Source organism: Myxocyprinus asiaticus, chromosome 38, assembly GCF_019703515.2.
Source record: "Myxocyprinus asiaticus isolate MX2 ecotype Aquarium Trade chromosome 38, UBuf_Myxa_2, whole genome shotgun sequence".
Taxonomy (NCBI): domain Eukaryota; kingdom Metazoa; phylum Chordata; class Actinopteri; order Cypriniformes; family Catostomidae; genus Myxocyprinus; species Myxocyprinus asiaticus.
The window spans coordinates 20987869-21112146 of NC_059381.1; the positions used below are offsets into that span (position 1 = coordinate 20987869).

The following is a 124278-nucleotide window of genomic DNA, read 5'->3' on the forward strand; positions in this document are numbered from 1 at the left end:
CTGGCTTCCCCGGCTCCTCCTTTATCCCTCTCCCGCTGATTGGTCAACTCAAAGCCATGCGTGCATCCTCTCGACCTGGCCACACCCTCCTCCTTGTCACAGTGTTACTGTCTTCTTAAGATGAATTGCTTATGTTGTATCCTTCCTCATTTTGTAAGTCGCTTTGGATAAAAGCGTAAAAAAGTAGAAGAGGGAGACAGGAGAGCGCAGAGCGGGATCACTCGTGCTACTCAAAATCGAGGTGAAGACCACAAAACTTACGTTATACATTTGAATTCTACTGAGTTTATTTTTTTTACATTTAAAGTGCTATGGAGGAAGTCAAACATCTCAAACAGCTAGACAGCCCGACATTCTAACCACCACTGATGAGAAAAACAGCTACATCACTGTAATATGCCAAAATAAAGGGTTTTTAAACTAAACATCATCACCCTTATTAAAATTCTGTTCGAATAATGTTTGATAATAGGAAACAAACAGGCCATGTTTGCCTTCAGATACCATATATCCATATAACTTAAATAAGTGTTTATATTTGTTGGATACTTTTTTACTTGTGTATTATTTTCTTTGTTCCATTACTTTGAGAAGATGTTGAGTTTCTTGAGGAAAGTTTATAATAATAAAAATATTGGTCAATAACATATCAGACTAAAATGTGGCATACTATAAAATTTAGCATTAGGTTGATTTAACCTGGAGTGTTTTTTTTTTTTTGTTTGTTTGTTTTGTTTTTTGTTTTGTTTTTTGTTGTTTACTTTGACTGTTTGTCAAGTTCCAAATAAAGAAAAAATTATAAAAGAAAGTAGTTTTAATTTATAAATTATTTAATTCACTGACTGGTTTATCCAAAACTAACAAAATAATATGGTTATTTAATATATAAACCCATTGTTATTGATTTTCAAGAAACATTTACTATATCATGATATATATCGTTATCATGATGTAAAATTATTCATATCATGATAAAAGATTTTGGTCATACCACCCACCCCTACTCTTCCACCAAATACAAATCACTCAACTGTATCCCCACTCCACATCCACTCCGCACCACTCACATACTCTGGTCTGGAAAAGTGAAGCATTCCAGTGCTGTTTTACTAAATATCAGCACTCTCAGAACCAGTGCCAAATTCTCAGGGCCAGCAAAGCCTTCTCTGCTGGGCTAACATGCCAAATAAATAAATTCATCAGCAAATCAGATTTATCTATTTGTTCTTGGTGGGTGTGATCTTTAGGATATGTCCCGGTCGAGGTCTCCTAGCTGGCCTTGAGTGACGCAATCACGCTTTAAGTGACGTACATAATTTGAAAGCAAAGAGCGCGAGATCTTGCTGACGAGTCGGCTGTCATCACTGCTGGTATTGCCGTTGAGAAAGAGATCCTTATGGATTTACAAACGTGAGATGTTCTGCATGACTGTGTGATTGCTTGATTTATTAAACAGGAAAGGAGGACTGATTTTCACTTCAAGCAAATTGGTAAGTGCTTTTTGCATTGTTATAGCAACATCAGGAGTTTTCTAAGTGTAAATTAGGCTGCTTGAGCATTCAGTGTCGGATCATGTTGTGAAAAGTAGTGCTGTGTTCCACTCAACTCGGAAAGTCGGATTTTCCAACTTCCTACTAAAAGTGCAATGGAATGCATCTCTAAATCAGAATTAAAACTTGTAGGCTCATGCAGAAATTCTCAACTCCGATTTCGCCAAGATGCAGGTGCATGATGTCACACAAACATGTCGACACTCAGGGAGATATACAAAGTAAGTTATAAACATACACTTTATTAAGTAATATCGATAAATGAGTTCCTTTCCACATTACATGATATTAAAGCTTGTTTAACAAATGCCTGCAGAAACAGGTGTATAAAACTTTATAATCTTTTTTGATAATCGTACACCTGTAGCACAAATGCTAGTGCTGCAGCATTGTTTATTAGTTGGGTTGCTAGGAGACATCTCTAATGAGAGTCAAACCCCTGCTAAGCTAAAGGGAGCTTTGCAGTTTTGTTTTCTTAAATATACAAGAGTATCTTCCAAATATCAGGGAATGGAATGCATTTATGGTCAGAGATATCAAGTAAGAATATTTCACATCCAACTTGAATGGAACACAGCATAACCGTGTACCCTGATGAAACTACATTTATTGCAAGCAACATTTAAATCGCAAATATTATTCGATAGATTTTTTCCAGGTATTATAGACCTCCTTGTTAGACTCATATGAAAAATTATGATTTTTGAATGTCTGTTCGAGGGACGTTCATTTCACATAACAGTCATGCTGCAGTTAAAATTAGGCTTGCTTGAGCATTAAGTGTCGTTTCAAGTTCTGGCTTTCGTGCGTGGACATGTTTTTAAAATGTCAGTTGGTATTATTAGTTAGCTGCGTCATAATGCATGATGCTCAAAGGCATAGGGTGTCTTATTAATTGTGAAACTGTGTTTTCTTAATGGCATGAATCACACTGAAGGCCTAGACTTTAAATGCATGGCTCGCCACTGCTCAGAACACCCGCTTGTCCAATAAAATCCAAGGACCGGAACTAACTGTTGTATAATCATAAATGATACTTGTGATACTGAGGAAATTATAATTCAAACTTAGAATATAGAATGCTGAACATACAGTAGAATGCTTCTTAATGAGAAAATGTGTAATCTTGGCTCAAAATCGAATTAACCATAGTTTAGTTATTCATAGTAATTAACAAAACATCTGTCTTATTCAAATGATTTCAATCTGGTAATTACTGCTCATTTAGTATGTCTGCCTTGTTAATGTGCTCTGAGACAGAGTGGAGTGAATGTGACAACAGGGTGCTTGGGTGCTCTGTTGGGTGTTGGCTAGCTCTGTCAATATACAGAGATGCCAGAACTCTATAGATTTCAGCTGACAAATCAAAAGAGTTCTCTCTTTTATTAAAAGAAGAACATGACAAATTTCTGTTCGGATTGTTGTAAAACCCTAAAACATCATGATCAATGCTCTCGGGATCTTCAAAAAAAAAAAAACATAACTGAGTCTAACAGATATACCGAAAATTGTTTGCCAAGCATTTTCCACAAATGTAATGAGAAAATGCAATAAGCATTATGTGACTCTCAAATCAAGATACACCAGTAATGTAATGCAACCTTGATCAGACTGTAAATCATTCATCATACAGACAAGGTCAGTTTGCATGCTAATTATAAGGCAGGATCCTGTTGAAAAAAAATAATGGATTTTCCATCACAGTAAAGATATTAGCTATTTTTATAGTTATAGTATGTTTACAGCAAATTTTGAGAAACTGCATTGGTCTTTCCTTTCTCGATAGTTTCAAAGGCAAAACAATTGTTCTGACCCTGGAAAAACTATTATGAGCAGATAATAAAATGGAGGGAATCAGAGAAGGACATTTTGGCCCACATAATTATAGATAATAGTTGTTTGGGACAAGGAGGCAAAGACATATCTTGGTATTGTATCAGTGTAGGAGGAAAAAGAGCAATTTAAAAGTCAATATTCCTCATGAAAGGCTCTCTTGAACAGAAATAATTTACAATGGTACGTAACTGAGGGTTTCAACATTTTTCGATGTACAAGGGAATTCAGAATAATCAGAGATCTCATAAAGCCTTTGTCAATTTACATGATTCACACCTGGCTGGCTGAAAACTAATCTCCCTTTCAGAATCTGGGCGGAGGAACTACAGCATCAAAAAATACTATCCAATTTAGAAACAATTAAAACTCCCAGGTGGTACACACACCATGAAACAGTAATAACACAGAATGACCATCATGCTCCAATGCTTTATTACATTTTTTCTGGCTCATGATTATTATCACTATCATTGTGTTCTATATTGTAAAATGCATTGTTGCCCTACAGGTTGAAAGTAGAGGCTGAGGTTTCTTTTCAGTTTTTTTCTAAATGTATGGCTTTGTATTATGTTGCAGTTCTCCATTCAGTTTGTTTGATCTTGAATGTATCATATATATTTTTTGCTAGTTATCATGAAAACAACCTCAATTATATATTCTTAATTGTATAGTCATTAAAAACTGTCTGCAAGTGCATTTTCTTTACTGAAGACTGAATAATATATTTTAGAACACAAAATTGTATTTATTTATTTTTTATTTTTTTGCCTGAACTCTCAGAGCAGATGAAGACAGAACAAAACAGGATATGCACCATGGAAAGATCCATAAGAAGAGGAGACATTCATCAAGGCAGACACACTGAGAGGTTGGAAGAACGCAGTGGCAAAAGCTCTTTGCATGGTGATAGTAAGCCTGTCTGCTGAATCACTCAATCAAACACCCACACAGCAGAACCCCTGTCACTGAATCATTCACAAAACAAATTCCCATAGTAGGAATTAATAATTTATCCCATCCAGTGTTTTACTTTAACTTCCTGAGACCTGAGCGTGACTGCTGTTTTTTTTTTTTCATTTCACTTTTTGATTTGTAACTAGTAGCCCCTAATAAACATGGAAAAAAAAAAAAAAAAAAAAAAGAAAAAATCTAGAGCAAATATTTTTCCTAACAATTGATGTCCACATATGTGGTTGTGAAATAAATTGTAAAATTTTAAATAATACCAAACTATAGAAAGCCAGATTTTTTTAATCAAATTGTTTTTGTTTCCAGGAGTGTTGGTTATTCATGTTTTTGAGACTTTACAGACATTACATCTGATTTCTGCAAAGCTGTTATAGGAACAATATGTATTGGGAAAAGTACAAAAATAATTATTTGACTTGATTTTACTTTTATGTAAAAAAATAAATAAAAATAAAAAATCTACTTTGGCAACAAAATCTCAATGTTCTCTCTTTGCACTGTCAAACAAACAAGTTATAGCCAACGCTGAAGCATATTACCAATCAGAAATTAGCATAATCAATTCTAATACAAGTAAGGCCAGCATCGTCCAATCACTGCCAACCATGTTAAAATAAAATTATACATTATAAATTCTGAATCTAAGCACTGATTACCATTTTCCCATGTCTGCTAACCATGTTGAGTGGTCCAAACAACATCTGCAGCCTGAAACTGAACTTTTGATAGGAAGTTTGGATTGAGTGCACTTGGCTTCATAGGAAAGCTATAGGATGCTCACTTGCTCCCTATTTAGTGAATGACTTAAACTCCAGTGTGCTGTCTGTCTGCACTGGTCTCAGAACAGTTTGAAATGCATTGTATTTTCAACCAAACTTCATATAAAGCCCCTGAAAGCAAAAAAAAAAAAAAAAAAATCTAAATGTGAAAATGCACAGTAAATATAGGATTTCTAATGAAAACCTTGTGCTACTGTATTCATTAGTGTACATTGTGTTTAGCAGCATGGTGTTTTGTGATAAATCGCTCAAATTTTAAAAATGGCATATTGGATGAAACAAGAGACTCTAGTCTTTTGACTCTAACAGATTTCAATGTAAAAAATGTAATCAGGTTTCTTACCAGATGTAGTTATGTTGGCGTTTCTCCCAAAGACAAACTCTGCTGTGATTGGCGCCATGTTGTTTTGTCACATGGCTCCGTACGTCGAAATTTTGGGAAAGTGGTAAGGCTCGTCACCTAGGTTGTAATTACTCTAACACCTGTCTCTCAATATAGTGATGGTGGAGGGAGACCTGATAAGGCATGCCAGAGCGTCAGAGGAGGGAGAGAGTGTGGCCGAAGGAAGTGGTGTGTGCATGTCTGGCAGCACCATATTATGAGACTGCATTTATATTTGAGTCGGCTACTGAGAACCTATTTTTGTTTATGTGTGTGTGTGTGCAATAAAGACGCACCTCAACTGTTCGCTGTCTCCTGACTCCTTCATCGCCCGCAAACTTAGATTTATCACAGTGGTGCTGAAAACCCGGCTTTGGAGGAGATCGTTATGGAGTCCTCACCGCTGGGCGAAATTTTCAAGACCTTCGCCAGCATCCAACAAAATCAGCATCAAGCCATCATGGAGGTATGCCTGGAGTAGTTACAGCATTTCCATGTCCTGCTCCAGGCACAAACAGTGGACCGGCAGGTGCTCTGGAGCCTGATCGCCAGAGAGGTGGCTGGTGCTGCGACCTCCCCGGAGCCCACCCCACCCGTGGCCCTGATGAAAATGGGGCCGGATGATGACCTGAAGGCCTTCCTCGATTTATTTGAGAAGACTGCAGAGGTATGGAAGTGGCCTCCCGACCAGTGGGCGGCCCGCTGATTGCCCTTTCTCTCCAGGGAGGCGCAGCTAGTGGCACAACAACTTCCCGCCGCCAGCCTCCTTAACTTCCACCATCTGAAGAAGGCCATCCGGCAACAGGTTGGTTGTAGCCCTGAGCAGAGTCATCAGCTCTTTAGATCCCTGAGCTTCGGGAAGCACAGCCGTCCGTTCGCTTTTGCCCAACAGCTCCGGGACACCTGCCGGAAATGGTTGCTGATGGAGGGAACCCGCAGCCCTGTGGACATCATCGATCTTGTGGTACTGGAGCAGTTCGTCTCCCAGCTTCCTCAAGGAATGTCAGAGTGGGGCTAGTGCCACCATTTCCAGGAAGTAGCTAAGCAGTGTTTTTTTCTTCTCCCTCTTCTCTCTCTCCACCCCCTATATCTCACTCTTCCCCCTCCTGTCCCTCCCAGTTCTGCCAAGTTCTGGCTCCCCGGAAGTGGGGAGGAGCCCCACCCTAACCCCATCCCAGGTCCAGGGGACCCCTCCACATGTCTGTCCCTCCTACTCCCCCTGTCTCCCTCCACTCTCCCCCCCAGGCAGGCGAGACCGCCTCCATGAGTGTGGAAGGAAATCCTGGGCTGTTGGAGCTGTGGGGAAGCCAGGCACTGCCAGGATCGATGTCCGGTGATGGAAGTGGGGATACTGATCCGGATCCCCAACTCTCCGCAGGCCACCCTCGATTGGGCAGGGGCGTATCGGATACCGGTAAGAGTAAAAGGGGATACACATCAAGCTTTGGTGGATTCGGGTTGTTTCCAAACCTCTATCCACCAACGTTTTGCGCAAGGCTGGGCATTGGGTAAGAATAAACAGGTGAGGGTGAGGTGTGTGCATGGTAACATTCACAAGTATCCTGTGGTTATCATTGAGATATGATTCAGGGGAAAAAGGCATAGAGTCGAGGCCGTGTTTAATTCCTGCCTCACCCATCCACTAATTCTGGGAACCAATTTTCCTGGTTTTAAAAATGTATCGAGGGTATTGTGTGTGGATGGGTTCTGCAAAGTGGTGTCGTGCTGTATGACGTGTGACGCGATGGCTGGAGAGGCGGTGCCTTGGCCGTCGACGTCTGCCCTGTGTCATGATGACACAGATGAGGGAATTCTCATACTCAGGGGCTTCCCTGAGGGGGATTTCCCTCTGGAGCAGTTGCGTGACGAGTCTCTTAAGCACACCTTTGACCAGGTGAAAGTAATTGATGGTCAACAGCTCCAGCCTAATGTTGCGCTCACATATCCATACTTTTCTATTATTAAAGAGCAGCTATATCGAGTGACGCAGGATACTTGGACCAAAGAAAATACAACTCATCTATTAGTACCAAAGAGCCATCGAGAAACACTTTTCCAGGTGGCTCACTATAACCCAATGGCTGGCCACTTAGGTCACGAAAAGACTTTGAACTGTATAATGGCTCGTTTCTTTTGGCTGGGCATTCACGGCGACGTACGCAAATGGTGTGTGGCGTGCCGTGAATGTCAGTTGGTGAATCCACCGGCCACCACAAAAGCGCCATTGCGCCATCTGCTGTTGATCGAGGTCCCCTTTGAAAGAATTGGCATGGACCTCATCGGGCCATTAGAGTATACTGCACATGGCCATCGCTTTGTATTAGTTCTGGTGGAATATGCAACGTGAAATCCGGATGCAGTGTCTCTACGCAACATCTCAGCATGTAGTGTTGCAGAGGCACTCTTCAAAATTATCTCCCAAGTGGGGATTCCAAAGGAAATCCTCACTGACCAAGGCACAACATTCATGTCACGTACACTATGCGAACTGTATGAATTATTAGGCATTAAATCGATCTGGTTGGTCAAACGATTTAATAAGACCTTGAAAAACATGATTCGTGAGTTCGTACACGTAGAGGCTAAAAATTGGGATAAGTGGGTCGAACCCCTGTTGTTTGCATTATGAGAGATCCCACAAGCCACCGCAGGGTTTTCCCCATTTGAGTTACTGTATGGGCGTTGGCCGCGCGGCGTGCTCTACGTCATACGGGAAGCTTGGGAGGAAGGACCTTCGAATTGCAAAAACCAAATTCAATACGTTCTTGACCTTAGAGCAAAACTCCACACTTTGGGGCAGGTAACACAGGAGAATTTGCTTCAAGCGCAAGAACGTCAACGCCGACTGAACGACAGGGGCAATCGACTATGCGAATTCGCACAGGGAGATAAAGTGCTTGTATTGCTGCCCACTTTGAGCTCCAAATTACTTGCAAAGTGGCAAGGACCCTTTGAGATCACACAATGAGTTGGAGATCTCGATTATGAGGTTAGGCGAACGGATAGGGGATGGGCATGTCAAATCTACCACCTCAACCCCCTCAAACCATGGAGGGAGGCAGTGCTGGTAGCCTTGGTGACAGTAGTTCCAGAGAGGCCGAGTTTGGGTCAGAAGTGTGTCTTGTGGAGACACCTTTCACCATCGCAGCTTCCAGACATTGCCCGGTTGCAAGCGGAATTCACGGACGTGTTTTCACCCCTTCCCGGTCGCACAAACCTTGTAGAGAACCATACTGAGACCACCCCGGGGAAGGGGGTTCGTAGCTCACCCTATCATCTTCCTGAACACAAGAAAAAGATAGTACAGGAAGAATTAGAGGCAATGCTTAAAATGGGTGTAATACAAGCGTCGCACAGTGATTGAGCCAGCCCGGTAGTTCAGCAAATGCTCAGTCCGGTTCTGTGTTGACTACCAGAAGTGAATGCGGTGTCCAAATTTGATGCTTATCCAGTGCCGCGAATTGACGAATTACTCGATCAGTTGGGCGCGGCTCAATTTTACTCAATGCTGGACTTAACAAAGGGTTATTGGCAGATCCCTTTAACTCCAATATCCAGAGAAAAAATTGCTTTTTCCACACCGTTCGGATTACACCAATTCGTGATGCTTCTGTTCAGTTTGTTCAGAGCCCCGGCCATGTTTCAGCGCCTCATGGACAAGATCCTCAGATCATATGCATATGCCGCTGCATATCTAGACGATATTATCATTTATATTAATGACTGGCGGCGGCATATGCAACATCTGAGGGCTGTCCTGAGAGTGCTGTGACAGGCGGGACTCACGGCCAACCGAAGAAGTGTGCAATTGGGCGGGTGGGAGTTAGGTATCTGGGGTTCCACTTGGGTCACAGGCAGGTGCGTCCACAGGTTAATAAAACCGCAACGATAGCAGCTTGACCGACGCCCAAGACCAAAAAGGAGGTATGGCAGTTTTTGGGGCTGGTCGGCTACTATCGGAGGTTTGTGCCTAGTTATTCTGATGTCACCAGCCTGCTGACTGACCTTACTAAAAAGGGGGCTCCCGATCCAGTCCAGCGACAGAGTCGTGCCAACAGGCTTTCCTTAAGGTAAAGTCTGCACTATGTGGGGGGCCACTTTTACATGCTCCTTTTACTTCTCTCTCCCCTTTATTTTGCAGACGGATGCATCTGACATGGGGCTGGTCACGAGTCTGTCTGCGGGAGAGGGAAAGTGGTAAGAAAGTGGTAGAATTACTCTAATATCAGTCTCTCATTATAGTGATGGTGGAGGGAGACCTGATAAGGCACACCAGAGCGTCAGAGGAGGGAGAGAGTGTGGCTGAAGGAAGTGGTGTGTGCGTGTCTGGCAGCACCATATTAAAAGACTGCATTTATATTTGAGTCGGCTACTGAGAGCCTATTTTTGTTTATGTGTGTGTGTGCAATAAAGATGCACCTCAACTGTTCGCTGTCTCCTGACTCCTCCATCACCCACGAACTTAGATTTATAACAGTTGCGTATAGCGAAGCCAAAATGCAACGTCCACGCATGTGTATGCGGGGTCGCACAATGTAAAAGAGATCTCTGGATATTCAGATCAGGTACCGCTATCCAGAAAAGTTAAAGTGCTGTAGAGTTTTAACTACATGGATGGTGTCATGACCTTGACCTTGCAGTATTTATAAGCAGAATTGTAAATAAAAGAATAGTTTACCCAATATGGAAATCGTGTTGTCATTTACTCACCCCCAGATCATTCCAAGCCTGTATGACTTTCTTCCGTGGAACACAAAAGGAGATATTATGCAGAATGCTAATCTCATTCCCTATTCACTTTCTTTGCACTTTCTTTTTTCCATACAATGACAGTGAATGGTGACTGAGGCTGTCAGACCACAACATTTTGCTTAACATCTCCTTTTGTGTTCCACGGAAGAAAGAAAGACATATGGGAATGACATGAATCATATAATCATATGATGAATTTTTATTTTTGGGTGAACTATCAGTTTAATGGTCCATCAGAGGGAAAAAATCTACACTGCCCATTATATGAACAGATTTGATGTATTGTGCATGAAGAAAAAAGCATCAGAACACACCAAGCATCATATAACTCTAACATCACCCTTTACACATCAGGATGAAATCTCCCAATGTCATCTCAGTGTTGTTGCACTGGAGAGGAAAGAGCCACTGGATGTGCTAGCTGAGCTGAAAGAATGGTATTAACCTACTGTTGTGATCTGATAATGCTTCTGAATTTAGAGAGGCCCTTCTGGCTGCTTACCGAAAGCTCTGTCAGCATACTGCAGTGAGTTAGTCTTTAGCCAAGGAAATTAGACATACTAATACTCTACTTTCATGCCTTTTAAACAGAGGAAGGCATAACACAATGTGACTTTGCTTAATGTTTTTTACAACACCCATATTATTCGTGGAGTCTGTATTGTGGGTACATGTCACTGGGGGCAGCAAAGGAAATGATCTGTCTATACAGAAACATTTGGGGGAAGCATTTGCACTGGATAATAAATACTTGGACAAATGTTCAGATGTTCCCGTATAGCGCCATAAACAAAAGGCACTTTGGCTCCAACACAGCTGTCATTGTAATGCAAATCAAGATTTCTCTCAGAATGGCTGCCTTGGAAAAAGACTTTTCAAGCCTCAAAGTCACAAATCTCACCTTAAATGCATCTCAAAACTGATTTTCCTCCTCACACATTATATATTTATGGTACATATCTTAATGTTACGAATTAACTGAAATTTTCTCCATTCTTGAAATTAATGCAGAAAAATGTATGCGCATTGTAATTCCTCTCAGGTTATCAGGGGGAGTGGGGTATTGGATAATTTACACCAAGGGCATAGATTTGGCTTGAACATTGGTGAGGTTGCAGCATAAAGAATTTACCCATGTTTCCATTGATCATGGTATAAATAATGGAGGGGTTGTACTTGCTTGTTTTGATTATTGGGGGCAGGGCTCAAGTTGAAGGGGGATGCAAGAAATACCAATAAGCATCCCCCTTGTAGAACTACCATCCCCCCTTCCTATCCCCTTTAGATTCATTGTGTCTTGTATTACTTAGAACTAATCATGCAAGTAAAATGTTTAATTTTCTAAATTTGATAAGTAACAGACTTTAAATAACGGTGATTTCCGGTCAGAATTAGATTTTGACATGTGTAAGGTTGCCAGATTTCTATAGGTGAAATCCCCCAATCAAATCTTGACACTTGAACAGTTTGGAAATATTCTGCCAGGGTGATGCTTTAGTCACGCAATCTGGTAAACTTGAGCATGCAAGCTCTCTCTCCACTGGGAAAAGATGCCGGTTTCCTGAAAACACTGGCAGGTATATGGGAGCTTAGCGATGGGTTGATTTGTCCTTCCTAGTGTTCACATTAAAGTTATGCACTAAAGGTAATGCAAGTTTTCAAAAAGTTTTCACTGTCTGTGACAGTGGGTGAGTGATCTAGAAAAAAACATTTTTCATGATCATAATGGGGATTCTTTTCACAAAATTCATCATAAAATACTTTTACAGAGGTTAGCACGTGCATAATATGGCTATGTGTCCTAAGGGTCAATGAAGTGACTCTCATTTTTGTCCCGATTTAATTAAATTAAAAAGACATAAAAAATGCAGTTCACATAAACCATTTTCTTTAATACACCTCTTCTATGATGAGCATATTTTCAAGTCATATTGATATTTTGTGGGGCTTAAAGTAAAAAATGTAATGTGGTGTCCAGAGACAGTACAAAAAGTCAAAGTCTCATTAAAAGCTGAAATTCTTGAAAAAAGAAAAAAACATTTTTATGAAAAGGCACATTTTGTTCGAGTCATGTGGTGTAACACTGAGAAAACGTTATATTTTTGACCATAAAAATCATAATATTTATATAAAAGATAAAATACCTTGAAAAATGTATTTGAAAACTTTGGAAATTAATGATGAAGTTGTTTATACTCTCATATATTCAAGGTGCAAAGAAAATGTTATTATACTTGATGGTTACACCACATGACAATTTTAAAGTTTTAAATATTTTTGTAGAAAATACTATAAAGGTTTTTCAGAAATATATGAAACCAAATTGGACACAAAGATTACATTTCTGAAAACTTGACACAAGTGTTTGAAACTAGAGTTTTAAAAGATGTAAAGCTTTAAATTGTAAAAAAATGTAAACCCCCCATTTAACTGAATTACAATTGCACAAAAATGAATTGTGCCATTTAGTTGTGGTTGCTATTCAACCTAACATGTTCATAACAACATTATGTTGTTTTGTCACAAGTTGTAACTTTTACAATGGTCCTTGCCAATTTGAACTTCTATTGTGAGCAGTAATAGTTTTAGTGGAAGTATACTGAGACTGTTTCTCAGTGTTTGAATAAGACCAGGCAAGATTAGGTCCATCTGGCCAGACAAGTTAAAGTCTCCTAAATCATTCTCAAATCTACCCCTGCATTAAAAATTTTATTATTGAATTATTCATGCTTTTATCTTTTATTTTGTCTGACAGCCGCATAACAGCTATCTACAGTCTAAAATGACTCATGAACCTTTGCTTTAGAATCAGAATCAGAATCAGCTTTATTGCCAAGTATGCTTACACATACAAGGAATTTGTATTGGTGACAGGAGCTTCCAGTACACAACAATACAAAAACAGCAGCAAGACATAGATAATAATAAAAAAATAAAAAATAAAACTAATTATACACATACATACAGACACACACATACATAAATACACACATACACATGGGTAGTGCAAATCTAATACAATCTGTTATGTACAGTGCAAATGTTTTTTTTCTTTTTCTTTTTTTTTTTTACAGAGGAATGAAATGGCAGAAGAGGTTGGATGTGATGGATAAATATAAAAAATACTAAACTGTGTATTGCACATAGTTATTGCTCAATGGGGCAATTTAACTGTTCATGAGATGGATAGCCTGAGGGAAAAAACTGTTCCTGTGCCTGACAGTTCTGGTGCTCAGAGCTCTGAAGCGTCGGCCAGAAGGCAACAGTTCAAAAAGGTAGTGGGCAGGGTGAGTGGGGTCCAGAGTGATTTTTCCAGCTGTTCAACCTCACTTCTGTATGCAGACTCATCGTCTTCTCGGATGAGGCCGATGACAGTGGTGTCATCTGCAAACTTCAGGAGCTGGACAGAGGGGTCCTTGGCGATGCAGTCATTGGTGTAGAGGGAGAAGAGTAGTGGGGAGAGCACACATCCCTGGGGGGCACCAGTGCTGATTGTACAGGTGCTAGAAGTGAGTTTCCCCTGTCTCACAAGCTGCTGCCTGTCTGTCAGAAAGCTGGTAATCCACTGACAGATAGACATGGGAACAGAGAGTTGGTGTAATTTATTCTGGAGTATAGCTGGGATGATGGTGTTGAAAGCTGAACTGAAGTCCACAAAAAGGATCCTTGCATATGTCCCTGGTCTGTCCAGATGTTGCAGGATATGATGCAATCCTATGTTGACTGCATCATCCACAGACCTGTTTGCTCGACAAGCAAATTGAAGGGGATATAGAAGGGGTCCAGTTATGTTCTTCAGGTGGGCCAACACCAGTCTCTCAAATTATTTCATGACCACAGACATCAGGGCGACAGGTCTGTAGTCATTAAGTCCTGTGATTTTTGGTTTCTTTGGGACAGGAATAATGATTGAGTATTTGAAGCAGCATGGGACTTCACACTGCTCCAGTGATCTATTGAAGATCTGTGTGAAGATGGGGGCCAGCTGGTTAGCACAGGATTGAAGACACGCTGGTGAGACGCCATCTGGGCCTGAAGACTTCCTCGTCTTTTGTTTCTGAAAGATGCGGCTCACGTCATCTTCACAGATCTTAAGTGCAGGTTGAGTAGCAGGAGGGGGGAGGAGGGGGGTTGCAGGAGGTGTTGGTGTTTGTGTGAAGTGAAGGTCAGAGTGGGTGTGGGGTGTGAGATTGGGCCTTTCAAATCTACAGTAGAAAACATTCAGGTCGTTAGCCAGTTGTTGGTTGACTACAGGGTTGGGGACAGGAGTGCTGTAATTTGTGAGTTGTTTCATGCCACTCCACACTGATGCAGGGTCGTTAGCTGAAAACGTGTTTTTCAGCTTCTCAGAGTATCTGCTGTAAACCACAGTTTGTCGTTGTTGAACTTTTAAATAAGTCCTAGTAGGAATGCACATATCCTCACTGAAACTGATATATGATGTGACAGTATCTGTGAGCTGATCCAGGTCTGTGGCTGCAGCCTCAAAAACACACCAATCCGTGCAATCGAAGCAGGCTTGTAGTTCCCACTCTGCTTCATTGGTCCTTACTTCTGGCTTGGTTGATTTTAATTTCTGCCTGTAGGTTAGAAGAAGATGAACCAGACAGTGAACCTAGGGACAGAGCGATATGCATCCAATATTGTTGTGGAGCAATGATCCAGTATATTTCTGTCTCTGGTTGGGCATGTGATGTGCTGTTTGTATTTGGGCAGTTCACGTGTGAGATTTGCTTTGTTAAAATCCCCAAGAATAATAATAACTGAGTACCCGCGGCGAGTAGAAAGGCTTACAGTTAATAAAGAGCGCTTCCAAATTAGGACAGCACATCCTCTTTAACGTTGTTACATCTATACACCAACTTTCACTGATATAAAAGCATGTTCCACCACCTCTCGTTTTCCCCGTTAACTCCATGATGCGATCCGCTCTGAACAGCTGGAAGCCTGGCAGATGTAATGCACTGTCCGGAATGGCTTCACTCAGCCAGGTTTCTGTGCATCACAAGGCAGCAGAGGTTGAAAAGTCCTTGTTTGTGTGGGTGAGGAGATGTAGTTCATCCATTTTGTTAGGAAGAGAGCCGAGATTCGCTAAGCGAATACTCGGCAGCGCTGTTCGAAATCCGCGCCGACGGAGTTTGACCAGCGCACCGGCTCGTCTCCCTCGCCTGCATCTCCTGAACAACAAAGCCGTGCCTCCAACTAAAATGTCTAGCAAAATGTCTGAATATTCAAAAACCAGGAAAAGAATATCTGGTATAAGCTGTCGAATGTTCAGCAGTTCGTCTCTGTTAAAACTGACTGGAAAAATGACTAAACACAGGACAAACAAACAAAACAAAACAAAAAATAAACAAACTGAGGAGCTCCACACCGAGGCAGCCATCCACGGCGTCATCATGAGAAACCAGCACACTCACTCAGCATGACCTCCCTTTAAACCTTATCGTACTGAACTTTGTATTAATACAAAAAAGTTACCCTGTCCTTTGTGAAAAGACAGAATGTTTCTGGCAAATGCCACTGCTTAAACAATGCTGCTGTCTTCTTTGTGCAGTACATGCATTTCATGATTGGTTGTGAAAAATGCGATGTGTACAAATCATTCAAACAAGCAATACTAGAGACTATTTAGCAGAGATGGGCCACTTCTATTAAAATGAATTGGAGAAACTGGAAGACCCAACAGTCCATTGATGTAGAAAAGGATGTTCCCGCCTTAAAAGTAAAAGAGCCAATCACCTTTTCAACTCAAACTCGAGAATGTGCGTACTCATTAGACAAGCTGGGAAAATAGCGTTTATTGGTGTAATCTGAGGTAAAGAAGTACAATTTATGTTACCAGTGTTGTCAGATTTTACTGCTGATTTGAAATATGTTCTTTGATCGTAATCTTGACCAACCATTTTGGAGTCTTTCCCCATTCAAGTAGATAGGAGCTGTACTTTTATGCTGCTTGTTTTAAGCAAAATAAGTTGCATTATTGCAAAATAAGTTGCACTGTCGATGATACAACCCTCTATCAGAGTTTATTTACAGTATGACTATTTCCAACTGACTACATTATCATTTACAAATTGATCTCACTTATGTTTCACTTTCTTTTACTGTACTTACATACACCTTGCTGGACAGCCTGATTAAGTGTACAGCATGGTCTCCGGGGCCTTGAGATCCTCCCTGCTCCTTATTGATATTAGCCTCTGTCAGCAGGAGGACATACATCATGCACACACCTCCTGTCATTAAAGAGATTCACCCATGAACCTTTGCATCCATCAGGCAGGGCAGCAGTAAGGCTTACTTATTCTCTTTGTGCATGTAAATGAGGTGGGAGGGATAGTCAACAGACACCTCGATGTGTCCGGCACTGTTGGGAGCAGAGGTGTGACAATGATGAATGTAACCTGCAGGAATAACGGGGTCATCGTGTTGTCAGGTGTTGAACGTTCGCTACATTGAAAACAGCCACCTGAAAGAGTTCATACAAAATCACGTTCAACCCAAATCAATATTTATTGTCCTATGATTCATTTATTTGGTAAGAAGCCCAGTAAGAAGGGATAATTTACAGTTAGCTGGTCTTTATTTCAAAATAAACCATCACAGGGTATTCAAGAATCATCATGAAAGGGTTTGCTTTGAAATAATGTCTGGCTGACTGTATATTCTCCCTCTATTTACACAGATATTTATAGCTATTTAAAAAAAAGAGAGAGAGACCATGGAATGCTATGAGACAATAGCACAGTGTAGGAGATTGGTGGCTATAGGGTCAAATATACAGTTTAGCAGTCCTTATACAAAATTATAGCACGTTTGACTGCAGAATGCCACGATCGACCAATCAGAATCAAGTATTTCAGAGAGTTGTGTAATAAATTGTGACCAGTTGACTATATTATTCCTTACATCTCATTTTTGCACAACTTGATATTTGGGAACACATAGCATTAATGTAAAGGCAAAAATGAATTAATTCTACACCACAGAAATAGAGGCTTTTGAAAGTTTTCATACAAAACACATTAGAAGTGTCAGAGGCCTGTGGTTATAGAAGCTGAAGTATGTAACTTTTTATGTGTTCAAATACTCTCGGATCCAAGGGCATAGATTTGGCATGAACTTTGGGGGGGTTGCAACGTGAAGCATTTGTGGGGTGACAACAACGATACTCAACCAATCACATGAGTCGGGGGCGGGACTATCTCTTTGTTAGATCAATGGCAGATGGGGTCCTATTCAGAAAGCTCTTTTGAAAACAAAGTTTATTTTTGCAATTCCATTTGATGGCACTATTGGCGCAGAAATTACACTCAGCTTTAAAGTCAGCATGAAACGGAAGTTGTGAACGACTTTACCTCTGTATTGTGACATATTTCCGAATGAAACAGCTTATCAAACAAGACAAAAATGTAGGCCGGGGATTTGAATTTATCCATTGGTTGTTGATTAGATTGTGAAAATATGGCCGTTGCATAGCGGAACGGAGGCAGATCTGAATGTGGACACACTATGGCAAGCCGAATTCACATTTATTCATTCGCAGAATATTAATTCTTGATATCAAGAATGTCATTTTCATTAGTAGAAATGCAAATTATTGATATCAATAATTACATTTCCACTAGTATAAATGTGAATTTTTGATATCAAAAATGGAAAAGAAAATTAAAATTGAAATGAATTCTCATTTTCCGTTTCTGAAACATAAAAATAACACTTAAAAAAAACAAAAACAAAAAAACAAGCTGTTTTTACCCACATGGAATGTCTCCCTCCATTTTTTAACCTGCTACTACTTGCACCAAAAGTGGATTCATGGAAAAACCAGGTCTCATTAATATTCACAAACTTATTACCATAGCTATTCTTACCTGTTAAAGTTGTATTTCTATAATAGTATATTTACTAGTTAAAATCACATTTAAGATATTCAATTTTCACTAGTTGCTAAGGCTATGTTAGATATCAAGGTGATAATTGTTACTAATAGAGCTCCCTTTACTGATATCAATAATTACATTGTTACTAGTAAAATGTTCATTCTTGATATCAACAATTTAATTACAACTAGTGAAAATGGCAGTTTTTTATATCAGTAATTGAATTTCAACATGTTGCATTTGGTATTTCTGATATCTGGAAGTGGATTTCAGATATCAATAATTTGGAGTGTGTTTAAAGATTTTCTTACTAGTAACAATTACATTACAGATAAAACTGAATTACTAATATAAAAAATTTACATTTGTATTAGTAGGAATTCAATTGTTGATATAAAAAATGGTCATTTCCACTAGTATAAATTACATTCTTGATATCAAAAATTATATTTTTGCTAGTAAAAAAGAAGTGTTGATATGTGAAATTGGAATTTCAACTAGTAAGAAACTAATTTTTGATATCAATAATTGTGTTTTGAATAAGAGTGAATGACGTATTGGTGTGAAACTTTACTAGTGAAAATTCAGTTATAGATATAACAAATTAATTTTTTTTCTAGTTGACATTCCATTTTTGATATCAAGAATTGTGATGATGTCATTTTTTGTATGAAGAGTTCATGTTTTTACTAGTGGAAATTTAATTATTGATATCATAAATTGACATTTCCACTAGTGAAAATTACATTCTTGATATCAAGAATTAGAATATTAACTAGTGAAAATTGAATTGTTAATATCAACAATTCATAACCTCAAATCAAAATCAAATCAAATCACTTTATTGTCACACAGCCATATACACAAGTGCAATGGTGTGTGAAATTCTTGGGTGCAGTTCCGATCAACATAGCAGTCGTGACAGTGATGAGACATATACCAATTTACAATAACATCAAATTAACACAACACAATTTAAACATCTGTTATACACATAATTACACTCAACTTAAAACATCAAATTAACACAACACAATTTAAGCATCTGTTATACACATAATTACACTCAACTTAAAACATCAAATTAACACAACACAATTTAAACATCTGTTATACACATAATTACACTCCACTTCAAACATCAAATTAACACAACACAATTTAAGCATCTGTTATACACATAATTACACTCAACTTAAAACATCAAATTAACACAACACAATTTAAACATCTGTTATACACATAATTACACAACAATATACAAATAATAACATACACTGTACAGTATACAATATGCTGTTTTTGTTTTTGTTTTGTTTTTTGTCTGTTTTTTTGTTTTTTACTATATAGATACACATTATTCAATAAAAATTAAAAATTAAAATATATATAAAAAAAAGTATATTTATATATGGAATGTGCAGTATTGTACTGTATTGACATTCAGGCTGTCGGTTGATAGTCAGTTGTTAAGAGAGACATAATATAATAATAGTAATATGATTTATGACAGTCTGGTGTGAGATAAAAGAGTAATAAAGTGCAGTGCTGATGTATTTTGATCGTGGGAGATCAAAAGTTCAAAAGTCTGATTGCTTGGGGGAAGAAGCTATCATGGAGTCGGCTGGTGCGGGTCCTGATGCTGCGATACCGCCTACCTGATGGTAGCAGTGAGAACAGCCCATGGCTCGGGTGGCTGGAGTCTCTGATGATCCTCCGAGCTTTTTTCACACACCGCCTTGTATATATTTCCTGGAGGGAGGGAAGCTCACCTCCGATGATGTGTTTGGCAGTTCGCACCACCCTTTGCAGTGCTTTGCGGTTGTGGGCGGTGCTATTGCCGTACCAGGCGGAGATACAGCCAGTCAGGATGCTCTCCACAGTGCAGGTGTAGAACCGTGTGAGGATGTGGCGGTTCATTCCAAACTTCCTCAGCCGTCTCAGGAAGAAGAGGCGCTGATGAGCCTTCTTCACAAGACTTCAGTGTGGACGGACCATGTGAGTTCCTCAGTGATGTGGACACCCAGGAACTTGAAGCTGCTGACTCTCTCCACTGGTGCTCCATTGATGGTGATGGGACTGTGTTCTCTGTCTTTTCTTCTGAAGTCCACCACAAGCTCCTTTGTCTTACTGACGTTGAGGGAGAGGCTATGCTCCTGACACCAGCGTGTCAGAGTGTGCACCTCCTCTCTGTAGGCTGTTTCAACATTGTCAGTGATCAGACCTACCACCGTCGTATCATCAGCAAACTTAATGATGGCATTGGAGCTGTGTGTTGCTACACAGTCAGGTGTGTACAGGTAATACAGGAGTGGGCTGAGAACACAGCCCTGCGGGGCTCCAGGGTTGTGGGTCAGTGATGAGGAGATGTTGCTGCCCATTCTGACCACCTGGCATCTGCTGAAAGGAAGTCCAGGATCCAGCTGCACAGCGAGCTGTTTCAGCCCAGAGCCCAGAGTTTTACATCAAGCTTGGAGGGCACTATGGTGTTGAATGCTGAGCTGTAGTCTACAAACAGCATTCTCACATATGTGTTCCTTTTTTCCAGGTGGGAGAGAGCAGTGTGTAGTGTAGATGCAATGGCATTATCAGTGGAACGGTTGTTGCGGTATGCAAACTGCAGTGAGTCCAGTGAGGCAGGCAGCACTGAGCAGGTGTAATCTCTGATTAGTCTCTCAAAGCATTTGCTGATGATAGGGGTCAGAGCAACAGGACACCAGTCATTTAAGCAAGTGATTTTGGATTGCTTTGGTACAGGCACAATGGTGGACGTTTTGAAGCATGTGGGGACCACAGACAAGGAGAGCGAAAGGTTGAAAATGTCCACAAAAACACCAGCCAGTTGGTTCGCGCATGCTCTGATGATGTGACCCGGAATGCCGTCTGGACCCGAGGCTTTACGGATATTTACCCATCGGAAGGATACATCCACTACAGAGACGGAGAGTGAACTAACCCCTGTAGCTTTGGCCGCGGGAGCTCTCTCTACGAGGGCTGTGTTATTTCCCTTGAAACGAGCATAAAAAGTATTAAGCTTATCCAGGAGAGAGGCAGCGGTGTTCATGGCAGAGTTTTTATTCCCTTTGAAGTCCATGATGATATTATTTCCCTGCTACATGCTTCTAGAGTCGGTGGTGTTGAACTGTCCTTCAATCTTGTCCCTGTATTGGTGTTTGGCTGCTCTGATAGTTTTGCGGAGGGCAGAACTGGCTTGTTTATACTCCTCCGTGTTCCTGGAATTTAAAGCGGAGGTCCACGCATTAAGTGCCGCACGAACATCGCTATTAATCCAGTTTCTGGTTAGGGTAGATCCATATTGTTTTGGTTGGCACTACATCATCTATGAACTTCCTTATGAAACACATTACGGTATCAGTGTAGACCTCGATGTCATCATCAGAGGCGGACCGGAACCTCTCCCAGTCCACGTGATCAAAACAGTCTTGTAGTGTAGATTCTGATTGGTCCGACCAGCACTGGATCGTTCTGAGGGCGGGTGCTTCCTGTTTAAGTTTCTGCCTGTAAGCTGGCAGAAGCAGAACAGAAGAGTGGTCCGATTTGCCAGATGGTGGGCTGGGGAGGGATTTATAGCCATCCCGGAAGGGAGAGTAGCAATGGTCCAAAACCCGGTCCCCTCGTGTGTTGAAACTGATGTGTTGGTAGTATTTTGGTGCTATTGACTTGAAGATGGCTTTGTTAAAGTCCCCGGTCACAATGGACGTGGCCTCAGCATGCGCGGTTTCCTGCTTGCTTATACTCTCATACAGTTCCTTGAGTGCGCGGTCTGTGTCGGCTTGTGGGAGGCTGTACACAGCTGTGATAATGGCCGCTGTGAATTCCCTCAGTAGCCAGAAAAATGTAGAAATTCCAGATCAGGAGAGCAGAAAGACTTGATAGAATGTACGTTCCTCTGATCACACCAGGATTTGTTGATCATAAAACATACAACACTACCTCTGCTTTTTCCTGAGAGGTCTTTCACTCTGTCCGCTCGGTGCACGGAGAACCCCATGGGTTCGATGGCTGAGTCTGGAATCTCCGCAGACATCCAAGTTTCTGTAAGGCAGATAATGCAGCAGTCCCTCGTCTCTCGTTGGAAAGAGGTCCGCGCTCTCAGTTCGCAGAGCTTGTTGTCTAGAGACAGAACATTTGTCAGTAGAATGCTGGGTAGCGGAGGTTGATTTGCGTGACGTCTTGGGACCATCCTACCAAGTTTGTTGTCACCACAACTTATGGTCTCTGATGCTCAGACACTTTAAGGGCAGAAAAAAAGAAGAAGAAAAATAAGAAAATCAGAACAACTACAAGAGGGTTCCAGCAGCTTCGCTGCTTGGCTCCCTAATAAAAACATATGTATGGTTGTATCATTCACAATAAGATTAATAACATGCATTTAGAAAATAGATAAGGTGAATTTTTATTTCATGCCGACTTCAAGGGTTATCTCGTCTTTGAAGTGCTCTGTAATACAACACTTCTGACCTTTGTGTCTGATAGAAAGAGAAAATGGGTGAATTGAATGCAAAGTTCCATGGCCCTCACTTTTAAGCACATCCCAGTGGGTGCTCTGTATATATTTCAGTCTCAATATACTGTATATACAGTATGTTTGTATAATGGCAGCCTTTGTGATGTGAATTAAAATCTTGACTTGTCAAACTAATATTAAACTTATCCTCATGTTTTCCATGAACTGTTTAATCATAATTTACTATGGATGTCTGACACATACATTAGCCTCTTTTATAGCTCTGGATTGGTTTAAATGAGAACGATTCACCAAATGCGTTTTCTCCATTTGCTGACAGAGCATCATCAGCATAGTGATCACTTAATGAACACTAGCCTAGCTGGTCTGGCTCTCCTGTCTGGAGCTTTAAAAAGAACTCTCTTAATGGCCCCTCATTAGTGGCTCTACCTGGGAGAGTCTTGCTGAAGACTTATTCTTGATAATTTGCAGATTCAAGCCAAGGAGTTACTTTAATCAATGCTCAACAGAGGAGTTATCCAACCAGAAACATTCACCTTAGTTTAAAATAAAAATGATTTGGTCATTGCTTGTTTAAATGTAAAACATGTCAAACAGCGGTGTGGATAGTAAGAATGTATTAAGAGATATATGATGGGAGATTCAACTGTCAGATAAAGCTGCTCCTTTATGTTAAATACATAGCTGATTACTTACCTTGAGGAACTTAGGACAGACCTTTGGTATAAGACTCATGAAGAGCATGCATAATTTGCAGTCAGTTTGGATTTATAAATAAGTAAATGAAATCAATCCATGCAAAGGTTAAATCTAATGACTTAATATTAACTGTGTTCTCAGCCCACTCCTGTATTCCTTGTACACACATGACTGTGTGGCAACACATAGCTCCAATGCCATCAAGTTTGCTGATGTTACGACGGTGGTAGGTCTGATCACTGACAATGATGAATCAGCCTACAGAGAGGAAGTGCACACTCTGACACACTGGTGTCAGTAGCACAACTTCTCCCTCAACGTCAGTAAGACCAAGGAGCTTGTGGTGGACTTCAGGAGAAAAGACATCACCATCAATGGAGCACCAGTGGAGAGAGTCAGCAGCTTCAAGTTCCTCAGTGTCCACATCACAGAGGAACTTACATGGTCCGTCCACACTGAGGCCATTGTGAAGAAGGCTCACCAGTGCCTCTTCTTCCTTGAGACGGCTGAGGAAGTTTGGAATGAACCGCCACATCCTCACACGGTTCTACACCAGCACTGTAGAGAGCATCCTGACTGGCTGCCTCACTGCCTGGTACGGCAATAGCACCGCCCTCAACCGCAAAGCCCTGCAAAGGGTGGTGCGAACTGCCAGACATATCATCGGGGGTGAGCTTCCCTCCCTCCAGGACATATATACCAGGTGGTGTGTATAAAAAGCTCGGAGGATCATCAGAGACTCCAGCCACCCGAGCCATGGGCTGCTTTCACTGCTACAATCAGGCAGGTGGTATCGCAGCATCAGGACCTGCACCAGCCGACTTCATGACAGCTTCTTCCCCCAAGCAATCAGACTTTTGAACTCTTGATCTCTCACGATCAATATACATCAGCACTGCACTTTATTAATCTTATTATCTCACACTGGACTGTCATAAATTATATTCTCTCTTAACAACACACTGGCAACTGACTATCAACCGACAGCCAGAATGTCAATAGAGTACAATACAACCTACAGTATATTTTATATATTCTATTTTTATTGTATACTGTGTATTCTATATTGTGTGTATGTGTATTCTACATTGTGTGTATTGTATACAGTACATTGTATATTATTATTTGTATATTGTGTTGTGTAATTATGTGTATATTAGATATGTAAATTGTGATGTGCAAATCTGATGTTTATTGTAAACTGGTATATGTCTCATCACTGTCATGACTGCTATGTTGCTTGGAAATGCACCCAAGACTTTCACCCACTGTTGCACTTGTGTATATGGTTGTGTGACAATAAAGTGATTTGATTTGATTAAGTTTCTTTTAATGTAAAAAGAAACTTAATGAATGTGTTTTATTGTTTAACATTACAGTAATGCATTAAAAACGTCCAACTGTTCAACTAAATTTGTAGTCAATGCAAGGGTGTGACTGATACTTTTCCAATTTTGTGCTTTTTTATTGTTTATTATTATTATTTTATTTTATTTTATTTTTATTATTATTTTATTTATTTATTTTTTTTTTTGTGGCTCAAACAACTTGTTGTTGTTTCTACCTTGAGAAAATGTAACACTCACACTAAAACAATCACTAGGCATTTGTTGGCTTAGGGAGACTCATTGATAAATGTAGTGTTCCGATTCAATTTCCTTTTTAAAACATGTCTCCTGTGACAGCCCTGATGAAGAGACAGGTTTTGAATTAAATATTGATCTTTATCTCCGAGTCATGGCCCTGCCACTTTTGGACTGTTAGGATTTCAGGTCTCTAATGACTAATTAACTTGAAGGTTTGTCAGTTTTCATGCAATTATAAATTAAATATACTGAAAGGCTGTATTACTGGATACATATAATACAAGATTACGACTAAAGACAGTATATGTTTAAGAAAGATTCTTTATGTTCTTTTACAATATACTGTACTGTTAATACAATGTAATGTGCTTTTCTATACATGGTGATATACTGAAGCATCTGCTGTTGTTGATTATGCTTTAGGGGAGTAGCCAACAGCATGGCTGTTGCATTCAATTAGTTAATTAGGTAGGTCATTGCAAGGTGTGGGTACTGATTGGTAGTGTTAAATTGTTATTTATAATTTATAGTGTTTATACTTCTGCTTCTTGTTCAGTTTAGTGTTAATTATGTGTTATATGTGTGTATATATATATATATATATATATATATATTGCAGTATTTAATTTAAAGTTACCCTTAGAGATTAGTGTTCCTTTGAAATAACTGTGACCTTGTTTCTGTTCGTTTCTTAAATAAATCTCACTTAGTCTTCTGAGTATAACATTAAAAGAGCAAGGGAGTCAGGGTAGATTCAATATCTAGTTTTGCATGGATGAAAATGAGGCAGTAAGCCATTCAATGCCCTGCACTGTCTTAATGTCTTAGGTCACATTTAATTTTAATAACTAATTTCTTTTTCCACTGGAAATAAAAAGGCATTGTCAGAGGAGAGCATCTGCAATGGTCACAATGCAGTTTTTAATTATAGAGGTGAGGATTAATTAATTTATGAATTTAAATAAATATATTTTCCCATCTCATTTCTGAAAACTCTTCATTTTTGAGGAACACACATCAACATAAAGACAAAAATGCATGAAAAAGTCACATTTTACATATGCTGTGATCCTGAACCTGTACCACAATTTAGAGGGGAAATGAGATGATGTGGAAATATTTGATCTTGATTTTACATGAACATTCTGTTGTTTGAGGTCACCTTTGTCATACTGCTGTTTGGCTATTGTTTAAATCCAGATAAGAGCTCGCAATGTCTACAAATCATTACCAGATGCTTGAGAATATGCCTTGGCCTCATTCTCTGTCTCCTCACTGTCCCACTGTTCCCTCATTCCTCCTACTTCATACTGCTATTCCTTTTTTGTTATTTTTATTATTTTGCTCTTGTTTGGTTGTTTTGAGGATCTCTCTGTGCCATTCTATGTCTCTATCAACCAGTTCCCCCAAATCTTAATATAACTAGGGATCATAGTGTCACCTCAGCTCTGACATTTGCTTCATGTTTACTGAACCCAGTACAGAACACAAAGCCAGACTCTGTGCTCTTTGTCCTTGTGGTTAAAATCAATCAGAGGCCAGCTTGCAATGTCTGCAAGGTCAGATTGGTAATGATGCTAGAACAAGTTCTGAAGTTTGTGTGGGGGGCCCAGTGGTTCTGGCACCCCTGACTTCCTATTTGCCTCAAAAAGTCTCAAAAATTATGTTTTAAAAGGCTGTCTGCAACAATTTGTGGCCACACATCCCTATGCACATAGGGTAAAATAGGGTAATCTTGGCAACATGATCACACGGAAGCTAGCATGTTGTTTCCGAATGTTCCAGTATGACAATGAATGGGTTCTTGTCCTGCACTGAAACAAGTAATCACTTTTGCATAATCTGTTATTTTGGGTTGGTATCATTTCCCCTCTAAAAATACATTTTACTCCACAGATGGTAAGGTCTAGGGTTGGGGTTTGAGGGTAGAGAAATAAAATATGCATTCCTCTTCAGTGTATTACATCATTTACAGGTAAAAACAACCCACTTTTGGCACCCCTCTGTGGGCATTTCACCCAGAAACTGGAGCTCATCTGTGCCTTAGCTGGCAAAGTAGATTTACAAGTTATAGAGTTACCAAAAGTTATCATGAGTATTTTAAAAATGTTCAGGTGACATCATAACAACTGTAAGCAGAGCAGGGAGATTTTCTAACAGGAGTACTTCATTCATAAATCCACAACATCCTACCTTCATGCTGTGGACGTACTGAAATACATATGTGCTCATGAAACTACAAGAGACAACAGCTAGTCATTAAAAATATCTCTGTAAGGGGACCTGGGTAGCTCAGTGGTAAAAGACACTGGCTACCACCCCTGGAGTTTGCTAATTTGCTAGTTCGAATCCCAGTGTGTGCTGAGTGACTCTAGCCAGGTCTCCTAAGCAACCAAATTGGTCCAGTTGCTAGGGAGGGAAGAGTCATATGGGGTAACCTCCTCATGGATGTGCTTCATTCTTGGTGGGGCACATGGTGAGTTGAGCAGATGCTGTGGTGGATGGTGTGAAGCCTCCACACACACTATGTCTCTGTGGCAACACACTCAACAAGCCAAACAATAAGATGCGTGGGTTGATGGTCTCAGATGCAGAGGCAACTGGGATTCATCCTCTGCCACCCAGATTGAGGCGAATCACTACACGACCACGAGGACTTAAAAGCACACTGGAAATTGGGCATTCCAAATTGGGTGAAAAAGGGGAAAAATCCCCCCCCAAAAAAAATATATCTGTAAGACACCTCTGACCATCTTCTTGTGTCATTCACCAATCGCATTATAGTTAAGGTGAGCACATTTTTTAAGTGTTAAACCATGATGGGGGAAGGGGTGCTACTATATTTATACACACACACATACATGTGAAAGTGTATGTTTTATTTAATATTTACAACAATTTTAATCACATTTAAGCCTTTTAAAAATGTGGGGTGACAAATACATTTTAAAAAGTACAAATGTAATGCCCTTTGTTATGAGCTTGAAAATGAAATAATACGAGCTGTTACTGTTTGAAATTTCATGTCAACTACACATTTTAACACAAATTATAATAAACACTAATAACAAACAAATTAAAACCTAAAAAATTAATGCAGAATTACACGTATAAAAATGAAATGCTAGTTTCATGAAAAAGTGCAGTGTGTCATAGCTGTCTGAATGTGATCTGCCAGGTGCGGAAAAAACAAACATATACAGTGACAGCAAAACACCTCACTAGCATTTTCATGTAGTAAAGTGGTGCTGTAGACACCATCAACTCTTTCTGTGCTCCCACACGTAATCCATTTTGATCGACTCTTCTCAGTAGCTTCAATATAAACAGGATGTTAGATAACAAATTGTGGAAGAGTGGAGCGCTGAAAAGCGGCGGGGCTAAATAAGGTGAATACCTCATGAAAAGTCAACCTACTGTTTCTGAATTTACAGTGTGATCAGTCTTATCTGGGACACCTAAGATTTGTGGTAATTTCTTTATCTATCACAAGCAAATCTATGTTAACATTACCATATTCAAGCTGTGTTAAATGTATTAAAATGTTTAATCATATTAATAACATGATATGCCGACTAATTAATCGAATTAATCACAAATATCAATGTTTGCTGTGAAAGGCAGCCAAGGAAAACCTCTATATATAATAAACAAAATAATCAAATTCAAAGACATTGCATTATTGTGGCAGACAAGTAAAGGATTGATTAGTTTGTCAGTCTGTCCAAAGTACACAGGGCTGTTTTTGTGTCAGTCTGTGCTAGTTTTTTGGTCAATGAACACATGCATCAGATGGATGCTTTGGGAGTGTTTCAGTCTGGTTGCCTTGTGTTCCACTGGTTTCCAGCATCTCATGCCATAAATGCTGCTTTTTTTTGGAGGCGGTGTCAGGTTAAATGTAGTTTGGAAAATGTGTCTCAAGACATCTGAATTTGTTATGCTCTGTCCAGCTATCTTTGTTGCCTACACAGCTGTAAAGTAGTTGCACTGACTGCCCCCTACTGATTGTGACACAAAAACATGAAAGTACTTTAAGCTTGAATTGCTCCATTGGTAGAAAATTAATTATTGCATGATTTATGTATGTCAGGTGGCATGATGAATTGTGTAAATATTTAACACCTTTTTTTTTTATGTAATTAATTGCATTGGATTAATGAAATCGACAGCTTTACATGTGATAAAGTCTCGGTTGTTGGTCTGAAGTATTGATTTGATTGTCGCAGTAAATTGCAAAAACTGAAAGTGGAAAAAATGTCCCAGATTACCATAATTCACCCTATACTCACCATACTTCACTCAGTGGCTGCAATTAGAGCTGAACTCTGAGGTTCCCCTTTCTACCCGCAGCCTATTTCCGGATGGCCCACGTGAGCAGCACTGGCAGCATCATGATTAAATCTGGAGACCCGCGGGTCTTTCATAGCCCTGGGGTATCTCTGCATTTTCCTCTGCCAATTGAGCCGCCATTCTCTGTAATTAGTGAACATAGCGGGGGTTGTATACGTGTGAGTGTGTGGCGTTGCCTTTAGGTTTTGATGATTTCCATATTACAAACATCAGCATTTATTTGCTTTAATCAAAATAAATGTGATCACATTAGCAATGTGATTTCATTTGTCAAGTTTGAAAACATTTTAATCCATCATCCAAATATGGTTTGTTTTTGACTTTTTGTGTATAGGCTGAATAGTATTAATGTATTCCATTAACACCTGCTGGTTGGTGTATGTTGCAGCATGAATTTACCGTTCCTCTGTTTAGATGTCATGTAAAAGCGAGTCTCTCCTCCATATTCAGCACGTCCTTGATTTCACTTCTCCACTAATGCTGTAATTTATCAAATCTTGCCCTTAGCAACAGCACTATTCTCTCTCTCTCTTTCTCTCTTTGTCTGTCTTCATCTCCCCATCTCCACCTTTTATACCTTATCATCCGGTATATTGGTTAAATCTCGCATTCCTCTTTTATTTTTGTAGACTTATAGAGACACATTACCCATCTATCTTGTGAAGATCATTTAGATCTTCACTGGTTTTCTTTGAGTGCCTCCATACTTCTAAGAATTTACTTCTCTTAGATTGTTGTTGTTTTCCTCTGAAATGTCCTCTCCCTCACAGTATCTTCCAATCTTACCTTGGTTGATTACATGACCACTCCCTCATTCTCCTTTTGCTCCTCTGTTAAATCCATTTCCTTTGGCCATTTCCAAGCTTTTATCCCACTCAGTCTGTTAGCTGTTAGCCTGCTCTCTCTTCTCTCACTTCACAGCATGTAAAGAATAATGTACATATTAAAGGAAGAGGTGAAGCATGCACGCTAACTGTCTACATTAACGAGAGCTTAATTTCTAGATTGCCATCGGCATGGGGCTCACCACAAATTCTCAGCTCACTTTGTCAATACCTTCCTTGGCCTGATTTATGCAATCCATAATAGATCTTCAACTGATAACCTGCCACGATTGAAACTGATTGCTGTTGGCTTTCTGACCTTGTAATTGGGGTGACTGTGAATCGAGGAACCACTTTTTTCTTCAGGCACCCATTCAGTCATGGCATGTGTAAAAAGCTGTCCAGGGCAAAGACAAGACTAAATACTTCTATTCTCTAATGGTTAGCTCACTGAATGGAGCACCTTAAACAAACATTTTGACATAGATAACCAGTAAAGGGAAACTGACTATATAGAGCAATAATATTTCACATATCTGGTATTATTTTGGATTCTTTATTTGTATCTTGATTTATTTACATATTCCTGTGGTCTTTATCTAATTTCAATATAGTACTCATACAATAAATTTTTTTGTCTTTTTTTTTTTTTTTACCCAGAGTACTCATTACTATGAAAGCCGGATTCCACCATGGAATCAAAAAATAAAAGAGGTCATTTTGACTTTGTCTCACAATTGTGACTATATTTCTCAAAATTGCGACTTTATTTCTCACAATTGTAACTTTATATCACGCAATTGCAACTTTATTATTAAGATCTAAAAATGTAATTTATCACATCTGTGACTTTATTTCTAGTAATTGTGACTTCATATCTCGCAATTGTGACTTTTATTTCTCACAGTTGTGACTTTATTTCTCATAATTGCAACTTTATACCTCGCAATTGCGAGTTTACTGTATATCACGCAATTGCAACTTTATTTTTAAGATCTAAAGACTTAATTTATCACAATTGCGACTTTATTTCTAGTCATTTTGACTTAATTTCTTACAATTGTGAGTTAATATCGCAATTGCAACTTTATATCTCACAACTGGGAGTTTATTATAAAGATCTAAAGCCTTTATTTCTCGCAATTGTGACTTAATATCACACAACTGTGACTTTATTTCTCGTAATTGCGACTTCACATCTTGCAATTATGACTTTATCTCACAACTGTGAGTTTTTATAATGATCTAAAGACTATTTTTATACACTTTTTTAACTTTATATCACACAATTGCGACTTTATTTTTTCACAATTACAAGAAATAAACTCACAATTGTGAGTTAATATCGCAATTGCGACTTCATATCTCATAACTGCGAGTTTATTATTGTAACGTCGACTGGCAATGACAGGCAGATGAAGACGATGATGATGTGAACCCAAGTTATTTATTCTTTATATATGTGGTAAATCCAGAAACATGAAACCAAACAAACTTGACACTAAACATAAGCATGGACTTGGACTTGGACTTGGCACGCCAGCACAAACAAACATACAAACAATACCTGACCCAGAACAACGGAAACATAAGATTTAAATACATGGACAAGGGAAACATCAACCAGTGAACAGACAGAACTATAAAACAAGATAAGACAATGACTATGAACCAATGACATAACAGAACTAATAACAAGACTATGAACCAATAGGAAAAAGACACATGAACATGGGAAACACATGACAAGATCACATGACAATGAAACAGGAAATAACATGACATGGGACTACATTTCAAAATAAAAGACTTTAACACAAAACATGACATGGAAACATGAACTTGAACACCTTTAGACGTGACAATTATAAAGATCTGAAGACTTTATTTCTCGCAATTGTGACATCATAACACTCTATTAATACTTTATTTCTTGCCGTTGTTATGAGATATAAACTCACAATTGTGTCTAAATTTTGCAACTGCAAGTTTATTTCATGCAGTTGTAACTACAGTGCATCCGGAAAGTATTCACAGCGCTTCAATTTTTCCACATTTTGTTATGTTACAGCCTTATCACAAAATTGATTAAATTCATTATTTTCCTCGAAATTCTACAAACAATACCCCATAATGACAACGTGAAAGAAGTTTGTTTGAAATCTTTGCAAATTTATTAAAAATAAAAAACGGGAGAAAAAAAAAATCACATGTACATAAGTATTCACAGCCTTTGCTCAATACTTTGTTGAAGCACCTTTGGCACCAATTACAGCCTCAAGTCTTTTTGAGTATGATGCTACAAGCTTGGCACACCTATTTTTGGGCAGTTTCTCCCATTCTTCTTTGCAGGACCTCTCAAGCTCCATCAGGTTGGATGGGGAGCGTCGGTGCACAGCCATTTTCAGATCTCTCCAGAGATGTTCAATTGGGTTCAAGTCTGGGCTCTGGCTGAGCCACTCAAGGACATTCACAGAGTTGTCCCGGAGCCACTCCTTTGTTATCTTGGCTGTGTGCTTAGGGTCATTGTCCTGTTGGAAGATGAACCTTCACCCCAGTCTGAGGTCCAGAGCGCTCTGGAGCAGGTTTTCATCAAGGATGTATCTGTACATTGCTGCATTCATCTTTCCCTTGATCCTGACTAGTCTCCCAGTTCCTGCCGCTGAAAAACATCCCCACAGCATGATGCTGCCACCACCATGTTTCACTGTAGGGATGGTATTGTCCATGTGATGAGCGGTGCCTGGTTTCCTCCAGACATGACGCTTGCCATTCAGGCCAAAGAGTTCAATCTTTGTTTCTCATGGTCTGAGAGTCCTTCAGGTACCTTTTGGCAAACTCCAGGCGGGCTGTCATGTGCCTTTTACTGAGGAGTGGCTTCCATCTTGCCACTCTACCATACAGGCCTGATTGGTGGAGTGCTGCAGAGATGGTTGTTCTTCTGGAAGGTTCTCCTCTCTCCACAGAGAAATGCTGGAGCTCTGTCAGAGTGACCATCGGGTCCTTGGTCACCTCCCTGACTAAGGCCCTTAATAAATTTGCAAAGATTTCAAACAAACTTCTTTCACGTTGTCATTATGGGGTATTATTTGTAGAATTTTGAGGAAAATAATGAATTTAATCCATTTTGGAATAAGGCTGTAACATAACATAATGTGGAAAAAGTGAAGCGCTGTGAATACTTTCCGGATGCACTGTATATCTCACAATTGTGACTTCATATCACACAGTTACGACTTTACATCATGCAATTCAGAATCGTGAGATATAAAATCAGAATGACCCTTTTAATTTTATTATTCTGTGGCTGGATCAAGGTACGATACAATACAAAATGTTTTTTTCCCCCACTACTTTTCATAACCATCTTTAACTTCACCATTTACGTGTTAAATTGGTTCTGTCAATAAAATGCTGTGTTGCTTTAAATTAGAGTGTGGTATTCCAGCTCACATATGTGGAGGTCATTCCGCCCCTAGAGACAGAACCCGCTCTCTGTTTTCTCGCCTTCTCCTTCACCTGCACTGGAATTTTGGGGGATGAGTTAAACTCAGATTTGCTCTGTTATGGGAGGAGGGGGAAGCTCACATCAGTGATTTAAACAGGTGTTCTTACCCAGCAGTTAAAAGAATATAGCACTGTGTTCAATTCCTATGTGATTGGTAATATTTATTATTTTAATGTGTATTAGCATGCAAGTGCATATCTGATATAAGGGCTGGGCATTATGGTGACAAAAAATGATATCTCTGTATTTTTCAGCCTATTGGTGATATTCTATACCCACTTTAGTCAAGTTAATTATCATAATATAATACTAAATTATTATTATTTTGAGGATTAGATTTTTTTCATACAATAGTACCCTAATATATTTCTGTCATATTTATTTAACCTGGAGCTTTTATTTTGGCGGAATATTTGACGGTTTACAGTGTATAACTCAAAACAAATGCTGTCATGCCCTCTATCTTTCTGTTCTGTATCACGCTTGTAGATTTATATAATAACTTGTGTCAGAAACAAATGTTTGCAACTGTGCCAATGTGTGAACTTGTAGCACTTTGCTTTCGCAGTGTATGTGAACATTGCCAGAGCTGTAGCCTAGTGGGCTGCACTCATGACATGTGGTGCTGATGCACTGTGGCTGAGTTCAAGTCCTGGCTCATGAGGTCCTTTCCTGACCCTTTTCCAACTCTTCTCCCCTGTCATTTCCTGTCTCCTCTCCACTAACTCTGTCATTAAAAGGCCAAAAAAAGCAACAACACAGGATTATGAGCCCTGCACATAAACACAGAACAGCGTGTCTCCCATTCACTCTGAAGTGCATATAGACCATGTATCATTTAATTAAATTACAGCCTTTTGTGGTTTTATATTCACATATGCTATATCACGATTCTGATGTTATTTTGATCAACTGTGCAGCCCTGAATTATCATGAAATTCATTTTGACGCGCTCTTTATGAAACAAGGTGGCCAAATAAAAAGCACTTAAAAATAATCATGATAATTACGAAAGTGCTTAATTTAAAATCGTCAGCCAAATCATTGCAATTATTTTGTGTATATTCAATATATCGTCCAGCACTATATGCGTATTTTATAGAGTCCCACTTTTTATTGCTTTGAATGCCCTCTCTCAAGGGACAATATACATGGGCAAGGTACATGGCTTTTGTGAGATTACTTTGATTTCTTGCTGAAGCCTGGACAGTGCCCCAGTGACACACAAATGCTTATGTTTGAGTGATGCAGCCAGGGTGTGGTTCAAGAGGAAGATATTTGTTTTAGATGGGGTTCTAAACTAGAGCTGGGTGTTATCACAAAAAATAATGATATCTTGATCTAAAAAATAAGCTTTTTGATGATATATATCAATATATATACAGTATACACCCCTAAGTATGGTTTTGCTCTGATATTAATTAAAAGGGTGATATGTTTTTCATTCAGAAGAACCACCACTGTAACAAAACAGCCATTGCTGTCAAGTAGTTTAAAAAATGTTTAATGAAAAATATAAGATAGTTAAAGTCAGTTTAAAAAACAAAGGCATGCTTCCCACATGTTTTACCCAAAATTAACACAAGAATGGTATTTAATCATTTTCAGTAGTACCAATTTTTATCCAACAAAATAATGTAATAAATAACAATGTTTATTTTTTTCTACTGAGTTTTAAATGTGAGATGCTATTAAAATATCAGTCTCAATGCTTTCATACTTGCAGTTTGCCAGAGAAGGAAGGAAATTAGCTAAATTAGTATAATGTCACGCTTTTCTTGGAAACTTAATGGCCAAATAATACATTTATTAAAATCAATGCAACATTCACAGTGTTGCTTAATTTTATATAGCAAAATCATTGAGAATATATCTATATAGTAGGGGCACGTAACGCCATGCGAGAAGCAGACGTGTGAATCACGAGCTCTGCGCACTTTGCTGTTGCTGTTATAATCCGGTGAGATTCGATACACCCAGTACATATTTGTTCTTTGAGGTAAACATGGCAAAGAAGTCAAAATCCTCTGGCTCTGGAGACATTAAAAGACACTTACGTGCTCAAGATGAAACCTCTGGGCCTGCGGACCGGGGACTCAGTTTCGAAGGCTCATCGGGAAATGAAATCCAACGTCAACTGTCCAACATCTCGGTGATGCTGACGAAGGTTGTTGCTGACCTGGAGGATCTCGCTGTAATACGTCGATCGATTACGGCGATGGAAACAAAATTCTCTGAGATGGTCACTACAGTGACAGAAGTTTAGAGTGACGGATAGATTATCTGGAATCATCGGAAAGGGAATTATCCGCTCCACGTCCAAAATAGTCGTGGAACACTTTTTGGAAAAACTTGAAGATTTGGAAAATAGGAGCCGAAGGAATAACATAGGAATTGTTGGAATTCCTGAGCATGAAGAAGGCTGAGATATGGTGAAATTCCTAGATGAGCTCTTCTCGAGTCTGCTCGACATTACAGGCCATAAACTGGAAGTCCCGGTTCACAGATCTGCTATGGGAGACAGGCCCCGATCAATTCTGGCCAAATTTCTGAGATCATCCAATAAAGATCTCGTGTTGCGCCAGGCGAGGAGCAAAGGAAAGCTTTCTTGGAAGAATCACAATATTTTCTTGTTCCTGGACTTTGCGAATGCGACAAGAGAGAAATGCGATCAATTCAAGGAATGTAAGAAACTCTTACATCAACGGAAGATCACTTTTGCACTGATGTTTCCGGCCAAACTGAGAATAGAAACGAAGGATGGTCGCAGGGTATTTACATGTCCAAAGCAAGCACTGTCTTTTATAAAAACAATGGGTGAGTAAGCCATTTGGGGTTTTTCATGTAGCTCCAGAGTGGATTAACTCTCCTTCGGATCAGCTGTGGATGAATCTGATCGTTCTTTGTGCTTACGCCTCCTGTTGGCTGGAGTTTGTTTTGTGGAGTATTTTTAAGGGACATTACATCATCTGCTGAACTCATAACAGCTGGCTCACTGAACACTTGTTTGTCTGTCCGAGGAAACTGAAAGGCTTTATATCAGCTGGAATTTGTTTTGTGGAGGAACACACTTTTGAGACAGTTCTGTGAATGAATCTACATGTTCTTTGTGTTTATTCTGCCTATTGGCTGGGGTCTGTTTTACAAAGTATTTTCTGTTATGTGCCTTTCAAAATTTGTGCAGAAGCACCGGACTTGAATAATCCAATGGCAAAGTTGTCACGAGGGTTCTTGTTAATGCGCACGTTTTTCTTTTTTCTGTTTGTTTTGTTCGGGGTTTGATTGTTGCACTAATGTTGGAATGTGGTCTGTATAATCTTGTTTTTGACAAACGATTTATTTTTCTATTATATCAAAATGTCAGTTGTTAAAATGAGTGGATTGTCTCTCTCCACATGGAATGTGAATGGGTTGGGGAACCCCATAAAAAGAAGGAAAGTTATTTCTTTTCTAAATGTAAGAAATATGATATTGTGTTTCTTCAAGAAATGCATCTTTCCCCGCAGGAAGCTGAAAAATTTGGGAAGATATGGGGTGGACATGTTTTCTTTAGCGCTGGCTCAAGTAAGAGCAGGGGGGTCATTATATTGATAAATAAACATCTACAATTCAAATTTCTCAAACAGATTAAAGATACATTAGGAAGAGTCATTATTGTTTTAGCAGAAATTCAGGGGCAAAGGTTGATTTTGGCTAATATTTACGCACCTAACGTTGATGATCAGGGCTTTTTTATGGATCTTGAAGGGATGTTGCAAGCCGCTGGCACCCCTCATGATATAATATTGGGAGGAGATTTTAATCTATTGATGGACTCAATCCTTGATCATAGTGAAGCAAAAGTGTGTAAGGCCCCTAGAGCAACATTGACGCTTCACAGAATGTGTAAAAATCTTGGTCTTACAGATATTTGGAGACTTTTGAACCCATCTGGGAGGGACTATACATTTTTTTTCATCAGTCCATAAGATTTATTCCAGAATAAATGAGGGATTTATATCTAAATCCCTCATTTCATCTGTTGTTGATTGCTCAATTGGAAATATCTTAGTCTCAGATCACGCCCTGGAGAGTTTAAAGGTGTTGCCTCATACGGAGAAAAAGAAATCATATAGTTGGCGCTTTAATGTATACCTTTTGCAAAATCCTGATTTTCAACAAATGTTAAAGGTTGAAATTAATGTTTATATGGAGACCAACTGGTCCTCAGTATCCTCTGTAGGCTTGACTTGGGAGGCACTTAAGGCGGTTCTTAGGGGTCGGATCATACAGTATGCCTCATTCATCAAAAAATCCAAAGCACGAGAACTCATGGAATTGGAAGAGAATATTAAAAGTGTCGAGGCAGAGCTGAAGTGCCGAATGTCATCTAATGGCCTCAGAGAACTGACCCATTTGAAATACAGATATAATACTATTTTGTCACAGAAAGTGGAGTTTTGGTTATTCAGGGGGACAAAGCAGGAAAACTTTTGGCTAGATATATAAAACAGAGAGAGTCTTTTTCTACCATTCCCTCAGTGAAATCTGCTGGTGGTGAAATTTTTACCTCGGCCACTGATATTAATAATGCTTTTAAAGAATTCTATCTTGATCTCTATAGTTCCACGTCTTTGTCCACTGATGAAGATATTTGGAACTTTGTGTAACCATTAGAACTCCCTAAACTGACGACTGAGCAAAAAAATTCTCTTGATTCTGAAATAATCTTGGAGGAGATTGATGAGGTAATTAAGGCCTTACCTACAGGCAAAGCTCCAGGGCCAGATGGCTTTGCCACTGAATTTTTTAGATCTTATGCTACAGAATTGGCTCCACTTATGCTAGAAGTTTATACGGAATCATTAAAGAATGGAAAGCTTCCCCCAACCATGACACAAGCCCGGATCAGTCTGATTCTTAAAAAGGACAAAGATCCAAGCGAGTGTAAGAGTTACCGTCCAATTTCTCTGATCCAGCTAGATGTAAAAATTTTGTCAAAAATTCTGGCTAACTCATTAAGTAAAGTTATGACATCTCTTATACATATAGATCAGGTGGGGTTTATTCGAGGCCGCAGCTCTTCTGATAACAACAGGCGTCTAATCAATATCATGTGGTCAGTAGCGAATGATCAGACTCCGGTCGCTGCCATCTCACTTGATGCCGAAAAGGCATTTGATATGGCAGAATGGGATTATCTTTTTAAGATTTTGGAAATATATGGATTCGGGAATACTTTTATTGGATGGATTAAGTTACTTTATAGACACCCTGTAGCAGCTGTACAAACAAATTGATTAATTTCAGATTATTTTACTCTGAATAGGGGCACCCGGCAGGGTTGCCCTCTTTCCTCATTATTGTTCTGTCTTGCCCTGGAACCATTAGCAGCCGTGATAAGAAAGGATGGTGATTTTCCAGGGGTGGTGGCAGGAGGTGTGTCGCATAAGCTTTTGCTTTACGCAGATGATATTTTATTATTCGTCTCCGACCCTACTAGATCTATGCCTTGCCTCCACAGAATTCCTTTTCTAAATTTTTGGGATACAAAGTGAATTGGTCTAAATCCGAAGCTTTGGCACTGACACTGTACTGCCCAGTAATGGCTTTTCAACCGGCCACAGTCCCAAAACAGGGCATTAAATATTTGGGCATTTTATTCCCAGCAGATTTATGTGATTTAGTTAGAGTTCATTTTGACCCTTTAATTAAAAGGTTTTCGAGCAATGTGGGCAGGTGGGCTTCATTACGTTTATCTATGATTGGGAAGGTTAATGTTATTAAAATGAATTGTATTCCAAAATTCAACTACCTGCTACAGTCTCTCCCTGTAGATGTCCCCCTCTCTTATTTCAAAAAAATGTGATAGCATAGCGAAGTCCTTTATTTGGAATGGAAAACGTCCCAGGTTACATTTCAATAAGTTACATAGGCCGATTGACAAGGGTGGGCTAGGCCTACCCAAGATTTTGTTTTATTATTATGCGTTCGGTCTTAGACATTTGGCTCATTGGTCGCTTCCACCTGAGAGGGCCCCTCCCTGGTTTCTTATTGAACAAGAATTTCTTGCCCCTATTTCGCCATTGCAAAGCCTTTCGATCAAACTAACCAGAGAAGTTAAGTCACACCCCATTATTTTGCATTTGCACATGGTTTGGACTAAAGTGTCCAGAGTGTTTAATTCAGACATTTATTTAAATGTTGCCTCAAGCATATGGTTGAACCCTAAATTACATATTAATAAGTCCCCTTTCTGTTGGTCAGAGTGGATTGGGAGGGGGTTTACTACACATGGTGACCTGTATGAGAGTGGAGTACTGAGATCTTTTGATAATTTGGTTCAACATTTTAAGATTCCTAGATCCCAATTCTTTAGGTTTTTACAGCTGCACCACCTGCTCAGTACTGTTTTTGGGAGTGGTGTACACCCCTCTAAAGCAGCAGATACTTTGGAAATGGTGATTACTGCTTATGGGAAAGGTCATGAAGCTTCTGTGTATTACTCCCTGTTAATTCAGAGTCTGGGGGATGGAGCTTCATCTTCTCTCAAGAGATTATGGGAGACAGATTTAAACTTGGTATTGGAGGAGGGTGAGTGGGCTAGGATCCTGAAAAGCATCAGGTCTGCATCTAGAGATGCAAGGATCTGTGTGATGCAATTTAAGATTTTGCATCGGTTTTACTGGACCCCCTCCAAATTGTATAGGCTTGGTCTTAAAGACTCACCCACCTGCTGGTGATGCCAGTCAGAAGACGGGGACACAACCCATGTTTTTTGGGGTTGTATTAAGATTCAGGAATTTTGGTTGAGGATCCAACATTTTGTGTGTGACATACTGGACACTCAGTTTTCATTTTGCCCCAGACTTTGTATTTTGGGTGATGGAGGGGTCCTGAATATAGGAGATAAATGAGATGGCTTCCAGATGGCTGGGGAACCTGTCGAGTTATGGCAGAAAATGGGGCAGTTATTTGTCTCATTTGGAGAGGTCCTAGTGTGGGGAAGTGGAGGTGCCTCTGCTACAATTTTTTTATTTTATTTTATTTTTTTTTGCATTTTTCTTTTTTGCATTGTTTTCCCCTGTATGTTGAACTTTGTCTTTTTTTATGTACTTATGAATTTCTATTTGTGTGTCTATTTATATGTGGGTATTTAGTTATTTTATATTTGTGCGGGTGTTGGGGGGTTATAAAGGGTTATAAGTTGATTCCTAATGCATAATTTTGTGGTTAAATGTATTTTTGTCTGTCTTGGAATCAATACAAAATTTTAATAACAAAGAGAATATATCTATATAATCGACTTCAGGTGTGATCATGCTGCAATCATTCAAAATATATCGCCCTCCAAAAACTGGTATGGGAGAATGTTTGTATAATCCTGCCAATTGCAATGCTATTGGTACAGTATCCACCTTTTATACAGTACATGAACATGTGAATTAATTAAATGAGGGCTGTTGGTTTAGTTGGTCTGGATATAGATATCATCACAGTATAGCATACATTTACAAAAACCTTCGTATTGTATGCTATGAAAATACCTTTGGATGAATTACAACATAGCAACTGGAGCCAACTCAGCAACCCGATCTCACGAAAATTCGTCACAATAGTATGAGGTGGGAATCATACCTATTTGTACGAGTTCAATCGTACGAAATAGTAAGTGTTATACACCAATGAGAGATGTTTTCCTTTGTGTCCCTGTAGTTCCCGATGTTCGTGTTAATCCTAAACTGCGTTTTCGTAACTTCAACCCCTAACCCAAACCCCATCCCTAAACCTAACAATTAAGGGGCCATTTACACGACAACGTTTTCAACTAAAAATTGAAAACTTTTTATGCGTTTTGGCTGTTCGTTACATGACAACGGCGTTTTGGGGCCTGAAAACCAAACTTTTGAAAACGGGTTTCAAAGTGCAAGTTTTTGAAAATGATGTCATTATCGTCTCCATTTAAACATACAAAAACGCGAATTTGTGAAAACGATGACGTCATGCGCACGCGTATTACGATATATTATCTATAGGCATGTGCGCGAGTACTTCAAAACAACGCGTGAGACATTCAAAACTACAGTGGCAGACTACAGGACTGTGTTTGTGATGCTGAAGATTTTGAGTTTATTGACACTTCTCCAGCAAAATGTAGATTTACTGCATCACTACTACGACCAGCGATTGCCATCTTCAATGTTTGCATTCACCGCTCTGTGGAAGAATGCTTATGTGTGTAGGCGCGTAGTGTTTCTTTACAAAGTGACATCGGCAACTACTGGCCTGGCATGCATAATACAGCATTTTTAGTCGTTTTCGCAGATCTGTGTACGGGGATCATTCTGACAACGCTGTCGTATGTACGCGAAACTTTTCAAAAACGCAAAGGAAAAACGTTTCCGTTTTTAGTACATCGTTGTCGTGTAAACGTACCCTAAGTGTAACACCTTACCTTAAACATAACCATAGCCGCTTTTCCACTATCGTGCCAGTGCGAGGCAGGGCTATCAACTGGCCAGCAGGGGCCAATAGCTGAAACTCATCCTTAACATGCTGCCCTGGTGCCAACGTCACACACCCTGCCCATTTCACAAGCAAGAGGGAAGCTCAAGCTGTGGTATCATTTTACCTAGTTATCTAGAATATCGAGTTTATATCATTTGTAATCATTAGCTAGCTAGCAAGATAAGTTAGCATTGACAACTCACTGAGTGTAACTGCCATGATGTCCCGAGGTGTCTATCCACTAACAGCAGGACGATGTCCCAGCACACCGTCCATTTCTCGAACCATGGAAAGTTCTTCCTTTGGGCATCACTTTATCCATTGTGCATTTTAACATATTTGTAATGTGCCTGCAGTTTTTTATTTTTCCTGAACCTGTATAATTGTGTGCTGGATACACAACCTGGCAAGTTTTCCAGTCTTGGTGCTGACCCTCTGACCGTAATCAGCGAAACTCTGCCATTGACACTGACCCTGTCTCAATCCCCAGTTGGCCTTGTTTGGACCAAGGGTAATCGGCGGGCCAAAGGCCATTGGCCGATGAAGCCCCAGAAGTGACAGTAGGAATGCAAATGGCCCTGGCACGTACTAGCACACCCCCATTTTGCCCGATAGTGGAAACGCTGCTTGTGATATTAATGTTAAAAGCCCTGATGTGTCATACTGAAGAAAGCAACAAATCCGGGTTCCGAACACGTGTTCGTGAAGCGTATGTGATTGGTTATGTATAAATCATAATTTTTTTTTGACAAATTAAGTAATAAGAATTAGTTTCGAATTCGCTTCTACATAGTATTTTGTCAAATTCTTATGAGACTATGTTGCTCTCAGCACCTGTTTCCAAAAAAATAACATTCAATAGCGGCACAGATTCTAGTAACAACACAAACAAGATATCCGAAATTCATTATTTTCCTTCTGGACTGTAATCTGCATTATTTTTCATTCTGCCATGGCAGGAAATTTATTTTTTGATTTACAATCAACCAAGAAATGTATCTTATCTGCCTCTGCTCTGACAAGATGTGTGGAGCATATGCTCATCATTCTCTCTGCCATAAATCAAACACAAATAAAGATTGCCAAGGACAGAGAGAGAGGCACAAAGATATCATTCAAAGATATCATATTATTTGCTGTTCCCCATTTCTCATGCTTGAAATGAGACATCCTTTATCCTTCATCTAACTGTCTTCTATTCTATCTAAAGATTCTTTTCTTTCAGTATCTCGTTCTTTTTGCGACATTTCTCTGGCTTTCTGTTAATTGCTGTTCTGTCTACTTTTCCTACTCTTCCTTCATTCTCTTTCTCAATCTAAAACAAGACCGCTCCGACGGGGCATCTCCTTTGGAAAAATGAGCTGGTAGACAGGATGCGGAGAAGCAAAGAATGGTAACACTGCCTCACTGACTGTCATATTTTTGACTCCTCTTAGCCACTGCACATAATTAGTGAGCTCTCCCTCTGGGTCGTCAACATTGATTTATCAGGGAGCCTCTGTGGTTGATCATTATTCCACAGAGCTCCTCCGACCTCCGGCAGCTGATAAGGACCATCAGGATCATCAGTTCCACAGACTCACAAACATAAGTTAGAGAACAATCACAGGGGCAGCTATGGCTCCATTTTTGCTGTCTCGCCTGTGCAAGTGGAGCCTAATTTATCAGGGGACTACAGGCATCTACAAAGATCCTTGACTGTACATTCACACATTTGAAGCTGTTACTTTAACCTAACAGATCGGTTGGGAAGGGGTGAAATGCTCTTGGTGGTACTTACAGTACATCTGACTGCAAGCTGGTTAAAGATGGACCTATGCATTCAAGAACACAGTTTTTCATGAAAGTGTAGACCTTGATATGTATAAGCTTGTCCCTTAACATCATTTTCCATTTATCAAAAATATAAACAAATAAATTAACAAACAAATAAATAAAACAAACAAATAAACAAAAAAACAAAAAAATTGTAATAAATAAAGAAGTAAATAATAATAAACTTTAATAAAAAAGTACATAAAAAATAATATAGCACTTTTAAAGGTAGCTTTATATAATATAATATAATCAGTGTTGGGTGTGATGCATTACTAAGTAATTAATTACTGTTATTAAATTACTTTTTCATTGAAAAAGTAAAGGATTACTCTTAATTTTTCAGTAATTTAATTACAGTTACTTCTGGTGTAATTGTGTTAAATACTGTATAGACTATAGAACAATTCTATATATAACAATAGTGAATTTAAAATCTAAATGTAACATCTTATGTTAAAATGTTTGTTTTCTAATTTAATGCAGCCCCCTTAAGTTCTTTGGCCAGTTCATGAATAATTTATTTGATTTTATATTATTTATTTGAAAGAATTAAGAGAACAATTTAATGTCTATCCTTATATTTTTCATCTGGTCGAGGTTGATAAGGGTTTTAGAAAGTAATTAGTAATAAGTAATGCAATTACTTTTCATACAGAATAATTAGTACAGTAATCTAATTACACTGTAGAAAATGTAATTAGTAGTTAGTAATTAATTACTTTTTTAGAGTAACTTACCCAACACTGAATATAATATAATATAATATAATATAAAAACATAAACTAAATGCATGAATATAAATATATTTATGTATAAATATTAATTTAAAATCAATATAAAGACAAATAAAAATATAAAACAGCACAACAATACAATATTAACGGAGATATTTACCCATAGTCAGATCAGGTCAATCCCAAGATGGTTTCTTACAATTTAAAGACCATGTTGGTCTACATGCCTGGTGTTCAATGCACTAATTTGCTATCCTCCTCATTTCTACAGGCGAAGGTGTGACAAGACAGCTCGGAAGGGATTTAAAGATATTTGCCTGACAAGCAAAGCCATTTTGTCATCAGCGTTTGTCTTCAACTGTCACCTCAAAATGAACAAACAGTGAGAGAGGGCCATTATTTATTCAGAAAGCTTGTGGAGCAAGCTAGCTTGTGCTGTTTTATATTTAAAAGCATGTTGCTTTGATTTCTTAGAGCAATGAGTCATTGTACTTACTTTTATTGTACTTGCCTCTGCTACAATCAATGGCTTAACACAGGATTCTTAAACTAATTTTACAATTCAAAACTAATTTTACAAAAAACCTGTTCCTGAGAGTATTCATTCATGGTTTATGCGCTAAACCAAGTTGACTGTTTGCCCACTAAATGCTTTTTCATTATTGAATCCACTTTCTTCTTTTCATTTTGTGGTCACAGAGGGTTCATTTACTTTTGATTAAGAGAGATCTCTTTTATCCAAAGAAAAGGTAATAAACCCTATATTAAAGAAATATGAATTAAAATGTGTTTGTTTTGATCTCTCTTTTCATTTATGCATTTCACTCTGTTGACAGTAACACTGTACTTCTTTGGCATTTTAAACACTATCTGTTAAAACTTATGAACTTTCAATAATTATTAATTGTGCATGCATTAAAATATTTTAGTGAAAATGTGTGATTTGTAATGTTTTTCCATGTGAGCAATGGAAAATGTTTTGGGTATAAGAAAGTGTATAAATGTGCAGTGGATAATTAATTCAGATTTCCAATTAAAGTTCTCTGTGGGAGTTTTTTTTCTTTTTTTTTTCTCAGGGATGAATGAACTTCAAATGAAATAGTAGTGAAGTGGAATCATATATGACAGAAGTTTTGAAACAGGCCTTGTGCATGAGAGTACTGACAAATATCTGATACTGTACTCTTAATAGTGTTTTATCCATAGTAGTACATTGTTGAAGCTGAAGTGTGAAATTGTTTTGATGCTAATATACTTTCTTATATCCCAGCTGAATATGCTGAGTCAATGAGAAGTAAACCATTCGTTAGTTGGTTTAGCTGAAAAGTATTAACACATTGGTTCTGTTGCTTGACTATAGAGTGCAACAGTCTGGTTCTGGAAGTAAAAATCCCATTCATTTCTTACAGAGACAAATTGATTTTCAACGCTAACTTATAAACCTTTAAAGACAGACCTACCATGAGCTCCGAGGTTGTTCATCGCTGGTATATGCTTGAGTTGAAGCCATCTGTCTGCATTATTCCAACTTCATTGTTTAAACATCATGTTTGATTGCGGAATTCGTGGTAAACGACTACATTACCCATGATCCAGCAGAGAAAGTTTCACCAATCGGATAACCGCAGCCAACAAAGCCCACAAAATATGCCCAGAAGACACCGCCCACTCCCATGACGCACTCTGAATAACGCAAATGAGTTGGTCTACCTGCACTCTCAAACTACTTATATATTTGTGTATACACTGTAAAAAATTATATGATCAATAAGTCATGTCAACTTATTTGTTTTCATTGCTTTAACTAGATTCAACTTGATTTTTTAAGTCAGTTTAATATAATTTAAATTTAAGGGGGCCCAACAAAGTGTAGTGAACTTAACAATTTAAGTCTTAAATCTTACTGGCATTAAAGCCGCCTTTTCACTGCATCCGACATAGAGGGGCTGCGTTGAGCTCCGACCATCTGCGGACAGTCATTTTCGGAGTTTAATACATGGAGAGTTCCTAATGCAACACCAAACGAGGACCAACAGACAGACGACGGCGAACTAAACTAGCTGGTGGACGAATACATAATTGTTCACGAACAACTCATGACACAGCAATCAACGTGACACAGAGGACCTGCTTGGGGAAGAACGTGAATGAGGTGAGTTAATGCTTATCTTACAGCAGTTTAGAGAGTTATTCATTAATTTCCCTTCAGTGACATTATTTCATTTGTATTTTGTAGAAGTGTATTTTCCCTTTGAGTAACGTATTTTATTGTAGTTTAGCATATAGGACAGTGGTAGGTCTGTTTTGCTGCATTTACACTGCAAATCCTAATGCACAGATCACATATTCTGACACATTCATGTTCAGTTGACCACTAAAGCGCGCATCCACATGGGTTCTACTGAGCATGCGCAAAGATTTTTGTGCCCTTTGAAAGAAGCCGTTGGTCAGTCAGACAGCGTACGGGTGAGTTGGTACTCCTAACTAAATAAATACTGGTATCTTAACATGTCTTTACTTTTAATAGTGACTTGGTACCGAAGTTAAGGTAATTTTAACATCCCCCGTCCAGTCTATCAACCGTGTATGGCTGCCTAGCTAGGTTAAATTAGTTAGCTAGACATCACCAGTCAGTGAAACTTCTTTGTAGTGGGCTGAAATGAATAGACAACGTTAACGGAATAGTAGACTATAAAATAATTGTATACACAAATCTCTGTTGTCGAATAGTCATTTAATCTCAACATGAGGTCATATAAATCTAAAGATGATGCTTAAGAGATGCACTTCTGATGGTAGAAAATTGTGTAAACTTGGGTACTAACCGACAAGCTTGTTATATTTACCTTCCTTTGTACTCTATACCCATTATAGTGAATATCACCAAATATTTTAATTGGCTAGGTAGCTCAGATATTAATGCTTGCAGATTAAAGTAAGGTACCTCATAACAAGTTCTGATAATTAATTTTCTCTTTTTACAGGAACACATTGTTTGACTGTGACTGGATGAAGTGGACTTGTAAGTTTTGCAATTTTGTCACATATAATTAAAAAAATAGTTTCTCATTACAAAGACAGTCATGGACTCAATTATAGATGAAGTATTTTTTGAAGAGATTGGCTTGGCTGTAGCTCAACTAATATAAATCATGAATAGGTTATAGCTTGAACGTCTACTGTTCAAAGTAGCTTCCCCAACACTGCATGTGAAATTTACTGTATATCATGTTCAGCTGTGACATGCATCTGTTTCGTTAGATTATCACAGAGTTCAAGAGGATCATCACCACAGACCTTATGCAGTTTTTTTCTTTATGGACTTGATGGTCTGGTCCCAAGACAGCTGGAGGAGTACAGATCTGCAGTAGTGTCTGGGAGAAGGCCGGCATTCAAAAGCATTTTTAAGTGTCTTGACAAAGATGTAAGTGGAAAAACTATGAGAGCAAAATATGTAATTGTTTAGGTTTATGAAAACATTTCCATTAGAGGTGTCAGTATACTATATTATTAATATTTTTTTTGCATTTGGCAGACGCTTTTATCTAAATATAACTGGGAAAACGTTATTAAGCAATTTCATACTCAAAATCAGGTTATTGTTCTAAATATCAGTATGTTTGATTCGGCAACAGGCTGAGTGCTGTAGGTAATCACAGCCATGCTGATAATCAGGACAACAGAACGATTGCGAGTGTGATATTTTTTGTATACACCAGTTCTTGTTAGGTATCCTGCTTCTCTGTTGTGCGCACACACTCATGAACAGCCTTTGTTGAACGTCTATACGGTGATGTCACTGTGAGTTTGTGCATGTATTTGTGTGTGGTGGGGTCCCTTTCGTTTCATACCAACCTCATTCAACTGCGCAGTGTAGAAAGCATGCAGCAGACTGGGGCTAGCAAGCGTTCATTGCGTCAAGAATATTAAAGGATTAGTACACCCAAAAATAAAACATCTATTATTATTTACTTACTCTGATGCCATCCCAGATGTGTATGACTGTTTTTCTTCAGCAGAACACAAATGAAGATTTTTAGAAGGAAAGCCTTGGTCTGTAGGTGCAGACAATGCAAGTGAATAGGTTCCAGCACTTTGAGAGTCCAAAAGCAGATAAAGGCAGCATAAAAGTAATCCACACGACTCCAGTTGATCAATGAATGTCTTCTGACGTGATTCGATAGGTGTATGTAAGAAACAAATCGATAATTAAAACTTTATTAACTTTAAAAAAATCGCTTCCTGCCAGCACTCGACGCATCACGTAGCTGTCGTGTGACGTAAGCGCAATGGCATGTTCACGCGAGAAGTCGGAAGCGCTGCTTCAGTTACAACAGAACAACGAACGTAACGCGAGAGTTCGGCCATTTCAATCTGCATCAGAGCCCTGGCTGGAAGCGTGGATTTAGAAGTTAATAACATTTTAATTATCTATTTATTTTTTTACACAAACCTATCGATTTGCTTCAGAAGACATTAAATGATCGACTGGAGTCGCATGGATTACTTTAATGCTGCCTTCATCTGCTTGCATTATAAGGACCTGACAGAGCTTTAACTTCTAAAAATTTTCATTTGTGTTCTGCTGAAGAAAGACAGCCATACACTTCTGGGATGACATCAGGGTAAGTGAATGAAATAATTGTTATTTTTGGGTGAACAATTCCTTTAAGCACTTCTGAACAACCATTTTTATCAAGCGATTCTGTAATTTGTCAACTAAAAAGTAATTTGGCTTCTACAGTAAATGTTTCATTTTAGGAGCCAATTGCTCCCTCGTAATTTTTTTTTTTTGTCTTATGCCCTGTCACTGACTGCTTGCAGTTTATTTCCTTGTCACACAGTCTCTAGTGTCAATGTGCATGCATATTGCAGCATGTGTGACCACAAAAGATTTTTGGCCAAGTCATGTTTCTCTGTGAGGATTACTATTTGTTGCATTGTTTTAATCAGGATCATGTGTTGTATGTAACAATATGCATTTTTCCAAATTCTGTTTAAATGTCATGAAGTAATAAGCGAAAATGTGATTAAAAACATACTTTTTTTTTTTTTTTTTTACCTGTTCTTAAGGGGGGCATTTTTGTCTCATTAGGGGACATTTGTCTCAAATGCAAAAAATGAAATTATTCCTTATCAGTTTCTGCCACAGCGAGCTGTGCATTATTGGTATTGGCCCATAAATTCCATATCTGTGCATTCCTAATTTACATCTCTTACTGCATAATTTACACCTCCATATGAGAGGAGAAGGACGGCTGCCTTGCTTGGTCTGTCATACTTCTTGTCTGAAGACCCATCAAAAGTCATCAGGATGTGTGATGTAAGACCTTATCTATTTTCGTAATGCACAACTGCTGTACTTTTTCTATAACAATTATAATAATTTTGCCTTAATTTTACACCCCTAATATTAACAACTGGAAGGATGGTGATTAAATATTTAGGACTAGTAGTCTAGAATTAGTTGATGTTTCCAATGAACTCATTGGAGATTAATGTGAGTCAAATTACTGTCTGCGACTGATGACAAAAATTGTAATTCGCCTTATAGAACAACTTCTGTAAACACAAAAAATAGTCACTGACATACTGTTTTTTTTTTTTTTTTTATGTTTGTTTTTTTCTGATTTTGAAGGCTCATGGTTTGACGCTAGATGTGGCCATTAAGTGAATGCAAGTCGGCATCAAGGCTATGAAGGTGCACTGGAGGACGCCCTTCCAGAGGATTTTTTTCAATGTGGCAGTTGTGGTGGAGGAGACCATTTTTTTACACAACCTCAGTGATGTACCATGCAGCTTTGCCATGCTTATGGGCATCATCTATTGTGTAAACCTTGAGTACCCAGCAGCTATGAAGTACTCTTGAGTTTTTACAGAGAGTGGTGATGAAGATCAAACCAGACCAAGCTTCTGCACGGGTACACAGTTTAAGAGACAAACTCTTGAGGTACAACTTCTAGAACAAGCATGTACTGGAGTAGTCAATATGTCTTGGTATTGTGAATATACTGTATGTTTCGAGCTTTTATTTTTGAATGTTATCAGACTTATGTTGGCCTAAATTTGTTATTTCTCAAGAGTTTGTTATATGTGTTGTCAAACACAAAGCAAACACTCACACACAAACTAACACACCCTCTGTCTATTATTATTATTGTTGTTGTTTTATTATTTATATTCAGTTTCCCATCTTGGAATAGTTCCTGCTGTGTAAAAAGTTTTTCAATTTTCTCTAAGCACGCAACACATATAAGCAAAACAAACTTATTGCATTTACTCAAACACATACACAATCTCACTTAAACACACACATTAACACTCACTTAAAGGAATAGTTCACCCAAAAATAAAAATTCACTTGCCATCCCAGATGTGTATGACTTTCTTTTTTCTGCAGAACACAGAAGAGTATTTCAGCTCTGTAACCCCTTACAATGCAAGTAAATGGGTGCCAAAACTTAGAAGAAAAAAAAAAAAAAAACACATAAAAGTAGCAGAAAAGTAATCCAAACAACTCCAGTGTAACTCCTATTTCACTAAACATCTTGCCATTGCATTCTACAGGCACAATCATGATTTCAAGCTTGATTACACTTCCTAGTGCTTGGCAAGCACTGAGCCACAAGATGGAGCTAGGAAGTGTAATCAAGCTTGAAATCATGATTGTGCCTGTAGAATGCAATAGCAAGATGTTCGGTGAAATAGGAGTTATGTTTTGGTCTGTTCTCTCCCAAAACTGATTGGATCACTTCAGAAGAAGTTTTAATAAACCACTGGAGTTGTTTGGATTACTTTTCTGCTGCTTTTGGCAAAGATTTGGCAGTCATTCACTTGCATTGTAAGGAGCTAAAGAGCTCAGATATTCTTCTGTGTTCTGCAGAAGAAAGTCATACACATCTGGGATGGCATGAGGGTCAGTAAATAATATAGAATTTTCATTTTTGGGTGAACTATTCTTCTAAACTCACTCATAAACATTCAAACACTTACATTTGCCAGAATGACCAAAGGACTACATTTCTTAAATGTTTTTTAAACTTATTTACAATTTTCCATGAGGAAAGTCTTCCTGATATGTTCAGACACATTTTAATGACTGTTTCTTATGAAAATTTCTTATGTTGTGCCCTCATTATAAACAATTATAAGGAGATACAGATATTGCACTAACTCAAATACATACACAAACATACTCAGTTAAACACACTTACTCAGATGCACATTTACGCATTAAAATCTGCAAGAAAGAACCTAGGGCTAACACAGACATTTAAGAAATGTTTTTAACTTGTCTCCAGTTTATTTTCCATGAGGGAAGTTTATGAATATGTTCAAACACATTTTTATGCCTGTTTTTTATGAAAGTTGCTACTGTTGTGCTTTTGTTATCAACAATTTATAAGCATATACAGATATAATAAAACACTCACATACACATATACTCACTTAAACACACACCCCAACACATACTAACATGCTCAAACATACATTCACTCACTAACACATGCACTGGCAGGCTTTGTACCATTCTTTTTAAAAGGCTGTGTATGCATTTTTATCAAAAAGTGGTGTTATTGATTTTATAACTATGATCTTAACTTTAAAACACTAAAAGGTTTGTTATCATAATTAGAAAAACAATGTTAAGACTTACTTTTAACTGAAATAGATTGAAACCACTTATAAGGACAAGTTAACAGAATGCACATTAGTAATTCATCTTTACTAAATTAACTTAATTTGCTAAGTTGTAACAGCTAACACTTTTAAGTCATTTTCATTTACAAAGGGCAATCCAAAGCTTGACAAGACTTAAAATAATGAGTTGAAATGACATGAAATGAGATTTGAGAAATGAGATTTGATTTGACTTTAAATTTTAAGGCAGCAGTTAAACTTAATTAAAACATTTTTTACAGTTTATTGGAATAAATATAAACTATATTGTTTATATACTTAAAATCAACAACCTAAAATAAATAGTTGTATATATTTCCATAGTTTTATATTCATTTATATCATACATAAAAAGACGGCTGAAAAAGTGGGCGGGCACTGTTGTGCTTTATTGCTGTGTTTGTTTGGGTATCCCCATCAGCTCAATGGCATGAGTTTGAGGCATGACTATCAATTTGTCAGACAATGGAAGATGGAGGAATGTTCGAGAAACCTGCTTGAAAACATTCAGCTTGAAGGACAAAATAGATTAAAAAACTGACTATACAACATGATCACACTGGAAATTAACATGCTGCTTTTGAATGTTCATGTACCCTGAAATTGACCCCATTCTGCCGTAATACTGAAAAGCACCATCCCCCATCAGACATTTTTGCATCAATTTGAATGTGTTTTTCTTTCGCTGTGATGCCATTAATCACACAATCAATGTCCGAGAAATGGGTTCTGATCCAGTGGAAACCAGGAAGTACTCACGTTTACATTTGTGAGCACGATTCATAGGTTGAATTTTCACTCTAAAATGCATTTTTACTGCACTGATGGTTAGGTTTAAGGTTGAGGCATGGGTTAGGACCTACTAAAATAAAGATACCTGTTGCCTTTATTAAATAATTTACTACAAAAAAAAAAAAAAAAATACAACACCACCCTATGGCTATTTCACCTGGAAACTGGTCAACAGCACTAACAGCAACAGCCACTGGGGGCAGTGGTTTGAATTTCGGTAAGCACAGAACAATTTAAGCAGAACTCAGAACTCTCACCTAATGTTCAGTGTCGGAGCCTCTCTGTCCCGGGTGTCTCTGTATCCACTCCCCTCCGTTTTTGTATCCACGCACCTCCATTTTCTACACCCAACAACTACCATCAACAACAATACAAAAACGCTGCCCGAAAATGTTTGTGCCACCACAGACTGATCGCTGGCACCTGCCCGGCCACCCCTGTGAAAAACTCCTGGCTTCGCCCCTGCTTCTGTTGCCAAATTTACAGCATGATTAGTCTGGATTATGTTTGTTTGTAAATTGGAAGGCAATGTTTGTAAAGAAAAGGTTCATAAAAATGTGAAAAGTGTCTCTCATCCCACTAATCATGATGATAATGTTGTTATAAAGCTGCTGATGATTTTTGTTGTTGTTGTTGTTGTTGTTGTAATACTTTGTAGCATAACCATTTACTCCACTTAAATTTTTTTTCTAAATATTTAAACTCTAAATCATTTAAACCCCTTACTTTCTCACCTCACTTCACCTTGTCTTCCCTCTCAATGCATATCACTTTCTCTTTAGTCCCCGAAACACATCACATTTACATTCTGCGGGCCTAGAGAGTGACCCACTTTTCTGGGTCGTGCAGCATCTCAATACTGATTCTCAAGTGGTGTCTGGAATACTGTGTCACTTGTTGTTCACAACATTATGGCCCGAATGCTTTTATATGAGGACGTTGTGGCTCATCCATTCTTTCAATCCCGATGGGGCCTATTTTGGATTTAATGAAGCAGACCTTAACATCGCATGGTAGATCTGCATTGATCTTTAACACTGGCAGCTTGGGGCATCAGTGACAGTTTTTTTAATGGATTAGCTTAAACAGACCTTAAAGCTGCTTGCATAAGGATAAATGTCCAGCACAGAAAACTTTCATTTTAGAATGATTTATTTTCCTGATGAGTCTATATTTAGATATTTATTTATTATGTTTGTTTGTTTTTTTTAGCCTAACTCCTACCACACATCTTTAATCATTTGATACATAATTCATTTATGCAACATGTATATGTGTTGAAGCAGGCCAATTGAATTTCCTGGCTCAAGGGCAAAGGCGCAGCAGATTTTCTTCTGTGCAGAATCCAGGCGGATTCATTTCTATGTTGGCAGTAAAAGTAAATAAACAGATGAATGTTGGTGGTGATCGTGGGTAGAGTGTTAACAAGGAGAGAGAAGCTTTCACACTTGGTTTGCAAGTGCAGAAAAGCTGTCAAGTGGGTTATAGGGCTCAAATGTGCAATGAGTTTCTGTATATTCTATCCAATGTTTAAACCAACTTCCTGTTACTGCCCCCAAAGTCAACATTTGGACCCTTGCCATGTTTCTACAAAACAAAAAAAACAGGATTACATCAAGTTCAAGCATGTAAGACTGCAATGAAATCAGGATTATATATACTTTCAAATGTTGTTAGTTCCTTGTATTAATATTTGTTTTTTTTTGTTTGTTTGTTTTTTTTTGATAGGCTTGGCAAAAAAAAAAAAAAAAAGGCTCATCCAGACTGTAATTTGCATTTAAATACAAGCTCAGTTCGTCGGTGTATGAAATTCCCCATCGACAGCATGCTCCATTCACTTTCCTGTCAGGGGGATTGTACGCTAACCCTGTTTGATCAAAACTGTGCTGAGTAGGGATAAAACATGTCTGCATCCTTGCTGTCAACGCATGTATGTATTCTGTCACTGTTTTAAGTCCTCATATCTGCTCCATTTGAAGTGTTCCATTTACGACATATACTGTAGGTAATTTAGACTTTTCTGGTGCCTTTTGCAAGCATTGAACATATAATGTGTTTATTGGGTATAGTATAGTGGTTAAAGACCTTGGATAATGGCCCAAAGGTTGCAGTAGGTACAAACCTGGAAAGGGCAATTCATGAACTATACCAGAATGCTCCAGGGAGACTGCTTTAAGTGTACTTTACATTGCTTAAGATCTGCTAAATGGCAAATAATTAAATATGATCATATTGTCAGGTGAACAGGTATGCAGAAAAAAATATATATACAGTACATTTGTTATTTAAATTCACTTTATTCATTCAGCCTACTTAAGATATTGTATTTTGCTTGGTCTCTTTTGACATTAAAGTAAATACTTGAGAATCAACTCAAATTGTGCTGCAAATATTTCAGAAAAATATTTCAGCTCTGTAGGTCTATTCAATGCAAGTGAATGGTGACCAAATCTTTGAAGCTCCAAAAAGCACATAAAGGAAGCATAAACGTAATCCATAAGACTCCAGTGGTTTAATCCATGTCTTCTAATGCGATCCAATCGGTTTTGGGTGAGAACAAACCAAAATGTAAACAATTTTTCATTGTAAAATAAATCTTGACATCAGCAGTCTCCTTAACGATCATGATTTCAAGCGCGATTACACTTCCTAGCGCCATCTAGTACTCTGCACATGCAACTCAAGAGTATAGATTCTAAGCTTGGAATTAAGGAAGATTTTTTCTTTCTTTTTTTTATCCTCTTTTCTCCCAATTTGGAATGCCCAATTCCCACTACTTAGTAGGTTCTTGTGGTGGCAGAGGACAAGTCTCAGTTGCCTCCGCTTCTGAGACCATCACTCTGTGCATCTTATCATGCGGCTCGCTGTGCATGACACCGCAGAGACTCACAGCACGTGGAGGCTCATGCTACTCTCCACGATCCATGCACAACTTATCACGCGCCCCATTGAGAGCAAGAACCCCTAATCGTGACCACGAGGAGGTTACCCCATGTGACTCTACCCTCCCTAGCAACTGGGCCAATTTGGTTGCTTAAGAAACCTGGCTGGAGTCACTCAGCACGGCCTGGATTCAAACTCGCGACTCCAGGGGTGGTAGTCAGCATCAATACTCGCTGAGCTACCCAGGCCCCTGGAATTTAGGAAGATTACGTTTATATGTTAATAGAAATAATGTAAAATGGCAAGAGTTGAATATATTACTGTCAGATTTAGCACTTTTGCTAGGAGCAGTCATTTCCATTCCAAAGGCCTTGAAACATTTGAATGAAGCCTGCATTCTCCCTTACTGAATAGAATTATCCATGTGTTTTGTCCCGTTTTATCCAGCCTATTCACCAACCCTGCAGCGTCAATCACAAACAATTAGTTTTTACTGTCCGTGTGATGGCACTGGAATAGAATGGCAAGTACGTCAGCCTAACCGTGATGTTTTTCACAGGGCTCCATTCATCTTAAAATTACCTCATGAAATATGCTGTATAGATTTCTTTGTTGAAATTTTTGCTCGATGGAAGTCTGACCTTTGTTATGAATGAGAAATATGGTGAAATTAATCCAATAACATGTGGCTCTGCTAATATTAGATAGAACTTAAGGTTCCAATCCCCACACTTGAGGAGTCTCTTTTATCTTTCAGCTTTTCTTGTCTCATTTTAAGTCTACATGAAATCAAAATTGACCTTATTTATTTTTGTGTGAAATACGTTTTCTTTGTCTTTTTATTGCAAACAATACATATTTGTAATCTCAAAATGCGTTGCGAATGGCATGTCATGTCGACTTCAAAATTGACTAAATACGTTTTTGTCCTGTCAAGACAAGTCCATTGTTCATAAAGTTTGACATTGTTAAGAAAAATACATATTTGGGAATGCTCTTACCTGGTTCTGCAGACAACAGTCATCTGAAGACTGCAGGATGTTGCCATTTTTCTCTGTAGTAACAGCAAGCGCTTCGATGCCATCTCAAGGTCATTTGTGGAGCTGCTGTCAAACTGCTGTCTTTACGCAAACACTGCACTGTAAAATCTAATTAGTTGACCTTACTTAGATTTTTCAAGGCAATCGGTTTGCACACTTTTTCTATGTAAACATACTTATTTGGCTCAAGTAAACTGAATGTAATTTTTTAAGTAACGTTAACTAGTTACAAGTAAGCGTAACTCATCTACGATTAAAGTATTGTTGCTTTGATTTAATTATTTAAATTGGGTTATAACATGTCTTGTACAGAAAGATATGAGGGATAAGGGAAATTATGACTAGACTCTAAGTTAGCCTTATGGTACACTGGACTCTACTCAGTACTTCATAGTGCACATAAATCTGCCCTTTGTAAAGTACAGTTGAGTAAAGAAGAATGGCTTAAACTAAACAGGCTCCAATTTCACCAGAGGTAACACTAATCACCCTCATGGTGACTTCACAAAAATCTCAATTATCAACCAGCTTCAACAAAACATCAACAATAGTCATAAGAATTAAAACTAAATAAATTTTTTAATAAAAAACTATTATTTTACTACATAAGTTACCTTGTTTTGACCAAACAAACATAATTTATTCAAGCGCAAGGGTTTATGGGTATTCCACACAGCCGCAATTTTGTACTTGGTAATTTTAAGTTAGTAGTACTCGAAGCCAAATTTTAAAGAACTTATGTATTTGAGTTATGATTCCAAAATGTGACATTTCAAGTAATGTTTAATTAGGACCTCTTAAATGTTTTTATTAATGACAACTTTAGGATTTAGAGAGTAACTGTAACTTAATTTAAACTAGTAAGAATTAAAAAACGTAAGATTAAGTTGAGTAAACTATTTTTTATAATTTGAGATTACTATTAGTGTTTACAGTGTGCTTCAGTTGCTAATAAATTTGTTAAAATAAAAAAAAAAACATTTATATGTTGTTTTCTTTATAGGTTCTCAGAGGATTCAATATTTTTTATATAAACTGCAAATGAAACAACAACTAAAGTCGATGCTCATTCAGAATTCTGTTTTCTTTTTTATCACAAACTATTAGACTGTACATTTTTACCCTTTGAGACTGTGTCAGTGATCCTATTTTTAATAAGTAAGAATACAACATAATTGCAAATGCCTGAACAATAGAACTTTGGGAAAAGCAGCCAAAGCCTTCTGAGAAAAAGAGGGATAATGATGTAATACTGCTACTTTCAAATGAAAGACAATTCCACTTAGAATTTTCACTTTGATAATAAATCTCTAATTCTGAAATCAGTCGTGAAAGTACAACAAAAGAGGAGGTGACATGCTGAATAAAACCATCTGTGGCTGACTGGGTGTCTGACAGGTGCCCAGTAGGTAATCTGCACCTTACTACAGGTGAAATTTATTATAGGGAGTTAGCCATGTACCTTAAAGAAGTGCAGTCATTTTGACAACTGTGCCACTGAACTGCCTTAGCAGACATTTTTCAACCAAAGCAACTTATTAAAATTAATTGCAGGCAGTTGGTAGCTCATTTCCACTCATGCCCACTGCTTTATACGGCATTCAGGACTATACTTTTCATTTCAAAGAGTTGAAATGAGGACTCTTCATGGACTTATGCACTGAAAATGCTTATATAAGCAATGAATGAACAGAGTTTTACTCCATACTCTGTTGAAACTCTCAGTAGAGAGTTGCCTACCTCTCTATTATGTCTTATAGGCCTATGCAAAACAGGTATTGGTTAAACAAAGAGAACATGTTGCTTCAGTCTCACACAGAATTTGAGGGCATCTTTGCAACGTTTGTCTCTGTCTGCTAATATGGATACATTATTCAAGCATTGGTCTATTTTTAACTCCACCCTACACCACTCTCACTGACACACCTGCCAGATCTCTGAAGGAGGAAAAACATTCTGGACTAAATCGGTTGTACCACTTCAGTCGTTCAATGGCTGCAGGGCATGTGCCCACCTATGAAGCGCAAGAAATGGGTTAACGTTATCAACAGAACAGATTTATATACAGCAACTGAAATTTTTTATTTTTGTTGTGTTGACGGAGGAAAGAGACATACGTTTTTAGGATGCTTATAAATTTGACCGGGAACATTCGACAAGGGTTTTAAATGCAACACATCCTTGGGCGGGCGACGGAGAACGCCTGTTATGCACGAGGAGAGCGCGAGACCGGTGCACTGCTGAACAAACCAGTTCAACATTTGAACTTTTTATAAAAAGTCATATGACACTGGCTTTTGGACCGAGCACTTGACCTAATGGATCTTCAAGAAACTCTGCTTCGGTGACAGTGGGGCTGTCACATGCCAACGGGACCGAGAACAGATAACTGGGGCAACTGAAAATGTCTTTATTTTTCTCGTATACATTTAGAATTTGTGCTCCAGTGTAGCTACTACATATGAGTCATCCAACACTGGCATTATAAACGCCCAGAGACTTCGCCAATTACTAAACACAGTCTTTGAGGAGGTGAGTGGATTTCACACCTTACACTTTGACTCTTTAAAACTACAAATGCCTAATCGTAGGATTACGATTAGACGAACAAAAATGATGTTGTATCACCTGTTGTGAGTGAACACGATGGCAAGCAACGTAGATGAGAGATGTTTTACGAGCAGTTCCATACCGAGTGACCTTTGTCGTTTTTTTATTCAATGTTTTTTTTTTAACAATTTTAAATAAGTAGTGCCCTGTTCGTTAATTTTAGCTGAAAAGTTCTCACATAAAAAAGGCCCTGTGTAAATTCGGACAATTTAGTTCTTTACCCCGAATTTGTTTTTGAGATTCGTTATATATATAGCCTAGCCTATACATCTATAAATCTAAATTATTTTTAATTTATATATATATATATATATATATATATATATATATATATATATATATATATATATATATATATAATAATAATCCTACCCAGTGAATATATTCAGTCGTAATTTCAGTTCTGAAATCAATACCTAATTATACATGGGTTTGTTAATTCTGTTGGTTAAGGCGTTCATCCACTGTAAGAGCAAGGTGACATTTGAAAGACTGGTGATGTATGGCGTGTGAGTTATTGCATGTCACTTCAGTCTCCAGGGGCGATGGGATGGGATGCTACAAGCCCGCACTTCGCACTGTTCCGCTGGGGTGTCCGTAAGAAGGCAGCTAGGACTGCAGTTGTCGGTAGGCACCTCAGCGAAACAATGCCCTGACAGATATTTCAACTCAATGCCTGAACTGCTGTTATTATAAAGGATAATGGGCCCGGAAAAGAATGGGGTTGAATTGCCTTTACGCGCCGTGGACGTGTCCGGTTCATCACCAAGTAACGGAGAAGAAGAAACGGAGATGTGTGCACCGGCCGAAGTGATAGAGAGTCACTTTGAGGATCCGCTTTTGATGCAACTGCCCGCTGAGTCCAATCCGTGGAGGTAACTGACACAACTCAAGGTTTGATTGCTCGCGTGCACTTTTGCTCGTGCCAACTTGAACGACATTGATGCGATAACAGACGTGAAGTCAAGAGGAAAATCTCTCTTATTACTTTAAACCGTACACGATTTATTAAACGCCTTTTCTTATGGTTCTTGTTGATCAGAGGCTGTTTTAGTTGGTATTGAGGCATCATTTGCAGTGTGAAGTTTTCAGAGCAGACGACAAACTGGTACTCTGTGGAAAGCCATTATCATCTCTGGTCTCTTTGCGTAATGAATCGAGCTTGCTCTTAAAATAGTGTGGACAGAGAACAAACAAGCAACAACCCAACTAACAGTTTCTAACAACGTTTTCCAAACGTTCCCGTTAGGTTGTGAAAACGTTCAGGGAACGTTCAAAACGTCCATTAAAAAAAAAGAAATCTTGGTTATAAGAACGTTCTGGAAACTGTTTGAAAATTGTGGGCTTTTTTTTTTATTTATTTTTTTATTTTTTTTACAATGTAGCAACATTTAAAGAGCATTTCACTAATGATGTATGAATAACGGTTTGAGAATGACAGAAAACGTTGAAAGAACGGTCTATTAACGTTACTGCAAGAATGTGTGTTCATAACTTTGAGAGAACTTTTAGAGAACATTGGCTAAAGTTCTGTGAACATGCCCTGTCTTTCTCATGGAATTGCCTGAAAAATTATGGACAATTACATTTCGTCTATTTGTATTGGTAGCTTAGTGACATCTCTTGAAGGATGGTAATACAGTTAATATTCCGGTGGTCATGTAATACAGTATTATTGCATTTCTTTCTTTCTCTGGAGTAGGCTGAATCACTCACTTTCCTTGAGTAGTATGGCATGTAATGATTAGGAACTTATGCAATGTGTTTTTTTAACCTCCTGAGACCCCACGTCCTCAGGAGTGGACATTATGTTTTGGCTTCGCTATAGGCTAATCATAATTTAATTTCATTTAAACTGATTGAACTCAGTTCAGGAGACTCTAGGCTGTCATTAAAGTGTTGAACTCAATGCACTGAGTCATGTGACAAAACAACATGGTGCCGATCTCATCTGAGTTTGTCTTTGGGAGAAACGGCAACAAAACTACATCTGGTAAGAAACCTCATTAAGTTTTTACATTAAAACCTGTTTGAGTCAAAAGAGTAGAGTCTCTAGTTTAATCCGATATGCCATTTTTAAAATGTCATCAATTTATTCAAAATGACACGCTGATAAACACAATGACCATGTACATGGACTATTGGCACATTTTCCTTAAAATATCCTATATTCACTGTGCATTATCACATTGAGAATCAAAGGGTTCATCCAAAAGCAGAAAAATGTTGTTTTCAGTGGCTTTATATGGAGTTAGGATGAAAATAAGGTGCATTTCGAACTATTCTGAGACCAGTGCAGACAGACAGCACACTGGAGGTTAAGTCATTCACTAAATAGGGAGCAAGAAAGCATCCAATAGCTCTCTATGCAGCTAAGTTTATTCACTCCTAACATCCAGTCTAAAGTTGAGTTTCAGGCTGCAGATGATGTTTGGACCACTCAACATGTTTGGCAGACATGGAACAATGGTAATCAGTACATTGATTCAGAATTTATTATGTATAATTTTATTTTAACATGATTAGCAGTGATTGAATGATGTTGGCCATTACTTTGAATCAGAATTAATTATGCTATTTCTGGTGTAATTTCTATAACGTCTCAAAAACATGATTGACCAACACTCCTGGAAACATAATAAACAATTTGTTTAAAACAAATCTGACTTTCTATAGCTTGGTATTATTTAAAATTTCACAACTTAGTCCCGCTGTCCACATATGAACATACATTTTTAGGAAAAAAAAAATGTTTTGCATGTTTTTTAGGGGCTACTTGTTACAAATTAAAAAGGCGAATGGAAAATGCACACAACAGTCACACTCGGGTCTCAGGAGGTTAAGATAATTTACTCCATTCTTAGTGAGTTATCGTGCTTGAGTTTATCTTCATTCACTTTTTGAAGCTGGTATTCAGGTATTATTGAGAAAGGATAATATTTCTTTCTTAACTAGAACAGTAGTGGCATAAGATTGTATTTTTGATGTGTATGAGTGTTGACACACGCTCATGAGGTGAAGTGTTAAGTGCTTCACAGCATGCAAGGGTCCCCGGAGCAGCTCTGGCATTTTTCCGATGCAGCTTCACTCATGATGTGAAATTATCTTTCAATCTTTCAACTTTTCCCCATATTTTTTGAGAATAACATTTTAAGTCTAACATCATTTGTAAACCATAATCACTATGTAAACCGTAATGTCACAAAATTGTAGTTTAATACCCTTTTGCATTTCAGTAAAAATAAGCTTCCATCTGCATTCCCCATTACCTTATAAAGGTCTTAGATACAATTCAGTGTCACTTTAGTGTCAAATTTTGACTCGCTGATCACCTTCTTTTGAGCCAAATCCTTATATCCGAGCACAACAATTGACCTTGTGAAGGTGCATCCTTGCTGTTGTGGCTCATTATCATCACTGTCCTTACATGTTTCTGTTTGTGGTCACTTAATGAACTGGTTAAAAGTTGTCCTATGTAGGTGCAGTGTCTGTGACCCAAAACGAAACTTCTTTAACAGGTTCTGGATCAGAGGCAGGAGCAGATGTGCAAACCCAAAAAGCCAAGCTAGCACCTACTACTCACAACATGTGGAAACCTCACATCTTTTCTGTTGCTGGCAGATGTGTTGATCCCAGAAGAACTGTGTAAGACCAGCTAAAAGGTGGCTGGAAAGAATCCATTATGTAATATATCATCATATGTTATTTATCATACCAGTGATGGATGTCACTTCCATTCCATTCCATTCTCTCTCTCTCTCTCTCTCTCTCTCTCTCTCTCTCTCTCTCTCTGACTATTTTAAATCAGGTACTATGCAAACTCTCCCTGCCACATTTAGGGATTAATGCTGTCACTACATTTCGGTCAATATCTGTTCACATCTGCATTCACATACTGCCAGATTAGGATTTAATAGACTTCAGAATAGGATTAATTGAAAGTGTCTTTGAAAGTGTCAAGGTTACTTTGAAAACCTCAGCATAATGTTCTTCAGAATCTGTTACCAAAGCAACAACATAAAATTTAGCCTTGGTTATTTGTAATTTGCATGTCTTTTAGTGAGTAAATGCCAAGAAATTGAGTGTGTTGTGAATTGACAACATTATGCCACAAATGCTGTTGATTGAGCTTAACTTGTATTTAACCCAAAAAATTAGTGTAAGCCATTTTCCTCCATATTGGTAAACATTTGCCACACAGGTCAAGTTATCAAAGTGAACCAAATGACTCATCGATGGCTCTTTAAAATATTCATGTGTAGCTGCCATAAATTGAGCCCAGTATCAATCAAACTCCTCCCAAAGCTGCCTTCAGCTATAGCCGTTGTTAATATCTATGGTAAATACAGTAGCACAGAGTCCTCGTGTATAGCTAGGGTTTGTCCTTGGTGAGCATAGCCACAAATTAGCTAGCTTCCTCCTACCTGTCACCTCCTCTTAATTTAGCCTTAATTTACATGAAACTCTCTGTTCTGAGGCGCTGTGTCTCTCAGAGTTGAATTCATCAAGGATTCCCTATCATATCTTTGGATACTCATTTGCTGGAGGCAATGCTTGAGCTTTGTGCTTACCTATTGGTCTTGTTTTTTCAGCCTGATCTTATGGAAATTATCTTAATCTCTTACAAAATGACATTACGTGGTTCATTAAACATATAGCAGCAGCTCTGAAGTTATATTTTTGGCATTTTTTGCTTTTAATAGATAGGTTAGTGGAGAGAGACTGAAAATAACTGGTGAGAAGAGGGAGATCAGGAAAAGACCTCAAGTAGGGACTTGAACTTGGGTCGCTTGGGATGTTACTGCACCATATGTCCGAACTCTAGTGTTTATATCATCAGGAAACTTCTGCGATACGTACAATGAGCCACATTAAAATAATTAAGCAAAAATGTTGGTATAGTACGAGATTCTATGAGATGTGGTTGTGTTTTTCAGATATGTCTGCATATTGCAAAACTCTCTCAGGCCAGTGCTCCAGTTTAACTGCATCTCAGGACCTGAAATGATTAAAACAGACAAGAGACTCATGACATATTCAAAGATTTCTCTGATGCTGTGACAGTGTAAAGAATTCATAACACAACAACAACAAAAACATCTGTAAAAAAAATATCATCTTTTGTAAGACTGCTAGTACAGCAACACAGTATCAATCCATAAACAATTTTGCTACTGTATTATACGGGTAGCGTATCTACCTTGACATTATCAGTGTTTCAAATCAATGACTTGAAAGAATGAGCTCTCAGAAACACACACATTTATTTCTTACTAAGCTAGAGAAATCTCTCAAGTCTCTTGACTGGAATATTGACATTACTGACAGGAATTTAAAAGAACTGCTCTTCTAGTGTGGTTTTATAAATCAGAGTGACAAAAGTTTTAGCATATTTTTAAAATCTGTTTGTCAAGTAGCATTCTGAACACATAAGGTGTGTTTGAATATATTTGTGAATGAGGTTGCTTGTTAGAGACACATTTAATTGCAACCCTGGCAGTCTCTTAGAATCCTGACCTATTACAACAGCAGCAAGGTGGGTAGGCGTGTAAGTCGTGCTATGAATTTACAATCTGTGTGTGTATGTGAGCCATAGTATTCATTTGAAAAATGTAGAATGTACTTTGATTGAACGCACTCATAATTGCACATTTATGCACACTTAACACTGCCACACTATAGTTTATGTATGTATATTGTTCACTGGGGCATTTGGTCTGGTCCTTGTTTCTTGGTTTGGTAACTTTCTTTCAACAACAGGCATGAGATCATTACTCACTTTTGGAGGCTTCGCTGAGGCTGCAGGCACAGTGTGACTGTGTGTTCATCAATTCATCTCAGTTGTTTGTTATTCCCTTGAAGGGTGAAGATGCCTTTTCACCATGTGAGAGCAGGGCTGCTCTACACAGACAACTACCTGAGCAACTCTCTCTCTGAAACCAGTGAAGAGCAGCTTGCCAACCTCTCCACAGAAGAGCTTGGTGGTGAGTGTTTTTTTTTTTTTTTTCTGTTTGCCTATAGCGGTCTGTTTTTCTGAATGTGTATGTATTGTTTTTTATTTCATTATAATGAAGGTGTTCTTAGATTTAAAGATATATATATATATATATATATATATATATATATATATATATATATATATATATATATATATATATATATTATTATTTTTTATTTTATTTTATTTATTTATTTATTTATTATTTTTTTTGGAAAACAAAAGGAACATTTTGGAGATTCATCAGCGACAACATTAAAACCACCTACCTAATATTGTGTAGGTGCCCCTTGTGCCACCAAAACAGCGCCAACCCACATCTTAGAATAGCATTCTGAGTTGCTATTCTTGTCATTACAATTGTACAGAGTGGCTATCTGAGTTATCGTAGACTTTGTCAGTTCGAACCAGTCTGGCCATTCTCTGTTGACCTCTCAGATCAACAAGGCGTTTCCATCCACAGAACTGCCGCACACTGGATGTTTTTGTTTTTGGCACCATTCGGAGTAAACTCTAGATCAAACTCTATCTGGCACCAACAATCATCCATGCGATTATCTAATCAGCCAATCATGTGGCAGTAGTGCAGTGCATAAAATCACGCAGATACGGGTCAGGAGCTTCAGTTAATGTGTACATCAACCATCAGAATGGGGAAAAAATGTGATCTCAGTGATTTGGACCATGGCAGATGGGCTGGTTTGAGTATTTCTGTTACTGCTGATCTCTTGGGATTTTCACACACAAAAGTCTCTAGAATTTACTCCGAATGGTGCCAAAAATAAAAAACATCCAGCGAGCAGCAGTTATTTGGACAGAAACACCTTGTTGATGAGAGAGGTCAACGGAGAATGGCCAGACTCATTTGAACTGACAAAGTCTATGATAACTCAGATAACCGCTCTTTACAATTGTGGTGAGAAGAATAGCGTCAGTGCGGGTTGGTGCTGTTTTGCCAACAGCACCAACCTAATATTGGGACCTAATATTGGGACATACACAATATTAGGCAGGTGGTTTTAATGTTGTGGCTGATCGGTGTATATAGTCCTCTGATGTCATATAATAGCTTTGCATGAGGAATAGATCAAAATTTTGGTTTTTATTCACTGAAAATTTTCACTTCCGCTTCAGCTCTCAAATCTCACTGTGGGGATGGGGGCATGGTCATGTGTCTGTCTGCGGGAGAGAGAGAGAGCGGTAAGGCTCATCACCTGGGTTGTAATTATCTCTAACACCTGTATCTGGAGTGGTGGTGGTGTAGTGGACTAAAGCACTGAATTGGTAAGTGGAAGGTTGTTGGTTCAATCCCCATAGCCACCACCATTGTGTCCTTGAGCAAGGCACTTAACTCCAGGTTGCTCCAGGGGGATTGTCCCTGTAATCAGGGCACTGTAATTGCTTTGGATAGAAGTGTCTGCCAAATGCATAAATGTAAATGTATCTTGTTATAGTGATGGTGGAGGGAGACTTAAAGGTGACCAGAGGAGAGACAGCTGCTGTTTGTGTTTTGTGTCTTTGTTTCATTAAATATTACTTTGACTGTTCAGCTGGTTCCCACCTCCTCCTTGCCCGTTTGAACCATGTTACATTGGTGCTGAAACCTGGGAAGGAGGAGACAGGAACCAGCTGAACAATCAAAGTAATATTTAATGAAACAAAAAAGAAACAAAACACAAACACACACACACACGGTAGCTGCATGTGGCTCTCTATCTTCTTCTCTGGTGAGCTGGTCGCCTTTAAGTCTCCCTCCGCCATCACTATAACAAGAGACAGGTGTTAGAGATAATTACAACCCAGGTGACGAGCCTTACTGCTCTCTCTCTCCCGCAGACACACACACGACCACGCCCCCATCCCCACACTCACATATTCACACAGGTGCCTCACATTCAGTCATGTCACATGTGAGAATTTTGCCATTAATGACATCATGGTGTAATATATTTGAACCTGAAGAGAATGCAAATGAGATTTCAGAACTTCGGCTAGGTGTCAGACAGGGTTAGTATCATGTGTAAAGATGACCATTATTCGTCACGTTGCATAAATTTGTTAAAGGGATAGTTCACCCAAAAAGGAAAATTCTCTCATCATTTACTCACCCTCATGCCATCCCAGTTGTGTATGACTTTCTTTCTTCTGCACAAATTAAGATTTTTAGTAAAATATCTCAGCTCTGTAGGTCCATACAGTACAAGTGAATGGTGACAAGAAATTTGAATCTCCAAAAATCACATAAAGGCAGCATAAAAGTAATCCATTAGACTTTGGTGGATAAATCCATATCTTCAGAAGCGATATGATAGGTGTGGGTGAGAAACATATCAATATATATGTGATTTTTTTACTATAAATTTCCACCTTTGACTAGCCCTGACCAGTAGGTGCACGAAGAATGCAAATTGCCAAAAAAACAAAAAACAAAGAAGAATGTGGAAGTGAAAGTGAAAGTGGAAAAAAGGACTTAAATATTGATCTGTTTCTCGCCCACATCTATCATATTGTATCCACTGTAGTTTTATGGATTACTTTTATGCTGCCTTTATGTGCTTTTTGGAGATTCAAACTTCTGGCCACCATTAACTTGCACTGTATGGACCTACAGATCTGATATATTCTTCTAAAAAATTTCATTTGATTTGTGTTCTGCAAAAGAAAGAAAGTGATACACATCTGGGATGGCATTAGGGTGAGTAAATGATGAGAGCATTTTATTTTGGGTTAACTATCCCTTTAATCAAACAAAGCTTGTTGTATGGCTTCAGAAGACTTGGAATATAGCACACAAGTCTTATTTTTGTTTCTTTTTTGTCCTTTTAGGAACTTGACAGCCATGGTCTTTATAAACTGGCATTAAATGGAAATGATTTGCTTCAAAATTACTGCTTTTGTGTTGAACAGAAAAATAAAATAATATTGGTTTGAAATGACATGAGGTCATGAAGGTAAGTAAATAATGATAGAGTTTTCATTTTGGGGTAGACAGTCCTTTAAATGAAGGAAACAATCTTTTCTTTGTTTCCTGTTTTACTGTTTTTTGTTTGGGTCACTAGAGAGTAACCATAAGAACCCCAGGATTTACTCCCTTGTGCCTTCACTATGATAAACATTACAAAATCCCTCTACACATGGTTGCTACCCCACTATAGTCCTGTAACTGTAAATCTCACTTTCCTCATCTGGAACATCTCACCATTCATGTGTTAAGGCACTGCCCCAGGGCACGCAAGAAGATCGATGGTCTGACTTGTTCTTTGAGGGTGTTGTGAATACGATGGTTTGAGCTGTGAAACTCTGGTCAGTGAAATTACTCTCAGATGGAATTAAAGCTTCCAATACCTCCTTTAAAAATTCATGTTTTGACAGACAGGAACTGAGGGCATGAGAAATATAATCATGTGATTATACCTGAGGCCCAAACATAAATTATGTAACATTTTCTATAGAGAATGGTTGAAGCAAACTACCAACTATGTTTATAATCAGTTCTCTTAAGATTAGGTCATGATGTGTCAACCTGATACTTCGTGTTAAGTACTTTTTTGAGCTATTAAAATTGCCTTGAGGTCTTTCAGATGCCAAACAGAACTTGAGGGTTTTATGAGGATATAAACATGAGGATATTTTATTTTAGAGCAATGCAAAGGCATACAGGCATTTTTTAAATGCAGGGAGTGCATGCTTCAGCATATCAAAAAGCACACAGGACATCAGACTTTTTATCCCAGAATAACACCAAGATGGGTCTTTTAAAGAGCAAAAAAAAAAGAGAAGCTACTCCTCGGAAATGATATGAGATACGTGTGTTATTTTTGTTATTGGAGCTTGTGACTTGTTTTGGGGGCCCTTAACACCATCTGAAAACCAGTGCTGATACTCTTAGAAACAGTGGATAAACATTCTGTCACAGCGCAGTCGCACAGAATTCACAGCTTTGAAACAGAATGAGCCATATTTAGTATTTCTGTGTCATTTGTGTGATAGGACAAGTTTTGTAAGGTACACCTGAAAAAAACATGCATTATATAATGTAAAGTGTCTTTGAGCTCACAGATAACATTAATTTATTTCACTGAATTACAAGTGAATTAATCTGAATCTGAACTGAGGTACAGTATTTGTGTTTACTCACTGTTTAGTACTTTATTAACAGTGAAATGATTTTCTCCATTTCTCTCTATATATATCTGTGTCTCTTCAGAGATTAGAGAAGCATTCCGTGTTCTAGACAGGGATGGGAATGGTTTCATCTCTAAGCAGGAGCTGGGTATGGCCATGCGCTCTCTGGGACACATGCCCAGTGAGGTGGAGCTGGCTATTATCATGCAGAGACTGGACATGGATGGTGAGTCGTCTCTCTTTCTCTTTCTGACACTCGCTCCTTCTATTTCTATTTCTATTTCTATTTCTATCTCTATCTCTTTCTCCAGTTTATTTCTGAGCTAGCATCTAAGACACATTTTCATAGCCATAGTTTGATGAGGGGGTGCTGAAGGTGAGGGTTGTGTGACGTCATCAGCCAGGTACACAAAATAAGATATGTCCAAACACAATACTTCAAATATAACAGTTAATATAGTTTAGCATAAAACAGATATAGGTCAGGAGTTTCAGTTAACGTTCACATCAACCATCAGAATGGGGAAAATTTTTTATCTTATTGATTTCGAATGTGACATGATTGTTGGTGCCTGATGGGCTGGTTTGAGTATTTCTGTAACTGCTGATCTCCTGGGATTTTCATGCACATCAGTCGCTAGAGTTTACTCAGAATGGTGCCAAAAACAAAAAACATCCAGTGAGCGGCAGTTCTCAGGACAAAAACACCTTTTTGATGAGAGGTGTCAATGGAGAATGGCCAGACTGGTTCGAGCTGACAGGAAGTCTACGGTAACTCAGATAACCACTCTGTACAATTGTAGTGAGCAGAATAGCATCTCAAAATGCACAACTCGTAGAACCATGAGGCGGATGGGATACAAAAGCAAAAGACCACGTCTGGCACTTTATTAGGACCATAGTGTTCCCACTAAAGTGCTCAGTGATTGTATATTTTAATGCGTGCATTCGAAGGAGGTGTTCACATACGTTTATACAGTATGTGTGTATGTGTGTGGATCTTGTGCATGTATATGTGGGCCTAATTGACAATCCTATTTAGTGGGACTTTACGCCATTTGTCTTTCATCTCAGCCCCTCAAAAAATGCCAACAGCTGCTTAATGGTGCAGCTGTTTAATAATTTTGCCCCGAGATTTATCCATCCCTCTATTCAGTGCCGAATCCTTTCATAGGCAACATATGCATTCATCTAGCTTAACACTGTTCTATAAAAGCAAAAGAGTAGAGGTTTTGAATCTGCAACATGTCACATTTAAAGCAAGAAGCATGCCATTCAATTAAACATTTAGTACCCTAACTTGGGGCTGAGCCCTGCTAAAGCTGAAATCCTACAATCACCCCTGGTGACCTGCATATGTGAATTAGCATGTGCATTTTTTGGAAGTTTGGACACCGCGTTCAACTATAGCTTTGTCCACATGAACAAAGTGATACAAAATAAATGAAAGTTTGTCTTCTGATGTGCTATAAAAACATAGTTTTACAGTCTGTCATAGACCCAATTCAATCTCTGCACTGGAGAGATATATGATATCTTGAACAATTCATGCTACAGTGGTCATAGAATTAAAAAAATTCTCCAGCACAGGGGAGTCGTATATACACCAATGTGCAGAGTGAATTCTGAGAAACTGGTGTCCTACAGTGTGTATCAGGTTCCAGGGGTCCCTCAAGGACAAATCAGTGTTGACAGAGTGGTTTGAAAACATGCATTGATTTAGCTCATCAATCAGTCTAGCGGGTTATCAATCATGAATGTTGTAGCTGTCCTGATCCACACATTTTGCACAAGCAGGTCAGTTGTAGGCACAGAATGAAACTCTCAATAGCACTGTGCAGACTGAGATTTAAAGGTGCACTCAGTAATGTTGAATATATAAATGTTGAAAATAAAATGGCAGTCGTATTTGCACATACACTGACAACTAGTGTTGTGGACAGATTTCAGCATGGCTGTAACCATTATAGAAATTGAGGAAAACAATATTCAGATTAGTGGTTTGTCAATGTGAGTTTTTAAATTACTTTTACCTTTGGTCAGACCCACTCTTGAATATTTGGTTACACAATTGGTTTTCGGTTATTTCTCCAGTTATTTATTAAATGAGCCACAGTGTCTGATAATTGTGGCTTACTGAAATGAAATGAGTAGTTTTTGTCTGGTCATGTGATTTCAACATGGTGGATCCTATGAGTCAGCTCAACTCCATGTCAAATACAACAGCTTTTATAAGGCTTCTGATATAATTCTCAAGTGATATAACTTCTCATGTGAAATATTTTTCAAAAGTACAGTTTATTTTCTCAGTGAGTGCACTTTTAAAGGTTTTGTCTTTGTGTCATCTTGGACTTACACTGACACCTAGAGGCTTGGATGCAGCATCATTTAAAATCAATAGTTTTCAGTTTCTGATGCCATTGTAGAAATTTAGTATTCACAGTCAGCCAGGATTACTTTAATCAATTAGTGAAAGTGTCAAATAACAGGATGGTTACTGATATTAAGCAAGTATTATTCGGCTGGTCATGTGATTCTTACATGGCAGTCCCCATGTGCGGACCCTCTCGATGTAGAATAAAACAGCTTTTATAATGTCAGTGATATGACTGGAGTCTTAATTTTAATGTGAGTGCTCATGATTTCCTACATATATTGCAAAATTACAAGTCATGTCTTTAGTAGTTAAACTTTTTTAATGAGGAAAAAATTACTGAGTGCACCTTTAAGATCAGTAACACATTAATAATAAAGTTCTAAGCTGGAGTAAAGTAAAATGTCAACTCAAAAATATGTTTTCCTCAAATACTAACTCATATTCCTCACAAATAGGAATGCTCAACTTTATTGTACTTCAGTAATGATTATTCAGGATTCAGTGAAGTGGAGTGTTGCACTGGGATTTGAGGCAAAGTGAGAACATTAGAGTGATAACAGCTTATCAAATTCCACTGTTACTCTCAATTGGTGTTTGAAACAAAGCTTTGTGGCTGATAATTGCTTCATTAAATTCAATTGCAAAAGAAACCAAAGGCAGGCAATTTGTGTAAGTAACAATAATGAAAGTTGTTGCCCTAAACGTGTAAATCGAGTGAATTTGAATGTATCACATTTGTAGCCTATTACTAAGTTCAAAGACCCTGAATGGTTTCATTAAGCCGATCTGCACCAGTAAAAACTGCACAATGACGCAATCAGCATAACATTAAAGATCCTGTTAATGTAAACTAAAAGTTTCTAAAAGAGATAGATTATATAGATTTACTCTACTGATCCCTGAAATGTTGTTTTCCCAAATATTCTATTCTATTTTATTCTATTCTAATGATGTGCTTGAGTTCTAGACAAATGCACTGAAACTTCTGCAGTTTCTTTTGCTGTTACATTAAAAAAAAATGTTACATTGTTTTTTTTGTTTTTTTGCCGAGACTACAGCAGTCCAGAAATGTTTTTAGCTTTGAAAAATATTGTTTCAAAATTATTTTTCTACTTTAACTTTTTCTATGTTGAGGCTACTCTCATCCAACTGTTCTCTTTCTTATGCAGGTGATGGACAGGTGGATTTTGATGAATTTATGACAATATTAGGCCCCAAACTCCTTTCTTCTGAAACCAGAGAGGGCTTCCTAGGCAGCACTATAGACAGCATATTCTGGCAGGTATGAAAACATATTTCTCCTTTCCCTTTCCATCTATATCCCTGCTCTTTTCTTTTCCACCCCCTTTTTAGGTGCGTATTTATATTCTGGTCATAGGTTTGAGATTATGAGTCACACTTTTCCCTCCCCACCTGCTTTCTATGTCCCGTGACGATGGGAGAATGTGATTCTTCCCAGACTGTGAACATCAAAGTGAGCAGGCAGATCTGCCCATTTCAAAGTGAAAAGTAGTTCATATAGTGAGGAATCCCAGTTTTAGTGGCAAGAGATTTCAGTGAGTTTTGTAGCATCGAGGAAGGCATATTAATTGAAAGTTTCAGCACTTAAAAAGAAAATATAGCTCTTTGAATTAGTCATCAAACACATTTGGTCAAGGATTAGGCATCTCTCTCTCTCTCTTCAAATATTAGCTTACTTCCTGACTTTGAGGAAGCAATATCTGAGTTTACATGTTTACGTATAGTGTGTTCTTCATGGAGGAAACAGAACAATGTGTATGTGTTTGTGTGTAGGAGTGAGAAACAGCAAGGTCGCAGACACTGGTTGTCTCGAAAGGTGATTTAAATGCTCATCTGAACACAACTTTAGTGGAACACAGTGACTCATAACTGCTAAAGTAATCTGTGTAACATCATCATACCAGCATACCAATCACCCCTGCTGTCTGTGATTTTATTATGAGACCAATACAAATTTAACAATGGCACAATGACACAACCTGAACAATATTGTGTTTTGACTCAGGAAACGGTGTTAGAATCCCACAAGTTCCAAATAAAGAAATCCGACACCAATGGCAAATGAAGAACAGTCATTGGTAACACTTTATTTTGATGGTCCCAAATAGATATTTAACTGACTATAAGTGACTTATCAACAGGCTTGCTATAGCTAGTAAACAGTGTTTCAACAAACATTCAGTAGACTTTCAGTAGCCTGTATATAGATCTCTATTAATGACCTACTTACATTTATCAACTGACTTGCTATAGCTAGTAAACAGTGTTTCAACAAACATTCAGTAGACTTTCAGTAGCCTGTATATAGATCTCTATTAATGACCTACTTACATTATTGTTGAGAACATCAGTTCATTAAAAGGTCATTAATAAAGATCTATATACAGACTACTGAAAGTCTACTGAATGTTTGTTGAAACACTGTTTACTACCTATAGCAAGTCAGTCGATAAGCTGTTATTTTGCTGCTGTTATACAGGCTATTGAAAGTCTACTGAATGTTTGTTGAAATACTGTTTACTAGCTACAGCAAGCCAGTTGATAAGTCACTTATAGTCAGTTAAATATCTATTTGGGACCATCAAAATAAAGTGTTACCCAGTCATTATATTTAAAGGGATATGTGACGAGGAGGGGGACATGTCCAGGCATGCGTCATCACGGTCCGGCCACGCCCCCCTCCTTGTCACAGGATAGTTCACCCAAAAATGAAAATTCTCTCATCATTTACTCACCCTCATGCCATCCCAGATGTGTATGACTTTCTTTCTTCATCAGAACACATTTGAAGAAAAATATCTTAGCTCATAAGGTCCTTAAAATGCAAGTGGATGGTGATCCAACCTTTGAAGCTCCAAAAAGAACAGACATTCAGCATAAACATCATCTATACGACTCCATTGGTTAATGTCTTCTAAAGCAAAACGATCACTTTTGCTGTGAAAAAGATCAATATTTAAGTACTTTTTAACTATAAACCATCACTTCCGGTCAACAGCCCTATGCGCATTCACAAGAGGGCTGAGTTCATGCGATCTCTTGGCATGTTTTGGATCTAATCTCAAGTTTTTCTCTCGGTTAAGACATCCAGGATGAGCACACAAAGGCCCCATTGTGAGTACACAAACAGATCAAACCAACGAAGCTTCTGTACAGTGTTCCTCCTACTCAGTTGTAAACAGCACTTCTCTTCCATGTGTGTCGCATGTGCATCTGTTCTCGCGTGAACATGCCAACGCAATTACGTCACACACACGTACTGCTGCTGACCGGAAGCGATGATTTATAGTTAAAAAGTACTTAAATATTGGTCTTTTTTTTACAGCAAAAGCGATCGTTTAGCTTTAGAAGATATTCATTTAACAAGTGGAGTCGTATGGATGACGTTTATGCTGACTGTCTGTTCTTTTTGGAGCTTCAAATGTTGTATCACTATCCACTTCAAGGACTTACTGAGCTAAGATATTTTTCTATTTTTCTTCAAATGTGTTCTGATGAAGAAAGTCATACACACCTGGGATGGCATGATGGTGAGTAAATGATGAGAGAATTTTCATTTTTAGGTGAACTGACCCTTTAAGTTGGTAGTTCAGAAATGTGAACAGAAATGTGTTTACCATAAAAAGGCTTACATTAGGATTTCTTACTTGATTGATGTCAAGCGACCCTATGGTACACCAATTCTATGGTTATAAATCTTAAGACTTGCGTGAATGCACTCAATACACTGGCAGACCAAAGCAACTAAAATTACACTTGAGGCATACATTTTATCAGTATGTGTGTTCTGGGCATTGCTAGGACGATGCTCTACCAGCAGAGCTACAGGAACACCTGCGTAGTATGTTCAAAAATGATCTGTGTGACGTTCCTGTCAAATACATTACAAGTTTTGCATCATAAAACTATCTATAAAATATTAAAGGACTGAGTCCTTGACATTGGGGCATGGTAGTGATTGTCTCAATGTAAAGTGTCACAAACCTTTTAGTCAGTGCGTTTTAAATGGACATCCCATCAAAAGGTATTGATTTATAAATCTGTGCTACAGATGTGAATTCATAAATCAGTCACAGGGCTTTAGCTGTGATCTGTTGTCAGTACAAAGATCTAGTGTGTCTGTTTGTGTGTGTATGTGTTTTTTCCAGTGTGCTCATTGGGGTGTCATCTCTGTTTGGATTTGCATGCTGACTGGGATATTTTTCATCCCAGGAACCTTGAATCCCTTGTGAAACATGAAAGTCTGTGCACTTATTAGTGGGTATATTTTTGTAACGTTGCTGGCAAAGACAGGCTGACGAAGACAATGAAGTTAGAACCCAGGTGCAGTTTATTTACATAACTGAAATCCAACAACCGTAAATCCAAACGTGAAACAAAACATAAACATAAACTTGACTAAACTAGACTTGACTTCACTTAAACGATCCAAACATGTTACACTTACAATACCTGACAAAGGACAATGGCAAACATGAAGCTAAAATACATGGACAAGGGAGAAACATGACAATGAAAACCAATGACAAGACAGAACTGATAACAAGGTAACAAGACAATAAACCAATGAAAACAAGACATATGAACATGGAGGGAAACATGAAATCACATTACCAGACCAAGGAAACAGGAACAAACATGTCATGGAAACAGGAAATAACATGACATGAATCCACATGACCTGAACAGGAACAGGAACTCAACTTTAAAATAAAAGACATGAGGCGGGCCTGGACCATGGAGCAGAGGTGGGCCTGGACCGTGGAGCATAGGCAGGCCTGGACCGTGGAGCAGAGGCGGGCCTGGACCGTGGAGCAGAGGCGGGCCTGGACCGTGGAACAGAGGTGGGCCTGGACAGTGGAACAGAGGTGGGCCTGGACCATGGAGCAAAGGCTTGCTTGTGATATGGCATGGAGTAGTCTGGGGCTTGGCTGAGACATGGCATGGAGCAGACTGAAACTTGGCTGTGACATGGCATGGAGCAGACTGAGGCATTGCTGTGACATGGCATGGAGCAGGCAGGGGCATTGCTGTGACATGGCATGGAGCAGGCTAAGGCGTGGCTGTGACATGGCATGGAGCAGGCTGAGGCGTGGCGGTGACATGGCATGGAGCAGACTCAGGCGTGGCTGTGACATGGCATGGATCAGGCCGAGGCGTGGCTGTGACATGGCATGGAGCAGGCTGAGGCGTGGCTGTGACATGGCATGGAGCAGGCTGAGGCATGGCTGTGACATGGCATGGAGCAGGCTGAGGCGTTGCTGTGACATGGCATGGAGCAGGCAGGGGCGTTGCTGTGACATGGCATGGAGCAGGCTGAGGCATGGCTGTGACATGGCATGGAGCAGGCTGAGGCATGACATGGCATGGAGCAGACTCAGGCGTGGCTGTGACATGGCATGGAGCAGGCCGAGGCGTGACGTGGCATGGAGCAGACTCAGGCGTGGCAGTGACATGCCACGTCATGCCTCGGCCTGCTCCATGCCATGTCACAGCCACGCCAGAGTCCGCTCCATGCCATGTCATGCCTCAGCCTGCTCCATGCCATATTACAGCCACGCCTGAGGATGCCCCATGCCATGTCACAGTCATGCCTCAGCCTGCTCCATGCCGTGTCACAGCCACGCCTTGGCCTGCTCCATGTCATGTCACCGCCATGCCTGAGTCTGCTCCATGCCACCTCACGCCTCGGCCTGCTCCATGCCATGTCACAGCCATGCCTGAGTCTGCTCCATGCCATGTCATGCCTCAGCCTGCTCCATGCCATGTCACAGCCATGCCTCAGCCTGCTCCATGCCATGTCACAGCCACACCTCGGCCTGCTCCATGCCATGTCACAGCCATGCCTGAGTCTGCTCCATGCCATGTCACTGCCACGCCTGAGTCTGCTCCATGCTGTGGCGTGACATGGCATGGAGCGGACTCTGGCGTGGCTGTGACATGGCATGGAGCAGACTCTGGTGTGGCTGTGACATGGCATGGAGCTGACTCAGGATCAGGGGCAGAAGGTGACGCAAGCTCTGCGACCATGACGTGGGACCCTGGCTCATCGACCATGATGTGGAACCCTGGCTCGTCGACCATGACATGGAACCCTGGCTCGTCGACCATGACGTGGGACGCTGGCTCGGCGGCCATGACATGGGACTCTGGCTTGGCGGCAATGGCGTGGGACTCTGGCTTGGCGTCCACCTCCCCCACAGTGAACGATGTACCACATATCAGTAGGGCAAGGTCGATAAATTGAGTCAGGCTGTAGGTACTCCGGCCACTGGCATCAAGGAGGAGATTGGCTCATTCAGCCCAAAGCGAAAACAGTCCTTGAGGGCAATCTCATTAAAATCGACCCTGCTGGCTTGAGCACAAAAGTCCTCTACATATTCCTCCAGGGGATGATTTCCCTGACGTAAATGAAGAAGCTGAACTGCTGGGTTCATTTTGCGGTCAGGTATTCTGTAACGTTGCTGGCAAAGACAGGCTGACGAAGACGATGATGAAGTTAGAACCCAGGTGCAGTTTATTTACATAAGTGAAATCCAACAACTGTAAATCCAAACGTGAAACAAAACAAAACATAAACATAAACTAGACTTGACTTGACTTGACTTGAACAATCCAACAATGTTACACTTAAAATACCTGACAAAGGAACAGGAACTAAACTTTACTAAAAAAAGACATGAACACAAAACATGAACAAAAACACATCTAGACGTGACAATTTTAAAATGTTTAAGAAAAACAAGATTGTCAATGGGGACATCAGAGTGGAGCCAAGAGCCACAGGCTATCATGGATTTTGTGGAACACATAGGCATAAACAAGCTTGTTTTCCCCACCCTCAGCACAAACCTAGGGATGGTGTGTGTAGTGTTGCTGCCAGCAGAACAATTTCCTCCATTAGTGGAAATGATGAACATTGGAAAATAATGTGTCAAGTTAAAAGTAGTTAAGCTTTTAAAGGAATATTCCATGTTTAATACAAGTTAAGCTCAATTTGTGGGATAATGTTGATTACCACTACAATTATTTTGAATTTTCCATCATTTATTAAAAAAAACAAAAAAAAACAAAAAAAAAAACAAAAGCAAAAATGTTGGTTACAGTAAGGCACCTACAATGGAAGGAAATAGGCACATGTATAATATTTACATATTGTGGCTATACTTTTGAAACAGCGTGTATTTTAATGTTTATGGACTGGCCCCATTCACTTCCATAGTACGTGCTTTACGCCATTTTTTATTTTTTTAATAAATGAGGGACAATTCTAAATAAATTTTTTGGGTTATCAAAATTATGCTACAAATTCTATAGATTGAGCTTAACTTGTCTTGAATGAACTTGAATCTGGAAAATTCCTTTAAAGAAAATCGTCTCAAAACATTTTTATTTACATAATATTTGCTGTCTAAAAGAGACTTCAAAGCACTGAATGCATTGTGATTTCATTTATTTGTTTAAAATGTGCCTCAGCCAGTTTTATTCTGGCCCTCTGTTTAGTATTCAAGCAGGCACAGAGCACAGGACAAAAGGACTTATTTTAAGACAGATAAGATGGAAGACATTTGGAGTGAGTGAGTAAACAGAGACAGAGTAGAGAGGTTGCGAAAAAGAAACTGTAAGAAATACGAAAGATACTGTAAGCCAAAAAATTGCAAAAAGAAAAGGAGCAATATAGGTAGTATTCCCAACTGTTAACAAATGTTAGGGAGTATGTCTCTTTTTCAACACTATGCAGCTGACAACTCCATTAAGCTGTGAATCAGCCAGCCCTGTCCGGTCCAAATGAATGACACCAGCATCTCTCTCTTCCACCATCTGCTTGTATAGCCAGTGGCATCAATAGTGCTAGAGCCATAGCTGTCTGATAGTAAATTAAAACTTCTGTGGAGGCATTTAAAGCAGTATGACAAACTCAGCAGGACTGGATACACAAATATTAACTTTACAGAACAGTTTGAGCTGTCAAGTGCGAAGGAGATTACCACTATGGGCCCACACTGAATTAACAATACTGCATGCAGTAAATGACAGACCAGTACCTCCACATTAGCTCAAACCACCAATTTAAAATAAATGGTAAAATTATACTTTATATACAATTGTCAAGTTACTGATACATTTAATGAAAATATTGATAATTCTTAAAGCTTTTGTTAAGCTTAAGTAATTATTAATGTAATTATTATTGTTAAATCAAATGTTAAATCATTTTTAAAAGTTTTTAAGAAGTAAAAAAAAAAAAAAAAACACTTCTTTTGACACCTGAGTTCTATATCCATGCTTTTAAATGCAAGAATGTGTCCTGTGTGAACAACCCCTTTTTTGTGCTGCCTCCTCTTGGTAAGCGTGGCATTGTTAGTCACTAGTATGCATTCCTACTGTTGCCCTAGCATTATTGGTGGGATGCACAACTGGGCATAGCTTTCAAAAATCGGGTCACAAATTAAATGTATTGCCGATAAAAATAAGATGTCATTAGCTATGTTTCCATTCAAGCTGCGAAGTGGGGCAGTACGCAGCGCAACGCAGTACCTGCACTTCTATAATTTACTCTACTGCAGTGTTTCTCAACCCTGTTCCTGGAGGTCCCCCAACACTGCACATTTTGTATATCTCCCTTTTCTGACACACCCAATTCAAGTCTTGCAGTCTCCACTAACAAGCTGATGAGTTAAATCAGGTGTGTTTGATTAGGGAGATATCCAAATTGTGTAGTGTTGGGGGGTCTCCAGGAACAGGGTTAAGAACCACTGCTCTACAGAGTACCAGCAGTTTTTCTTGCGTACCACCACTTCTCAGAGTCTCCCGGTATGATGTAATGTCTGATATAAAGTCAGTGATTTGATGTGGCCCTCCAATTACTTTTATCTGACCTTCCAAATGATTTTGATAAAATTGCGGTTAATATCCGAATGTTCTCTGATCAAAACTCAGCAGTGAGTTTAACAACACTCAACACGTGCAACAGCATTGGTGCTCGTCAATCTATTCGTGGTAGTGATGGAAATTCTGAAACCAGTTCTTTCGGATGGTTCGTTTCAATGAACCGATTCAAAAAAACGATTCACCAGTTAATTTACATCATTGCATAATGACATCACTGTACATAATGCTAATACACCGGCGTCATAGATTACACGCTCAAACACATTCAATAAAGCCTCATGTAAGCGCATATTGCTGATTATTACATTTTATTTAATTAAGTTAGAATAATAAGGGTGTTTATTGTCATCAGTGTTTTATTCAGTGAGGTTACAATACATCCTAAATTAAAGCTTTGCACCTAAATCACCCAATACTGACACGTATATACAAATGCAGATGTTCTATGTGTCCAAAGCATATAAAGTGATTAGCTAGTTTTAATCAACTCACCCTTTTTTTACAGAAACCATGATCCAAAAAGAGTCGCGTTGCGCCATGCAGGGGTCGGACATGTAAACGGCGAGCTCTGCGCACTTTGCTAGTTTTTAATTATTTTTATGTCATAAACCGGTGAGATTCGATACACTCTGCTACATAACTGATTTATGAAGTCAACATGGCAAAGAATTGAAAATCCTCGGGCTATGGAGACATTAAAAGACACTAATGTGCTCAAGCTGATACCCCTGACAGGGCTGCAGATCAGGGACTCGGTTTGGATGGTGTGGCTTGAGAAATTCAACGGCAACTGTCCAGCATGTCTGTGATGCTGGTGAAGGTTGTAGCAGACCTGGAGGATTTTGCTGTAATACGTCGATCAATTATGGCGATGGAGGAAAAAATGGAGGCGAGTTGGTTACAAGATTGTCGGATGTCGAGAGGCGGATCGATTATCTGGAGTCATCGGAGAGGGAATTTGTTTCTAATCTGCTAGCAACCAAGACAGACTTGGAATGTGTTTGGGAAAAGTTGGAAGACCTTGAGAATCATAATCGGCGAAACAATGTCAGAATTGTTGGAATTCCTGTGCATGAAGAAGGTCGAGTTATGGTGAAATTCCTAGACGAGCTCTTTCCGAGCTGGAAATCGAGTGAGCTCACAGGGTCCCGGCTCAGAGATCCATGGAAGGAGACAGGCCTCGATCAATTCTGGCCAAATTTCTGAGATCATCCGATAAAGATCTTGTGTTATGGGAGGCAAGGAGCAAAGGAAGGATTTCTTGGAAGAGCCACAGCATTTTCTTGTTCCCAGACTTTGCGAATTCGACAAGAGAGAAACGTGATCGATTCAAGAAATGTAAGAAACTCTTACATCAACGGAAGATCTCTTTTGCACTGATGTTTCCGGCCAAGCTGAGAATAGATGGATAAGGATGGCTGCAAAGTATTTACATGTCCCCAGCAAGCATTTTCTTTCATAGAGACAATGGGGTGAGTAAGCCATTTGGTGATTTTCATGTTGCCCCCAAGTGAGCTCGTCTCGCTGTACATACTCTGTCTGAGGAATCTGGGTGCCTTTTTTGTTTCTTTTTGTGTCAGTTCTGCCTAGTGGCTGGAGTTTGTTTTGTCTAGTAACACTCCTTGAAGAAACGTTTGCATTGACGGAGGATCGCTTTTGCACTGATGTTCCCGGCCATATTGAGAATGGATACTAAGGATGTCCGTAGGGTATTTGCATGCCCACAGCAAGCAAAGTCTTTCATAAAATTGATGGACTGAGGAAGTCATGGTGTGTTTCTCACATTGCCTCCAAGTGAGCTTGTCTCGCTGAACATACACTTGACCGTCCAAGAAAGCTGGGTGCCTGTTGTGTTTCTTTTTGTGCTGGTTCCGCCTAGCGGCTGGAGTTTGTTTTGTGGAATAACACTCCTTCGGGACAGTTGTGGATAAATCTGCTTGATTGTGTGTTTATGTCTCCTATTGGCTGGAGATTGTTTTGTGGATTATTTTTTGCAGGTTGTTGGAAGGATTAGGTTAGGATTAGGATTATGTTTGTTCGGTTTGCTTCGGGGAAAGGTTTGGGGTTTGATCGTTGCACTAATGGGGAATGTGGTCTTTATAATCTTGTTTTTGACACACAATCTATTTTTTCTAATATGTCAAAATTTCAAATGTTCATATGAATGGACTGTTTTTCTCCACGTGGAATGTGAATGGGTTGGGGCACCCCATTAAAAGAAGGACGTTTATTTCTTTTTTTAAGCATAAGAAATATGATATTGTTTTTCTTTAAGACATGCATCTTTCCCTGCAGGAAGCTGAAAAATTTGGGAAGATATGGGGTGGACATGTTTTCTTTAGTGCTGGCACACGTAAGAGCAGGGGAGTCATTACATTGATAAGTAAACATCTACAATTCAAATGTCTCAAACAGAGTAAAGATAAATTAGGAAGCTGAAATTCAGGGGTATGATATATCCTCATGATATAATATTGGGAGGAGACTTTAATCTATTGATGGATTCAGTCCTTGATCATAGTGAAGCAAAAGTGTGTAAGCCCCCTAGAGCACCAATGCCGCTTCTCAGGTTGCGTAAAGGAGATTTTTGAACCCATCTGGGAGGGACTATACATTTTTTTCATCAGTCCATAAGATTTATTCTAGAATAGATTTTTTTTTTTAAATATCCTCATTTTTTTTTTTTTTAAAGTCCCTCATTTCATCTGTTGTTGACTGCTCAATTGGAAACATCTTAGTCTCAGATCACGCCCTGGTGAGTTTAGAGGTGTTACCACATATGGAGAAAAAAAAAATCATATAGTTGCCGCTTTAATGTATCCCATTTGTAAAATCCTGATTTCCAACAAATGTTAAAGGCTGAAATCAATGTGTATATGGAGACCAACTGGTTCTCAGTATCCTCTGTGTGTGTGGCTTGGGAGGCACTTAAGGTGGTTCTTAGGTGTCAGATCAAACAGTATGCCTCATTCATCAAAAAATCCAAAGTATGAGAACTCGTGGAGTTGGAAAGGAATATTAAAAGTGCCGAGGCAGAGCTGAAGTGCCGAATGTCGTCTGATGGCCTCAGAGAATTAACCCGATTGAAATACAGATATAATACTATTTTGTCACGGAAAGTGGAGTTTTGGCTATTCAGGGCAAGACAGTCATACTTTGAGTCGGGGGACAAAGCAGGAAAACTTTTGGCTAGATATATAAAGCAGAGAGAGTCTTTATCTACCATTTCCTCAGTGAAATCTGTTGGTGGTAAAATATTTACCTCAGCCATTGATATTAATAATGCTTTTAAAGAGTTCTATCTTGATCTTTATAGTTCCACATCTTCGTCTACTGATGAAGATATTAGAAACTTTGTGGAACCTCTAGAACTCCCTAAATTGACGACTGAGCAAAAAAATTGTCTTGATTCTGAGATAAACTTGGAGGAGCTTGATGAGGTAATTAAGGCCCTGCCTACAGGCAAGGCTCCAGGGCCAGATGGCTTTGCCGCTGAATTTTTTATAACTTATGCTACAGAACTGGCTCCACTTTTGTTAGAAGTTTAAATGGAATCATTAAAGTATGGAAAGCTTCCGCCAACCATGACACAAGCCCGGATCAGTCTGATTCTTAAAAAGGACAAAGATCCAAACGAGTGTAAGAGTTACCATCCAATTCCCCTGATCCAGCTAGACATTAAAATATTGTCTAAAATATTGGCTAATCAATTAAGTAAAGTTATGACATCTCTTATACATATAGATCAGGTTGGGTTTATTCAGGGCCGCGGCTCTTCTGATAACATTAGGCGTTTCATCAATACCATGTGGTCAGTGGCGAATGATCAGACTCCGATCGCTGCCATCTCACTTGATGCCGAAAAGGCATTTGATAATGTAGAATGGGATTATTTTTGTAAGATTTTGGAAATGGATGGGTTTGGGAGTACGTTTATGTGATAAAGATAGGTTCGTGAGCAATGGAGGAGTCAGGAGACAGCGAACAGTTGAGTGTTTATTTTACACTTCAGCTTCACACATGCACACTTTTAAACACAAAGCAAAAACAGCTCTGGGTGGCCAACTCAAAGTAGTTTTCTCTCTCTGCAAGATCTGTTGCTCTGGGCCACTCTCTCTCTCTCCTCTGCTGCTCTGGCAAACCTTATCAGGTCTCCTACCACCATCACTATAATGAGAGACATTAACAGGTGTTAGAGTAATTACAGCCCAGGTGACGAGCCTTACCACTTTCCCACTCCTGCAGACAAACACATGACCACGCCCCCCATGCCACAGTTTATTGGATGGATTAAGTTACTTTATAGACACCCTGCAATGGCGGTACAAACAAATGGATTAATTTCAGATTATTTTACTCTGGATAGGGGCACCCGGCAGGGTTGCCCTCTTTCCCCATTATTGTTCTGTCTTGCCCTGGAAACATTAGCAGCCGCGATAAGAAAGGAGGATGATTTTCCAGTGGTGATGGTGGGAGGTATGGCGCATAAGTTTCTGCTTTACGCAGATGTTATTTTATTATTCGTCTCTGACCCTACTAGGTCTATGCCTTCCCTCCACAGAATTATTAATTCCTTTTCTTAATTCTCAGGATACAAAGTCAGTTGGTCTCAATCCGAAGCTTTGGATCTGACAGCGTACTGCCCAGTAACGGCTTTCCATCTGGGCACCTTCCAGTGGCCCAAACAGGGCATTAAGAGTTAATTTTGACCATTTAATAAAAAGGTTTTCGAGCGATGTGGGCAGGTGGGCTTCATTACATTCATCGATGATTGGGAAGGTTAATGTTATTAAAATGAACTGTATTCCAAAATTCAACTACCTGCTACAGTCACTCCCTACAGATGTCCCCCTCTCTTATTTCAAGCAATTTGAGAGCATAGCAAAGTCTTTCATTTGGAATGGTAAGGGTCCCAGATTACATTTCAGTCGATTGACAAAGGTGGGCTAGGCCTACCCAAGATTTTGTTTTATTATTATGCGTTCGGTCTCAGACATTTGGCTCATTGGTCGCTTCCACCTGAAAGAGCCCCTCCCTGGTTTTGTACTGAACAGGAAGATCTTGCCCCTATTGTGCCATTGCAAAGCCTTTCTATCAGTCTAACTGGAGAAGTTAAATTACACCCCGTTATCTCGCATTTGCACTCAGTATGGACAAAGTGTCCAGAGTGTTTAATTAGGATATTTATCTAAATGTTGCCTCGAGCTTATGGCTGAACACTAAACTACATATTAATAAGTCCCCTTTCTACTGGTCAGAGTGGATTGGGAAGGGGGTTACTACACTCTGTGACCTATATGAGAGTAGTGTGTTGAGATCCTTTGAAAATTTGGTTTAACATTCTGGTATCCCCAGATCTCAGTTTTTTAAGTATCTAGTGCTGCGCCACTTGCTCTGTACTATTTTTGGGAATAGATACACCCCCCTAAAGTGGCAGATACTATGAGAGTGGTAATTACTGCTTTTGGAAAAGGTCATGAGGCATTAGTGTATTACTCCCTGTTAATTCAGAGTCTGGGGGATGGAGCCTCAACCACTCTCAAGAGATTATGGGAGAAATATTTAAACTTGGAATTGGAGGAGGGAGAGTGGGCTAGGATTCTAAAAAACATAAAGACTACATCTAGAGACGCAAGGTAAATAAGTCATGCAATTTAATAATTATAATAATAATAATAATACATTTTATTTTATAGAGCACCTTTAAAAGCAGCTTCTCAAAGCATTGTACACAAAATAAGCAGTACATAACACAATAAAAAAATAAAAGTAAACATCAGCAAGCAAATGCTAGTTTAAAAAAAGTATGTCTTGAGTTGAGCTTTAAAAATAAACTGTTTTTCATAGGTCTGAGCTTCCCTAAGTTCTAGAGGAAGAGAGTTCCAAAGGGTAGGAGCATAGACAGAAAAAGCCCTGTCACAAGTGGGTTTGTGGAACAGTCAACAAATTAGACTGTGAGGAGCGCAGTCTGTGATTTGGGGTGTAAGGGATTAACAGTGCAGATAAATAATGAGGAGCCAAGTCGTGTAATGCTTTGTATGTCAGCATCATAAATTTAAAATCGACACTGAAACTGACCAGGAGCCAGTGCAAGGACTCCAATACAGGAGTAATATGATTGCATGTCCTGGTCCCAGTCAGGATCCTGGTGGCAGAGTTTTGTACATATTGGAGCTTGTTGAGTGTGGATTTAGAAACTCTGGCTAAAAGGGCGTTACAGTAATCTATCTGAGAGACAACTACTGAGTTTATCAGCTTTTCAGCTACAGAGAAATTTAGCATAGGGCGCAATCTTGCTATATTTCCGAGGTGAAAAAAGGATGCTTTAACAGTACTCTGTACAAAAGAATCAAATGTAAGTCTGGTATCAAAAATGACTCCAAGGTTCCTCATTTTACTTTGAGTCTCCAAAACAGAGCCATCAACAAACAGAGACAATGAACCAGCTTTGAGAATTTGATGACGGGAACCAATAAGCATAACTTCAGTTTTACCACTATTCAGGCAAAGAAAATTATTATTCATCCATGTTTTTATCTCAGAAATACAGTCAGAAAGAAAACAAACATCAAGGTTTTCACCAGATTTTGAGTGTATATAGATTTGGGTATCGTCAGCATAAAAGTGATAATGGAGGCCGAACGATCACAGCAGATGCCCAAGTAGAGATAAATAAATATTGAAAAGTAAAGGGCCTAAAACTGAGCCCTGAGGAACACCAGTGAGTACAGAACTAATGTCAGACCTGTAACCACCCATAGAAATAAATTGTGAACAGTCAGTAAAATAGGATTTAAACCAGTTTAAAACTGTCCCCGACACACCAAAAACTTTTTCAAGGCGGGTAAGTAAATGACCATGATCAACAGTATCGAATGTGGCTCTAAGATCAAGAAGGATGAGAATGGAAGTTGCTCCAGAATCAGAAGCCATCAACAAGTCATTGGTAACTTTGACCAAAGCCGTTTCAGTACTGTGAAATTTATGAAAACCTGACTGAAGGGGTTCAAAAAGGTTATTAATTGTAAGATGATTACACAATTGAGAGGCAACAACACTCTCAAGTATTTTTGCCAAAAACGGAAGATTTGAGATGGGACGAAAATTGTTAAAATCATCCATGGCAGCATTTTCTTTTTTTGGCACAGGTGTTACAGCAGCAATCTTTAATGCTGCTGGAACAACCCCAGTCTCCAACAAATCATTTATAACTGTGAAAAGTTAAAACAATCAAGTAACAACAGAAATTCCTTAGCCGTCACAGAGTCACTCTGTGTTGAATGTTACATGAATGTTAAAGTCCCCCACAATTAAAATTCTGTGGAACCTCATACTCACCATTGACAGAAAATCAGCAAACTCTGACATAAAAGCTGCATGTGTCATAGTCTTAGGTGGTTTATAGACTGTAGCAATTATAGTAGATATAGGAGCAGAAATACTCAAGACCAGGCATTCAAATGATGAAAACTGGGGAACGGGCACAGAGCTTATGTTGAACTTCAGTTTGTAAACCACAATAATGCCTCCACCTCTGCCAGATAACCTCAGGAGATCTAATACTCCAAAGCCCGCTGGAGTGATCTGGTTAAACAGGAGTCCATCATTTTCTTTATGCCAGGTTTCAGTTAAAAACAATAAGTCCAGCTTTTTATCTGTAAGAAAATCAGATAAAAGCAGTGCTTTGTTATTCACGGAGCGGGCATTAAATAATGCAGCATAAGCCAGGCTCTGAAGTAGAGACGTCAATGGTTTAATCTCCACGTGGGGAACCGATGTTAAATTACTGTGATCAACAGCAGCATAAAACAGTTTGTTGGTCTTACGTCGACAGGTAGGGACAAAGATGTTAGGAGAGGATGAGACAACAAAACTGAGCCTCAAACACCGATGGATATATCGTTTAGGATGTAGCAAGCCAGCGTCTCGACAGAGTTCATAAGAGTCTTTAGCTAGGCAATAAGAGCTCTGTTTTACATTCAGAAGTTGGCGTGCAGTGTATCTTAGGGCCATGGTCATTAAGTGCACATACACAGCCGATCCAAGGCTTTGATTCCCCGAAGCGCACCGTGAGCTCAAAATCATAGAATCCACATGCACAGCCGGACCAAGGTATTGATTCCCCATTGCACGCTGCAGGTTATTCCGGGTGGAACACAGAAGTAAAAACAACAGTCCAAAATATATAAAATAACACCACCACATCGCAACCGTAGAGGCACTGAAAACAATATAACTTAAATGAAACAAACAAAATGGTGAGAGGAGCAGCAGCTAAACATGCCAGCGTACCCTCTAACGCTCAAGTGTAGTCAGTAGCTCTCATTTTTTTATTGAAATAAAATGTATTGAAATTTAAGATTTTACATCGGTTCTTTTGGACCCCCTCTAGATTGTATAGGCTTGGACTTAAAGACACACCCACCTGCTGGCGATGCCAATCAGAGGATGGAGACATAACCCATGTCTTTTGGGGGTGTGTTGAGATCCAGGAGTTTTGATTGAAGGTTCAGAGTCTGGTGTGCGATGTATTAGGCACTCGGGTATCATTTTGCCCCAGACTCTGTATTTTGGGCGATGGGGCGGTCATCTACAATGAAAATAGACACATAAAGAGTTGGGTCTTAACCAGTGTCATGATGGCCAGGCAGATAATTTTAAGTGGCTGGAGGTCGGCTGGAGCACTGTCTTTTCAGGAGTGGTGCTCGGAGATGGGAAGGGTGGCAGCCTTTGAGGAGGGGTCATTTAGTAGAATGGGCAGCGTGTTCGTGGAGAAATGGGGCGGGTATATGTCATTTATGGACATTTATGGATAAAATATTTATTTATTTTATTTTATTTTTTATGTGTTTGTGTGTGTGTGTGTGTGTCTATATCATTTACGACCACTGGGATGTTGTTGGCGCCAGGGTGGGTTTGGGGATTGGGAGGAGGAGGGGTAATAGTGAGGGTTAAGATTGATTCTGTGTATGTATGTTTTGTTTTTCTGTGTTCATTTATGTGAATCAATAAAAAATTGTTAATCTGAAGAAACCATGATCCAGCTCATAACAACTTAAAATATAATCTGCATGCACAAGACTCAATAGTAAAATTAATTTACATCTCTCAATTGAAACGTTTCACCCCTTCATTCAAGTCCTTGGTTCATGCATGCTCATCAGCTGCTCACTGATCAGCAGTTCTCAGTATTATGTCCGAAAGAGGCGATTCTCAGTTCAGTGTATTGGTGACTCGCGAACTGTTGTGAGATGCACTCTTGACTCGAGAGCTGCTGCCCCAGGATCAGTCTACTGTTGACACGAGAACTGTAGAATGAATTATCTTCATACATTGATAAAATGGTAATACAATCAAGTCATAAACATATTTCCAGTATATTTTATTTGCTGCACTTTCTGCTGTCCAACAAAATACACCAGAAACATACATTTCGCCCTTTAATCACACGCATGCTCAATGTCAGCAGCTCATCCGTATGTCGGACACCTCCGAATGAGGCGATTCTCAGTTCAGTGTACTGTTGACACGAGGACAGTTGCAACCGGAGTGTTCAGTCCAATTTGTAACTAGTTTGAGCAGTTCATTGCAAAGAAGAGTTGCAAGCAGAAAAGCAGATATCACCAGTTCTAGGATCATATTACTCCCCATCATCGGATCATTTTGAGTCTGAATGTTTGGCACATCCGAGAGACAGGTTAAGATAGAGTAACTTGTGGATTAGTGTTGACTCGAGATGCAAACTGTTTCAAATGATTCAGTCTAATTTGGTGAACTGGTTCAGCTAGTTCACTAAAAAGAACCGGTTCAAAAGAACAATTCGTTCACGAACTGGACATCACTAATCCGTGATCCAGTTCCGGAGGAGCGCACATATTTAAGGTATTTCTGGACATACAGCAGTTCAGTTTCACTCTTCTCCAAAACATGAACCAGCAACTTTTGGGTGAGCACATTTTATCATATCTTATTACTCAAATGTATTTATGCAAATTGTTTAGCCACTGGGTGCAGTCATAACTACAGACTTAAAAAAAAGCTGTTAAAGAAGTGATGTCAGCTCATATGCACAACCTTTTTTCACAAGAGTCAAAATGATGATGAAAACGTCCTGGTTACTTGCGTAACCTCCGTTCCCTGATGGAGGGAATGAGACATTGTGTCAATGTAGTGACACTAGGGGTCACTCTTGGGAGCCCGAAACACCTCTGGTCTTTGATAAAAGGCCAATGAAAATTGGCAAGTGGTATTTGCATGCCACTCCCCCAGACATATGGGTATAAAAGGAGCTGGTATGCAACCACTCATTCAGGTTTTATGCTGAGGAGCCGAGACAAGGTCCGGTCATTTCAGCGGGTAGTTCAGCGTTTTGGCAGGAGGGACACGACGTCTCGTTCCCTCCATCAGGGAACGGAGGTTACGCAAGTAACCAGGACGTTCCCTGTCTGTCACTCACTCGACGTTGTGTCGATGTAGTGACACTAAGAGTCCCTATACAAAACGCCGCAACTGGCTGAACTGTGTTACGTGAACTGGCGGTGTGTGACGGGCAGACAACTGTGTGCCTCGTAGCCAGTGCACCAGGCCGACATTTAACCTCCCCCAACATAGTTATGAGTGTCGAATGGCCCTTTGGGGACAAGTCGACTACCCAAAAGATAGAGACAGGCTAACCCAGTCATGGCCTCTTTTCCCCTTCTTTTTTTCCACTCCCTAAAAAACAAGGGGGATTATCCAACTGGGCCGCCAGGTCTAGTCGGGGGGTGTCCCTCCCAAGCGGAGGACACCGCAGAGACCACACCTCGCCCAAAGAGAGGGGGGATATTTAAGTGGAAAATACGTCACATGGTCTTGCCGACCATGTGGAGAGTCTCATGGTAGATCGTACCCAACGGGGGAGGAGTTGCTACAAACATGGAGACTGTGGCAGAGGGGGCTCTGCCCAAGGAAGATGCAGTTTGCCAACAGGGAAACGAATTAGTGGAAGATATACATCGCATGGGTTTACCTTACAGGGAACTGCCACATGCGGAGCACCTACCCCAGAACAGGGCTCTTAGTTAGCACATGTACTGGGCCGGCAGTGAGTCTCTCTGAAAACTCGACTGCCACAGGGCTCGGAGGAAGTCATCCTGGGAACATAGTTTGTGAACACTACTGGGAATTAATGGTGCACGTCTTCAGCTCAGAGGAGGTGAAAGGCGCTATGTGCAAGCGATACACCCGGCCGGCTATCCCGGGCTTATCCGCTTGTATTGCGTGCCACTACCTGGGATGAAACTGGTTCCACCCAGAAGTTGTAGAACCTTGCAAAGGTGTTGGGTGTTGCCCAGCCTGCTGCTCTGCAAATGTCTGTTAGAGAGGCACCCCTGGCCAGGGCCCAGGAGGCCAGAATGGGCTCGTAGCCCTACCAGGGGCGGCACGTCCTGGGCGTGATATGCCATAGCTATGGTGTCAATGAGCCAGTGGGCGATCCTCTGCTTGGAGACAGCGCTTCCTTTCCACTGTGCACCAAAGCAGACAAAGAGCTGCTCAGAGATCCTAAAGCTCTGCATGCAATCCAAATAGATGCATAAAGTGTGCACCGGACACAGCAACGACAGGGCTGGGTCTGCCTCCTCCTGGGGCAGCGCTCGCAGATTCACCACCTGGTCCCTAAAAGGGGTCGTGGGAACCTTGGGCACATAGCCCGGTCGGGGTCTCAATATCACGTGAGAGTAGCCCGGACCGAACTCCAGTCACGTTTCGCTGACAGAGAACGCTTGCAGGTCTCCTACCCTCTTGATGGAAGTGAGCGCAGTCAGGAGGGCAGTCTTCAAGGAGAGTGCCTTAAGCTCAGCTGACTGCAAAGGCTCAAAAGGGTCTCTCTGTAGACCCTGAAGAACTACAGAGAGGTCCCATGAGGGAATGAGGCGTGGTCTGGAGGGGTTCAGCCTCCTGGCGCCTCTCAGGAACCTGATGATCAGGTAGTGCTTCCCTAAGTACTTACCGTCCACTGTGTTGTGGTGTGCTGCTATAGCAGCAACGTACACCTTCAAGGTGGAAGGGGACAGCCACCCTTCCAATCTCTCCTGCAGGAAGGAAAGCACCGATCCGACTGTGCATCTCTGGGGGTCTTCCCATCGGGAAGAACACCACTTAGCGAATAGACGCCACTTAAAGGCATACAGGCTCCTCATAGAGGGGGCCCTAGCCTGAGTGATCGTGTCTACCACTGCGGCTCTTCCGTGTCCCGTCCAGGGGCCAGACATGGAGATTCCAGAGGTCTGGTCACGGTTGCCAGATGGTGCCCCGTCCCTGAGAAAGAAGGTCCTTCCTCAGGGGAATTCGCTGGGAGGGAGGCTGTCACGAGGAGCGTGAGGTCCGAGAACCCCGTCTGGGTGGGCCAGTAGGGTGCTACCAGGATGACCTGCTCCTCGTCCTCCCTGACCTTGCACAGAGTCTGTGCAAGTAGGCTCACTGGGGGAAATGCATATTTGCGTAGGCCAGGAGGCCAGCTGTGTGCCAGTGCATCTATGCCGAGAGGTGCCTTGGTCAGGGTGTACCAGAGCGGGCAGTGGGAGGATTCTTGGGAGGCGAACAGGTCTACCTGCGCCTGTCCGAATCAACTCCAAATCAGCTGGACCACCTGAGGATGGAGTCTCCACTCTCCCTTGAGGGTAACCTGCCGTGACAGCGCGTCTGCTGTAGTGTTGAGGTCGCCCGGGATGTGAGTGGCTCGCAGCGACTTGAAGTGCTGCTGACTCCAGAAGAGGAGACGGCGGGTGAGTTGTGACATACAACGAGAGCGCAGACCGCCTTGGCGGTTGACATATGCTACCGTTGCCGTATTGTCTGTCCGAACTAACACGTGCTTGCCCGGGATCAACAGCTGGAACCTCCGCAGGATGAGCAGAATTGCCAACAACTCGAGGCAGTTGATGTGCCAATACAGCCGCGGGCCCATCCATAAGCCGGTGGCTGCATGCCCATTGCAAACAGCGCCCCAGCCCATTTTGGAGGCGTCTGTCATGACCACGACGTGCCTGGAGACCTGCTCTAGGGGAACACCTGCCCGTGGAAATGAGAGGTCGGTCCAAGGGCTGAAGAGAAGGTAACAGACCGGCATGATGACTACACGATGTGTCCTGCGGAACCGCTGTTTTTTTTTTGAATGCCTTTAAACAGGCCAGCACCAACTCGTTCATGAGGCACGCTGTCAAAGAGACTGAGTCCAACTCCAAACCGAGAAAAGAGATGCTCTGAACCAGGAGGAGCTTGCTCTTTTCACAGTTGACCCGAAGCCCTAATTGGCTGAGGTGCGAGAGTACCAAGTCCCTGTGTGCACACAACATGTCCCGAGAGTGAGCTAGGATTAGCCAATTGTCGAGATAGTTGAGAATGCGAATGACCACTTCCCTTAACAGGGCAAGAGCTGCCTCTGCGACATTCGTGAAGATGCGAGGGGACAAGGACAGGCCGAAAGGGAGGACCTTGTACTGATATGCCTGATCCTCGAATGCAAACCGCAGGAAGGGTCTGTGTCGATGTAGAATCAAGATGTGAAAGTACGCGTCCTTCAGGTCTACTGCCGCGAACCAATCTTGATGTCGGACGCTCGCCAGAATGCGTTTTTGCGTCAGCATTGTGAACGGGAGTCTGTGTAAAGTTTGGTTCAGTACTCGCAGGTCCAAGATTGGCCGCAACCCACTGCCTTTTTTTGGTACGATGAAGTAGGGGCTGTAAAACCCCTTCTTCATCTCGGCCGGAGGGACAGGTTCTATCGCACCCTTCCGTAGGAGGGTAGCAATCTCCACGCGCAAGGTAGCAGCGTTTTCGTCCTTCACCAAGGTGAAGTGGATACCGCTGAACCTGGGCGGACGCCTGGCGAACTGAATCACGTAGCCGAGTCGGATGGTCCAGACCAGCCATTGCGACGGATTGGAAAGCGCAAGCCACGCATGCAAATTCCGCGCAAGGGGGACCAAAGGGACAACATCGTTGGACGTACCGGCAGGTGGGGCCCCGCGGCGGGGCGGAGCTCAAGGAGCCACACCATGTCGTGGCCGTTCTGAGTCTAGGGACATCGAAGCACTTACCTGGCTCCTTGTGACCACCCCCAGAACAGCCTGGGACGGGGGAGGAAGAGGCCTGTCCTCGTAACCCATGGACACTGTCACATCGGGGGCGGATGTGTGCCACAGCTGGGCGCGCAGGGGCAGTGAGACCGCTGCTGGAGCGCCAATCCTGCAAGGGAAAAAAGGTGGATGGTGGTCGTGATGACAACTGTGCACACTGGGTATGTGACCCAGTTTTGCTGAACTGTTGGGCACTGCAGCCACTTGGGCATGCGGCTAAATCAAATGAAAAGGCAACAAAAGATTCTCCACCCGGCCCTCCACCGGGGGATGGAGTGGTCTTACTACCAGCTCCAATGCAGTGGGTTTCATCGACCCTGGGTTGCCCGTCTCAGGGGTGCTTTGATGACCTTCGTGGGTTCTTGGCGGCCGGCGGTGGGCTCCACGCCAGGGCTGGGCCAAAGGGGCGGGCTGCGGTGGAGCCGGTGCAGTCACCGCAGGGGGACGCCTTGGTGACGAGCAGACGGGGTGCGGGATCTTGAGCCGCGTTGGGGCAGGATATGCCGGATAGCCTCTGTCTGCTGCTTCACCATCGAGAACTGCTGGGCAAAGTCCTCGACGGTGTCGCCGAATAGGCCAGCCTGGGAGATGGGGGCAGCAAGGAACCGTGTCTTGTCAGCCTCACTCATCTTGACCAGGTTGAGCCAAAGATGGCGCTCCTGGACCACTAATCTGGACATCCTCCGCCCGAGAGACCGCGCCTTGACCTTCGTCGCTCGGAGAGCAAGGTCGGTTGCCGAGCGCAGATCCTGCATCTGATCTGGGGCGGAGCTACCCTCGTGCAGTTTTTTTAGCGCCTTGGCTTGGTGGACCTGCAGGAGAGCCATGGCGTGCAGGGCAGAGTCGGCTTGTCCAGCAGTGATGTAGGCTTTGGCTGTCAGGGACGACGTGAACCTACAGGGCTTGTACGGGAGCTTTGGGTGTCCGCGCCAGGTGGTGGTGCTCTGTGGGCATAGGTGCACCTCGAGCGCCCTATCCACCAGGGGAATATAGCCCCTGGCGGGGGAACTGAGAAATCGTGGCCGGGAAGTAAAAGGTGCCTCCCACGATTTTGTCAGCTCCTCGTGCACTTCCAGAAAGAAAGGCACTGGAGCAGGCCGTGGCTGCTCTGAGCGGCACTGCGAGCCCAGATACCAATCATTGTGCCGCGAGGGTTCAGGGGAGAGCAGAGGGTTCCACTCTAGCCCGACGCTCGCGGCCGCCCGGGAAAGCATGTCCGTCATCTCTGCATCAGCCTGTAATTAGGCAATCGACCCCGAAGGGGGGAGCCCAGCTGAGGCTTCTGCATCCGACGGGACAAGCCCGCTCTCCGATGCTGTGCTCGAGAGCTCATCAGCTTCGCGGGCTCCGAACAAGAAGCGGACTCATCCGGAAGCCCAATCATGGCAGATGAGCATCCTGGGGAATGGGAGGTCCGCGGGGGGATACCCAGAAGAGGCGGTCCCATTGGGGTCCCCAAATCGCCCCCAGTGCTAGCCGCGCTGGCCTCTAACCCATAGGTAGAAGGACCGAGGCGGGGAGCCGCTGGGGTTAGCAAGCTGTGACCTCAACATTGCCATGGTCATGTTCTCACAGTGAGAACATGAACCATCCATGAACACTACCTCCGTGTGGGTCGCGCCCAGACACGAAAGACAGCGATTGTGACCCTCTGAAGTTGAGAAGTAACGACCGCAACCAGGAATAACACGCAATCAGAAAGACATCTTTAAAAAGACGCGTCTTTAAAAAGATGTTCCGTGTGTGCCGCTCTTTTAGAGAAATATACTCTTTCAGGAAAATATACTCTCTTTTTTCTGCCGAAGTGCCCAGGGGCGTTCTCTGCAGTGCACCAGTGCAGAGGAGGGAGAAGCCGCTGAAATGCGCCGTCAGATCCAGCAGAAGTGAATGAACAGTCATGAGAATTCAGCTCAGTGAGCATGACCGTTCGGCTCTGAAGAGAATTTCTGAATGAATGGTTGCATACCAGATCCTTTTATACCCATATGTCCGGGGGAGTGGCATGCAAATACCACTCGCCAATTTTCATTGGCCTTTTATCAAAGACCAGAGGTGTTTCGGGCTCCCAAGAGTGACCCCTAGTGTCACTACATCAACACAACGTTGAGTGAGTGACAGATAGGGAACTGAGCCTTCAAATAAAATACATAGGAAAATTTGCTTTTGTTCTCCATTCTTTTCTGTACTGCTCGTAAGAAGGTTATTTGAATTGTCATTGAACTCACCTATGCATATATCCTGACAGTGTATATCATTCTCAGTTCCGAACATCATCAAATCAGTTTGTTCACCATTTCTAATGATTATTATCTGCACAAGTATCTGGCTCCTGTGTGCAAATTAATGTGTGCAGTATAAGGAATGCAGATGTTGCCCTCATTGAATGGGAGGATAATAAAAATGTCTAAAAGGAAAAACAGACACAATGCTCTTTTTCAGTCTTAGGCTACATTTATTTTGTGTAAAAAGATTGTCATTGTTCTCTTATTTGTGTTGATATTGACAAAGATACAGACTTTAGCTGATCTAAATATTCGTTCTCAGTTTTCATAAACAATAATCCTACTTTGTATGTTTTTATTTTCAAAGTAAAGCTAATCAAAACCTCTTTGTTAGTTGAGGATGTAAAGTCATATTTGTTCTTCAGCCAGATCTTAAGAAGGAATTTACGGCTAGACCTTAAATGTTATTTAAATACCTCTTTTAATGTAATTAAATGCTATTTTAATGTAAATAAACACATTATTAACCATTTTGTTTTTATGTTAGATACAATAAAAGTGTTAGGTAAGATAAATACAGATAAAAAGTTTGGCCTGAGTTCAGTTTATAAATCCCCAAGATTATTTACTTATTTTTAAATAAACATATGTTGTGAACAAAAACAGTCTCAGAGTATATTTTAAAAAATAAAAATAAAGTTTAATACTAACAAGGAGAGTGCCTGCACTTTTTTTCTTCCACTTCAAGCACTGGCGAAAAACCACAATATCGCAAAAACAATGTGCAAATAAAGCTGCGTTTCCATCCCATGTGTTCAGAAGAACAAAGTAGTCACTTCTGGAGAAATTGTAGCCACTGTGACTCTTTTATTATTAAAATACTCACGGTTTAGAGCACGCAGACAAAACACTGTAAAGAACATGTCTCATGTCTGGGAACGACACTGCGTCACACAGTTCTGGGAGCACTATGTGTGTGCGTTCCTCCTCTGCTGTGCGTATCTATAATACATTTTTCAAAAGTGTCAATAAACCTGCTCTTCGGCACAGTTCCAGTTTTTATTCGACTGATTTGCTCTCTAAACTCTATGCAGGCTTTGGATTTTCAAGGCACTGTTATTTCAGGATGACCAGAGCAACATTTCAGATGCTATAATTGGTTTGCTGGTTAATTTATGAACGAGTTATTCAGTCAGAGGCGGACTGGCCATCGGGAGCACTGGGCGTTTTTCCGGTGGGCCGCTGGGTAATTTGGGCCGGTTGGCCCACTGCTGCGCAAGTACCGGCCTGTCCTACAGGCAATAAAGGTGGCCACCCTGGGCTTCAACATGGCTGCGCAGAACCTGTAACAGAGTGAGAATTCAATAAACTTTATTTTTATTTATATTCAATAAAAATGGCTTTTATTTTGAAATCATATAATGACTTTTATTTTGAAATCGCTTTCACAGTGGTGCAGTTTCCGTAAGCGCGCGTTTCGTCCATAAATCGCATGGACTTCATTATTTGACATACAAATCACAATAATGGTGACAATCAAAAACAACATGTTAAGTATAAGATGAGCTCTGAATAATCACAAAATGACAAATATCTGCAAGTTACAACAAATACAATAACAGTAGCATAAATAAAATCGGCAAACAGTACAGCTATGAGTGGTACATAATCATTTGCATAGTTTATTAAAACCGCAAAGCATTAATGGGAGCTGAAGTGGAGCTTGCTAAATAATGCTCACACCTGATAAAAATGCAGAAAATAAGTCAAGAAAAATATTACTTTGTGGCTATTTGAGTCTTTGAGGTTTGTCAAAGCATAGGGCTTTTCACTTTTTCTCAAGAATAATCTGGGGAAGGAATTAAAACACTGCAGATATAAAAATGCAACAAACTCACATAGAGTGACAATATGAGCAATTCATTGGCAAAATATCTGCATAGATCTACACTTTAAGAGGTATGTTTATTATTATTTGTTTGTTTTTTACATATATTTATATTTGTACATATTCTGGCCAACTTTGTTTTCATTTATTTTTTTAAATAAACATTTACACATAGATATGTAATTGACATGAAATTTTAAGCATTGTCATCAGTGTCCTGCTGGTTGACACTTTCTTCATCTAACTATTTTAAATAACATTTTATGATCTTGTATAGCTATATATACATATGTATTATTATTATACTTGTTGTTTTCACAACCTCATTAACTAAGACAATAGTTTATTTGCACTTCAAGAAAAAAGTTGAAAGGTGATTAAGATCTTTAAAAACTTTGAAGAAATGCTGACTTGTCACAGCACCTAAAATACGCACTTTCCCTTGTACATTCATGTACATTTTAACCTAACATCTGTATGTTGAGAAAAAAAAGTTTACGGATATATTATTTGTCTGAGCTATAAAGTGCTCATTTTTACTACTTTCTCTAAAAAAATCCACTCCTCACTTTTACAGTAGGTTTTATATATTTTAAAGTTAAGACAATTTTTGCACTGGTGGGGCCCGTTGTCATGACTAGCAGTCAATAGACATTTCTTTTTTTCAACACAAAAATCTGAAATTGAGCCGGAAAATTAAATCAATGAGCGGGTGTGTTATGGTATGATGTGTTGCAGGTCGGGTTTGGTGGGCCTCTCTGGGCCATAAAGTCCAGGGCCACTTTTTAGTGCCAGTCCACCCCTGTATTCAGTCACATGACTTTTTGATCCACATCTTGTATTCCTAATAAATTCAATAGGAATGTATTCGGTAAATGTGTTTCCATCATAGTTTATGCACATTTTTTTCTTATCGAATAAAAAATGTATCCACCTCAAGTGAGTGTGTGCATTTTGGAGATTTTATTGGCATCTTGGTGTTTCCATCCAGCAGTCTTTATGCAATATCCCAAAATGTGCCTAAAATGTGGATGGAAACCCAGTTATTGTAATTTGACAAGGAAATTTCATTTTTGGGTGAACTTTCCCTTTAAGACACCATTTTTGGGGGGAGAGAAATGGTGTACTGTATGTAGTGCTTTAACTTGATGGTACCTGTTCTCTCATGATTGCTGGTCAGAATTTAGTTCAATTATTGGTTCAGTAGGCAAAATGTTCTGTATGATGATATGCAAGCAAATCTATCAACGACCTACATACCATCTGTTTGTTGGTTTGTATCGTCAGACATTGTAATAATTATTTATATTTGCTCAGTAGCTAATGTAACATTAGTATTAGTTTTTGTGTTTATATTTGCAGTTATGCAAAAACCAAACTTCCCTGCGCTCCCTAAATGTAAAAAAAATTTCAATAAAGATTTTGAATTATCTGACTGTTTTTTGGTTCCTCAATGCATCACATATTAATTTCTTATCCAAAATTAAAGGTGCATTCAGTAATTTTTTTCCCTCATTAAAAAAGTTTAACTCCTAAAGACATAAACTGTAACTTTGCAATATATGTAGGAAATCATGACTACTCACATTAAAATGAAGACTCATATCAGTAACCTTATAAAAGCTTTTGGTTATACTTTATTTTACAGTGTCCTTGTTACACTGTAACACTCATTGCCTTCTCTTCTCTAGGACACTTCGGCTAATAGAGAGCAGAAGAAAAGAACAGATACTTTTCCTCTTTCACGCTGAGACTCATTAACATGACAAGATAACAATCAGACCCATGAGCAGATGGGTCTTAACCGTGTCAAATGTCAAATGTGGAGACTGTGACAGAGACACTGCATTGGTTATGTCTTAAAACTCGTGTTTGCTTAAGTGGCGTAGCCACGGGTGTGCCAGGGTGAGCAAATGCCACCCAAAACGTCAGCCTACACAGCCAAATTAAATGACATTTTCATATTTTCTTTTAATGCTTAATAATAGTAGGGGTGTAAAAATGCATCCATGTCATGATGAACATGTAACACACCGATTATGAAATTTAATAATTGATTGTAATGACTATAATAATACTCGATGTGTTACAGAGGCCATCTCAGATTGCACGCTCTCGCAACAGACGCGGACCACATGACTGATGAAACAAGCATGCTGTAGAGTTTGGCGTTCTTCCTCATTATTCATAACTGCGAATAGCACATTTCTGCAATGGCATTGGTAACTTGTTTTGCTCTTGCATGATGCTGTAGCTTCGCCGATATTGGGGGTGTCACCACCAAAACAAAATACAAATAATAATAATAATAGTGGAACGTTGCATCCACACGAGCAAAATAAGTCAGTTGTTGGAATATTTGGAGAATACATTTGGAAAGGTAGGCTACTGTAATGCTCCTTTATGAGATGATTTGTTTATAATTTGTTATACACCATTAATAATTCTGTGACCATGCTTGATTTCATGTGCAATTATCTGCCTTTTGTAGGTGACAGATTTCATTTATAGTTCAATTATTGGTTCAGGAGGCAAAATGTTCTGTAAGATGATATGCAAGCAAATCTATTACACATAATCAACTGCCTACATACCATCTGTTTATTGGTTTGCACCGTCAGACATTGTAATCCTTTATTCATATTTGCTCAATAACTAATTAGTATTAGTTTTTCTGTTTATATTTGCAGTCATGCATAAACCTTCACGCAACTTCCCTGCTCTCCCTAAATGTAAAAACTGTTCAATAAAGACTTTGAATGATCTGACTGTTCTTCTGTTCCTCAATGCATCACACATTCATTTCTTATCCAAAATTAAAGGTGCATTCAGTCATTTTTTACCTCATTAAAAAAGTTTAACCCATGAATTGTAATTTTGCAATATATGTTGGAAATCATGACTACTCACATTAAACTCCAGTCATATCAGTAACCTTATAAAAGCTGTTGGTAACACTTTATTTTACAGTGTCCTTGCTACAGATATTACATGTAACGACTATAGTAATAACAGGAAATTATGCATTATTACAAGCAACTAACCCTAAACCAAATCCTAACGCTAGCCATAAATCTATAGTAAGCACATGTTAAGCAATATTACTCAGTACTTACTTGTGTAATTACACTGTAACAAGGACACTTTAAAATAAAGTGTAACCAAGCTGTTTTATTCTACATGGAGAGGGTCCGCACATGTGGGCTGCCATGTTAGAATCACATGACCAGCCGAATACTACTCGCTTAATCTCAGTAACCGTCCTGTTATTTGACACTTTCACTAATTGATTAAAGTAATCATGGCTGACTGTGAATACAAAATTTCTACAATGGCATCTGAAACTGAAAACTATTGATTTTAAATGATGCTGCATCCAAGCCACTAGGTGTCAGTGTAAGTCCAAGATGACACAAAGATAAAAGTTACTGAGTGCACCTTTAAATTTTTGAGCCAGTAAATGTAAAACCTTGTGTATTTTTAATTAATATTCCCATACAGTATATATTGACCCTCCATGTACATTTTGTGTCCGGTATATTTAGGGTCACACTTAATATTCGATGGCCTTAACTACTATATACTAACATTAAATACATAAAGACTATGTATTTACTTTGTAACTACATGTTGTTCTGCAGAATTCCCACATTTGCTGCTACTGAGGTTGAGATACGGGTAGGTTTAGGAGAAAGGGTAGGGTTAGGGTTAGAATTAGGGGTTAGAGTTAGGTTTTGGGGTAAGGGTTGGGTTAGGGGTAAAGTTAACAGTGTAACTATAAATGTAATTACAATGCAACAACATGTATGTACATAATAAGTACATTGTATCAAATGGTTAAGTACATAGTAGTTAAGGCCACCTAATATAAAGTGGGTCCTATTTTGGAAAATAAATACGAATCGTTCCAAAATAATTTAATCAATTTGTAGCAGATTTCGGTTTTTATGACTAAATATACTAAATATAAGCCTAATGTTTGGATAAATTAACAGGCCTACCTACTCCATTGACAGAAGCAGTATTAATTTGTAAAAAAAATGTAAGTAGCCAACGTTAACATGACACAGGTCTGAAAAATAATGAACAGCTAAAAAGACATTAATGCACATACATGTACATGTCGCTTTATTGTGCTTCAGTTTTTTGCACACCCTGTTTTCCCATGGCACACCCATAGCCTTGTTTCTGGCTACGCCACTGGTTCACTTGTCACCCTTGTCAGTTTTGTGTGAATGAGGGTTTTGTCTTGACAGGTCTGCATATGTCACGCATTCATACATGCACAACTGAGAGAATGTTTGAATTAAATTTAAAGTAATATTTATCCAGGTCATTGTGCAAGTAGCTGATCTACCACAGCCGCTATTAGAATAAGTAAAGGTGATATTAGCCCAGTATTTGTGGAGCTGAATGAAAATGAGACCATGCAGAGTAATGGATGGCTGATAAACCCCAGACCCGCGTTACAATCGCCCTGCTCCCAGACGCACCATATACACCCGAATGCCATCTGTTCAATTCGCACTTCCCAAAGTGACAGTTGCTGAACTGGCAGCTGAATTAGAGGCTGTTAGTGCTTTGGAAATGTTTTCAGAGACAACAGTTGTTTGTGTGTTCATGTACTTCAAATCTTTAGATCAAGCTATAGTAAAGGCATATCACTGCAGTTCCTCAAACAATTTTTCAGTGTTTTTTTGATGCACAGAAATTAGATGTTGGAGTCTTTGATAAGACACCACAGACGGCCGCTCCTGATAGCTTGAAGGAGTGATATATCGATTGGCAGTCTGTGTGAGATATTCTGAATCCTCTTGTCCTGATTAGAGATCAGCTTACTTCACTGTGGCTTTACAGGGCCACTAGAAATACATAGTTGAACAGCATTCTATAGGTAAAAGTAGGGCTGTCAATGTAACATATTAATTTAGTGCAATTTCATTAAAAAAAATAGCAAGTTAAAAAAAATTGCGCATTACTACTACTGGCAAAGTGCCTCGCCAAACCACACTTACTCAGTAAGGGGCTGTTCACACAGGATGCGTTCTTGCATTAAAAAATAGCTAGCTGCACCGCAATGGAACAACGCAATGCAGATGTCACGAGACACTTTTCTAAAAGATGAACGATATTTAATGCCTTAAACAAAAAAGCACTCCGCTTATGGTGAGAGACACTGAAGAAACCACGAAATGTGAGGCAATGGCCAAAGATGTCCGTCTAGCACATGTTTACACAGACCAACAATTAAAAAATAGTGCAGCAGACGGAATATAAAAATGTCTGAATGGCCCCTAAATCTACCTCAGATAGACTGACAAACCGGAAACTGCAAAACGGATTTCTGTGGACTGTAGGTCAGTGGGTGTGTTTACATGAACACCAATACACTGATAACTACCAAAAATCAGCTTATTCAAAACATCCACCAATGCAAAAAACTGCTTTAAATGAGATTTAAAATAATTGGATCTCTGCTTTTTTTACATCAAAACACAAACAGACATGCACACAACACCTGCGCACATTGGATAAGTCTGTATGAACACCAGTAAAGGTGTTTACTGTTTGTTTTTAACTTAAACTGTTTATGACCTTAGGAAAGGAAAAACCTTTTAAGCCATTTACATGACTACGCATGCGCGAATATTTATTATTTAGGGTTCATTTGTTTAATTACTCTGCAAAACGTTATTAATTACACTTTTTAATCAATTGACATCCCTTGTTAAAAGTACACAAAAATATTGATTTGACCCTCACAAACAGTTTAATCAATGCAAACCAGATTATGAAATTTCTCTTGTACTGTGCTTCAAGGCTTCCTGAAGAGTCAACTGACATAGTTCTTAGCACTTATCTTCTCACATCAGTGTAGCTTATCTCTCTGTATCAACAGTAATGCGAGTTATGGAGGAGAGCAGGCAGAGGGGAATGGGAAGGAAAGAGAGCCGAGCTCATATTTCAATGTGACAAATGTGTCTGGACACCTTCAAGACAACACTTACCACCCTTGTTCCTTGCTCAGTGGGTCAGCCAAAGACATCAGCCTCTGATCATGGCCCATCTCCCCCATCGAGCAGATCTGCTTATGCATATGACATGAGAGCTGGCCACAAACCAGACACACTTTTAACATCAGGTTTAGGTTTTGGAGGAGAAGGCAGTTGCAGAGGGTGATCTTGGGGTGTTTAAGACACAGTGGGGTGAATTCATTAAGCAGTTGCGTCACTTTAGCTCTCATTGCAATAAAAAAATAAATTAAAAAAAACTCACAAAAATTATTAAAGAGTAACCAGCAACGAGCTAGTTTAATCAGGTTCTAGATGTGTTAAAATGGCGCTGCAGAGTAGTATTTAAATTGAAGAAATTATAAGATTGCATTATAGACGCAGTAGTAATAGTATGTTTGATATACAAAAGGCATGTATAAAAGTGTACAAATAGTGTATGCCAGTCAAAAATTATGACAAGTATTTGGAAATAGTGAAGCAGTTTTGACTCTCTGTTTATTATTATAAAATTAGCTTGTTCTGCCATTCTTTACTAGACTACATCCACATTAATCCAGATAAATTTGAAAACAGCGTTTTCGTTATGAAATACTCAACATCCACACTGCAATTCTGAATGTGATAAAAATATAAATAAGTGTATATATCTATGCATAAGTGAATTTATGTAGGTCCATAACAAGAGCTTACAGGCTTATTCATTTTAAAAGCTTAAAATATTTCAAATATAAAAGCTTTTGTATTCATTTAAATTAAGAGCTTAATGTAATTTAATACTATTACAAATTAATATAAGCTACTATTAAATAATTAAAATGTGAGCACTCAGAATACTGTATGCAATAATTTGTATGCAATAATGAGAAGTATTTGTTCTTTTTTATAGATGTATTTTGTGCACCACTTAAATTGAACTTCTCTAGTCCATGAAACAAAGGGGTTTGGGTGGCATTTATCCCTTTTTGATATAGCCATCTTGTGTAGTGATTAAGCTTTAAATATTTTTAAATTGGTCATTAATGGCAGCTATTATATTAATCCATCTGACTACCTGTTTTATAGATAGACATAAATTATATTATGTTTATATTTTCATAGATATTTTATATTTTATGGCTTGAGAAACAATTATAGTGTTGCTGAAAATGTATATTTAGACTCTCAAATAAATAATTAATCCTGAAGAGTAGATTTTGATATCTGAGATTTTTTCTGTAAAGTGCACTTTAAGAGACACGGGAGAGTGACTTCATTGTGTCAGAGATGTAACCTTACTTACAGTTGTATGGAAGGCCAAATTATCTTTTATGTTCCCAGCGTTACTTGTCATAATTTCATTTTTATTTGGAAGAACTCCGATTACAGAGCTCGACAATTGCATTTTTACTAGTAAGAATTTAAATTACAGAGCTATCTAATTACATTTTTTACTAGTAAGAATTCTAGTTAGAGAGCTCAACTATGGAGGCCATGGAGTGCCAATTAAAAAAAGAATGAAGAAACAAATTATCAATCTGTTAATTTGAAAATAAAAACACGGATAAATAAACCAATTTATAAATGGACAAATAAATTGACACATTTAAATGTGTTTATTTAATTCATATTTAAAAATATATTTATATTTATCAATTAATCTGTGCATTAATAAATCGTGCAATTAAATGTAACAATAAAATAGCACATTATTAAGTCATTTTTAAATGTACCTTTTAATTTGCATTTTAACAAAGCATTTGGCAATTGATTTTCTTCATTCATTTGCCGGTTGCTTTTCTTCGTCTATTTGCCAAAGGCTTTTCTTTTTCGTTTTACTTTAGCTGTTCTTTATCCATTTGACAATCGAGTTTAAAAATGCCATTAGACAGTTTATACATGGAAACAACCAATGACCTTTTCGACTTTTGAGTTTTAAGACACACCCACTTTCCCATGTCCCACTCGAAGGAGATGTAAGACAGTCTGTCATTGGAGGTCCAATGATGCCAGGAGGTCCGGCATCTTTCTCCAGCGGCTCAGTACTTCACGCAGGTGGAGTGAGAGCATGGCGGCCACATGCTTTCAGTCAGTGGCGCAGATTGGTTCTGTTTATGGCATCGTGGTTACCAGCTCCCTTCCTGGACACATACCTCTCTGCATGTTCGGGGAGGGCCGCGCTTGGCATTTAACTGAGGCAGCGACAAGTGACCATTAACCTCTGATACGCCTCGCGTCCGTTTCTTTTGCACAGGCTTTATATACTGTAAACCTCTATTAATAATTAACAATGAATTAAATAAACATTTAAATGTGTCTGTTTATTTGTCCATTTATAAATTGGTTTATTTATTCACGTTCTTATTTTCAAATTAATAGATTGATCATTTATTTCTTCATTCTTTTTTAATCGGCACTCCGTGGCTTCTATACTCGACAATTACATTTTTGCTAGTAAAAGTTCTAATTACAGAGCTCTACAATTAAATATTTACTTGTCATATGTTTCCATTGACTCCTGTTAATTTTTAATTAAAGAGCTCTACAATTGAAATTTTACTAGTACAAATGTCTTTAGAGAGCTCTTTGATTTATAATTCTTACTAGTAAAAAAATCAGTTGTAGATCTCTTTAATTGGAGTTTTTACTACTAAAAATGCAATTGCAGAGCTCTATTAGTGAAATTATTTTTAGTAAAAATCCATTTTAGAGCTCTGTAATTGGAATTCTTATAAGTAGAAAATCTATTTTAGAGCTCTCTAAATGAAATATTACTAGTAAAATTCAATTACAACGAGTAACGCTGGGAGCATTGAAAGCTAAATTGGCTTGCCATACAGCTGTTTGTTTCAGTATCTGTTAGCGATATGTTACCCAGAACAAACCTTCTATGGAGCAGGTTAGCCATGGAGCTGTAATGAACTGACCCACTTTCACCGTGTCTAAAACTCTGGGTTAACACAAACTAAACTAAACGGTACATGGCTAACCACCTAAACCAGAACCATGGTACAGGCCCCACATGAATGTGTCAAATGACAACAAATACATCATCGTTTTCGAATATCTCAGGATGTGTCTCAATCAGTTCCCTAGCTCCCTATGTCGTGAATCAGTATATCGTGAACATGAATTTGGGCACTGGTAAGGGTGTTCCTCCACTGAACATTGGGACACTTATGACTCAGTTACCTGCCACACGAAAACGAGCTCGCGTACTTAAGCGCAGTTTTATTAATCAGCACCATTGCTGTATAAGTGACACTATCGTTCATTTTCGTTGACTGTATTCAAACGTACAGTGTTATTATAACAGATAAATTACATAAAGAAATAAAAATATAAAGGACTGTATTTTAAACCTTCTTTTAACAACTCTAATATTTAAAAGATTGTTTCCCTTTTATTGTGGATGACAGACAAAAAAACGTCTCTTTTAAAGCGAAAATAAGTCTTTGACATCATATATTTACACTTGTGCTCGTCTTTTAATGACTTGAGAGACTTCAGAAGACATGGCGATGTTTCCGGTAAGGGAACATAGTGAGCAATGATGCTCCCCGGTGCATTGTGGGATTTTTTGGGAGGGAACGTTTCAGTGCACTGAAACAATTTTATGAATGAGACAGCCCTAAAAATGGCCGACTCACTGATCAGTGCCCTGACTACTGAACTAGGGAACTGATTGAGACGCACCTTTCCCAGTCCACACTACAACGTGAATACAACGTTTTTACATTTATTCACTGGGAAGAGCATTTTTGAAAAGTTGTCTCAGTGTGGATGGAAGGCCAAAACGTACAGAAAAAGATGTGTTTTCATATTTATCTGGAATAATGTGGACATAGTCTTAGAGTTCACACAAATAATTTTAATGAGACGTTCCTTTATCGCATTAATCTTGTACCTGCCATTAAAATAAGAACGCTTGGGTAACTGAAACTTTAATCACCTGCTGTACTGGGCGGTTCTTCAGGATTGGTGGCCAAAGATAGGAATCAATGTGGGCTTTCAATTGCACTACTGCAAAATAAGCAACACAATAAGTGTAAATCTGTAATAATGTGAGCCCCCTCAGATGCTTGTCAGATCAAACAGACTGCATGGATTACAGCCAGCAGTCACACTCATATTAGCATTTACTCACACACTGCAGACCTCCTACAAGATCGCTCCTTTATTGATGTCATCAGATAACTGGATGCACAAGATTGTATCATGTTATTATGTGCCAATATATTTTTTCTGTAAGTAAAGCTCAGCATTTCAAATGAAATGCTAAAAATATTCGCAAGTTGAAATCTCACTAGAGAAGGAATTCATGCAGCGGTGTCTCTACATAGGGGCAAGTGGGGCTAAGCCCTGCCAGACTCATCAGATTTATTTTAAGAAATAATATATTTTCCGTAACGTAAATGTGTTTTATGTCCATTATACAAGAAAGAAGTATATATTATTTTGAGAAATTCTATTATTATTAAGGTATGTTGCATAAAAGCCATTTAAACATTTTCATTTACTATGCATGGGGCTAGCCCTTCATCCTCAATGTTAATCAACGGAGATCTGGAGAACGTCATGCGCATGTGCAACGAGGGTTCAACGATGGTCTGAGTGGCTAGTTTGCCTTTGCCCTGAGCCAATCAAAAGCTTTGATCATATTTATGTCAAGCTGTTGACATGAGTATCGAAAGTTACCAGGTGCAGAGTAGACCTGCGTATAGTGAACTTCACTGACTGCAGTAAAGTTAGTTTTACGTTTGACTTTCATTGTACATTCAGGTTTATACACATTAAACTTCAAGACCACTTGACCTAAAGATGTCAAAACAACTGCAAATTACTCAGAATAGTATTTCCTCTATTGCTCAAGGCTTATTTTGGGGGTTTTTATCTTTGGTAGATTTTAAATAGAATATTTAATCCCTGTTTTTTTTATTTTATAGAACATTTGGTCCCTTTAAATCCATTAAACTCCAAGACCGCTTGACCTAAAGATGTCATACCAACTGCAAATTACTCAAAATATTATTCAACCTATTGCACAAGGCTTATATTTGTTAGTTTTTTATTTGGTAGTTTTTATATAGAATATTTGGTCCCTTTAAATCCATTAAACCCCCAAGACCATTTGACCAAAAGATGTCAAACCAACTGTAAATTACTAAGAATAGTATTCCCTCTATTGCACAAGGCTTAATTTAGGGAGTTTTTCTTTGGTAGTTTTTTATATGGAATATTTGGTCCCTATAAATCCATTAAACTCCATGACCACTTACCTAAATATGTCAAACCAACTGCAAATTACTCAGAATATTATTCCCTCTATTGCACAAGGCTTATTTTTGAGAGTTTTTTTCATATAGAGTTTGTAATACATATAACTCAATTAAACTCCAAGACCGTTTGAGCTAAAGATGTCAAATCAACTTCAGTAAACTCAGAATATTATTCTTTATATAGCACAAGTCTACTGATAGGAGTTTTTATTTGTTTGTTTTTTATATATATAGAATATTCAATCCATATAAACCACTTAAACTCAGGGACCGTTTGACATAAAGATGTCAAACCAGCGTCGGTAAACTCAGAATATTATTCTTTATATAGCACAAGTCTATTTATGGGAGTTTTTATTTGGTATTTTTTATATAGAATATTTAATCCATATAAATCAATTAAACTCAGGGACCGTTTGACCTAAAGATTTCAAATCAACTGCAAATTACTTATAAGATTATTCTTTATATAGCACAAGGCTTATTTTTGGGAATATTCTTTGGTACTTTAATATTGAATATTTATATTTATATTATATAATATATTTAAATCCATTTAACTTCAAGACCGTTTAACCTAAAGTTGTCAAACTTTTTGCTGATTATCAGAAGGTATGAGAGAATGGTGTGGTAAAAAAAAAAAAAAAAAAAAAAACTTTCATTGATTTATTTGGATTTAAAATTCTATATAAAAATTACCAAATAAAAACTCTCAAAAATGAGCCTTGTGTTAAAGAATAAAGAATAATATTCTGAGTAATTTGCAGTTGGTTTGACATTTTTAGGTCAAACGGTCCCTGAGTTTAATTGATTTATATGGACTGAATATTCTATGTAAAAAATATAAAATAAAAACTCCCAAAAATAAGCCTTGTGCTATATAAAGAATAACATTGTAAGCTGGTTTGACATCTTTAGCTCAGTCCCTGAGTTTAATTTATTTATACTACTGCATACATTTAAAGTTCTAAAATGTAAGACTAAAGAGTCTTGTGCTATGAATGGGATATTTTTCTGAGCATTTCACTATTAGCATGGTGTTATAACGTCATACGGTTAAATTGTTTAATTGATTTATAAGGCTTATTATTTTTATTTTTATTTTTTTAATTTAAGCCTTGTGCTATGCAAAGGACTGTTGTTTATGTATATCTAAGTTGGTTTGGGCTCAAAACATGAAATGTGCAGAGAGTTTAATGGTTATGAAATCGAATGTCCAACGAATGTCAAATATAAAACTTTTGGTAAGTTTTAAAAGCTAAGTTTTTTCTAATGTGCTGCTGGTTGGATTAGTTCAAGTGCAACATTCATAATTTCAATTAATTGCAATTGCATTAAGGTGTTGTGTTGTTGGTGCTTTGGTTTGTATTAGATTACAATGACTGCTAAAAATAATATTCACCCTTTAACGATTTGCCTATTTGTGGTTTACTTTCACGGTCACTTGAGACTTTTTAACGTGGATGTGCACATTTTAATTGTGGTTTGTGCTGAGATTAAATTATTAGGGATGTTTGTGTGGCATCATTGTCAGAGGTTGCGCTAGAAAAAGTCTTTATTCATCACTCTTTGTAAAATTTCTGTCATGGTCTATTTTTATCATTCATACTTGTTTTCATTTTATAAGTACTAGGGCATTGATGGATGTAGCATCCATTATAATGGCACATAAATGACAGTAGATACACTTTTATGATAGATTTTTTTTAACTCCCCTAGTTTGAGTCCGGTGAAACCAATGAGTTCTAGTGTGAAACTTCTACTTGTCAATCAACCACTGTGCTAAAGCGAGGTTTTTAAACTTTGCCGGTTAAAGCGCATACACACATGCACAAGTTCGCAGAACTTCATAGTCCCTGATGTGAACATAAAGTGTAACATGAGAAGCACATCTGTGAAGCTCAGTTAGCACAGGTACTCATTTACACAGTAACAGACAATTCCGCTCTAAACGTGATGTTTGTGCTTATATTAAATGTATGCATAATTGGCTGAAATGATGTGCTGCTTTTTTGTGTTTTCTTGTTGTTGTTATTATGCAGTTTGCGCTTTATCATGCATTAACACACTGAAGAAATGATTATGCAGTCATGAATTCAGATACCCTCTACTCAAAATCCAAACACAAAAGAGACACACAATACCAGGCGTAAATGATGATGGTGCCAGTTAATACGCATCTAATACGCACATTAATATCAGAGAATAAACGGGACACATGCACAGCAGGAATGTGAGGGACAAAGAGTGAAGTCAAAACTGATGCACTAAGTTAAAATGTTTTTCTTGTTTCTTTTATCTGTCAAAATGTCGGACAGAATTTGGAATTATTCGTTAATGTTTCAAAGATTGTTCAAATAATTGATTGTTAAATCATTGTTTGTGCCCCACACTAAATAATGATCCTGAGACGTCACTGAATTCATGTGTTTTCAGCTGCTCAAACACTAAACACACAGCAGTGAGCATCACGTGCAGTCTGTGTGTATGTGTGTGTGAAGGATGACAGAGAGCAGACAGGGCACCTCTCGTACATGCTGAAGCACACAGCGCATGCAGACTTTAATTATATGATTATATTATTTAATTAAATGACATCCTTCTGCTGTTCAGTGATCACACTTGGCCATATCGAGATTTGAATTTGATTAATTGTCAAATCGTCATTGATTTAATCTAAAAAATGTCACATCTCATAACATTTTTGCTAATATCGCTATACTGGAGTATGGGATTAAAATTAGCAAAAAGATGATATCATACCATTCTAAAATTTTTGGTATTGCAATGTTTTGTTAGTAACTGCAGCATATAACTTTTAAAAGAGTGGCAAGTGGCACTTAAAAAATGAATATGGAGGATCACAGTGATAAAATGTTGCTGATTGTCATCAGCCTTAAATTTCTTGAGTGTATAACTTGCGTGCAACAATGAACAATTGGTTGAATTGGTTGAGTGGAAAAACTTTAAAAAGTAATGTAAAAGTAAAGTAACTAATAAAGTTATTACTTTTTCGATTAAGTAATCAGTAAAAAAAAAAAAGTAATTAGTCATTTGTTATAGATTACATTTTTATTAACTTACCCAACACTGAATGACAACAACAGTAAATATATCTAGATAAAGAAATAACTATATTGTCTATTCAATTGATTTTTCTCTTAGATTTATTGCAACTAAAGTAAAATCCACTAATATTTACAGTATTTGTATTTTCCATTATTGTAGATGCTTTAGTATGTTGGGCAGTAATGGACTACAAATACCCTTGCTGATTAGATCAAAACACAACCACATAAGCTGGCCGATCAAATCAAATAAAGAAACAGCCAAGAGAACAGTTTATAATATCATCAGTATGTTTTTTTTTTTTTTTGCACCCAATTCCCAGTGTGCTCTAAGTCCTTGTGGTTGTGTAGTGATTTGCCTCAGTCTGGGCGGCGGAGAATGAATCCCAGTTGCCTCTGCTTCTGAGACCATCAACCTGCGTATCTTATCACGTGGCTTGTTGAGTGTGGAGGAGGTTACCCCATGTGATTCTACCCTCCCTAGCAACTGGGCCAATTTGGTTGCTTAGGAGACCTGGCTGGAGTCACTCAGCACACCCTGGGATTCGAACTAGTGAACTCCAGGGGTGGTAGCCAGTGTATTTTACCACTGAGCTACCCAGGCCCCCTATCATCAATATATTATCATCTCATTGAAGGTCATTATGTTACAGTAATGAAGAGAGTTGACAGTTTTCTTATTTTCAAGCACAGAATTGCAAGTCTATAGATAAAGAGCTCCAGCAACCATAATACAATGTGCTTTATGGCTATTGAGGTACTTATCATATAAAGGTTTTTTAAACATGTTTTCAGGTACCCTCTGAGCTATGGTCACCCATCTTTTTTGCCTTTTATTATATTTTAAAAATAGGGACAGTGAGGTAGGAGACAATAACTAGAAGAGAAGAGACATGAGCCTTATTCAAACTGGCCTATACATGCGTGTCACTATGCAGTGTGTCAAAGCATGTGCACTATGGTCTTCAATTTTTAAAGGTGAAGTATGTGATTTCTACACCGCTAGTGTCACCACATGGAATTGTGAAAATAATGACTATTTTCAGACAAGATCTTTTTCACTTCCCTCTACCATCGATTTACTTGCAACAAGAGAAAATGAGAGAAAAATAGTCTAATGCAAGGAATGCCATGAAATGAAACCTCCACCTTCCTTCACTAAGACATCTATTTGAGACAGCTTTGATTCAGAGTCAGAGAATAGAAAGTGCTGGAAATAGAGTAGAGTTTGGATGTTGAAAAGGCTCCAGTGAGAGAGTATGTCATCTTACCCCTCAAAAGAGACAATCTCAGCTGATAATGTTTTACTGAGGCTTAATGCATGGCTTTGTTTAAGTGATATCTTCTATCAGTCCTCTGTGGTAACTTCTTTACTAGGGGTTGACCGATTATCGTCCTGGCCGATAACCAGATCTGATATTCATAATTTTTCTAATTATCAGAATCTTTATTTTGTCTGATCTGATTGCCGATAAATTTTAAAATACGCTCCGTTGGCTCTGAATCCGCCTCTCTCTGAAAGGTAACTGCTTGTAGTCTGGCTCAATGTCCCGTCCACAGTATTATCGTATTGGTTATATGTCACGAGTAAATGGCCAATCAACACTGTACTCCGTATTTGTCAGGGAGAGGTGGGAGAGAGGAAAGCAGCAAGAGAAAGACGCATCACTGAGGACAAGCTGTTTTCAAAGACAAGAATGCAGATACTGAAGTTGCAATAAACATCACAATACTCTATGCCAGCGGTCACCAGTTAGCGGTAAGATGGGACAACCGTTGTCATGATGTCTTGCGGTCCGTGTCTGAACTCCGAACCTTGGATTTGTTCCATCATGACAACGGTTGTCCCATCTCGCCATTTCTACACTTTAGCATGTCAAAACAACGGAGCTGTGTACACCGCAAGCACTCCAGGGCGCAGATAGCACTAATCTTTCAGCGCTATATCCTTGAATATTTTTCTATAACACCAAACACACTTCAATAATGCCTTTTCGCGCTCCGCATGCGTTATCTCTCTCCACCGGCCTGCGACCTGAAACGCCGCATAGTAGAGCTGCAGACGCGGTTATTTTAATGACAGTAGACAGTAGCGAAGAAATACAGTGAGCATCTTTTGCTAAAATACACTGCAGAAAACGAAAATGAAGCAAAAACAATCTTAATGTGTCTGATATGACTCCGACGGTTCAGCTAAGCAAGGTTTGTGACAGGACAATTTATCGTGGTTGAAAAACATTTCCATTATTTGATTGTCAGCCCCTTTATACTTAACGATAGCATTATTTTTAAACTGCGCTATTTAGATGTACATTGTTTATTTGTTTTTGGTAGATTTGCATTTTAAAATATAAAATTGGATTATTAAGACTTTTTCTCTCAGGGGTTACACCTGAACCCCCATTCAGTATATTTCCTATCTATATATAAACAGTAGCATATCCCCCATAGTCCACTACTTTGGTTGTCTTTGGGCCACAATGTCCTCATTCTTGCCCAGTTCTAAAGAGACTTGTTGATTTAAAATTTAAAAATGTACTACAAATGTATATTGGCCCCTAATTTCGTTTATCGGTCTCTTTGAATACTAATAATCAGTAATGGTATCGGCCCTGAAAAAAACATATCGGTCAACCCCTTATCTATACAGCTTTGATTCGTAATCTGTCCTCTGGGGAGCAGAAGTGAGTGCAAAATTCAGGAGCTTCTGAAGGTCACAAGGTCTGTGTGTGGTCCCCCCCCCCAGCCCCATTTTAATTGAACAACACAGAATGGTGATTCATAAATGTTTAATCCTCTATATGTAAATGTAATGTTTTAAATGTGTACATATATGTAGTCATTTGATTATAACTGTGTAATAAAATACATACTTGCATTGTACTACCTCTGGCCCTTTTTAATTTGGTTTAGCTGTTTCTGAAAGAATCAGACATGTAATGAAATCACTCTGTATTTACATGATGGACATCTTATATGCTTGAGCATCAATGATGAATACCAAATATAGAACGGCTTGCAAAGATTTCAAAAGTCTGGAAATGTATTTGAGTGGATAGAATCATGGAGAAGGACACTATCAGCGATGTAATACATATTTTCTCAAACAGGTCAATTATTTATTGACTCTGCCAAGACAGAATCACCCTCTGTCACCAAAGCTCATTCAAGGATTCTGAGAAGACCCATGACACAGACTTTGCTAGGAAATTGAAAAAGTTCATGTCTGTCTCTCACTGATAGTAAATTATTGAGCTAACCCAAATCTGTTTCTCTCTTTCTCCTAACGTTCTCCTAATGCTTTATTCGGCTTTCACCCAGCTTCAGGTCACATAGTGCTTTCTCTACAGAAATGCGGTTCAATTATTTATTATTGTACAAACTGAGGACAGAGCTGCAGTTATAATTGGACTGTTTTGCCTGAGACAAACTCTTAAATGTGTAATGTCTTATTACTGACCACAATTAGCCAAATCTCATTAATCATTTAATCAGAGGACAAAACCATTTGGAGTTTTGACAGCCGTCTCTGTTGTGTGTTTGTTGGAAGGCTAGTAAATATGAAAAACTATTTATGCATCAACACTGATGTTGATATCTCAGTTTGCGTCAGAAAGATAAATATACCACAGCGTTGTCCAGTGCCGTGATTGACTTTTATGTGTCCTGGGTTCCTTTTCGGTGTGTATTACTGACTGATTGAGGGTTCTGAGTGAGCGAGTGTGTGATTGAGCAAGTAAACAGGTGATTAACTTGTGATATTGCAAGCGAGCTCACTGACTAGTAAACAATGCTCAACTGGTCTTTATCATCACTTTCTACTAACTTCACATTCTTCTATAACTTTCTGTCAAAGGAAATTCTCCCATAATAAATCACTTTGCATTATACTTCCTATGATCTGGGCACTGCCCCACAGAGAAGCTGTGACAAGCCAGCCATGCCTGGATTTGATGACAGGCCTCTTGTGTTTCCACCCTGCAGTTTGACATGCAACAGATGTCTCTAGAGGAGCTCAAACACGTCCTGTTCCACGCCTTTAGAGACCATCTCACCATGAAGGACATTGAGAACATCATCGTCACAGAGGAGGAGAGTTTGAAGGAGAACTCAGGAAACTGCCAGACTGAATTTCAGGGAGGTAAATAGCAAAGAGAACGATCAAATTTCATAGTAATTGACGGATCCTGCAACATTTTGTGTAACTCACACTGATTTAAGTTTACAGACACTAAGGAAACTTTTGGGAAGCCTGAAGGTGTGGCATAACATTTTGACAATAGCTTTAGAATACACTTCTTTATAAATACTAAGGATGCTCCAGATCGATCAGCCACTGATCGGTATTGGTCGATGATTCGATCGGTAATTTGGCCGATCGCATAAACCGATCGCTCACGTCACAAAAGACACGCAGCTCCTTTAAGACTTCAGGAGCACTGTCATAGCATCACAGAGTGTGGGGAATACTGCCATAGTGCTGTAAGACAACAGACTTGCAGTTAAGAATGATGCAGTGGGAGACGTATGGCGAATATGAAAAGCTTATGTACTGTACTGTTAATGTGGCGTTTCACACGCTACAAGGCAAAGGGAAAACAGCGCGAGCTGGAAAATGGTCCTAATTATCATTCATGGCAGCAGCTTCTCAGTCTCCGCCTGCCATAGGCATCTCAGTAATTATGCAAGTTACAAGATGTGGTGTAATTCAGACATCTTTATTAAATATCTCCTGATTAAACGGCATTAACAATAGTAGCACCTGGAGAATTCTCTTGCTCTCATTAGGGAGAGCACGTGTTCCCCTCATTTAAAGTTCAAGCAGCAACAAGTGAAAAATTAACTATTAATATAATCATCCAAATAAATTAAAAGGCAGGGAAGGAATTTATAAATATAATATTTCTTTATACAATATTAAGATACCATAATACCAAGTATTAAATGTAATGCAAAAATAAAATAAGGAATAATAATATTAACTATATGAAATAATGAACATGAATCAATAACCAAAAATGTCACAGTATGTTTAATTGTACCTATGGGTTATCAGTTTGTCTTCAGTTTGACACTAAGGTTAATTTTTTTTATAGGGCTGTCTATCTTAATATAGAGAATATTTTGTTAGCCTATACTTGATTTAAAGTCTTTTTTTATAACAGCGTTTTTAATAAACCTTTTAAACTGTTTTTGTCAGCAAAAACTTGGAAAAGTGATATTACTTGGAAGAGAAAAATTCAATTTATAGTGACAGTGGGCAGAAAGCTTACATATAGTCAGTTATGACAGAGATCCTGATAAAAGGTTAAATGATCGGGTTCGGTATTGGCCAGTCAGGTGACAAGAATATTGGTGATCAGAGCATCCCTAATAAATACCAATTCAATCAACCTAGTCTTATAGAATAAATGTTACTATAACTGCATTTTTACAAACCGAGTTTTACGTGCCGCTTTCTAAGTTTTGCTGCCGTTTCCTGGTGAAATTAAAACTAGAGGCGCTACAATAACTGTGCGTTTTATTCACTTTTACACAAATCACGAGTTTAACTGATTATGACTTTAAAAACACTTATTTTTCGCTCTATTACTCACACACTACTATGTTATATCAAAACACTTTCACCATAACGGATCATTTGAAAAACGATACATTTTAACGCTTGTATTACAGACTCACCTACATTTACACACTTATTCTAATATAATTAACTTCAGCGGAAGCTCACCTGATAGCGTGTTGGACTTCAGACTCGAAAACCGAATCTGGAGCCAAGCCAATCATGCTTGAAACGAAAGTAAAAGTGAAGCGAAAGTGTCATAGAAGCAACACAAAATGACTTGGTTGCTTCAGTAAATGTGCTTTTAATGTCAAATTTGCTTTTAAAACACTATCAGTTAGGTTTTGGTGTTGGTTTAGGGTAAGGATGTCTGTTTTGTTCACCTCTTATTTATCATTTAGGACAGTTAGGTTAGGTTTAGGTTAAAGTTGTCGGTTAGGGAGGAACGTTTTGGTAACACTTTACAATAAGGTTTCATTTGTTAACATTAGTTAACATGAACTAACATTGAACAGTACTGTTACAGCATTTATTCATCTAAGTTAATGTTATTTAAAACATATACTAATACATTTGTAAACATTACTTAATGTACTAAGAACTAACAATGAACAATTGTATTTTTATTAGCAAAGATTAATAAATGCTGTAAAAATATATTGCTAATTGTTAGTTCATGCTAACTAATGTTGTTCACTAATGTTAATAAATAGAACTTTATTGTAAAGTGTTACCAATGTTTTACTCAATAAAACATCCATCTAAAATTCTAATGTTCCAGAATGGCTAAAATTGCATTACAGCACCTTTAAGGGGTTAAGAATGGGTGACCCAGGATTTACTGCAATCAGAATCATGCTTCATCACATTTGTTCCCTTTTTGGATGAAAGCGCCTGCTAAATTAAATGTAACTGGTGAATGTCTAATTTGTCTTTGCTGCCAGTAAGACATTTTCATTTAAACCATTATTCTAATTTGTTACTCAATTATGTCCTGAATTTGGGCCATAGATTCAAATTTCACCAGCTGTTGAAGCATGGTTCAACCAGATGTTTTCATCACCTGACAAAAGAAGGGGAATGATTGGAATTTAGAAACAGGGAAATTAGCGTAAAGGCTTGTATCCAATTATGTCTCAGTATCTTGCTTGAAGTTCAATATTTAATCTCAAGCAGTAGCCCATAATAACAAAATGAACGAAATGTAATCGAATGGAATCAGTTAGCTATGCATGGCCAGAGAAAAAGATGAATCAGATGTAACAATTTCATGCCTCAAAATCCAATTAGTTTAAGTGTTTTATAATACATGGATTATGAGCCTCTACCGTGGCATGCTTTTGTAATGTTGAAACATTGCCCTATGTTTATTTTCCTGAATTTTCCTGTGTGTTAGTCAAATGCAGGCAAAGAGAGAGGACAATCATTAGCATGTGATGATTATTTTGTCAATGGTTGCAGCTCACTGGAGCCATATGTACTGGGTCCTCTGTTTTATTATTGTTTATTTTCAAAGACTCATGGTGTACCATGTCAAACAATACTGATGGATCACTCTCTCTGAATGGCTTGCTTATTGTGTGCTCTCATCTCTTCTCATAATGTCTGATGCTCTGTTTCCAAGTCCACTGCTTGTAGCTTTAATGTCTTCTTTTCTTTTCTCTTCTCTTCTCTTCTCTTCTCTTCTCTTCTCTTCTCTTCTCTTTTCTTCTCTTCTTTTTTATGTCTCTTTCATCTCTGCTCTGTTCTACTCCATCAGTGCATTCTAAAAAGAAGAATCGGCAGACGTGTGTCCGCAAAAGCCTCATCTGTGCTTTCGCAATGGCCTTCATCATCAGCGTCATGCTAATCGCAGCCAATCAGATGTTGCGAAATGGCATGGAGTAGCACTGCCCACTGTGAACCTTGGGTGATTCGATCTTTGCTTGTACTGTACCCTCTTAAGAAATAAGCATCAAAAACTGCTAAAGCAATTCCACATTTTTTTTTTTTTTTTTACCATCCAGAGGATGCGGATGAATCCAAAAGGAAAGCTCTCTTTTATTTTTAATATAGCAAGTACACTGACTGTGACAAACTTTCCAACAGCACTGAGGGATCATTTGTCCTCCATCATCAGTTTTTGACAGGGACACGCAAGGGCTCCTCACTGGATACTGTTTAATGCAATTATATCTCATGCCCCTCTGTGCTGTGTGTTTTTCTCATTCTCTCCTTGAGAAGCCAAGTTTTGTCTTTGTACTGTATCTCACTCCAAGCCATGTCAGATGGGAACGATGAGGAGTAGAGTGATTGGCAGCCTGTCCAACAGTCACCACAGGATATTTGGCATCAAGAGTGTGTGTTCATGAGAATGTGTCCATGTTCATCTCAAATCGTCTGTCTATTCCTCTGTTGCAGCTCATTTATGGAATTTATAAAATATATATTTTAATGTTCGACACAATATATACTTTCACTGAGCAGTTTTTTTTTTTTTTTTTTTTTTTTTTGTTCCTAAAGCTTAAATAGCAGAGCATTGCACTAGCAACATCAAAGCTTTGGGTTTGATTCACAGGGAACAAACTGATCAATATACTATCACTGAGCACTTTATTAGGATCACACTGTAGCCCATTCGCCTCAAGTTTCAACGTGTTGTGCATTCTGAGATGCTATTCTACTCACTACAACTGTACAGAATGGTTTTCTGTCAGCTCAAACCACTCTGGCCATTCTCTGTTGACCCTTCTCATCAACAAGGTGTTTCCGTCTGCAGAACTACTGCTTACTGGATGTTTTTTGTTTTTGACACCATTCTAAGTAAACTCTAGAGACTGTTGTGTGTGAAAATCCCAGGAGATCAGCAGTTACGTAAATACTCAATCCAGCCCGTCTGGCACCAACAATCATGCCACAGTCGAAATCACTGAGATCAAATTTTTTCCCCATTCTGATGGTTGATGTGAACATTAACTGAAGATCCTGACCCATATCTGCTTGATTTTATGCATTGCACTGCTGTCACACGATTGGCTGATTAGATAATCTCATGAATAAGTAGGTGTACAGGTGTACCTAATAAAGTGCTCAGTGAGTGAAAATAGTGAAGGGACTGTGGGAGATGTATGGAATAGCATACTACTCATACTGTTTTTGCAGTATGTAGTGAATTAACTGGACATGCACATTTACTGAATGCATGGAATACCTGGATGACCTTCTAGATTTGGCAAAATGTGCAGTATTCAACCAGAGCACACTACGTGAAAAACTGTATATGACTCTTTATTTGAGTCAAAAGTAAAGACATTTTAGACAACATTGGATTTAAAATGCAAAATAACTATTTATTTCCAAAATTCTAACAGGACTTGCTGACTAAACATTATTGACAACAATGTAGCATACTACTGTCTGAAACGTTTATCTTTGCATCTGTGCACTGTTCCACATACTATTTTTTTAAAGAAATAGTAAGAGGTATGCAGTATTTGCAGTATATAGGCTACTGTGCAATATGCAGTAAGCAGTATGCTAATATTCCATCCTGAACATACACAGTGTAACCAGAAGCAATCTGAATACTTGTTTTATACATCACAAATATTTTATAGCTGTATATTAACACATTTCACAATCTGCAAAGCAAGTGGGATGAATTAAATTCCACATAATTCCATTTTGTGGTACTCCCTGTGTATCCTGTAAAAAAAAAAAAAAAAAAATCATGGGTGAACAAAATCCTGTAATTTTATAATGAAATGAGAGGTCTGTGCTTCATTCATACCCAAGTACTCTCCAATGTTATTTATACATGCGTATCTAGTTGAGAGAAGACTGTAGAATACTCTTTTTTGTGTGCTGTTGTTGTTGGTGTTTCAAATGTTGTATCAAGGTCTTCGACATCTGCAAAAAAATAAAAAAATAAAAAAATTAAAAAAAAAACAGCTGGATAAAATATAGGACATTGAACTTCTGCGGAAGTGTCTATTCTACATAATTGGACTTTTTGGTCCATTTTGAGCTTTTATTCACTCTCAGGCTCAAGATAGTGAATGTTGCATTCACTACTCTGAATCCACCAAAAGCAAACTAGCCAGTTTATTTGTCTATAATAAGCACCATTTCTTTTGTTACAGTCGAAGCCCAGTGTGTAATATAAATATCTGTCTACCTGTTGTTCTGTATATATATGTGTGCATATCAGTTCCCTTTCCCATGTTCCTTTTTACTGTGTATACTATCAATCATTCGTCATGTTCCCCTGTATATTGCATGTGTTGTCACGTTTGCATGTTCTCAACACTGGTCCAGTGCTTTTAAGGTCTGTACTGCTTGCTGGCGTTTGTTTAGGCCATCATTTTTATGTCTGAACTCTCACCATTTCTTTCCTGTGATCCACCTCTGAAACAGGCACCAGCATATTGTGCCAAAATACACAGGAAATAAGAATAAGAAAAACAGGTTATTGGAAGCACTTTACTGGACAAAGTTCTTATCAGTATTCCAGAATGTCAGAATGGCTTGACTAATGATTTTTACTCTGTCAGCCTGAATGGAATGGGAAACTTCCAAATCAATGCCTCCATCTAGTGGGGTCTTTTTATTTTATTTTCTATTATGAAGCAACAGTGGTGAAGACCTAACTTTCCATTGTAAAGTGACAGTAGTAAATAAGTGAAGTAACTTAAACCAAAAGGTTTAAAAAGTTAGAAACGGGAAGTTCTTATTGTTTTAAATTGACTGATATTTAAATCAAATGTATCTTTTCTTAAAATCCAGTGTAAATTCCATATATAATCTATAAGTGCTACATTTATAAACATGACTTTTTAGATGTTACACCTTGTTTTTTTTTAATATACTCTGTTATAATACTGTTTATTTCCTTTAAATTATCACAGAGGCAAATTAGCATACCAATGTTTTAAACTTTTATACATAATTTCCAATGCCAAGTGACTCTATGTGTCCCCTGCTTGTTGCCATCTTGTTGTCAGAATCAACAGTCTCAAATATTTTCAGTACACTAGGCCTCACCCTCTTGTTTATGGGCATTTTGAATACATAAATTGGTACAGGGTTTTGTTTGCTACTGCCTT

At 39.0% G+C, this 124278-nt stretch overlaps 1 protein-coding gene across 2 annotated transcripts; it reads left to right on the forward strand.

Moving 5' to 3' along the window:
• Positions 1-59243: 59243 nt before the first annotated feature.
• On the forward strand, positions 59244-121307 carry caln2 (calneuron 2). 2 transcript variants are annotated; one of them, XM_051677052.1, is made up of 6 exons: positions 59244-59576; positions 65517-65638; positions 69860-70003; positions 73324-73436; positions 117616-117772; positions 120954-121307. In XM_051677052.1, exons 2-6 carry the CDS (start codon positions 65524-65526, stop codon positions 121079-121081), a joined length of 657 nt encoding a protein of 218 aa, XP_051533012.1. In that variant the 5' UTR covers positions 59244-59576; positions 65517-65523; the 3' UTR covers positions 121082-121307. The 2 variants fall into 2 exon arrangements, with proteins under 2 accessions (XP_051533012.1, XP_051533010.1); XM_051677050.1 differs by lacking the exon at positions 59244-59576 and adding an exon at positions 60357-60529.
• Positions 121308-124278: the final 2971 nt, after the last annotated feature.

Bases quoted from the DNA above. Each gene is read 5' to 3' on its own strand.
- caln2 (XM_051677050.1), top strand. From the start codon at position 60,357: ATGGGCCCGGAAAAGAATGGGGTTGAATTGCCTTTACGCGCCGTGGAC. The intron at 65,639-69,859 runs GTGAGTGTTTTT...GTGTCTCTTCAG, and splicing joins CTCCACAGAAGAGCTTGGTG to AGATTAGAGAAGCATTCCGT. The intron at 117,773-120,953 runs GTAAATAGCAAA...CTACTCCATCAG, and splicing joins CCAGACTGAATTTCAGGGAG to TGCATTCTAAAAAGAAGAAT.